A 129,685-nucleotide genomic window follows, 5' to 3' on the forward strand; every position below is an offset into this window, starting at 1 on the left:
TTACCCTGCTTGGTCTCTGACTCCCCTCATTCCCATGCCTGAGCTCCCTCTTCATCCTGCTTGAGTTTTGACACCAGGCCTCCAGCCTTCCCCCCATGTGACTGCCCTTTTCATCATGCTTGAGATATAGAACTGTGCACCAAGCTACCCCCATGGAAGGATACCCTCTCTCCTCACCCTGCTCAAGGTCCAACCAGCATGCCAAGCTGCTCCCCCCACATAGATATCTTGCTCTAACTCCTTGCACCAGGCTATCTATCCTCCCCCAACCTTCACACCCGCTTTGCACACTCTCTTCTAGTCTCTGACACCCTATACCAGCTGCTCCTCTGCACAGACCCCTGTCTTGCTCCGGCCCACCTAATGGCATTGGGACAGAATCATGCAGAAAGGAAGGGTTGCATATTCCATACCTCCTAGAAAAAGAAAGGCAGGAGGTGACGGAGAGAAAAAAAGAGAAAGCAAGCAAGCAAGACAAACGCAATGGTAGCATATACAAATCAGCTAAAACTAGAGGCGTGAGCTCTAGAGCATGCGCAAAGGGAGGCTGGAGAAGGGAGAGTTGGAGAACCAGGAACCAAGCCCAGCCCTCATTTGTCCTAACTGCACCCCTGCTAAGACCCCAGGGGATTTGAAACCCGCTGCTTTACACTTAGTCAGTGGACATCTGTCGCAGCACCCAAGTGCTAGCTTTCCCAAGATAAGCCAGGTGGTTTCCAGTTGTTCTTATTTCATGACGATGATTAAAAAGTACAGGCATAATAAAAAAAAGAAAAGACACTTGTATGTTAGCACCTGTTAATAAATGAGTTCAGTTAAAAGAGTAAAAAAAAAAAAGGCATAAACTTATTTTCAGAGTTTTAGTTTAACTTCTAAGTAAATCACAAATCAACAGCGGTATGACCCTGACCTGACAAAGAGTAAGCTTGAGGGAAAAGACTTCAGACCTCAATTTGGATGAGGAATTCATGAATGAAATTTATTCAATTTTGAGAGAGTTTTAGTGAAAAGCCTTAATGTAGGTTTGGAGCACCCAGTTCTCCAGAAATTACTTGAAAACATATTTCTTCAATAGGAAAAATAACTGGCCACGATTATAAACAATAATATATAAATATAATATAAACAATAATATATAAATATATAAACAGTCATATGTGTTTGAGCCAGTATGACACATCATGGTATATTTCAGAAAAATGAAATATGTAAACAGAAACATTGGTACAAAGGGAATGTTGCCAATTAAATGAAAATAATTATACAGAGTAATGTGTCACATGTACAAAGGGAATGTTGCCAATTAAATGAAAATAATTATACAGAGTAATGTGTCAGGAAATAGAAAAGGCAGAGCAAACTGCTAGAGCAAGGACAATGAGGGTAAAAGAGATTACATTTTTGAATACCTGGCTTTTTTTGAAATCAGTTTCCTTTTAACTCAGTAAAATAAAGCATATTTTGGGGCATAATGACTTCCAATTTTATAAGCTTCTGTCTTTTAAAAGCATTTCTCAGGGTGATTTTATCTAAGTCTGTCAATATAGAAGCTAAAACCTGTGTTAATGAAAGTCAGGTTTTCCCCTGTTGCTTTCCTTGCCTGAACAATAGAGTGAAAAGCATGTCTGGTGTTTAAACATAAATGACTTATAAAATTGTTAATGATTTCCTAAAATTTATATCCCATAATAGAGAAGTATCAATGGTAACATCAAGTTTATAGTGATCGTATGACATTTTATATCTGGTAGTTTAGAAATAGCTTTTGTGACTTAGAATATTTCGTGGTAGCTTTTAGGGTGTTAAAAGCAGAAAGAATCAATGACAAAATATTAAAAGCGGTTTTCACTTGGCCAGTTGCTAAGATGCCAGATTATCTTAATTCCAAACAAAGGAAGTTGTAGACTCTAGACTGGTAGGTGTAAGTTAATATACAGTTGACCCTTGAACAACATAGAAGATGGGATGCTGACCCCCATATGTTGCAACATCCATGATAAATTTGACTCCCCACAAATTTTACTGATAGACCATAAGACATAAAGTCAATCAACAAACACTTTGTGTAAGTATTCTCGGCGTTCTGGCTAAGATCAAGTATGATATACTGTATTCTTACAACAAAGTAAGCTGGAGAAAAGCGAATGATTAAGAAAAGCATAAGGAAGAGAACATCCTTCTACAGTTCTGTACTGTTTTTATGAATACAGTAAGTTTGCATCACCTGATTGCAAGATGAATCATCTGTCTGTCATTAGCAATATCAATATTGTCTTTGTAAGATACAAACACTGTAGCCGTTATATTATTCACACTAGACATCAAAAATGAAAAGATAATGTGAAAAATAAATTCTCATTTACAAATATAACAATTCATGCGTTGACAGTAAAGAAGCAACAGTATGATTACTTTATGGTTACCTACTATAATCAATAGGATTGCTTCACAGCAGCCTAGGCTGTGCACTAATGAATAGTTATAAAATTTTTATGGCCTACCATATTACAGTCATATTTATAATACAGTATTAGAAACATGGTTACATTTTTAAAAACCACTTGCCTATGATGATAGACTGATGTGTAGTTTCTCCAGTTATGAGAGACGCAATACTATATGGTAATGTCATTCTTTGAAAGCAAGATTATAAAACAGTAAGATAAGTAACGCATTATGAATTTTATATTAAATATAACTCAGTTTGAGCACCCGGGTGGCTCAGTCTATTAAGCGTCCAACTCTTGATTTTGGTTCAGGTCGTGATCATGGGATTGTGAGATCGAGCCCTGCATCAGGCTCCATGCTGGGCATAGAGTCAGTCTCCTTGGGATTCTCTCTTTCCCTCTCCCTCTGTCCTTCCCTACCCCACCCCCCAACTCCTGTGCACTCTCTTGCTCTCTCTCTAAAAGAAAGAAAGAAAGAAAATCACTCGCTTTATGCTCATAAGGATAGGCTATCTACTTCCATATGAGTCTTGCAGACGTCTGTGCGATGAATACTTAGGCCCTGATGATGATGGTGACACAAAATGTCTTGTACAATTCTTGCTGCACAGTTGTTAGGTTTTCACATGAAGATACTCGCACGCGTACACAACGGAGAAGTTCTGTAACTGTACAGCATGAGGATTACTTACTATTCATTAAATGGAAGTGGGTCATCATGAAGGTCTTCATCCTCCCCTCATCACGGAGGCTGAAGAGGAAGAGGGGTTGGTCTTGCTCTGGGGGGGGGTGGGGGCGGAGACACAAGAGGTGGGGGAGGTGGAAGACGAGGCAGGACAGGCAGGCACACTTGGTGGAACTTCATGGAAATATATAATTTCCATTTGACTTTCTTGCTTCTTTTTTTTTTAATATTTTATTTATTTGACAGAGAGAAATCACAACTAGGCAGAGAGAGAGGAGGAAGCAGGCTCCCTGCGGAGCAGAGAGCCCAATGTGGGGCTTGATCCCAGGACCCTGGGATCATGACCTGAGCCAAAGGTAGAGGCTTTAACCCACTGAGCCACCCAGGCGCCCCTGACTTTCTTGCTTCTTATTTCTCTAAAAATATTTCTAGAGGGTACCATTCCTTCTTCCATCATTTGCTTTAGTTTCGATGCCCATGTCGTAGAAGGGTCCATGTCATAACAGAAGTCAGAAGCAGTCTTGAATAACCAGAACCCTTGTGCCAGATTGCCTAATGTCAGTTTGTTTTCTGGCGCAATTCGTTCGACGTCTTTTTCCTTCATCATCTGGCACTGGTATGGAATCACTCGTTTCCATGGGGTCGTCTTCTGTTAATTCCTCTGGTGTGATGTTTCTTAGCTCTTGAATTTCTCCAAGATCCATATCTTGAAACCCTTCACCCTGCCCCACCCCACCCCACCCCATCCCCTTTTTTATAATATCCACGATCTCTTTCATGATTTCTTTGATTGGCTCTGTTGTAAACCTGGAAGTCATGTACATCTAGACCCCAGTTTTCTCCAGCAGGAATTTATTGTTTCAGGCTTGATGGCTTCCACGGCTTTTTCTGTAACAATGGTATCTTCAGTGGTATAACCCTTCCAAACTTTCATGTTTTTCTCTCTGTTGGGGTTCCCCTCCCGGGTATTGACAAGTCTTCTCCATAGAGGGCCCTGTGTAATGAGCTTTAAAGGTCCTTATGATCTCTGATCTACAGGCTGAATTAGAAACGTTATATTTGGGGGCGCCTGGGTGGCTCAGTGGATTGAGCTGCTGCCTTCGGCTCAGGTCATGATCTCAGGGTCCTGAGATCGAGCCCCGCGTCGGCTCTCTGCTCTGCAGGGAGCCTGCTTCCTCCTCTCTCTCTGCCTGCCTCTCTGCCTACTTGTGATCTCTCTCTCTGTCAAATAAATAAAATAAAATCTTAAAAAAAAAAAAAAGAAAGAAACGTTATATTTGGGGACAAGTAGATTACTTTGACACCTTCACTTTTGAACTCATGGGGTTCTGGGTGGCCAGGGGCATTTGTCCAATATCAAAAACTGTAAAAGACAGTCCCTTACTGGAAAGGTACTCCTGACTTCAGGGACAAAGCATGGATGGAACAAATCCAAAAAGTGTTTCTCATTGTCCAGGACTTCTTATTGTACAACCAAAAGCCTGACAGCTGGTGTTTATCTCTTCCCTTCAAAGGCTGGGGGGTTAGCAACCTTATTTTTTTTAAGATTTTATTTATTTATTTGACAGAGAGAGAGACAGTGAGAAAGGGAACACAAGCAGGGGGAGTGGGAGAGGGAGAAGCAATCATCCTGCCAAGCAGGGAGCCCGATGTGGGGATCAATCCCAGGACCCCGAGATCACAACCTGGGCTGATGGCAGACGCTTAATGACTGAGCCACCCAGGTGCCATGGTTAGCAACTTTTTTTTTGAAGACTTTATTTATTTATTTGTCAGAGAGAGAGAGAGAGAGAGCAAACACAAGTAGGCAGAGAGGCAGGCAGAGAGAGAAGCAGGCTCCCGGCTGAGCAGGAGTCCAATGCAGGACTCAATCCCAGGACCCTGGGATCATGACCTGAGCCAAAGACAGCAGCTTAACTAACTGAGCCAGTCAGGCGTCCTCCTGGTTAGCAACTTCGTAAGTAAGGGCGGCCTGATCATAAACCCAACTTTGCATTTGCACAAAACAGTAAAGCTAGCCTACCACTTCCTGCCTTAAATCCTGGTGCTCACTTCTCTTCTTTACTAATAAATGTCCTTTGTAGCTTTTTTTTCCCCATAGGGGTGCCTGAGAGGCATGGCACTTTTGATCTTGGGGTCGTGAGTTTGAGCCCCAAATCGGGTATAGAACTCACTTTAAAAAAAAAAGAAGAAAGAAAAAAATTTTTTCAGGTAGATATCTTTTCTCCTCAATGCTTTTTTTAAATTGAATTATAGTTGACATACAATGTTACATTAGTTTCAGTGCACAACATAGTAATTCAACAACTCATACATTATGCTAAGATCAGCACAGTACAGCTACCGTCTGTCACCACACAATGCTATTACATTATTGGCTCTATTCCCTATGCGGTACCTTTCATCCCCGTGATGGATTCATTCTATAACCAGAAGCCTGTATCTCCCACTCCCCTTCACCCATTTTGCCCATCCCCTCACACCCTTCCCCTCTGGCATTCATCAGTTTGTTCTCTGTATTTATGGATCTGTTTCTGATTTTTTTAATGTTTGTTTTGGTTTTTAGATTCTGTATATCAGTGAAATTATACGGCATTGGTCTTTATCTGACTTATTTCACTTAGCATAATACCCTCGAGATCCATCCTATGTTGTCAAAAGGGCAAGATCTCATTCTTTTTTATGACCAAGTTATTTTCTATTATATTCTATTTATGACCAAGTTATTTCTATTTCTATATAGAAATATATATATACATATATATTTCTCTCTCTCTTTCTCTCTCTCTCTGTATGGCACAACTCCTTATCCACTCATCTATCTAGTAAATACTTAGCTTACTTCCATTATCTTGGCTATTGTAAATAATGCTGCAATAAACATAAGGATGCCTGTATCTTTTTGAGTTAGTGTTTTCATTTTCTTTGGGTAAATACCCAGTAGTGGAATTATTGGATCATATGGTAGCTCGATTTTTAACTTTTGAGGACCCTCCATACTGTTTTCTATGGCGGCTGCATTCCCACCAACAGTGCACGAGGGCTCCTTCTCCACATCTCACCGACATTTGTTATTTCTCATCTTTTTGACACTAGACATTCCCACAGGTGTGAGGTGATATCTCATTGTGGTTTTAATTTACATTTCCTTGATGATTAGTGATACTGGGCATTTTTTCATGGTCCTCGGTGATTTTCTTTTTTATTTATTTATTTATTTTTTAATTTGTTTATTTACAGCCTAACAGTGTTCATTGTTTTGGCATCACACCCAGTGCTCCATGCAGTACGTGCCCTCCCTATTACCCACCACCTGGTTCCTCAACCTCCCACCCCCCCCGCCCCTTCAAAACCCTCTGGTTGTTTTTCAGAGTCCATAGTCTCTCATGGTTCATCTCCCCTTCCAGTTTCCCTCAACTCCCTCTCCTCTCCATCTCCCCATGTCCTCCATGTTATTTGTTATGCTCCACAAATAAGTGAGACCATATGATACTTGACTCTCTCTGCTTGACTTATTTCGCTCAGCATCATCTCTTCCAGTCCTGTCCATGTTGCTACAAAAGTTGGGTATTCATCCTTTCTGATGGAGGCATAATACTCCATTGTGTATATGGACCACATCTTCCTTATCCATTCATCCGTTGAAGGGCATCTTGGTTCTTTCCACAGTTTGGCGACTGTAGCCATTGCTGCAATAAACATTGGGGTACAGATGGCCCTTCTTTTCACTACATCTGTATCTTTGGGGTAAATACCCAGCAGTGCAATTGCAGGGTCATAGGGAAGCTCTATTCTTAATTTCTTCAGGAATCTCCACACTGTTCTCCAAAGTGGCTGCACTAACTTGCATTCCCACCAACAGTGTAAGAGGGTTCCCCGTTCTCCACATCCTCTCCAACACACGTTGTTTCCTGTCTTGCTAATTTTGGTCATTCTAACTGGTGTCAGGTGGTATCTCAATGTTGTTTTAATTTGAATCTCCCTGATGGCTAGTGATGATGAACATTTTTTCATGTGTCTGATAGCCATTTGTATGTCTTCGTTGGAGAAGTGTCTGTTCATATCTTCTGCCCATTTTTTGATATGATTATCTGTTTTGTATGTGTTGAGTTTGAGAAGTTCTTTATAGATCCTGGATATCAACCTTTTGTCTGTACTGTCATTTGCAAATATCTTCTCCCATTCCGTGGGTTGCCTTTTTGTTTTGTTGACTGTTTCCTTTGCTGTGCAGAAGCTTTTGATCTTGATGAAGTCCCAAAAGTTCATTTTTGCTTTTGTTTCCTTGGCCTTTGGAGACATATCTTGAAAGAAGTTGTTGTGGCTGATATCGAAGAGGTTACTGCCTATGTTCTTCTCTAGGATTCTGATAGATTTCTGTCTCACGTTGAGGTCTTTTATCCATTTCGAGTTTATCTTTGTGTACGGTGTAAGAGAATGGTCGAGTTTCATTCTTCTACATATCGCTGTCCAGTTTTCCCAGCACCATTTATTGAAGAGACTGTCTTTTTTCCATTGAATATTTTTTCCTGTTTTGTCAAAGATTATTTGACCATAGAGTTGAGGGTCCATATCTGGGCTCTCCACTCTGTTCCACTGGTCTATGTGTCTGTTTTTATGCCAGTACCACCTGTCTTGGTGATCACAGCTTTGTAGTAAAGCTTGAAATCGGGTAACGTGATGCCGCCAGTTTTGTTTTTGTTTTTCAACATTTCCTTAGCAATTCGGGGTCTCTTCTGATTCCATACAAATTTTAGGATTATTTGCTCCAGCTCTTTGAAAAATACCAGTGGAATTTTGATCGGAATGGCATTAAAAGTATAGATTGCTCTAGGCAGTATAGACATTTTAACAATGTTTATTCTTCCAATCCAAGAGCATGGAACAGTCTTCCATCTTTTTGTGTCTTCTTCAATTTCTTTCATGAGTGTTCTATAGTTCCTCGAGTACAGGTCCTTTACCTCTTTGGTTAGGTTTATTCCCAGGTATCTTATGGTTCTTGGTGCTATAGTAAATGGAATCGATTCTCTAATTTCCCTTTCTGTATTCTCATTGTTAGTGTATAAGAAAGCCACTGATTTCTGTACATTGACTTTGTATCCTGCCACGTTACTGAATTGCTGTATGAGTTCTAGTAGTTTGGGGGTGGAGTCTTTGGGGTTTTCCATATAAAGAATCATGTCATCTGCGAAGAGAGAGAGTTTGACTTCTTCCTTGCCAATTTGGATACCTTTTATTTCTCTTTGTTGTCTGATTGCCGTTGCTAGAACTTCTAATACTATGTTGAACAAGAGTGGTGAGAGTGGGCATCCTTGTCGTGTTCCTGATCTCAACGGGAAGGCTGCAAGCTTTTTCCCATTGAGGATGATATTTGCTGTGGGTCTTTCATAGATAGATTTTATGAAGTTCAGGAATGTTCCCTCTATCCCTATACTTTGAAGTGTTTTCATCAGGAACGGATGCTGGATTTTGTCAAATGCTTTTTCTGCATCAATTGAGGGTCCTCAGTGATTTTCTTATTGGCATCTGGGATCTCGTCTGTTGCCTCTTCGCCAGCAGAAGCTGCTTCTCCTCTTAGCTCGAACTTTTTTTTTTTGTTTTTGAACTTTTTTTTTAAAGATTTTATTTATTTATTTGACAGAGAGAGAGATCACAAGTAGGCAGAGAGGCAGGCAGAGAGAGAGAGAGAGACAGAGAGAGGAGGAAGCAGGCTCCCTGCGGAGCAGAGAGCCCGATGCGAGGCTGGATCCCAGGACCCTGAGATCATGACCTGAGCCGAAGGCAGCAGCTTAATCCACTGAGCCACCCAGGCGCCCTGTTTTTGAACTTCTATAAGCCAAACCTCTCCTCTTTCTGAAATTATCAAACCATCCTTGGCTGGCATTAAATTCTCCAGCTTGAGATTTCTCCACCTTGCTTTTGCTTTAAGTTGTCATATAATGACTTCACTTTCTCTCATAATCATATTAGATTCCACAGGTATGCCTTTCTTTTAGCAATCCTACACCCACAGGAAGGCTGCATTTTCAATATGAGAGGAAAAGTGTTTTGCAAAGAATGCAAAGTTTTCGCAAACTGCTGGTGTATCTGCCGCATAGCTTCATGAATTTTCTGTTCTTTTTTTTTTTTCTTTTTACAATATCCTTACACCGGATTCATTTATCTTGAAAGCATGTGCCACTGCAGGTGCAGACCTCGATCCTCCATCTGTGGACATATCAAGGAATTCAACATTTTCTTGTAATGTCACAACTTTTCTCTGCTTCTTGAGAGCACTTGTAGCTTCACTAGTGGTATGTCATATAGATCTCAGGATGTGATTCAAGGTAAACCTGCTATACTAACATGAAAAATATGTGGGAAGAGCGAGATCAGTTTTTACAGTGATATGCGATTGCTGGAGAGACAAGCTCTTCATGGAGATTATTAGCATCACGTGACTTTTTAAGAAGATACTCACAACACTTGAACTCAATGTGATAGCAACAGGAGGTAGCCATGAAATTATTACTACAGTAATTTGATGCAGTTATGACTTAATACTTCATCTTTCCATTTGTTTACATTTTTCTCCAGGCGAATAGCACCATGTTATAGTCTGTAAGCTCACACGTGCATAAATTTTGATATATTTTAACTTTTTATAATAGATTCATGTATATTTGATGGTAGTAAATAATAGAATAGTCTAGAATCTACATACATTTTATACATTCATGACATACTTAATTTTTTTGATATTTCTAGGCTATACCATTTGTTATCTTTTTTCAAATTACCACAGATCTCGAAAACTCTTTCCAATATATTTACTAAAAAAAATTCTGCATAAGTAGACCTGTGTAGTTCAAACCTGTGTTGTTCAAGAATCAGTTGTATTTTGGATACTATTTCTACAGGTAAGGATGGATACAGGAGAGATTATTATTTACTTTAAGAGGCTTCATGAGCCTAATAAAAGGTGCTGGCCAAGTTTGGGGGTCTAGCCTGGAGATGATTAGTATGGAATCAAATTATGTCAAAGGGGGAACTGGAGGTTAACCACATGCTACATAATTCCACTTAGAGACAGTGGAAGACACACAGGTGTGATTCGAAACCCTTGAGTGCAATGTGACGTTGGAACCCTGGTCCAGCTGTAAGTCTGAAAGGGTAAATGGGGAAGATGAGCAACATCAGTCGTTTATGGTTACCATACAGTTAGGCGAATTGCCCAAGAGCGTGACAAAATTAGAAGGAGGTGGGCAGGGTTGGGCTTGATTGAAGGGCATACAAAAGAAAGGGGAAGAGGAACACGTGATGACTTATTTTCATTTGTCTGAAAGAATGAAGGGAAGAATTGGGGGAAGAAGGGATATGTAAAAGGATAGGAATATTTCTGGAAAAGCTTCCAAGAGAAAATAAAGAAGACAGATCTCAGCTTGGGGCCGGTGTTTGGAGAACGTGACAGATGACTTTCATAACCATAAGCAATAAACAAGAGCAGGAGCAAGAAATAGTGGGAGCACACAGCTGTTGAGAGGATATGAGAAGACCATGATTCAATTTTGTCTTGAGCCTGGAAAAGGGGGGAGGGGAGACAATAGAGAATTAATAAGGGAAAGGTGAGGAAGGGTTACGAGGTTCATTTTTGGAATCTCAAGTCTCTGAGAAAAGAGATGTTGAAGCAGACAGCTGGAGACACCAGTAGAACATGAAATAAAGCAGAACAGGAGGAGAAGGAGAGTAACATTTTGACACTTGAGTAGTAGGTGGGATCATGCTACTTAAGTGACCAGAGAATGGAAAATTCTAGAGATGGGGCCTCTACAAGAAAACTCTGATGTGATACAGAGAGGGCCACTTCCTGTGCACAGAGACCAACGAGGGGGTTCTCCCCACCACAATGGGTTATTTGGGGAAGGGAGGCCCATCAGGTAGACTCCGGTGTGATCCGAAATATGGAGCAACAAGAACTTCCCACAACAGTCAGGAGGTGACCTCTGCTGAGTCTCAAGGTCTGGAATCCTCACCCTGTGCGGGGACACAGGAGGCAGGGGACGATATCCCAGAGGAAGGGCTGGGAAGAGACCAGGGTAGGGGGACTCTCATGGTGCCAGATATTTACCCGACCAGTAGGAAAGTCCAGTAAACTGCACAACCGTGTCATAAGTGGGGGCCAGTGTTTAAGCACAAAACACAGGCCCCACTATTGTGAAGCTAATTAAGGATATTTTTCAAAATATTTTCACAAAAAATGCACATGATAGAGAAACTGATTCTGAGCCCCACTGATGCAACTGGGCAAAGCACGAAGGATCCCAAGGCAGTGAGCTAAGGAACCTCACCCGCCCCCAAGGGAGGACCCTTGGCCAGCGAGGAAGAGAGGTGCCAATTACCAATAGCCACACGCATGCCCTGTCTGGAGAGGGTTGCTGGGTTTTGAAGGAGTGAGCAGGGCACAGCCCTACTCTAACTTCCTCAGAATGACTGCTTCCCCCTACTAAATGCACGGAAACTCTGAGGTTTAAGAGGATGATGGAGAAGGAAACTGTCAGGGGAAAGATCCGTTATGAAATGTGAAAAGTAACTATATTGACAATTGTCCCTTCCTTTTTCTTCTAAGCAGTTTATAATGTCTATACACTTCTATATAAAGTGACCCTAGAAGGGAATTTCACAGGAGTCTTTAGAAAAGGGATTCAGCTGAAAATCACCCCAAGTTGCTTTCTGAAGCCAAAGCCTCAGGTCACTATGTGACTAGCAGAGCCCGCACCTGCAGCATAGAATGAGAAGGGGAAGCGGGCCGCGAGAGCTGCCCCTGCAGACCTATCCTGGTGGGCTTGGATGTGCGGGAGACGGCCCGGGGCGGGGGGGGGGGGGGGGCGGGGGCGGGAACGCAGTGAAGTCCGGGTACAGAGGAGCAGAATCCAACCAGCGTACAACAGAACACTAGCCAAGTCTTGCACAACTTGGGGACGGTAACAGCTGGGATCCTTCTGCTTCCAGTTTCTGGAAGGAATCTAGAAAGACCTAGAACGGGCAAGGGGAGGTGCCTCACGTTGGGACGCCATCTAATGGGTATGCCCGTTCCCCGTCCAGTCCTGCCGAGGTTCTAGGGGTCCAGGATGGGCGAGCCTGCAGCAGAGGTGAGAGCGCGGTGTCAGCTGGTAGAGGCAGGCAAGCCGGGTGGGCGCCCTGGACTCTGTGGCCGCTGCGGCGGTGAGAGCTGTAGGGGGCGCTGCAGGTGGCAGGGCGGCAAGGGCGGGCACCTGCGGGCAGCCCCCTACCGGGGACGGTGAGCGGCTCCGCGCTGCGGGGAGGGCTGCCCAGCTGCGGCCTTCCGCTGCCCGCGCCCGGGCGAGGCCGCCCTTTCCCCAGTTAGCTAGCTAGAGGAAGGCAGTGTTGGGAAACTACATTTTGTTGTAATCGGTGGGTGCCACTCCCGGGCCCTGAATCGAATGTGCAAGCAAGACTGGAGGTTGTGAAATCCTGGAGGTTGTGAAGTCGGAAGACGCCGCGTCGCTGCGGATCCTGCGGTAAGAGGGGCAATGGGACCTCCAGGGCCAGGTGGCGGGGCCGGTACCACCACAGCGACCGTGCGGCACAGAGAAAGGCCAAGTAAAATGAAAGGACGAGGGAAGGCTATTTGGATCTCTTTTCAAGGAAGCACAGAATGGTGAGAAATGTTTTTTAAATGCTGCAAAATAAGAGCACTTGAGGAAAGGAGAAAACCAAAGCAAAGTTTCCAACAGCAAGCAGCTCGCTGGCGGCCCAGCAGCGGGAATGAAGCGCGCAGGTCGAGGAGAGAAAGGCCGAGAAATGACCCAGCAGCGGGGAAAATGCAGGGGACCGTTGTCAGAGCCAAATCATAGGATGAGGAAACGGTCCAGGGGACTTAAGGGAAATGTGAAAAGGAACAGAGCGGCTTACTCCAAGAAAGAAAAAAGTACCAAGAACCAAGTAGGAGAATGAAGAATCTGGAAAGCAGAAATGTGGGCGCCTATAAATGTGTGAGAAGCTGCCAGAACCAGGGGAAAAAAAATTATAGAAAAGAGAAAGCGGAAGGTGTAAGCATGAAATGTTGGTGGGTTTGGGGTTGGTTTTTTGTTTGTTTGTTTCAGATTTTATTTATTTGAGAGAGAGAAGGGGGGAGGGGCATAGGGAGAAGCAGACTCCCGCCAGGACCCAGGAATCCTGACCTGAACTGAAGGCTAAACTGACTGAGCCACCCAGGTGCCGGGCATGAAATGTTTTATTTGGCCCCTGGTAGCCCATGAACTGCCCCCGGAGCACCCAGATAGCAAACGCTTGCCTCAGGTAATGGCGGCTACCAGCCTCACAGCCGTGCGCTTGGTGTGAGGACACGAGGTTACACTGGCCTGACTGCAGTGAGGGAGGACCAAGAAAGGAGAGAGGCCTCTTCTGTCAGGATTCTGAGGGCGGTGCATAGGAAATGGGCGTTTCTGGATTAATTACTGTTTCTCAAACAGCTTTCGGAGAAGCAGGGATTAACTGAGATTTGAGCGCTGTTTGTGGCTGAGCAATGGGCTATCCACAGTGATAAATGTAAAAAACAAGGTAGTTCTGGGGGTGTCATTGATCCGAATCAATAATCACTCAAAGAGAGGGGTATTATGACATTTGACAGTCTTGAGGGAAAAAAATGTTTTCTGTTTATTTTGCAGCTGGTTTTACCTGTCTGTCCTCCCAGCATGGTTAAAGGTAGGACTGCTTTTTCCTTTCTCAATTTGAGCTGGTTTTGACTCCCAAGTATCAGTCAGGTTCTTCTCTTTCAGTCCTGTTTTGGCCAAGAGCAGACGGCATCAGCCCCGTAGGACATTATTCTGCGAAATCCAGATCTTGGCCGTAATCTGGGTTGATCTAAAGGCATTTCAGAGAATTTAGCCTATAGTCAGATGAAAGGAAGCTTCTCATTCCTTCTGTTGCCAGATAAACTCGGCTCATCTGATAGAACAATTGCTATGCGTCAGCATTTGAACTCTGGAGGTCACACATTTGACTCCTACAACACAGACAAATACTAGCAGAATAGATCTTAATCAGGGCGTGCCGGTCATTTCTAAACCAAGAGCCAATTTACTCAAAATTATTTCGAGAGAATTGGTTCCATTCCCAATCTACAGAGCTTGTAGAACAAGAAACAGGGGTATTAGCTAAATTGCCTATTCTCCTGATTTCCAGGATCAGATCTTTTTAATAATGTTTAAGATTCTGAAGAGGTCTAGAGGAACACAGGTGTAACACTCCTCTAAGATGAACAATGCTCCACCTTGGGAGCTCTCTGTGGTATCTAGAGGGTTCTAGCCTCTACCATCGCCTGTCTGGTTTTATGAACCTCCAGGATGAGGTTTTCCTTCATGTTCGTGACAATGTCTAGCTCTCGCTATTCTCTGAGCCAAAGTTCATGGGATTTCTCTCTTTCTTCAGGCCTTTTGTAAAGAATGGAATGATAAAGTATAGGAAAAGATAGCCCCAGATTCCTTTCGAGCCGTGAAAGTTTTTGAATTCAGACCAAAATCCAGTTTTTCCTCATTCTTAGAATTACCTAATCTAAGCGAATTTTATGGGTCAGGTGGGCCCTTGATGAGCCTGAAGGCAAGCATTAGTTTACCAAGATGGCGGATCTCTATCCAATTTACGGGTGACAGCCAATGGGCTTTTGTGCTGCAAATCTGATCCCATTTATGAGGGGCCATCAGAAATCTTTGACCAGAACACCACGAAGGAGTTATCAGATGGTATTGTAATATTATCGCACATTTACGAAGTATGGTTCAAGACCAAGCAATGAAGTTTTTAGTATAGAGATCATAAAGGAGATTGAAACCAAAATTACCTGGACCTGAACCTCTATACTATACTTAAAATCAGATCTATAAGAGTAAGAAAGCCTCTAAATATATTCCCTCTACTCCCCAGTACTTTCTCAAGTTCTGTTTCTGTCAAAGTTCAGCTGTAAAAAGTCACTCCCATGATAAGCACCCAAGCATTGTTAGGTGCAGAAAGGAACCTCTTTCTGTGTCTGATATGAGAGGGAGTGTTAGATTTATAATTGTCCCACCTACTATGGATTTTACCATCTAAAGTCTCTTGGTGTTTGAGTCCAGTTACCTAGTAAGCCAGCTGAACTGATATTAAGCCAAAGTAGTTGTACCAAAGAAAGCTGAATGGCACCAAAAGAGATGTAAGTACAAATCCACTAGTTTGAGTACATGTTCTAGCCAAATCACAACCCAGCTGTAGCCAGAAGTTGGAGACTAAGGACATCAAGAACAACACAAAGAGTAATATTGAGATTTCTCTGTATCCTAATTTAAACAGTTACTTTTTTTTAAATTGTGAGACAATTGAAAAAATTTAAGCAGACTGGATGTTAAGAGATTGGTTTTGTTGTTTTTTTTTTAATGTAGTAGTGATTTTTTTTAGAGCATCTTTATCTTTTAGAGGTTTATACTCAATATTTACTGCGGAAATGACAGGATGGCAGACATTGTACTCAAAGGAATCCATTCTACCTGCTACTATAATGGTGAATGCATGCTACAATGCATTTGTCAAAACCTATAGAGCTTTTCAGCATGAAGAATGAAACTTAATATGTGCAAATTTTTTAATCCATCATTTAGGAGGTTGGCAGAATCCCAGGGTAGAATGTAGAATGTGAGCAAAGCATCTGACTACTTTATAAATGCATGTTTATAAAGGTACTCGTCACTGGAGGGATAGGGGAAAACATGTTGACCTAATTAATTTTGGAAATGACTAGAGTCTGTAAAGCTAAAGGCAAGGTAACTGCACATAAGCACTGTGCTCTGGTTGATGTAGTTGTTTCTCACAGTGATACAAGTTAATTCTGAAACCTCTATACATGCATACTGGAATTTAATGCTTAAGTAAATGATGATGGGTAGTAAGAGCCAGAATGCCCTCTATTTGAGTGGGAGGTTACAGACATATTATGATTAGATTGGGAGACATAGTATGTCTCATGTTTTTTGATATATGTCACAGAAGGTGACATAGAAATATTTAAATATGCATATATAGTATATATACATGGTTTAGTATTCACACATTTTTCCTTGCTCTGTCAGCTGAGGGGATTTAGAATTGATATTCTGGTAGCCATGAGTACACATAGCACCCAGATTTTGGTTTCTAATATCATTCTCCAGTAAAAGAAACCAGGGTTCTTTGGCAAAATGGCTGATTCTAGGACTGGAGCCAAAAATATATACAATGATCCTGGAGCATCTTGTAGTTCCAGAAGGTAGGGGTGTGCTCCAGACAGAAAGAAAAGGGAGGAAGGAGGGAGGGAGAGGAAAGGAAGAAAACACACATGCACACAGAACGAAGGGACACGGGAGCCAACTAAAAGATCCCCAGTGGCCAAAGGTAGAATAATTTGAGCCAAAAAATAAAGTGCTGTTGAATAACAACTCAGAGCATCAGATAAATATCTAGGAGTCTGTGCCGATATAAATAAAAGATTGAATAAATAAGAAAAGCAGGTGAGTGGGTGGATAAAATGCCAGTGCAGAAGGCTTCCAAATCATTCATGGAGATGGTAGGCCCTCAAGGAGACAGAGCATAGTTCCCATTCCTAAAAATGTGACCTGCGCATCCCGACTTCCTTCCACTACACAGAATACAGTGGGAGACAGTGGTGGTGGGGAAAGTCGCTTTACAATAGAAACACCTGACAGACGTGACCTCAGCAAGGCTATCAATGCCAACATTCACTGTAGGAAGTCATGTTGATGTCCCCTTGACATGATGTGATGAGAATAGTACTTTACTCCTGTGGTCTTCCTCCCAAAAACTGTAACCCTAAGCTAATTACAAGGAACACATCAGGCAAATCTCAATGGGGAGAACTTCTGACCAGTAGTTCTCAAAACTGGCAAGGGCACCCAAAAGAAGGAAAGCTTTAGAAACCAAGACAGCCAAGAAGAGCCCAAGGAGATATGGAGACTAAACTCGTGGCACCTGGGCAGGCTCCCAGAACAATGAAAAGACGTTGGTAAAAACCCAGGCAATCCGAATCAACTATGGACTTCAGTTAGTAGTGTAATAAAAAGTGTTTCTCAAGAGGGTTTCTACCCTTTTCCTACAAAGAAAGGGGAGGGGCCTGAAGGCTTGAGAAAGGGTCCACAGTGGCATTTGGGGACTTTGGGGGTTGAGGGGGGTGTGTGTTTTGCCTAAGGGCTGGTTATGTAGCATTCATCTGACTTTTCCTTCAGGTGACTTGTTAGATGTGTGACTTTAAGCAAATTACCTAATCTTCCTAATGTGCATGATGCATATCTATCAATCCTTCATGCGATGAGTATGTCCTGAGTGCGTACTGTGTACCAGGCACTATGTTAAGGCCCAGGGTGTACCCCCCACCCGAGCTTATGATCTATAACAGTTAACTAATTACTGACAAATAATCAAATTATCCAATAAACGAAAGCAAAATAATCACAATTAGGACACACAAAGATACAAGGGAAGATAGGTGCTGCACTAGGCCTGGGAAGGTGGCCCAGGGAGAAGTGATGCTCCAGAGAGATCCAGAGGACAGGAGCAAAGGAAAGCTCTGCCGGGCAGAGGGAAGGCACAGGAAGGGGCAGGAAGGGCATGCTGAGTCAGATACCCTGGCCACTGCCTCCTCTTTCCATTTCATCATGCCCATTCCTCCAAGATGCTGAATCCAGGAAGGAATTGAAAAGGGACGGGTGTCTCAGAGGTCATCAGACACCCCAACGACCTCTCCCTTCCATTCCTGGGAAAGGAACTGAAGTTGCAAAACAGGCTCCGCAGCGGCCGCAGAGCCAGCCTCAGAGCCAGCCTCAGGGGAGCGGGTCCCAGCAGAAGCCCTCTGAGCTCCCAGCCCTCCAGCAGCTCCAATGCACCTGTGACTCCCACCACCCCTTCTGGTTCCCTCCGCTGGTGCCTTCCACCCGCCAGACTGCTTACTGAGACTTCCTCTGCGCCTCCGGAGTTTGTTTTATGAGTGGCCATGGTGCTTCTTTCTTTCAGTAGCTCCAGCCCCTTTGCTGGCTCCACCTGCTACGGGAGATGGGCTTGGTCAGGTAACCACTCCCCAAGCTCATCTCGCTGGGTCAGGCATGCACCTGACACTGTCTTACAGACCCATGGCCTGGCTGGCTGGGGCAGAAGTAGGAAGGTGAAATATACAGCAAGACCGCTGGCCAGGGCTCCTTCACAGGGGCACACAGTTCTCGGGGGCTTTACAACCCAGAGTAACTCCCCCTGGGAAACTTCCAGAACACTTGCCCTCATCTCCCACAGTTGGGGTAGATGTTCCTCCCGTCAGAGTGCTGGCAGGTCTCTGTCGCACTCGCTGCTTCACTCACTCGTGTCCCTCCCTGGATGGTAAGCCCTCCTGTGTGAGTTTCCTGGGGCAGCTGTAACAAAGCCCTAAGGAGCATGGACAGGGAGCGAGCGTCACCAGTGTGAAAGCTTGCGGAGACCAGCACCATCAGTGTAAGATGTTTATATTGTTGAGCTGTGGGAAATGAAGTCGAAGGTCAAGCCCAATTCTGGAAGTCCTCACTGCCCAGCTGAGGCATTTGGAAATTACCCTGCAAGTGACACAGCTGCCCTAGAGGTCATGAGCAGAGGAAGAGCTTGAGCGAACCAGCGTTTGAATGTTAGTGGAAAATCTGGCATTGGAGAACTTCTGCCTAAGATATGCAGCTTTTATTAAGAATTTGAGAAAATTGTGAAGGAGGGGGTGGGGATACTTCTTTCTGGTCCCAAAGTTTGATTTTTCTCATGATATGACATTAGGTAATAGGATCATTGAGTCCTCATTTTCAAACTGGCTCCTTTTATGACATAACCCCGTCATTTTTTAGAAGGGGAGAGTGACTGTCGTTTAAAAGCTTAGCTTTTAAAGAGTTGGGGTCATTCCACTGGCCTTCTGGGAGACCCAGCATGGGGCTCTCTTCTTTCCTTGTTTTGATTTCACATGGTTACCTTGCCCTGCTCGCACTACCACTGATCAGTGTTTGTCAAAGATTCTCTTGTGGTCATTGATGAAAACCCCTAGACCTAGTTGAGCAGAAAGCTTTCTAAACCCGAGTAACTAGAGAGGAAGGGGTCCGCTGGCCTCAGTCGTGCCTGGAACCAGGAACTCCAGTCCTTCAAATCTCTCTTATGTTGTCTTCATTTTTTCTGGCTGACTAGTTCCACAGGACTCACATCCTGAATGACTACATCCTTAATTACCTCCAAAGAGGAAAGAGGATCCTTCCTTACCAGAACCAACGAGAAAATTATAGGGAAATACTGATCAGTTCATTTATCCACCCTTGCCCCAAGAAATGCTTATGATTGACCTCGGAATGCTTATGATTTTCTCCTCGGAAGGAGAAAATCCCCCCTCAAAAAAGGGGTTGCACTCTGGAAAACAGCATGAGGAGGTTCCTCAGAATGTTGAAAATAGAACTACCCTATGACCCAGCAATTGCACTACTGGGTATTTACCCTAAAGATACAAACATAGTGATCCGAAGGGGCACGTGCACCCGAATGTTTATAGCAGCAATGTCTACAATAGCCAAACTATGGAAAGAACCTAGATGTCCATCAACAGATGAATGGATAAAGAAGATGTGGTATATATACACAATGGAATACTATGCAGCCATCAAAAGAAATGAAATCTTGCCATTTGCGATGACGTGGATGGAACTAGAGGGTATCATGCTTAGTGAAATAAGTCAACCGGAGAAAGACAACTATCATATGATCTCCCTGATATGAGGATGTGGAGATGCAACATGGGGGGTTGTGGGGTAGGAGAAGAATAAATGAAACAAGATGGGATTGGGAGGGAGACAAACCATAAGTGACTCTTAATCTCACAAAACAAACTGAGGGTTGCTGGGGGGAGGGAGGTTGTGGGGGGGTGGGGTTATGGACACTGGGGAGGGTATGTGCTATGGTGAGTGCTGTGAAGTGATTCACAGACCTGTACCCCTGGGGATAAAAATATGTTTATAAAAAAATTAAAAATAAATAAAAAAATTTTTTAAAAAGGGGGGGTTGCTAATCTAGGCTGATAAAATAATAAATGTGGTTTTGGGCCTCAAAGGAATCATTTTTCTCTTCAGGCATTTTGAGGCTGGCTGTTCCTGGTGACCGCATAGCCTGAATTATCCAAATGGTTCCAGTGTCATTTGATATAATTTTTGCTGAGTAAAGGTGATTTTTAAGTACCTAAGGATGATTTTTTGGTACACTTTTGTACGACTTCATATGAATGAATGAACAAATCTGAAAGTGATTTGTCAAATCTTCTGTCCTCGGTTTAGAAGCCCCGATGTATTATTGCTCTACTGTAGGGCATACTGGAGAAATTAGCAGACATCTGTGGATCTTCCTTCTCTGTCATTTGAGTTTTCATCTGTCTGTTGACCCCCTTGAATGGGATCCTTGCGACCTTGGATTTTGCTTGTTTATCATCCAGATCTGGGGTGTCATGGACCTATCAACAATTGGTGAAGAAATAATGTTATACATGTTAAACTCTTGGAGGTATGGTACCCCCCTTGTCGGCTGCCTGGGATAAACATCGTTCCAAGTTCCTTTGAATGAGACTCCTTTGAGATTGTCAGGGTAGGAATTCCGGGTTTGCAATGTCTATGTCATGACTCCCCCTCTTTTGGCTTCAGACTATACATGAGGCTCTTGATCTCGTGGCACTCTCTAAAGGTCAGGGGCAAGGCAGACAGCTAGAAGGATGGCTGTAAGGGCAGGAAGATGGCTGTGGGGAAGGAAAGGCACACAGGACAGAATCCACACCTGAGACTGGAGGATAGCTGTAAGAGTGGAAACGAGAGAGGTGAATCTGAGAACCGCTGTGAAAGAAAAATGCATAGAACCTTCCGAGTACATGGATATACCGGGAGAAGAGGAGCGGGCAGTTGAAGACGGCTCAGCAAGGTGGCTCTAGTCTGTGACAGTGGCACAGGAAGTACTCAACCATCAACAGCAATAAGGAATTCAGAGCGAGCACACAGAGCTGGGTGGGTTCGGACCTACTGAGCCTGGACGAGCTAGAAACCCGCCTTTTAGGTCAGTGGAAACCCAGGACCACTTCTTGTGAATGTTCAGGAAGGGAAGTGCAGAGCGTTAGCAACCACAGCCCTGGGTCAAAGATCACCGCAGTCAGGGGTCAGAGGACACCAGAAGAGCCACACGCTCAGCAACCCCCAGCCCTCTCCGGGTATCCTCATATACTTGGGTGTGGTCCTTGCAGTGTTGAGACCAGGCAGCTGGAACATATCCTTTCCTTTCTCTTTTCTTTCTTTCTTTTTTTTAACTTCTTATTATAGAGAACTTTAAAAATAAGCCAAGGTAGAAAGGACATTAACGAACACCCACACTCCCGTCATGCAGCCTTGGCAATGATCACATCGATGGTCCACCTTGGTTCCTCCCACGTGCACCCGCTTCTCCCTGCATCATGATTGTGAAGCAAATTCCAGACATCGCACCTTTCCTTATGAATATTTCAGTATGAATTTCAAAAGATAAGGACTCTTTAAAAAAAAAAACACAAAACCATTACTATACCTTAAAAATTGGTACATTATTCATGTCAAGGCAGGTTCACATTTCCATTTTTTTAAAAAAACTAGTTTATTTGAATCAGAATTCGAATTAGACCACAGATTGGGATTGGTTGATAAGCTTTTACGTCTTTTTCACTCTGTGGATTCTCTCTCTCTCCCCCACCCTGGGGCCTCGCTCTTCTTTGAAGTGCCCACTACCCATTATCCTCACTCCTGTGCACCACTTTCCTGTGGCCTGTGGAGGTACCCGGAGTCACCCTTGTTCTGAGCCTTCAGTGAAGGACACGCCCGTTCTGCACACAGGCCTGAATAAGCAGCGGGTTGCACCACCGTGAGAACACACCTAGTCTCATGTTGGTGGATGAAGCCGACTCCGTCACCTGTGTCCCAGTAATGCCCATTTGGCTGCTTAGCTCTGCCTTGCTGCAGAACCAGGAGCAAAAGTCCTTGTCTGCCTTGGAAAGTTCTAGAAAGAGGCTGGGCTCATCACAAAGGTCTGTCTTCAGAAGGAAATGCTGGGCAGGCCTTCTGAGCCCTAAGAGGAAACCTGAGAGCTGAGACGCACCATCAGCTCAGCTCTCCATCTCCAACTACCCAGACACCCGCAAACCTCAGCATCAGTCACGGCTTTGCTTCGGCAGCTGAGGCCTCTGGCACAGGGTTAACTCAGTACCAACTGATACCCAGTGCCACTCAAAATGTCCTATAAAATGTAGGTGAGTATAAAGGATACGGTGTCTTCAACAGTGAAAATTAAGATGTGTAGGGAATGGGACAAAGGATGGTTTGGTTCTGATGGCGGCTGAGCAGGCTCTAACAGCGGGAGAAGCCCTGGGCAGGTCCAGGTGGGGCTGCAAAGTGGGGCGGCCCAACATGCAGGCCCTGGGTCTTAGCAAATGACCAAGAGGGGGAAGGCGGGAGAATTCAGGAGAGGAAACTATCATCTTATGCAGCATTGGGATGGGCCTTGTGCTGCTGCAGAGATACACACAGAGACCAACCTTGGGAGGAAGAGGGGTTAAAAATTGTTGAGGAGAGGGCGCCTGGGTGGCTCAGTTGGTTAAGCGACTGCCTTCAGCTCAGGTCATAATCCTGGAGTCCCGGGATAGAGTCCCACATCGGGCTCCCAGCTCCACGGGGAGTCTGCTTCTCCCGCTGACCTTCTCTTCGTTCATGCTCTCACTGTCTCTCTCTCAAACAAATAAAATGTAAAAAAAAAAAAAAAAAAAAAAAATTGTTGAGGAAACGGGCATTTTTTGTTTTTCCTTTCCCTTGAAGATAAAGCCAGTGTGTACAGAATGAAAGAAGACTTGAAAGAAGTGGATGTGAGGAGCAAGAAAACACCAGCGCCTGGCACTGATTCTCTGCCAGCGTAGCTCATTTCTCAGCAAAAGCCCCATAAACCGGTATCCGCCTCAAACGAGGCTCAGGCATATGGCTGGCCCCGGGGGCACCGCTGGTTCCAAGGCACCCTGGGGCATTGCTGGAGGTAAGCCCGGTGCCAGGAATGGCTTCCGCTCACTGCCGAGGAGATTCCCACCAGCCACTCGGGCCACCAGCTCCAAAAGGAGGAGGGACTCGACTCTCTACCACCATCCAAACTCATGTCTGCAGGAATTCTGCCAGCAGCTACTCAGAGCCAAATGGAGCCAGGCTAGCTATTTCCAGCCCAGGAGCCATTCTCCCTGTGCCCTCTGAACAGGATGCAGGACCCCTGAAACCCTCATGGAGAAGCTGCAGAGGCCACTGAGTCAGCCCTGGGGAACAACCAACATCTGCAAATGCTCTGCAGGCCTGGAGTCCCCAGGACAGCCCGCAGGGGCACGCGAGGCGGTGATGCTGACTGCGTAAGGGGGCACTATGCTGTTGAAGTCTGCTTTAGGCTGTCACATAACCTTCCAGTACCAACAGAAGCAAAGCATGTTGATTTTCCTCCGCACAGAAATTCTGCTGCTAAATGATGGAGATTATCACCAGTCTTGTTTCCCTGTAATAGATTTTTTTTTTCTGATTGTTGCTTTTTCAAAATTATTTTCTTCCTCTGACTTAGACAAGTAACATAGGGAAAGTGATTAGAGGGAGGAAAAACCATGGGTTATGTGCTTCCAAATCACAAAGCTGAGAAAAGAAGATGTGTGCGGGAAGCTTTTTCTGATTTTCATTGCGGGTGAATAATACGGCAAAGTGCTATATAGAAGCGAATTATGACACCAAAAATTCTCTGCCGGGCTTCTGGTTGTTGATATATTTTAATCTTTAGGTGTGACATTAACAATTTTAGTGTCTATTAATTAACTGCCATCTGGACCATTTATTTTATTTTTATTAATTTTTTAAAAGATTTTATTTATTTATTTGACAGACAGAGATCACAAGTAGGCAGAGAGGCAGGCAGAGAGAGAGGAAGGGAAGCAGGCTCCCTGCTAAGCAGAGAGCCTGACGTGGGGCTCGACCCCAGGACCCTGGGATCATGACCTGAGCCGAAGCAGAGGCTTTAACCCACTGAGCCACCCAGGCGCCCCCCGCCCATTTATTTTAAATGCAGCTTTTAAATGAATGGATTTTTTATGTGCTTTGTGTGTGTGTGTGTGTGTGTGTGTGTACGTACGTACGTATATCTTCGTTTTTCCATAATCTAAAGTAGGGAGAAACTCAACATTTATTTTTAGAAGCTCATTCTCTGAGGTTGAAAGTGATAAAAATGTATTTCTACTCTTAAAGTTATTTTTTTGATAACCTGAAATCATTAAAGCATCCAAGATGTAAAGGTCCCAAATTCAAACGTTAACATCAGTAAGAGTCCAACAGATAAAATTGAGTGACCCAGTTTTCTCAGAACGGAAAAGAGGTATGTATATGGACAGATTAAAGGAGCAAACACACGTGTGGCACTTACTAAGTGGCCAGTTACAGTGGCACTTACTATACTGGCACTCACAGATATTTACTCATTTAATCTTCATGACAGTTCTGGGAAGTAGGCATTATCGTGGCCCTCATTTTATGGATGAAAAATTAGAGGCACCGAGAGGTTAAATAAGTTGCTAAGGGTCAAACACTAGGAAGTGAAGGAGCTAGCATATACAACCAAGCTGTCTGGTCCCAGGGCCACCTTCTTGCTCTATTTGCAGTGTTACAAAAAAAAGAAGACAATGACGACGATGATTAGGAAGGAGAAGAAGAAGAGAAGGAAGGGGTGGAAGAGGAAGGGGAGGAGGAGGAAGGAGAAAGAAGAGATCCTCTTCTCCTTAGGAGACAGAGGACCCTCAAGACACCTGCCTTGAGCTGAGTCCCTGTGTGGGGATGAGGTTCAGAGTTAAGGTGCTCCTGGGGACAAGAATACAAGAATAATGTTCTTGTTCAGAGAGGTTAAGTCTGCCTCAGATTGTGTGGCTGACGTGTGGCTAGACAGGTTTCAAAGTCACCGTATCACATCAAGAACACATTAAACTGCTTTGGGGTATTTGTAAATAAGGGTCTTAGGAAAAAAATAGAATTTAATAATTCAAAGGATTTTTTAAAAATCACCAACTATGTGAAAGATCATCTTTTAAGCAAACCATAATACAAATAACTATAAGGTGGTAGCATTAGTCTTATGGAAATAACACAGTTCTTACCCTCAGTATTTTAGAATCTAATAGATCATTGAGATTATGAACATAAACGTTTACAAGTTGGATTAATGTTGTTGAAACGTCCCATGGCTCCATAACTGACTTATTGCTGTTTCTTACTCTCTGTAGCTCCTATCTAGAGTATAAGTTCCATGCGAATAGCCACGTTGCTTACCTTGCTTCCTGCGATAGTACAGTGCCTGGTACACAGGAGGTGTCCAATAAATGAACACTAAACGAATGAGTGAGTGAATGAGTGTATTACCAGCCTTGTTGGGCTTGGGGAAGCCATTTGAGGATGAGACTGCCATTCAAAGGATGGGCTCAAAGGAGAAGACAGCACGCAGCAGGATAAGAGCAATCCCACAAAGTGGAGGACCATGAAAGCCAAGACTAGGAGTCCAGTTTGGGAAGTGGTGAGAAGCACTGGGAAGCACCATAGACAGATTTCGAAGAGTGAGAATTGAGAAGACGCTGTTGCTTTTGGTCTCGGGGCTAAAAAGAAGGACGACTGCAGGAGAAAAACTGCAGTGGGACCCCATTTTCACGGGGCTTAAGGAGTAGTTGGGATGCTAGACAGGAAGTTTGGCAGTGAATGGAAGGAAAGAAAGATGACAGCATTGGATATTTTCTTGCAAATGCAAGGACATTGTTAATAGAAAAGAGTCCTGTTGTCACTTTGTTACTGTCTCAAGTGGAGGCTCGCTCTCCCTTGTCCTTTGTCCTAAGAGAATAAAAGGGGCCTTGAATTTCACAAGTGCCTCCAGTGATGCTTCTGAGAGCTTGGGCTTTGGAATTGGAATGCTCTGGTTCAAATCCCAGTTCTTCTGATTTCTAGCTGTAAGACCAAAGGGAGATGACTTAATTTCCTAAGATTTCTCATCAGTAAAGTGGGAGTTCGGTCACTGAATATTGGTCACTGAATATTATAAGTTCCTACTATGTGCCAGACACCGTTCTGGTGGGGAGGTTAGCATACCGTGGCAAACTGGTCTCTGTAAAATGCCAAAAACAGGAAGCCAACTAATATTTTAAAATTATATCTTGGTTTCCATTTTGAAGAAGATGGAGTTCAATGTGCTTTCTCCTCTTGCTCCCACAAAGTACAGCTAAAAACCTTGGATATCATATAAAAGACATGAGAAGACTCTGAAAGGTGAAGAAAAGGCACAGACTGGGGAGTGTGGGATCCAAAGCCCAACCTGGTGATAAGTTGTCTGGGTTTTCTCTTAGTTTCACATATACCAGACTTATAGCTGAAGAAGCCAGCAACCTACAAAGGCCAGCAGGAGCAAAGAGATTAAAAAATCCCCAATAAAAACCTATTCTCTCAAAGTCCAGGAAAGGGGCACCCTAACAGGACTAAAAACTTTTAGACAGTAATCACTTACTCCAGTGAAAACTCACAGGAGAGGGGGCCTGGGTGTCTCAGTCAGTAAAGTGTCTGACTCTTGATTTCAGATCAAACCATGATCTCAGGGTTGTGAGATCAAGCCCTGCATTGGGCTCCACACGGGGCATAGAGCCTGCTTAAAATTTTCTCTCTCCCTCTTCTTCTGCCTCCCCAAAAAACACAGGAGAAATGGTGACCTGACTCCCACCCACAGCAGTAAAGAAGGGAGCAGGAGACCAGAATTCGTGTATCACCAGGCTTTATCAAAGGACTCCAACTGCACCTCACCCCTGCAATCCCCACACATGTGCACATGCGTGCGCATGCACACGTGCACACACACACACACACACACACACACACACACACACACACGCTGGGGAGCTATCAGAGCAGGCCATGGAGAGCAGACTTTATCCCCACATGATAGTAACAAGGCCCCTGCCACCACTGTGTCAGTGGAGACCACATGGGGAATCTGAACTATACCCACAGATAGCAGTAATAAAGTGCTCCTCCCCCTCCCTGCTAGAGTGGTGTCAAAGGAGGCCTAGTAGAGAGTCAGGACTTTCACCACTGTCCAGAGGTAATGAACCCCCCCTTCCTGTGGTATCAGCAGTAACAAGCCACTTCTGGCCCTCCCAGCAAGGATGGTGTGTATTAGTGGGATCAGAGCTCCCATCCCTATCCAGCAGTAAGTTAGGAGCCCTTTCCCTCTCCAGTGTGAACAGAGATCAAGTGGTGAATGTGGCCTCCAACCCCTCTCAATGGCCCCCCTCCCTGAACCTGGCAGTAACAAGGCAGTGCTCCTCCCTTCCTCTGTCAGATTGGCATTAGAACGGCCAGTTAAAACAGGAAGTTTAAGTAAGATCAGAGTCTCATAACATAATGTCCAAAGTGTCCAGTTTTCAACTGAAAACCACTTGCATGCCAAATATTAGAAAAATATCAGGAGATAATAGAGTCCATCACTAAAATGACAGAAATGTTAGGATTATCTGAAAAAGGTTCTAAAGGAGCCATCTGAAGATGCTTCAAAAACTAATTACAAACATGCTTGAAACATGAAAAAAAAATGGAAAGTCCGAGTAAGGAAATAGAGTCCCAGTACAGAAATAGAAGGTAAAAAGAACCAAATGGAAACTTCAGGACGTAAAAATACAATAACAAAAGTTAACTCAGTGGATGGGCTGATACAGGGACCATGGAGAAAAATGAAATCTGTGAGCTGGAATATACAGCAGTAGAAATTGCCCAATCTGAATAATAAAGAGAAAATAGAAAAAAGAAAGAAAGAAAACCAATAGAGGCTCAGGGACCTGTGGGCCCATACCAAAAAATCTAACATTTCTATCATCCAAATCCCAGTATAAGAGGAGAAACAGAGCAAAGCTGAAAAAATACTTGTGGAAATAATGGCTGAAAAACTTTCCAAATTTGAGAAAAGACAAACCTACAGATTCAAGATGTGAGTGATTCACAAACAGGATAAACCAAAGAAATCCATGCCAACTCAACAGAATTATACAAAAACAACCTGAATGATAGCAAATTTCCTGTCAGAAACAATGAAAGCCAGAGAAAATGGGGCATTTTGCAAGTGATGAAATGAAAAAACTGACAACCCAGAATTCTATGTCCAGTGAAAATACCCTTCAAAAATCAAGGGAAAATCAATATATTATCAACTGAAAAAAACTAAATGAATTTGTCATCAGCAGACTTATCTTAAGAGAATGGCTAAAGGAAGTTCTCTATACAGAAAAGAAATGCATGAGGGAAGAATCCTAGAATATCAGGAAGAAAGATAGAATAATAGAAAGAGTAAAAGTTAAAAGTAAACATATTTCCTTCTCTTAAGCTCCTGAATTATGTTTGATGGTTGAAGTGAAAATTATAACACTGACTGTTGTGCCTCTAAATGTATGTAGATTGGGGGGGGCACCTGAGTGGCTCAGTCAGTTAACCAGCTGACTCTTGATCTCAGCTCACTCAGGTCTTGATCTCAGGATCATGAGTTCAAGCTCCACATTGGGTTCCACATTGGGCATGGAGCCTACTTTAAAAAATGTATGTATGTAGAGAAAATATTTAAAAGAATTTCTAAGTAGGGGAAGACAAAAGGATGTGAAGGGATTTAAGTTTTCTATACTTGACTTGAACTGATAAAATACTAACACCATTAGACTATAATCAATTATGCCTATAAAGTAATAGCTAGAGCAACCATTAAAAAAGCTACAAAGAGATACACCCTAAACATTATAGTCCTAGGAGAATGTACAGAATAATTTTAAAATAAAAATTAAAGTTAAAAAAGCCCTCTATAAATAAATAAAAATAGAATTCCAAAAATTGTTCAAGTAATCCACAAAAAAACAAAACAAAACAAGAAAAATAAACAGGAGAATAAGAAATAGAACAAATAGAGAACAAAAAAATAATATGACAGATTTAAGTCCTAATATCAATAATTATATTAAATGTAAATTATCTAATCAAAACCACAAGATATGCCCTTTTATTTGTCAAAATGGGCTAGGATCAAGCATTGGTAAGGATGTGGAGAAAAGGGAAAAAAGGGAACCTTCATGCATTGGTGGTGGGAATGTAAATTCGGGTACCCCCTGTGGTAAACAGTATGGGGGTTCCTCAAAAAATTAAAAATATGATACCATATGATCTAGTAATTCTCCTACTAGGTATTTACCTGAGGAAAACAAAACATTAATTCATAAAGATATATGCACCCCAATGTTTATTGCATCATTATATATAATAGCCAATATATGGAAGCAACCCAAATATTTATCAATAGATGAATGGATAAGATGTGGTATATACTTTCAATGGAATATTACTCAGCCATAAAAAATAATGAGATCTTGCCAGTATGCAACAACATGAATGGATGTAGGAGGTATCATGCTAAGTGAAATAAGTCAGAGAAAGACAAATACTATATAATTTTACTTCCATGTGGAATCTATAAATAAATAAAAAACAGAAACAGAATCATAAATACAGGAAACAAACTAGTGGTTTCCAGAGGAGGAGCTGGAGTCAGGTTGGGGAAATACGTGAAGGGGATTAAGAGTTACAAACTTCAAATACAGCCCAGGGAATATAGTCAATAATATCATAAGAACATTGTATGGTGACAGATGGTAACTACACTTATCATGGTGAGCATAGCATAATATAGAGAATTGTCAAGTCATAATGTTGTAACCTGAAACTTAAAGAACATTGTATATCAACTATCCTTCAGTAAATAAACAAAAATAATTTAAAAATGTAAATGATGTAAATCCATCAGTTGAACGACAGAGATTGGCAGAAGGGATTAGAAAACAGGACCCAACTGAATGCTGTCTATAAGAAACTCACTTATTTTTTTTTCCATATTGAATTGATATTTATTTCAGGACATGCCATGTCAAAATAAAAGAGTCAACCCTCACCTGTAACAATAATATTGTATTCTACAAAAACACTTGACAACTCCATCCCATCTCTGAGTATAATGTACTGGTATGTGGGCTCAGGATTATCTGCAAGCATTTCTCTATTCAGACCCATAATCCAAGCTCTCTCTGAATATTACAAGGAGCCAATAGGTGGGAATTAGAGAAGGAATAGGAAAGAGAGGGGAATAAGCTTCTCCCAGTTAAGGGTTTTGTTGCAATGAGGGGATAAAGAAGTATGATTTATTTTTTGTTGTCTTTTCATCTCTATATCTTGTTAAGTAATGCTTACAATGTATATTCAGCAGGCTTTTCCTGAGCTGTAACTCAGAAATTTTTTTCCTGCAATGTATTTACAAATGTGTCTATTAACTTACACAGCCATCTCACAATAACTAGTAAAGATTAAAATTGTGCACTCTTAGTGTATTTGTTTACAGTGTTTTAAAGGAAATATATATTGCCATGGTGATGAAGCTCTAAACAGACTGGAAAAACATCTAGAAATTGAAAGTAGTTTAAAAAAACAGGCAAAGAAATAAATATCATCAAAGAAAAAAGAATAATTGTAGCTTAAATATAAAACTAAATCACTGGTTAATTAACCAAACTATTTGGACCTAGTAAAAAGCAAAACCAGACTGAAAGAAACAACATTTTTAAAAATGCTAAAAAACGAGGCATAGATCTGCATAATATTGAGTTTTATTTCCATTCTCTCGATTCCCTCTTCTATGTATGTTCTTCCAGATCTGCCGCTAGGGGCTTTTAAGAAAACTGTTTCTATTTTCAATTTGACCTCAAATGTCCTGAGCTAAGTATTTGCTATTCTGCTGAAGATTCTTTTGTTGGTAAACATTAGATATCATTGTTTCTACTGGTTATTGTAAGAAACTCACTTACATATAACTATACAGGTAGGTTGAAAGCAAAAAGAGAGAAAAAGACATATCATGCAAACATTGAAAGAAAGCAGAAATGGCCATAATAATATCAATAAAGTACACTTTCAAGTGAAGAAATTTACCGCATTAGGCATATTACATAAAGACTAAAGGATTAATCTACCAAGGAGATGTAGCAGTCTTAAATATGATGGAAGCACCAGTGAGCTATAAAATATATGAAGCAAAAGGTGCTAGAATTAAAAGGAGGAGCGGATAAATCCACAGTTAGAGATGGAGACTCCAGTAGCCCCTCTCTCTGCAATTGACAGAACAGCTAGACATAGACTCAGCAACGATATAGAACATCATCCAGTAACAGGATTTAACTGACATTTATAGAATACTTTGCCCCAAAATAGCAGAATACATAGTCTTTTCAATTGCCTGTGGAATATATGCCAAGATAAGGTTATAATCAGATTTCATAATGTAAAAAACTATATTAATCAGACCTGTTGGCCCTTTAAATATTTAGATATAACCATTGGGTTTATATTGGAGTTAGTTTATGAAAAGCGAAGATTTGAAATTTTATTTCACTTTCATTACAAATTGACGTTGGCTGCACCTTATCCGTCACAACTGAGCACTCCATTCTTCCCTTCCCAAATAGGGGCAGCAACCTGAGACAGGGGAGGCACTCACTGTAAGCAAGTCAAAATTATGAAAATCTGGATTTACAAAGATGTTTTTTTCACATTCACAGATGTTTTCATTAAAGATTGGCCAAAATAGTGCTTTACTGTAAGCTCCCCTATTTAAGCGTAAATTCTCTTTCCTAAGTAATACCATGTACATCCTACTTCTTTTATTTGTGTGTTTGTTTGTTTATTAGAGAGTGCAAGAGACCATGAAGGGGGAGAGAGGCAGAGAGACTATCTCAAGCAGGCTCCAGGCTCAGTGTGGAGCCCGAGGCGGGGCTCAGTCCCACGAACGCTGAGATTATGGCCCGAGCCAAAATCAAGAGTTGGACACCCACATGACTGAGTCACCCAGATGCCCCTGTACATTCTACTTCTATAGGCAATTCCTACATTAACTAAAGCACCTGTACAGTGGCTAGGACAAAAGTTGGTCATTCACCTTTTCTGGGCGAACAAAGTCTTAGTCACATACTTGATCACCATGAGATGATGGTTGGGCTTTTTTTTACTCAGCAGAGGATGTGGCATCTCATTCCTTCAAGCTTTCAGTCGCTCTGTTGACCAGATTGTTATGGTTATGAATGACAGAAATTCAACTCAAACTTGCATAAGCAAAAGGGAGGAATTTACTAGAAGGCTCATAAAGCCAAACTGTTGGCAGCACAAGGCGTACTGTGGCATCATAGACATCTTTGCTTACCCAGCTCAGAAGAGAGCATCCAGTTTGTTGAATGACTGACTAATACATCGTTTTCTTTTTCTTTTTTTTAACAGAACTCCCTGGGCATCCTCATTGTAGACAATGAGGAGTTGAAGCCACCAGTGGATTCAGTGATGTGCATGAAGTAGTGACTGGCGTAGCACAGGAAATTGCTCATGTTCACCAGGGAGAATGAAGAGGCCTGTCCCTAGGATAGGGTCACACCTACCATTTAACTACATTCTCTACTCACTAGTGTGGTTTCCTTGGTTCGGGGAAGATAAAACTCCAAACAGGAAGTATCACATCAATCTAAGTAGTTAAATTATGACTACATAACAAATGAGTTATGTCCCAGAAATATCATTAGAAAAAAAAATATTCCCATCTGGGGAGTTTGCATCAAGATTGAAAAATTTAAAAATCAACACACACTCAAGGACCCTTCTCCTTTCTCCCTTGAATAAAGATAGAAAAAAATTGAAGAGCCAAATGACTTCTCTTTTTTCCATTTAATTATGGGAGAAAATTTACCAGTGACAAGAAAATGCCCTTTGCCCCAGAAAACAATGTGTCCACGCGCTGGGCATTCTGGGAGAACGAAGCCCAGGCCTCTCTGTGGATGGCTCTGTGGCCAGGACAGGAAAGTAGCCTTTCCACGAAGGGGTCATCCCTTAGATTTGTGCCTGCCCCAATTTCCTCTTCTCTCCTGCTTCTCCAACCCCCTAAGTGTATCTTCTAGGAATATTCCATGAGCCAGGAGCAGTGCAGCTGCACTGACGATTAGCGGCAATAGTCTCTTTCTCTGGCAGGAGGAAAATAAATATCTTGTCTTTGACCTCCAGTTCTCACCAGGACCCAGCTGGGTGGATCCCTCAGAGCCCATACAGCCTGAGGCACACACTGCCGTAATTCTGCCTGTGACATTCAGAGAGCACAAGATAAATCTCATCTAATGCTCATCCATTCTCTTTCTCTCTCTCTCTCTCTCTCTCTCTCTCTCACACACACACACACACACACACACACACACCCACGGAGGCAAGCTCATGAAAAAGTCAAAATAGGAGCTTGCCTCCCAGAACTAGTTTAAGAGGTGAGCTGTATGGGGCATGTTCAGTCCATATGAACCCGTAAACATGACAGGAATGACAGGTCCCACAAGCATCTCCTCACATAACCAGTAAATGGAAACTGGTCCCGCTCCCGCAGAAGAAGACAGTGCCTTGAGTGGGGAAAATGGTCCTCATGGACACCAGCTCCATCCACACGAAATGAATCATGACATTTTATTTAAATGATTATTAGTTTGGATGCAGTTGAATTACTAGTCTGCCTCACACTCCTGGGTCAAGCCCAGGACCTAGCATGCCATTTCTCTTATGACAGTTCACGTCTGAGCTAACACTTCAGGAAACAGAAGGAAAATCTTATTTTCTCTTGTACCTGTCCAAAACAAACAAACAAAAAAGGCCGAGATGATTTAGAACTGTGTAATACGTTGAGAGTCACTGCCCAATTCTCAAAGAGTCTCTTATTTTTAACCAAGGGGAGTTAGAACATTTCTTTAAAAAGTGACCTCCTTCAATTGATTTAAAATACCCTTCAGATTCAAATTGGAAATTGACTGTCTGCCCACCATGGCTGGCGGTATTGGTTCAGTTAGGCGACCATCTGTGGATCTTGCCTCACATGCATCTCATGTGGGTTTATGTGAAAATCAAAACACAAAAATACTAAGAGAAATTGTGAGAGAAATGTTTTTTTATAATCTTCCAGTGGGCAAGGAATATAAAAAATTAAATGATAAACAAATGGTTTTTAAGTACATGAAAAGATGTCCAAATTCATGCATGATAAGAGAAAGGCAAATGAAAATCTAGGTAGAAGTGATAAAAGTCTATAAATCCTGTGTTCCATTCTACCCTGGAAATCTTGTAAATATTGGCAGAGGTTATTATGCTGGCTTTTCATAGAACATTCCATGGGATGTGGCCTACACCACTTTCTTTGGTTATTCAAGGAAAGGTTGACTTTAGAAGGCTGAGGGCCTTAGGTGTAATTTAGATTATAATTGCAAAATAAGAGAACATATTTCTAGTAATTTGATGTTCTATAGAATAAAAATTCATATTTTTCTATTATCTTTTTATATTGTATTACTAAGCTAATATGCAGACTAAAAAAACAGCATAAAGAACATACCAATTTTGTATATTTTGTATGCCAAGGAGAAAAAGTGGAAGAACATAGATCAAAATGTTAATGGTGGTCATCTCTTACCTAGTGAAATTATAGTTGATTTAAATACTTTTCCTTTATACTTTTGTATTTCTTTTTCCCAATATTTCTCCAATGGGCACATGTACATTACTTGTGTAAAAAAAAATAAGCACATTAATTAAAAAAAAAAAATCCCTCCCAGGAAAGAGTACATGATACAAGACTCAAATAGGTTTCTCACAACCACATGGAATGATTTACAAAGAATGGAGGAAGTGTCTTTATGTTGATTAATTTAAGTGAGAACTTTCTCAACTTGTTGGTCAACTCAGGAGATTAAATAGGATAGAAACACTGCAACAAGAAATTAATATAAGATGTAGTGTAATAGCTTCTCAAATCATTAATGTTGATTTCCTAAAAAATCTTTGTAGCACCAGTAAAAGGGATCCTGTGGTTTTAAACAGTACTTGAACTTGCTCTCTGGAAATTTAATCTGTAGGCCTGTGTTTAAACACACAGGATATTGTTATATAACTAAGCAGCTGGTAAGATTAATAGTGATTAAAAATAAAAAGGGAAAACACATAGTACACCAAGGCAGGACTGTTTAATGAGAAAAGGGGAACTGGAAGGAAAACAGTATTGGTACAGGGTAATGAAAAGTCAGCCCACAGACGTATCAAATAAGAATAAAGACATTGTGTCTTATATTCAACTCAAAAGGTACTGCTTATCCAAAGAAATGATTACATTGGAATTAATGGAAATACTATCCATGAGCATATACACTAAATACGTGTATTATGGACCATTTGCGAAGTACTTATTTTCAAATTTCATGCCCATTCTTAAAAGCCAAATACCTGAATACGTCTATGATTCCTCCCTCCTTCCTCACCCCCTCCTTTGCAGGGATGCCCAACAACCTCGTTTCTTGAACGCTGCGGGCACTGCCAGCCACCACACCTTCAACACACATTTCCAGTTCGGCCTGCGCAAATGAGCCCCAACGTGTTCACATTTCCTCAGAGCCCAGCCCCCCGCCTCAAATGACAGCATGGCCGTTCAGACACAGAGATGCAAGGAGTAGCGTCAGGATTTCTGGGAGATTCTGGGGATGAACAGAAAGACGAATAACACATTGCCATGCACTCAAACAACTTCAGCTGAGCGAGGGACCCACATATCAGCCATAGTTACAAGCCAGTTGGCTTTGGTGGAGAAAGGGGGGCCATGCTTGGGAAGCCAGCTTCAGACTGGTGACCACTTGACCCACTACCCACAAATTCTCCAGCAAATGTGAGTGCTTAGAGTGAGCGAGAGTAACAGGGCCGCGTGAGTCGGGCCGGCTGTGAGAGGACCCGCCGGCCCTGAGGCCAGATGGAGAGCATCCGTTCTGTCCAGAGCCACTCAATGTCTCCCTCCTTTTCAGATGCCAAGCTTGCAAAATAAAATTGACCTGCAGGCCTCCTGGGGTTCAGGCTGCCCGTGTGGGACAGTATAATACTGATCCATCATTTAATGTTTAGTATATCTAAGTCCTTGTTCTAGGAACTTCACGTGTGTTAATTCACGGACTCCTCATGACCATTGAGACTGATGTTATGTTTTGTCCATTTTATAAACGGACCGACTGAGGCACTGGAGGGTTCGTGTCCCTTGCTGAGGTTGCGTGGCTAGTCAGGTGGTGGAGCAGGGCTCTGACACCAGCCAGCCTCCAAGGGCCCACACCCTTAAAAGAAGTGCTCGCAGGCACTCTGGGGCTCTGTATCTAAGCTTTAAACATTTCTTTATTCAGCTTATCATAGTTAATGATTAATGAGCCAAATATTATTCCATTTTGTTGTTGAACAAACCCTTTCATCTGGTATATAGAGTTTTAATGGAAAAAATTCATGTCCATCTACCCATGGTTTCATAAACATAGTAACACTCCCTGCTTATCTCCATCTTTCTGATCTGAAGGGTCCCGATACTGTGTTCCCCAAAGGACAAAGCAGGCCCAGGGAAGGGTCTGGTGCTTAAAGGATCCCCTCACTCTCCAGCTCCGCCGCCCCCCCGCATTCCAACCCACTGCCAATATCCTTCCCAATTCTGGGGATTAGTGGTTTCTTGCTCAGTCTTCCTTACAAGTACAAACAGGACAATGCTTTCTTTTCAATAGCTGCGTAATGTTTACAACTCTGTGGATCTTTCTGATGTGGCAATCCGTTATGAGGCCAGTGTCTTCAGAGAAATTCTATTTAGTGAGCTAAAACAAATCCAATGGCACTTAGGGATTTGGTAAAACAGGCAAAATATAAACTCCCAACTCTTTGATCGTCATTCAAATGTCTCACTGGACCAGGGGATGTGGCCACATTTTATTCACAGACTTTTCTAAGAACTCTGGACATTACATTTTGTTTTTACTTATGTTAAAGCCAAAATATTAGGAGTCTTACCATAGGCTATCCTTTTTGCCTCCTGGCCTTTGTTCCGACTGTTCCCTCAGCCAGGACCTCCCTACAGCTACATCCCCTCCCCAAACTCTGGCTCCTACCCAACCGTCCTGACATTCCTCACATGCCATGTCCCCTGACCTCCAAAGTGGTGACATGTCTCCTCTGTATATATCCTGTGTCTCGCACTCAGTATCTATTTCAGTTGCCTATTTATTTCTCTCTCACCTAATTTGTAGTTGGAACTATACTTTTGAACCTAATTCGCACCTATAATACATACAGTCATACTTACTTCGGAGAAAAGTTGTGCCCTTGAGCTTTTAAATTTGGCGGTTTATTTTACAATCTCAGGAATGGTAAAAATACATGGGTTGTGGGCTTTGGCATTGAAAGAATGTGGGTTTAGCATCCAACTCCAGTTCTAAGGGCGATGTGACCTTGAACTTAACATCCATGAGGCAGTTTTATCCTTGGAAAATAAACTTACTTCTCTGTGAGGGTTAATGCATAAGGGTGCAGAGCTGTTCAAATTCACGCTCAGCTGAGTGTTAGCTGCTGTTGTATTTCTCAAGAGGAATTTAATTTTGTGAAAAAAAAAAGAGATATTTAATCAAAAAGAGAGGAAGAATATTGCCAGTTGGGTAGGAATTACTCAAATGTATTTTATGATTTGCAACTTTACCTACATTGAGATGAATCTATAATTTATATTTAACATGTTATCTGTTGCTCTCCACCTATTCGATACCAAAATACATCTAAATGGTCTGAAAATGTATCAGACTCCTTTAAAATGCTCAAATAAGGGGCACCTGCGTGGCTCAGTGGATTAAGCCGCTGCCTTCTGCTCGGGTCATGATCTCAGGGTCCTGGGATCGAGCCCCGCGTCGGGCTCTCTGCTCCGCAGGGAGCCTGCTTCCTCCTCTCTCTCTGCCTGCCTCTCTACCTACTTGTGATCTCTCTCTCTGTCAAATAAATAAATAAAATCTTTTAAAAAAATTAAAATAAAATGCTCAAATAAAATGAAATTTACAAAATGAGAAAGAATGTTGGCACCATCTAAGGGAGTGTCTTTTCTGCCATGAAGTTAATTGTACAGTAAATGTCACTGAGTAAGACCCCATTTTAATCTTTAGGAGATTGGAAACATCAGTTCATCCAAATTTCTAAGTATCAAACTTAAAATGGCTCAGAGAGTATTTTGAAATTATTTACTTAGGGGTGCCTGGGTGGCTCAGTGGGTTAAAGCCTCTGCCTTCCGCTCCGGTCATGATCCCAGGGTCCTGGGATTGAGCCCCGCACTGGGGGTCTCTGCTCAGCAGGGAGCCTGCTTCCTCCTCTCTCTTTCTGCCTGCCTCTCTGCCTGCTTGTGATCTCTGTCTGTCAAATTAATAAAAAAATTATTTACTTAATAGTAAATTGGGTGGCTCAGTGGGTTAAAAGCCTCTGCCTTCAGCTCAGGTCATGATCTCAGGGTCCTGGGATCGAGCCCCGCGTCGGGCTCTCTGCTCAGCAGGGAACTGGCTTCTGTCTCTCTTTCTCTGCCTGCCTTTCTGCCTATTTGTGATCTCTCTCTGTCAAAAAAGTAAATAAAATCTTCAAAAAAAAATAGTAAATTAGCTTCTGAGCCCGTAAAGAATCCAGTAATCCACTTCATGTTTAAACCCTGCTTTTTAAGACCCTTGGACAGGAATCCAGATGCTCAGTAGCTGATTGCTGCCAGATTTAACCTGGGAAGGCGAACAGACAATGCTTACTAACAAAGAATGTCTCTAATGAACTCAACTCAGAATCCCAAGAGGAAATGGGTCCCATTTCCTTGTACTTGCCTCTTTTAGATAAGCTAAAAGGTTCTCTAAAGCCACAGAATTAAACAAGAGGATATTCCTTCAGCATCCGTTATCAATTAAGAATGTATGAACATATCCAAGCACACTGCACATTCGCACAGGTCCACGTTTATTAATCTCTCATTTCTCTACTTGCTCTAAGTCAGAAGCCATTCTAGGTGCTGTGGGACCCCAAGATGCATGCACAGTTTTGCCCTCAAGCAGCTCCCAGTTTGAGTTTCATTTGCAAAAATGTAGTATTTTAAGCTATCACGAATGCACCATTCAAGTGAGCACTAACTCGAACCAAAGGTTTAGGAGAGAGAAGATGGGGCGACAGAACACCAGAGGCATGAGTGGGCAGCAGACAGGACCACTGACAGGGCAGGAAAAGGAAACAGCCATAATCCTGGTCTTGGGAGTCAGAGACTCAGAGGGCAGTTCTGCCAACTACCAGCAGTGCACATAGTTGTGGTTTTTTGCAGTTATTATGTACTTGATGATTGGCAATTTTTAATTACCAAAAAAAAAAAAATCCTTATTTCTTTTTAAATATCAAATGAGAACACTGATGAAAGTATATAGCCAGAGCTTATCACTGGGAAGCTCAACTAGTATAACTAGTTTTTTAAAATGTCATATTCCCCCATTTTTAAAAAGATGTTATTTAATTGAGATGGGGAGAGAGAGAGTGAGCATGAGTGTGGGAGGGGCAGAGGGAGAGGGAGAAGCCGACTGAGCAGGGAGCCCCACCCGGGACTCAATCCCAGGACCCTGAGATCACGACCTGAGCTGAAGGTAGACACTTAACCGACTGAGCCACCCAGGCACCACATTGTATCCCCTTTGTGAATGCTCAATAAAATTTCGGTAATGTACTTTACATCAGTACAGATTTTGTTAATACCGTTTCCCTCACGATCATGATAATACCAAAGGACAGACAGTAAAGCAGCAGGATTAACAAAACAAAAGCTTTCAAGTCAGCCAGACCTAAAGTCAAATTAAGGTTCTAGCTCTGGACAGCCATCTAGCTTACTTACCTTAAGGAAGTTATTTTCTCATCACGGATAAATTTGCAGAGTTGTAAAGATGAAATGTTTGGGATATGAAGCCGTTAACATAGTGACTGACATTCCTCAATATTCACTTCCGTGACCCCAAAGTAAAGGTATTTCCTCGCTGGACTAGCCCGCTGAGTGTGGCTGCTCCCCAGACAGAAGGTGGTCACCTGAGCTCCCTGCCAGCCTCCAAGGGGGAGGAAGGCAGGAGGCGGGCCCGCTTCCTGCCCCCTGGTGGCTGAAGGGCAGCCTGCAGGCTCAGTGCGGTTAAAACCACAGGCCCTCTGGGGCTCGGACTTGACAGAGAGCGTGCAACACAATGGGTCTGGGCTGGGGGGACAGAAGCGGTGCCCCTGGCAGGATCTGAGCAGGATTGAGGTGCCCTCGCCCCCCCAGCAACGTCTCATCGGTCTGTGAGCCACGTACACTCAGCCTAAAAATCCGCTTTCTCGTCAAGTAAAGTCAGCTCCTGTGGTTTGTAAACAAGGACCCTAACCAGTATACTTCTGTAAAACTAATAAAACTAAAGAGCAGTGCCATAAAATTATTTTAATATCTGTTTCTCCATGACTGAATATACAATGATAACGGAAGTAACGTATTCTTCTGCTGTAAAGATGGGTGGAATATGTCAAAATCCACCCGCTGAATTTTCTTTAAGTAGTCCTCCAGGGCAACCTGGAAAAGGAGAGTAACAGTCATGAGGTCACAGAATAATTAAGGTTTTTATTTTTATTTATTTTTTTTTAAAGATTTTATTTATTTATTTGACAGAGAGAGATCACAAGTAGACAGAGAGGCAGGCAGAGAGAGAGGGAAGCAGGCTCGCTGCTGAGCAGAGAGCCCGATGCAGGACTCAATCCCAGGACCCTGAGATCATGACCTGAGCCGAAGGCAGCGGCTTAACCCACTGAGCCACCCAGGCGCCCCTAATTAAGGTTTTTAAAGAAACTAAAGAAAAGGACTAAGTATTAAGGCTATTTTAGTTTCCCTGAGATGGTCTTCCATGTACTAAGAATTTAAATGAGAAATTTTTAAGGGAGAGAGAAAATAAAGACATCTAAGAAATTTCTATTAGACCAGTAAAACAGGACCAAAGAGCTAGTACTAGAAATAACAAGTCAATTCTGGTCATAACTTATAGAATGCAAATTTATTATAATTTATGTTTTACACATGTAAAATATTACAGAAACTATAGTTTGTCAGGTGTTATTACTAGATTCTGTAGAAAACAGAAGGGGTGTTTTAATCAAGGACACTGAACGCCACCACCACCGCCCCCTCCCTGCCTGCGCAAATGCATTGTGCCACGAGGACAAGCTTAAGTTGTTTGTTAAAAAAATTATTTTGGGGGCGCCTGAGTGGCTCAGTGGGTTAAAGCCTCTGCCTTCGGCTCAGGTCATGATCTCGGGGTCCTGGGATCGAGCCCCGCGTCGGGCTCTCTGCTCAGCAGGGAGCCTGCTTCCTCCTCTCTCTCTCTGCCTGCTGCTATGCCTACTTGTGATCTGTCAAATAAATAAAAATCTTAAAAAAAAATTATTTTGTGGAAAAGTTGAATGGGTCTCCATGTTCTTGTTAGAAAACAATCTGCAACCTGGGAGAACAACCACAGGTTCCCTATAAATGTCACCCCATGCTTCCCCCATCACACAAAACTTCATTAAGCTTTCGTGGGGGTGGGAAACAGGATGGAAAACAGCAGCAATGGGCCATCCTCTTTATTTTATGGTTTTCAGTTATTTTTATTAATCTGTACATTTTAAGTTTATTGCAATAACTTGATTGAACAGAGAAACCACTTGGTTTTGCACTGCACAATCCTGAGACAACTGCCTTCTCAGTCCATGTACACAGCTCCCCCTAGTGTCTGCAGGACAAGCTGGGTGATCCCACAGAAGCCCCTCTGGGGATTCCCGAGAATAAACGATGAGCCAGAAGACAACAAAAGGGATTGTATTTTCTCCCAGACTCTTTTCCTACACACAGACAGACAGGTGTACGTACAAATTTAGCATCTATGTTTTAAACTCTAAACTTATAGATATGTACAACAGGAGACATGTGTACGAATGCACACAGCTGCTGTGTGTCATAGTTGCAAAAAACCTGTAAACAATCCAGGTCTTTGACAAAAAAAAAAAAAAGCACTATTCACATGATGAAATATACCACAGTGAAATGTGTGACCTAGACAGAAACAGGTCTTTTTTTTATAAAGCTCAAAACCAAAAAACTAAACAATATGTTGGTTAGGAATATATAAAACGGGGAAGAGCCCTTTTGGAATAAAAGCAACAGAAAAATAAATTCAAAATTCAGAGAGCTGTTTGGAGGAGGCAGGCAGAGGCAGGGGGACGAGATGGGGGAAAGAATACAACTGAGGTTTGATGGTGACGCTCTCACTCCTGGATTGAGTGGCGAGCTCATGGGTGTTGGTGGCGTTACGCTTTATAATGTGCACACATACGTAGATAGACCACATTCATTTGTAGATATCAAATATTAAAAATTTTTAAAGGGAATGAAAGAAAAAACTGAAGATATTTTAGTGTACTTTCACATGTTTTCTCTTTTTTTTTGGAAAAAAGAGCTCAAGTTATTCAAAACGTTCTGTAACATTAAGTGACCAATAGTTAATATTTTGTGATAAACCTTCCATCTCTAAGAATTCTATGTTCATTTTAATAGTTTATAATATCTAATTATAAGGAATAGTTAATGAACTTGAGGTACCAGCACATGATAGAAAATTATATAGCCATTAAATAGTGTATTTATAAATATTTTTAACAGTGTGGCTAGATGCTTGATAAGTAGGACAATGACATATAAAGTGTGATTTCAACTATAAACAAAAATTCATTTAAAAAAAGCAAAGAACCGAATAAGCAGTGGTTATGTCTGTGTCTCGGCATTACAGGGGAGTGTTCTCTCCTCGTTTTTTTTAATATTGTCCAAATCTCTGTTCAGAGAATGTAGTTTTTATAATTAGAAGAAAATTCCATTAAAATACAGATGAGGGACACCTGGATGGCTCAGTTGGTTAACTGTCTGCCTTCAGCTCAGGTCATGAGCACAGGATCCTGGGATTGAGTCCCACATCAGGCTCCTTGATCAGTGGGGAACCTGCTTCTCCCTCTGCCTCCTGTTCCCCCTGTTCATGCTCTCTCCCTCTCTCTCTCTCTGACAATTAAATAAATAAATAAAATAAAAAAATACAGATGAAATCTGACCTCAAAATCAGAGCTCCACTGGACATTCACAAACTAGGATTTGACCCAAAGGAAAGTCTGGCTAATGGTGTACACACACACACCCCTTATAGACCTATGCAGTCTGGTGACTCCCCTCACATGCCCTAGAATCACAGGCATAGCTGTCACCAAAAGCAGAATGTAATGAACAAAACCCACCAGAAGGGAGGGAAGCAAAACAAAGATCCCATGCTAAAGAACCGCATTGGGAACCTTACAAAATAGAAAAAGAGATCATACACATCTGTTTCACTGATTAAACAGCCTTCTCTGTTAATCTACTTACCGTCTGAAGAAAAGCAGGAAATGCTTTCACAGGAACACTTTTGTGGAAGGACCTAGCCTACAAAGGAGGACAAAAGGAAACTGGCTTCAAATGTAGATATTTCTGGAAATAAACACTCTGCCTCTGAAAGTGATCACAAAGCAACACTAGAAGTTTAACAACATGGCTACGGCCTTTTTTCAAAGGCAAGAAAATAGCTCTCTTGCCGATTAAAATTAATTTCTTAAGCCTAAGGGACTCGGGAAAAAGTACTTTAATAAGAATCCCATTCTTCCTTGAGGATTGGCTTTGGCCTTTTCCAGCTGCCTTATAACATCTTACCACTTTGGCCCCCTAGCTCTCTAGCGAGGGGTGGGGGGAGAAGTACTTGCATTCAGGAGACCCGGCACGGCCCTAGCTTAGATCGTGGGCATCTCCCGGTTACAGGAATTTAAGAGCCTCCTAAGTGACCTCCTAACTGCATTCTCAACCTCTCATCCGTTCATACAGCTTGCCAAATGAACTTCCTTAGTCACTGTTTTATTTTTACATTCTTTATCTTAACTCTCTGATATACCAAGTCTTATGTCTTCACTTTGGAGTTCCGAGGCCTCCACACTTGGCTCCAACCTCACCTATCCCACCTGGCTCACCAGTACCCCTGACTACGAAGTCTTGACCCACTCACGCTGATGCCCATCATCCTGCGCTCACCAAGCCCACTCCTGTCTACAGGTCTTCGTTTATATTGTCAGACATCGCCTCTACTCCCTGATGTCTTTACCCCCACATTCTGGTTTTACCCTCACCTGTCTATTAAAATGGCTCTTTTCAAAATCATTCACAATTTACTTAAATCACCATACCCATCTTTTCAACCTCTCTATGGCACACAAAATTTTAATACTCCCCTTTCTTAGAATTTTCTCCTCCCTCGGTTTCCAAGAGATTGATTCTTAGTGCACCTACTTCTTTGATCACTAGTTCCTTCTCCTTCCAAATAAGTGGCCTTACTCCTTTGACCTCAGAGGCAGAGGTGGGCCTCAGGGTCTGCCCCGGTCCTCATATCTAGATGTACATTCTCCTGGGACAATACCATCCACACTTAAAGCTTTAACCGTAGGCTTTCTATATGGATGACCCCCAAATCTCTATTTCTAGCTCTGGCCTCCCTCCAAAGTCACAATCCAGCAGTCTTCAATAACCTCTCTCCCTGAATATTCTTGAATCCCCTTAAATTCAGTGATGACCAGCAGGTGGTCCAGAGGCTACTAATCAGCACCGGCATGCCACCGCTTTCACGGTAGTCTCTGAATGGCACCATCACCAGCTAAACTTGAATTCTGCAGCCTTCCCTCTCCCCGATCCTGCCACAACCCAGCCTGTCATTGAGTCTAGTTGATTCCACCTCTGTTGTGTGTGTATAAATCGGTATACACATCGACCATCTCTAAGTCAGATCCTCTTTCTCTCCGTCCTCAATAAGCCTCCTAACTGATCTCCCACTCCCCAGATTGTCTCGAACACTGCTGGCCAGGTTCTCTCATGTCCAGCACTACTGTCCCTGCTCTACTTGATGGTGACAATGAGGAAACATGTCACTTATGATATGCCAGGCACAGTTATAAAGTCTTTATACCTGCTAACCCCATTTATCCAAATCACAGCCATTTGAGTTAGGTACTAATATGACCTTCTTTCCCAGAGGAGGAAACTGAGGCACAGGGGTTAAGATCATATGATTAGTAAATTGCAGGGCTAGGACTGAAAGTTCCCATTCCAGAGTCTGCACTCTCATCTCCCATCCTCCAGTGCCTATCAAAAGCCTCCCAAACTCCATACTCTTTTTTCAGTCTACCTTCCAAACCTGTCTTCCAGGGTCCTAGTTCACATAACCTGCAAACTAGTTGTGTTCAAACGTGGCTGTTTAAAATCATTTGGAAATTTTAATTCCTGGACCCATCCCAGATTTAATGTATCTCCAGGGTGTGCGGCCTGGGAATCTGTATTTTTCAGGTGCCTTAAGTGTCCATCAACTGGGACTATTCAGGTTCCAACACAGGGCTTTCCTGCTTTTATGATTCTGTTGTGTTCTCAGATCTCACCTAAAACTCTGTTAATTTTAAGTAATTTCTCATCTAAAGTTCCATGTGTTTTATTTATATCTCTGTCATGGCAGATAATTGTACTTCAGGAAATTTTTTTAAAAAAGATTAAGATGGACTATGGACTCTGAAAAACAACCTGAGGGTTTTGAAGGGTCAGGGGTGGGAGGTTGGGGGAACAGGTGGTGGGTAATAGGGAGGGCACGTTTTGCATGGAGCACTGGGTGTTGTGCAAAAACAATGAATACTGTTATGCTGAAAAAAATAAATAAAATGGGGAAAAAAAAAAGATTAAGATGGACTATTTGCCTTCAGAAAGCTGATTACCTATTCACTACTTCACAAATATTTACTGAGTGCCTATAATGTACCAGGCACTTTAGATGAAGCAATAAGCTTAGAACTAAACAAAGTCACTTACATTCTATGAGGTGGGAAGGCATTAAAGAAACTTTTAGTATGTCAGGCAGTGAAAAGTGCTAAGCCAGGTAAAGGGACTGATGGTGATGGAATGGGAGGATGTTATTTTAGATATGGTGGACAGGAAAGATCTTTCTGATAAGATCATATTTAATACTGACTATGGGTTGGAGGTGAAGAGTTGAAGGGTGGAGAGCATCTTCCAGGCAGATAAACAACAAGAACAAAGGCCCTGAGATTTGCAGGTAAATGACAAGTGTTTAGGATCTACTGAAGCTCAAAAAAAAAAAAAAAAGCGCAGAGGTGGAAGGTGGTTCACAGGAAGAACCAGGAAGAAATAGCATCATGAGAATCAAGGAAATAGAAATTTCAACCAAGTTTTCAGGAGCCACTAAAATAAAGGAACAGTTTCAGGAGAATCAGAAAGGAATAGCATTGCTGGAATGAAGAACATAGTGTGAAGAAGGCAGGAGGCTGCTGGCTGGCTCAGTCAGTGGAACGTGCGAGTCTCGATCTCGGGGTTGTGAATTCAATCCCCACATTGGGTGCAGAGATAACTTAAAGATAAAATCTTTTTTTTTTTTTTTAAGATTTTATTTATTTATTTGACAGGGAGAGAGATCACAAGCAGGCAGAGAGGTAGGCAGAGAGAGGAGGAAGCAGGCTCCCTGCTGAGCAGAGAGCCTGATGTGGGGCTCGATCCCAGGACCCTGGGATCATGACCTAAGCCGAAGGCAGAGGCTTAACCCCCTGAGCCACCCAGGCGCCCCTTAAAGATAAAATCTTAAAAAAAAAAAAAGGAGGGGCAGGAGAGTCAACAAAAGACAAATCACCATGTGAGAAAACATGAAGCACGAACCTTTAGGAAACACCAAAAGTAGTATGCAGGAGAATCAGGAACCAGTTTAGGAACCAAGTCAGAGAACCAAGGGGAAAAGGTAACAGAAAGTTTCAAGGAGAAAATAATGTGTGTGGTGCCAAAAGCAGAAAAAGTTAACATGAATGAGGACTTCCAGTGCCCGTTAAATGTGGCAATAGGATTATTTAGTAGGGCTTACTACTGGAGTGGGCGGGAGGGAAGTGAATGATGGCACGGTGAACAGTGCCACGGTGATGCTGGCCTTGAGGGAACCATGAACGTGAACCACTTACTCACAAAAGTTTCACTGGGAGAGGAAAATGAGCCATGGAAGGGTCCACAGGCTGCCCAGAAAGGGGCGAATTATCAGGCCAGCTGCGGACGCTGAGGACATGAGCTCCTGGGAAAGGAGCCATCGGCCCTGGCAAGGCAGAGACACACCCTGCCCCCTGAGAGCGAGAGCTGGAGGGCACACAGAGCAGACAGGAGCTCAGCAAGGAAGGATGGGTTCAGCCGCTGAGAGGGAGAAAAGGGGACGGTAAAAAGCAAGAGTGAGTTCACAACAGGCCCTGAGATAAATCTACTGGGATTTCAGTGAGAAAGGGAATAAAGGCTGGGGACAATAACCAGTCCGTAAGAACGGCCACGTCTAGACATGGTCATCTCCTCCATGGTTTGGCCGAGAGACTACTTACGTGCTTCAGGTGCAAGTGTGCCTGACTGGCAATGTCAAATATCACATCTCTCACATTTTTATCTTGGTTCTTCCGTAGAAAATCCTCTTGGGAAACACCATGCTGGGTGGGAAAGCACATATCACATTAGGAATCTAAAGGCACACTTTAACTTAGTTTAAGAAAAACAGGTGGGGAGCCTGGGTGGCTCAGTTGGTTAAGCAACTGCCTTCGGCTCAGGTCATGATCCCAGAGTCCCAGGATCGAGTCCCACATCGGGCTCCCAGCTCCATGGGAAGTCTGCTTCTCCCTCTAACCTTCTCCCCTCTTATGCTCTCTCTCCCACTCTCTCTCAAATAAATAAATAAAATCTTTAAAAAAAAAAGAAAAGAAAAGAAAAACAGGTGATAGAGAGTGTTCAGAATAATGCCTATTCTGTTTTGAAAATATATGTATATGCACATGTGTGTGTATACAGACACACATACACACACACACTCCTAGAAGAATATGCAACAAGATGTTAGTTCACCACTGTTGCAGGTAGAACAAAATTATACAAGCAAGAAAACAAACACATGGATCCATCATGGACCAAACTGCCTGATTGATAAAATTCTGACTTGCTAACACAGAGCCAAAAAGCAATCAGCATTCATTTCAAAGCGGTTACTTGAATAGATGAAGCAAAGAACCAAGAGACCATGGCCCTCCCCAAGTTCCCGAGGTAAATCATGAGAGGAAACAAGTAACGGTCTTACCAGCATACAAATATCCATGGGAAGGAACACCCTTCTTCTGCTTCCATGATAGGGCGTTGCTCTCAAGCAAGTCACAATGCCCTGGGCTTTTCCAATGTGACTCGCGGCATGGTCTGCATGAAGGTCCTTTACACCTACAAGTTCAGAAATAAAGCGACAGGGCTGCTCTTTACTCCTTAAATGCACAACAACTCAATAGAAGCAGCTTGGAGAAACCACCTACATATGGAAAAGCAGGTGTTGATCCTATGTTTTATATCTGAAAAACAGTACTTATTTGAGCAAAACTGGGCATGAGAACAAGCTGACTGTTTACCACTGAACAGGTTTCCGAATCTCAACTTTTAAATAAAAGAGTCTTCGTTGGACTACAGCACACCGAGAACACATTTGGAATTTTAATCAGCTGTCTTGGAAAAACATTACAAGTCTTCCATTTCTTCTTTTCAATGCCATTTCCATATGACCTCATTTTAAGTATACGCTTGACAAACATTCTGCTCTTTGCTCCCTCCTTTCATTGTGTTGGCAAACATGTCCCCGGGTGTACAGGCCGAAGAGGCCTGGGAATCTCAATAGGGACTTGTGTTATTCCTTTAGGGTGACAGAAAGATATACGACCTTCTTCAAAAGAGAGGCTACTGTCTTTGGTCGAAATAATTTCCTCATTACAAGAAGACTTCACCAACTTAAAGTCAGATGAGAAGTACCTAAATTCGTTTTATTTATTTTTAAGAGGAAAGAAAAAAGAAAAATCTCCTAAAAACTTTGAGAGATGTAGTTTTATATTTTCTACTTTTTTTTTTTTTTTAACGTGGGGAAGTATTATTCATAGGGAAGGAAGAGTCAGGCCCCAGGCCTTTCAAATTGTAGGGGACGCTTAAAAAAGGAAAATCATCTGCAATTACCAGAGTATTAATCACAGCATTCCCATGAGGTAGCTAAAGTACTTTCATGAGATCCTGAGTATTTTGATTAGTCTGTACTCCAAAGAAAGCTACATATTCCCCCTCTTAGGGGAATAAAAGAAAAAAGAAAAAACTGTTCATTTATCGGTGGTACAAAGAAAAACTTTGGTGTTACACTGACCAGACTGTCAAATTATGAAAAAGTCAAGTCTGAAGGGTATTTTCTTTGAAAAAGAGAATATAAAAATAGAAAAAAGACTCACCCAATATTTCTAGTGTTAAGTAAAGAAGAGCGCTCTGTGTGTTTTCAGCGTAATTTTCCAATTCCTGGATATTACGATATGCTTTGTCATCCAAATTTTTTTCCTATAGTCAAACAAAATGGAAATAAAGTTTGATGAATTGTCAATGTATTTTTTTTAGAAAAAAAAATTTTTTTAAGATTTTATTTATTTATTTGACAGAGAGAGAGAGTATAATAAGTAGGCAGAGTGGCAGGCAGAAGGAGAGGGAGAAGCAGGCTCTCTGCTGAGCAGACAGTCTGATATGGGCTCAATCCCAGGACCTTGGGATCGTGACCTGAGTTGAAGGCAGACGCTTAACCAACTGAGTCACTCAGGTGCCCCCAAATTGTCAATATTTTATAAAGAAAAGGTACCATTTTTTTGCCTTAAAGAACTAAAAAAGAACTTTCAAAATCGTGTATTATTTAGTACACAATAAGATTAAAATAAAATTAAAATATTACAGTCCTACACATTCAATACCTACAAATCACCCCTCAAAATAATACCTTGGGAATAATGTCAATGCACCAATCACCACAGCCACGTGGTTAGCTTAATTTTTAATTCCTTTGAAAGCCCAAGGAATACTGAGAAACAAACTTAACTGAGTTCTCATTAAGCACTTTAGACATTATCTTCTTAAACCTAAAAACCTCCTCCCAAAAGATATGGGATTAATGCTTTTTCCATGTTGCAGATAAAGAAACTGAGTCACAAATATATTATGCAATATGCCCGAGGTCACATAGCTAGTAAATGGTGGGGTTAGGATTCAAACCCATACATTTTAACTGCTAAGTCAATATTATAAATAAAAAAGATGCCTAGAAAAGGAAAGGAGATCATTACCAGATTCCACCCCAAAGAAACCATGTTCAATAAAGTAACAGGGGTGATTATGTTACCTGATCACACTATATTCCAGAAACAGAAAAATGTAAATCTCAGAGCAAGAACATCTGGCTACTTTTATAATATTATACTTACAAAGACTCTATTGCTAAGGAAATATACCCTCCCCTCCTGTTTTTTATTGTTGTTTGTTTGTTCATTTTTAGAAGAAAATGGCACCAGCAATTATCCCAGGGGGAAAAAATTATGTCTGGTCCAATCTTTTACATTTTTTAAAAGTTGAGACTTAATTCACATACCATAAAATAAACCCTTTTCAAATGTACAATTCAGTGGTTTTTAGTACCTTCACAAAGTTGTGCAACTATCACAGAGATCTAATCCCAGAATGTTTTCCCTACCTCAAAAAGAAACCCTGTATCCATTAAGCAGTTACTTCCCATTTCCCCCTTCCCTCATCCCCTAGCAAACCACTCATCTACTTTCTGTCTCCATGGATTTGTTTGTTCTGGACATTTAATAAAAATGCAGTGATCTGGGCACCTGTGGCTCAGTGGGTTAAAGCCTCTGCCTTCGGCTCAGGTCGTGATCCCAGAGTCCTGGGATCGAACCCTGCATCGGGCTCAGCAGGGAGCCTGCTCCCCCCTCTCTCTGCCTGCCTTTCTGCCTAATTGTGATCTCTGTCAGATAAAAAATAAAATCTTTTTTTAAAAAATGCAATGATACATGGGGCACCTGGGTGGCTCAGTTGGTTAAGCGTCTCCTTCAGCTCAGGTCATGATCTCCGGTTTCTGGGATGGAGCCCCGTACGAGGCTCCCCACTATGTGGGGAGTCTGCTTCTCCCTCTGCCTGTCCCTCCTGCTTATACATACACACTGTCTTTCTCGCTCTCTCTCAAATAAATAAATAAAATCCTTAAAAAATGCAGGCATGTGATACATAGTTTTTTGTATCTGGCTTCTTTCAGTTAGTAGATTTAAGGTTCATCTGTGTTGGAGCATGTATCGGTACCTGATTCTTTTTAACTGAATAAATTATTAATAATATTCCACTGTATGGATAAAAACATTGTTTTTATTCATTCATTGACAGACTTTTTCCCACTTTTGGACTGTTACGAATAATGCTATGAACATTCACGTGCAACTTTTGTATGAACACGTTTTCATTTCCCTTGAGTATAAATACAGGAGTGAACTGCTGGGTCAATGGTAACTCTGTGTTTAACTTTCTTTTTTTTTTTTAAAGATTATTTATTTATTTATTTGATAGAGAGAGATCACAAGTAGATAGAGAGGCAGGCAGAGAGAGAGAGAGGGAAGCAGGCTCCCTGCCGAGCAGAGAGCCCGATGCGGGACTCGATCCCAGGACCCCGAGATCATGACCTGAGCTGAAGGCAGCGGCTTAACCCACTGAGCCACCCAGGCGCCCCTGTGTTTAACTTTCTGAAGAACCGTCAAACTGTTCTTCCAAAGCGGTTGCGCCATTTCCCATTCCCATGAGCAATGCATGAAGGTCTCTAATTTCTCTACATCCTCACCAACACTCGTTACTGTTCATCTCTTTTATTACAGTATCCTAATGAGTGTAAAGGCGTCATTTATTCTGGTTTTGATTTGCATTTCCCTAATGAAAAGATGTTGACATCTTTTAGCTGCTTATTAGTCATTTGTAGATCTTCCTTGCAGAAATGTTTACTCAGATCCTTTGCCCAAGTTTAAACTGGATTTTTGGTCTTTTTGTTGTTGAGTTATAAGAGTTCTTCACATATTCATACTTGTTCCTTATCAAATATATAACTTGCAAATACCTCCTCCCATTCCATGGGCTGCCTTTTCACTTTCTATTTGAAATTTTTAATTTTGTTGAAGTCAAATGACCTTTTTTTTTTTTTTATTGCTTAGGCTTTTAGTATCGTATAGAAGAAATCACCACCTAACCTGAAGTCCCAAAGATTTATGCCAATGTTTTTTCCTAAGTGTTTTACAGTTTCAAATCTTGCATGTAAATGTTTGATCTATTTGGTGTTAGTTTCTGTACATGGTGTTAAATAGGCATCCAAATTCATTCTTTTTTTTTTTTAAAGATTTTATTTATTTGACAGATAGAGATCACAAGTAGGGAGAGAGGCAGGCAGAGAGAGAGAGAGGAGGAAGCAGGCTCCCCACCAAGCAGAGAGCCCGATGTGGGGCTCGATCCCAGGACTCTGAGATCATGACGTGAGCGAAAGGCAGAGGCTTTAACCCACTGAGCCACCCAGGCGCCCCCAAATTCATTCTTTTACATATGGATATCCAGTTGTCCTGGCATTATTTATTGAAATGGTTATTCTTTCCCCACTGGACTGTCTTCACACCTCTGTGAAAAAAAATCAATTAACTATAAATATATGGGTTTATTTCTGGGCTCTCAATTCTATACCATTGATCTGTATGTCTATGTCACGCCATTACCCGAGTCTGATTTTTAACTTTGGAGCTAACTTTCTTCTTTTTCAAGACTGTTTTAGGGATTCTGGGCTTCTTGCATTTCCATATGGATTTCAGGATGAGCTAGTCAATTTCTGCCAAAAGGCATCTGGAATTTTTATAGGGACTGCACTGAATCTAAAGACCAATGTGAGAGACTGATTCCAGTCTTTTAAACATCTCTCCCTACAAATGCCAAATGTTATTTTCCATTAAATCAAAAAGTTATCTCTGTCTTGAATTCTGTCTTTACCTCATAAAAACAGAAAACACCTTGGGTGCTTGGGTGGCTTAGTCGGTAAGGCCTCTGACTCTGTTTTGGCTCAGGTCGTAATTTCATGATCTTAGGGTAATGAAATCGAGGGCTCCCCCCACACACACGCTCCACACTCAGCGGGGAATCTGCTTGAGATTCTCTTGCTTTTCCTCTGCGTGCCCCTCCCACGCATTCGTGCATGTGTTCTCTCTAAAATAAATAAATCTTAAAAAAAAACAAACAAAACAGAAAACACCTGAAAAACAGATCTTTTTAGTGCCAATTAATGCTGTAGACCAGCTGAGCAATTTTTTTTTTTAAATGCTGAATAATTATCTCCCATTTTGGCTTACATTATAATTACTATAGCCTATGGATATTAATGGGTTATATCCAAATAAACTAAACATATTTTCATGTCAACAGTATATGATAAATATCAGGCTGATGAGGACACTGAGCCAACAATGTGTCAGAAAGATTACATAAGTTAGCCCAGGACAGACAGCAATTTGCATGCTTCATTGGACCTAGAACTCAGTTCTTAGAATCCAGTATAGTACTCCATTCTGTGGAATCATCAGACTTTCCTTATTCCCTCTACTATCTGGAAAGAGATCCAAATACTGGGTGTACATAAAGGTATGTACATGACTACTTAAATTTGGATGGTATTAACGAACTATCTGTCATTTTTTAAGGTATGATCATTTATTGTGGGTACATTTCCTGAAAGCATTTTTTTAAAAGATTTTATTTATTTATTTGACACAGAGAGAGAGATCACAAGTAGGCAGAGAGGCAGGCAGAGGGGGAGGGGGGAAGCAGGCTCTCTGCTGAGCAAAGAGCCTGATGCAGGCCTCCATCCCAGGACCCTGAGATTATGACCTGAGCCCAAAGCAGAGGCTTAATCCACTGAGCCACCCAGGCGCCCCTGAAAGCATTTTTTTAATCTTTTCAAGATACATATATATTTGCACATCAACTAACATGCTATCTGGGGTTGATTTTACAATAATCCCTAGAGTTTAATGAGAGGAGTTGGTAGAATATAGATGAAACAAGAGTGGACATGTGTTCCTAGCTAAAGCTGGGTTACAGATACATGAAAGTATATTACACTCTTCTCTCTCTAAGTCTGAACATTTCCATTAAAAAAAACTAAAAACCACAAAACAGTAGCATGTGGCTGTGCACACATATGCCTCTGCCTGGTGCTTCTGTTTGCCTGGCAGTGAGGGAGAATGGGACAGAAGGGCACAGTCCTCTAAAAGTTGCCTTCCTCCAAAATATAACACACATATTAAAACATTTCCTCCCTGAGGAATTAGCTTACAGATTAAAAAGGAAGAAAACACTTAGGACTTGAGCAATTTCAACTTACTCTTTCATCAATGATTTTCATAAGCCATCTTTTGGTCAGATTATGTCTTTTGACAGCCTAAAAAAACAACAGTGTTGTAAATTTTTAGAAAGTCCTAGAAATGACTTCAGCAGACCTGAATAAAATAAACATACCAAGTACAAAACTAGGTAAGGAAACATTTGTAATAACTCATCACCAGATAAACAGCCATATTAAAGAAGTATCAGGGGAAAAGAAAATGTCCCTAGAAAACATTTCAAAACATTTCCAAGAACAGATGATACATCCAGAACATTCCCACTAGACTTTTTTTCTTATGCTATTAGTAATTTAACAATTGCACTTTCAAAACAAAAACAAAACATGAATTAAATATGAGCTTCTGTTACATGATGTGTCTTGACTTCTATGCTTCTTTATCTCATGTAAACTTTTTTCCATAGGATGAAAATGCTACTTAGTGAAAATAACTACTCTCCAAATATGGAAAGTATAACTAAAGGTCTAAAGAAAATAATCCACAGGGCACAGTGTTATCTTAGCAAACAAAGACACTCAGTAGGAAAAAGCACATCTAGTGCTTAGATCATGGTCTCCAGGCCCATCCCTCCCACAGGAAACGAGGCTCTTGGAGAAATGTGTGATTCCAGAGTTGGGGCAGAGGAGATTCAAGGTGATCCTAGAATATTTTACTGTGCTGGAAATAGAAAGTGCCCCCCAAAGTATGGGGTACACATCAAAAGGACACAGGAGCCAGTCTAAAAGGGGTCCTACTGTCCAAATCTGGACCAGCTTGAACACCAAAATAAGTAAATATAGTAATGAATTATAAACTACAGAAAAAATAAGAATTAATGAGTTTGTAGCAATAATTAATAAACAAATGAATAAACACAGGAGGTTGAGGGCTCTTTCTTATGGTAGAATGTGAAGTGCCAATCAGTAATGTTGACGGCGTGCTAGAGTCTGGAAATTATCATTTTGCAATTGTCACAAGACTGAATCAGACAAGAACCATACACGAATGCTAAGTTTAGGAAGATACTGAGGAGGAGCAGGATATATGCATCGTCTTAAAGTCAGTTACTCTGTAAGAGGAATTATAATTATAGATTGGGAAAAACAGGCAACACCTTGACCATGTGAGGAAAATTAACAATGCCAATAAAGGACAGACAGACAAAGTGTGCCTCCAGACATGACACCCTGAGAAGAACACGTCACCTTTGCAGTATTATGGCCAAACACCCATAAACCAAAAACATTACGGAATCCTAATACTGCTTTATTTTTTACGTGTCTAAGTGGAGTGAGGCATGTCTGATCTTTGCACCACCATCAAGCACCATTCCTGGTACATAAAGTACTCAAGAAATATTTAACCTCTGAAAGTCAGATTCCTGTTTACTCAAGGCTAAACCCATACCGGCTGCAGTTCCCTGACCACAAAATATAATTGTTCTCTCTAATTCTGGAGGAAATCAGAGATCAAGGTAAAAAACAGGTATTTAATAAGAAGCGGAAAATCTGCTGAATAAAGTATCGACAATTTTGGGAACAGAAGCCAAATAGAATAAAAACTTTGGCTATAAATTCAAACTGCAACTAACATTAATACACAGAGAAATGATAAAGTCCATATGAAACAAGTATGGAATTACAGCTATGCAACTATTTTGTACCCTTAAAGCACCAATGAATCACTGTGGCAGAAAAGTGCTCTCTGAACAACACACTGTCACTCTTTCCCTATCTGATCTTCCAGAAGAACCTGACCCTCTCCAAAGAACCAATGGAAAGTTTTACTGGACAGTGGTCCAATAAGCATATGCTCCAGCAAGATGGGGAGGGGGAGAGGACATGAATGGGGACAACTGCTCTGCACACTCCCTGCTTCTTTCAAATATTCACATTAACCTCAACACTGATCATATCAGAAAGCTGGCCAACAGTAATCATCCAAAATTAAGCAGCTGTTAAAACTGGACAAATTGGTACGCGTGTAAACATTCTAAAATTCAGATACGTCTTCTGGTTTTTTTTTTTTAAGAGAGACCAAGAAAAAGAAATTTGTGTTGAGGGAAGCTCTGGTCTTTCATGATAATTTCAGGCAAAGGCCAGGACCTTTGATGCAAGTCTAGCAGGAACCCCCACCGCAGTGATGTTTGCGTGTAAAATCATCGTTTTTCTGGGCTTTCGAGAAACTTTTCTTTAAACGGAGGCACCAAGGCTGAGGTTCTTAAAGTGAGATGAACAGAGGTAAACAACTAATCTAATACTCACAGCTTCCCATCCACTCTTTCTTCTCAGTCCCCGGCTGGGGGTGCCTGGCTTTCCATCCTTACTGGGGCTCTGTGAAGTCAATCAGGGGCCCAGGAACGGGGCCTGCCTCTGCTGGTGCGCAGACCTGAGAAGAGGTGCACCCCTGTCAGGTCTGTTCAGCGGTTCCGTCACAGAACCTATCTTTCCCCACTCATGACACTACAGTGGGGACACAGATCAGTGACAAAAGACACCTGATTCCCTTCCTTCAGTCATGGTGTAGCGTATTTCCAAACTCTGCAGAGCTGCTCATGAATGAAGGATCCATGTGAAACTAATAGCTAGATACGTCTAACTATCCAAAGAATTCTCTAGCCCAAAGGTTTCCATTCTCTAATACTTCAAATTCATCAGTGAATACGCAACTCTATCTGACTCAACAAGGCAGTTTTATATTTGGGTCGAGACAATGGTGAGGGCAAGTCTCCCTTCACCAAAGATCAGTGTGTGTTTTTCGACAGCCCACAGTATGGCCTGGAGCACTAGAAAAAGGAACTGCTGGGCAGACAGAACAATTAACCTGCCACTGCTTCAAAATTTGTGGGGTTTAATTTCTACAGCGAATATGTGGAAAACAATTGATAAAACAAAGAGACCAGATTCCTCTTTTCTCCTTTAATAAAGAAATCCACTAAAGATCTGTGCAAATTATTAGCAGATGATTTTAAATTCCTCTGTCAAAACTAGCAGAGCTCTGAACATTACATGAGCTTAAGATTATTTTCAGGATAGATTCCCTATCACCACTAGACGAATTGTATGCATCAAAAGGTATGCTCAAAAAAAAGGTATGTTCAAATAACACTTAAAAATTAAAAGTAGCATTTTGTTTTTGTTTTTTACCTTCCATAGCTCAAGGGCCACAGGCTGCTGGGGTGGGCTGTCACAGTATATGTCGTCCACTGTTTTTTTCCAAAACTCCATTCTCATCAATCCAATTGTTTTCTCAGAGACAGAGTCCTTAACCTGTGAACAGCATTCAAATACCTTAATAAATGCACGCTTCACGGTCTCAAAATCAGTATGTGTGACTGCACAATCATATAATTCAGCCAAAAACTAAGTTTAATTCTATACATTTGTTTTAATTTTTCCTTGAAACTATATATAAATTGAATTGTTGTCATTAAGAGTTTCCTAAGTAAAACCGGCAAATTACTTCCAATATTTTCAAGGTTTGCATTCCAAAATAGGAAATATTCTTCTAGAAATAAACTGCAAGAAAAAAACAGAGTCGTGGGGGGGACATTTAGATGAAAAGAAATTTGGTAGAGGAACCAGTTGCTGTATGTGGAGTTTATCTGAATCCTGATTTGAAGAGAAAGAGATAACTAGGAAAAATCTGAACACTGGATGTTTAATGATATTAAGGAATTCTTATATTTTTAATGTATGACAATGGTGTTATAGTTACTTTTTAATGAGTTATCATCTGGAGATACATACGGTAATATTTACAGAAGAAAAAATTTATCTGAGACTTATTTCAAAATAATAGAAGTGAGGATGGGATAGGTGCAGATAGAGATGAAAAATCAAGATTGGCCATAAATTAGTAACTGCTGGAGCTGGGTGATGGGTTTATGGGAGTTTATTATACTAGTCTCTCTAATTCTACATATGTTCAAAGCTTTTCATAATAGAAACATTTTTAAAAATAAGTGGAAGAGAAGAAAAACAATCTTCATTGGATTAGTGATGGTAAAATTATTTCCAAGTCTGGAGATAAACCTAGGAAACAGAACCAGGGGCTTCCTAGATTAAAGCAGGGAAGGAAGTAACATGTATCAAATGTCCAGGAGTGCCAGCCCTTTGCTAGATGCTGTCCCAGAGATTATGTAATCACAAGTCCTCACCACAAACCCGCACAAACATACCCCTTTACAAACAAAGAAATTGTTGCTCAAAAAGGTGTAGTTTATCTCATGCTCTGCATGCTCAGAGCTCTTATAATGGAACCAGAAGGGTATGCAAAAGACTATGGGAGAGGGAGCAGTTGACTACAAAGGGGCACATGAGGGAATTTTGGGGGTTAACTGTTCTTTTTTCATGACTATGGTGGTGAATGCACGACTCTATGCATGTCTGAAAACCTATAGAACTGTACACCACAAAAAGAGAATTTTATTATATGTACATTTAAATAAACTCATTCATTCACTCACTAAGTAATTTCTCTCTCTCTCTTTTTTCTTGAGAGCACACACATGCAGGTGGGGAAGGGGTGGAGAAAGAGGGAGAGAGAGAATCAATATTAAGCAGCTCTACACTCAGCGAGGTGCCCTACCCAGGGGCTCAATCCTACAACCCTGATATCATGACAAACATTAAGTTTGTTAGCTAGTTTATGTTTGGAATTGAATTGGTAAGGCTAAATAGCGGGACAAAGAAATCACAAGCAGAGACCTTATACACATCTAACATATAAGTTATAACTGTATTTCTTTATGGTTCAGCATTAAACACATTGTATCACCATTTTTGCAAATAATTTTTTAAGGTATTTTAATACCAGCCTGAGCCAGTTCCACATTGAAGGCCCTCAGTGCAAAAGCAGAGCTTCTGGATCCTGCAGGGAGCAGCAGGGAGCATAAATAGCCTTCATAATCTCGTTTCCTACAACAAACAGGCAAAAAAAGATAAGTCACTTTTCACTTTCTAAACTGTACACACAAAAAATGCTGACTAGAATTAACTGGAAAAAAAAAAGAGGTTTCAATTCAAAATAGGCCTGAAATTTCTTATATTTTATAATTATTTCTTTAAAATTACAAAAAAAGTAATTGCCCCCAATCCCAGACCAGTTAAAAAGAAATGATCTCCATTAATTTATTAGGATTTACATAGTATTTATAATTTTTATTGTTTCAGAATCACTTTGATTTTAGTAAGAATTCAAATGACCTACGGAGGTAGAAATCAAGAAAGTAATACCAGCAAATATTGGTATGAATTCGCAGTTTTTAATACAGATAAGACATAAAAACAGAAAGTAATATGGAGTATGTGGGTGTGTATGCCTGGGTGTACACTTAGGTTTCCCAGCAGCATCTGCTGAGAGAACCGAGAAGCAATAATAGTCCCCATGCGCCCAGTATCAGTGAACACACCTAACACCGAGATCTTTGGTTTCTAAATATCATTCTTCACTAGAAGAAACTAGGGCTCATTGGAGGAGGGACTAAGTCCAGGGCTGGAGCAGGGAAAATACAAGATAAGCCAGAAACATCTTCTTGGACAGAAAGTAATGAAATATTCAGTGTGGAGGGACTTTTCAAAATGACAAAGACACTGGCTGGACAAAATTCTCACTGACTAAGTCTGGGACAATCTGAGCATCAAAAACAAAAAACAAAAACAAAAACAATGAGAGTAACAGAATGTAACAGAACGCCATAAGCCCATACCAATATAAAAGAATGGATGACTAGGAAGAGAAGGAAAAACTTGACAATAGTACAATGCCAAATTGTACTATTTGATAACCCTGATAAATCTAGAAGACATGCTGAAAATTTTTTAAATAAGCATTTGATAACTATCAAAGTAACAATTCCGTCAAAAATCATCAATAAATGTCTTTAAATATTAAATGGGTGAAAGTTTGACAGAAACAGAATGTTGACATATCCTGTGAAGTATCTCTTCACAGAATACATGTTACTAATTAACATTCTTACGAACTAAATTTACAGGGGAGAAACCCAAAAGATATCTTTTCAACCAAGTAATAAAAGGTTCGCACCACAGAAATAGGATACTGAACATTATGTACTTCCTGAAACGTGACTGAGAAAAACACAGCATCGCTTCTGTGATATTCCTGCCAGAAATGTATAAATCACAAGGAAACATTAAATAAACCCAACTGGGAAAAATTCTACATAGTAACTGGCCTGTTCTCTTCAAAAACTGTCAAGCTCATGAAAGATAAGGAAAGACTGAGAAATTGTTCAAGGCTGGAGAAGACCGAACAGATTTGACAACTAAATGTAGCATATGATCCTGGATGTATGAAAGTCATAATCGAAAAACCAGCAAAATTTGAATGGAGTCTGTGGATCCAATGGTAATACTGGATTGATTTTAACGTCCTGATTTTGATGGTTGTTCCACAGTTACATGGAAGAGGACCCTTGTGTGTATTAAAAAATACCCACCAAGGGGCACCTGGGTGGCTCAGTCGGTTGAGTGACCAACTCTTGCTTTGGGCTAGGTCATGATCTTGGGGTTATAGGATCAAGCCTGATGTTGGACTTTGTGCCTGGCAGGAAGGCTGCTTGAGATTCTCTCTCTCCCTCTCCAGCTGCCTCTCCCCCACTCAGACACACACACTCTCTCTCTAGCTTGCTCACTCTAAAATAAATAAATAAATAAATCTTTAAAAAAAAATACATACCAGCATATTAAGGGGAGGTAATGGGGCATCATGTCTACATCTTTTTCTCAAATGGATCAGAATGTTAACAATGAGGGAATTTGGATGAAGAGTATATTGGAACTCTGTGTACTATCTCTGTAATTTCTATATCAATTTGAAATTACTTTAAGATATAAAGTTTAAAATAATATAATCCTTATTATATGCATCATAGGATGACTGCCTATCAACAAGGCTACTTTCACTATAATACTTTGGAACTTTTTTTTTTTTTTAAGATTTTTTATTTATTTACTTGACAGAAAGAGATCACAAGTAGGCAGAGAGGCAGGCAGAGAGAGAGAGGGAAGCAGGCCCCCTGTTGAGCAGAGAGCCCAATGTGGGACTCGATCCCAGGACCCTGAGATCATGACCTGAGCCGATGGCAGCAGCTTAACCCACTGAGCCACCCAGGCACCCCTACTTTGGAACTTTTATTATAACACTATTTCCTATAAAACAGTAATCTAAATAAAGGGGGTCCAACCTCCTTCCATGGAGTTTAGGTACTGAAATTCAGACTACTCCCACATTTCAATGGTTCACTTTTTTTTTCAATTTAATTTTCTTTTTTGAGAGAGAGAAGAAGAATGTGAGCAGGAGGGAGGGGCAGAAGGAGAGAGAGAGAGAATCCCAGACAGGCGCCATGCTCAGTGCAGAGCCCAACATGGGACTTGATCTCACCACCCTGAGGTCACCACCTGAGCTGAAATCAGGAGTTGGACACTCAACTGACTGAGTTACCCAGGGGCTCCTCAACTGGTTCACATTTTGTTGACTGCCTAACAGAGAACTTAAACCTCTTCTAGCCACACCCTTCACAATTTCCTCCAACTTCCACATAAACAAAAGGAGCAATAATGACAAGTAACAGTGCTATCACAAAATAGCTCTACTAAAAAAAATCTCACCGTAAGTGGCTGCAGCTGCAAAATGGACAGTGTGGGCAAAACAGCTCTATAATTTATACTTTTACATACATAACAGATATATTTTAAAATTTAATTTTAATATAAAAAGTCTCTGAACTTCAAAACTGTTTAAAACACTGGGATGTTAATATGAAACAGTGAGAAAACAGTGACTTGGAATCAAGACCACAATCTTAATTTCCATTCAAGTAGTTCACAGAAATGATACCTGCCACATCTATTTCTTAATTTGAAAAATGAGGCTTGATAACCAACCTGTTTCATATCTCCTAAAAAGAATATGTGAAGTTCTTCAGGTTTCTTATAGCGAAATGAAAAATGAAGACATACTAGTATGGTAACAACCTTTGGGAAATAAGATATTCTACACAGAGGATTTCCCTGTAAGGTTTCTTTTTTTCTTTCACTCTCTCTTTTTTTTGGTTGGAAATTTTTCTAAAGAATACCAACTTCTTTCTACTGAGTAAGGTACACTGAACATTTAATCATTTCTTCATCACTCAGGATCACTGTTATAAATACTGGTTATTGGCCGACAAGGGTATCTTAAGTAGCCAAACAAGGTCCAATTATTGGAGAACTATTCCAGATAGTGAGAAATTCCATACTATAATGGTTTTATACAGCAACAGGGCCAACAACCTTTCATTTTCATTCATTCATTGTAACATTTATCCAGTGCCCACTATGCGACAGCACTGTGCTAGACACTGAAGATAGGTATAGACTTCAGCCTGGTAGACAGGGGCAGACATATGAAAGATAAGCATATCTGGTGTTAGGACTGCTGTGCTAGTTCTAGTTCCATGAACCTGTGCCATCAAGTCATAAAAAGGTGGTTGCCAGTGAGGCTGTAGGAGAATGGAGAACAGTAGTACACTTTCAAATATCACCACCAACACCTCCTTACCTCCTTATAGCACTAATCCCAAGGCCTGAGGCAGCCTTGGGGTTCCTCAAAATGATACCCCCAAGAAACCTACGTAAATTAGGTTTGAGATATTCCCAAGAACCTAGCCTCCTAGCAGAGCTCTGGCTGGCTAACCTGAACTTCCGGCCTGGTATCTTTTTCAGTATTTGGAGGCCTTACATAACATACATGCCCATAACAACCCTGCCCAGATCATTTCAGAGGTCAAATCCTGCGAAGATTAATGGACAGTCAGAAGCTAGAAATTGCAATCTTTCAAGTTTTTGTTTTTATTTAAAAACTACTATTGTGCATATGTTATATGCCAGCATTTTTATATACATCATTGCATTTAACCCTCATAAACCAAGCTATAAAGTAGTAGACATTTACAAATGAGGAAATAGCTGAATCTTAATGTGAGTAACTTTCTCAAATGATGGACCTAGGATTAATAAACTCAGACAAGGTCTGCCTGAAAAATCCAAGCTTTTTAATAAATCACTAGAGTCAAAGGTGTCCATCCCACTCAAATACCTATATGGACAGATTAAGTATCTGCCCATTTGTAAATATGTATTTGAGAAAACTGTCATGTGATAACCATAGACTATTACTGGAAGAAGAGTATGATCACAATATACACATATATATACACACACTAGTGTATATATAGTGTGTGTATGTATTTACACACACACACTATATATGTAGAAATAGATATACTACATATATGTAGTAATATATATGTAATGTATATACTATACAATGTAGTGATATATATTATATGTAATATAGTGATTGTATTATTACTTATACATAATAATACGTAAGAAATTAGGAAGAGTGAAGGTGCCTGGGTGGCTCAGTCGTTTAAGTGTCTGCCTTCAGCTCAGGTCATGATTCTGGAGTCCTGGGACTGAACCCCAAATCAGACTCCCTGCTCAGCAGGGGTCTGCTTCTCCCTCTCCCTCTGCTCCTCACCCCCCACGCTCTTTCTCTCGTTCACTCTCTCTCTCTCAAACAAAACAAAATTTTGAAAAGAAAAAAGAAGTTAGGAAGAGTGAGTATCCACCTCTGGATAGAGAAGTTAGGATACTACAAATGTCAAAAATTGCACTGGACAAGTGGATATGGGTGGTAAACATTTTGGCAACTTGTGTCTTTTTATCATGAAAAAATGATTAACTTTAAAATATATAAAAATGAATACAACTTTTTGGCAGTTTTGGCTTTTACAAATTCTTATTGCTCTGATTTCCATGATTGTTATCTTGCTTCAGTTATAAGTAATAAATAGAGTGGGATAGGAACTTTATTTTTAAAAGTGATTAAAAACACAATTCTGAAATGCATGGGAATTCTGTTGTGTTATGCAACCTTTTACTAAAATGAAATTCAAAAACACTGAACTTATTAGCCTAGTCAGATCCAAGGTAGCTTAATTATTCTAGCACTTCTCAGAAGTTAAGACCAGGCACATTGAGCATTTCACCACTGTTTTAAATCAAAGGCAGCATAAGGGCAGCAGGGCCTAAGCCACTGGTCTTTGCAGTCAGGCCCAATTCCAAGGCAGGAGCCTGCCCTGATCCACTGGGTCACCTGGTGACCTGATTCACCTAACTCGACTCCACACATGATTAACAGCGGCTGCCATGTGCCAAGCCTTTCCGGTGTTATCAGGGTGAACAAAATTGTCACCAGGCCCTGACTTGATGAGACTATTCTACTGAATCTCAGGTAAATTCCCTAATCTCTCAAAACCTTCCCATTCTCATCCATTACATATGATAATAATGGCCTATATTGTATCACTGTGCCCTTGCTTTGTGCCAGGCATTGTTCTAAATGCTTTAATCCTCAAAACCCTCAATGGTAAGGTCTACATTTTTGCGTCAATAATTTGTAACGAAGATAAGTAAATTACTTGTACTTTGCATAGTGCCTGACACGTAAGAGCTCACTTGGCTAAAAGTCACGAGTCGTCTGTCAAATTTTTAAGAAGCTGTGCACGCAGTACGTTTAGGTAAAAATTAAGTTTCAGTCAAGGTGATAGACGAAGGAGTTTTGCCACAATTCTGTGACCGCCGTGAAAGCTCCCTTGGCTCCCCATCAACCCGAGCGCAGGAAGGCAATGGGGTCCGCTCGCCCGGGGCCAGCCCCGAGTCCCGCCGCGCCCGCCCGGGCCCCCTCGGGCAGCCCCCCGACCGCCAGCCTGGGCAAGCCGGGCTCGCTCACCGCAGCAGCTCCATGCAGTAGCGGTCGGAGCCCAAGGCGCCCGCTCCGCTGGCCGCGACCACGCTCCGCGCGGACCCCACGGGCCCCGGGAGCCGCCGGGCTCGCGCCCACAGGCTTCGGGGCGGTCGGCGGCGGCACAGGCAGGCAACGCCGAGCCGCAGCGGGCCGCAGGCAGAGCGCAGCACGGAGGCCGCCATGACACCGACGCCGCGTGCCCTTCGACCCCGCCACGCCCCCACAGGTCCGCGCGCCCGCCTCTCAGCGGCGGCCGGGAGGAAGGTGGACGCAGCTCGGAGCGGAGCCAGGTGTCGCTGTGGTCCTCTGCATTTGGGCCGCCGCCGCGCTCTTCTGCCCTGTGGGTTCCAGAGAAACCCCGCCGAAATCCGGTGGACCCCGCCCCGGCTCTCCGCCTTCCTTCCAGGTCCTTCTGAAAATGTATTTATCGAGGTAGGAGGATAGAGAATATGTTATTTGACAGTTTACTAGCTTAACTTACAGCTTTTAAGTATTTATCACATGATATGTGAGCTTTCTTTGATACTCTTACCCGCGGCCTTTCAAATATTAGAGCTGGGTCTATTGCCAAAACCTGCCCTGGTCCAAGCCATCCCTGCCTCTGTCTGGATCCCAGTGAAACCTGCCTGTGGGTTTGCCTGGACTATTCACGCGGTTGCCAGACAGGTTCTTCCTAAATTATCCATCTGATCAGGATCCTTGCTTGCTTGACAGTCTTTACTGTGCATTGGATAACACCCCTCCACGGTATGGCCTCTATTTACTTTTCAGCTTCAACCCTAGCTGTCTGCATTTATGACTCCATCTCCTTAAACCCAAAGGAGTGTACCCTGTTGCCTGGACCTTCAGAACTCCAGCCTGGTAACCCTGCTTTAGTTTTACTCTCTGAGACCGCCTGTCTGCAGCCTGCGCAGGACCTCAGTCCCTCCTGCATCATGTTCTCTTTTCCCTCTGGACTTCTGTCCTTTAGCTCTGACAGACAGGCACTGGTGTTTTCAATACCTCAATTTAAACCTGATCCATAAAAGAAAAAAAAAATCACTCATCTAATATCTCCAGTTCTGAGCTTTTGCCCAGCAGGACTTTTCTATCCTGACGTCTTACCATTACTTCAAAGTCCGCTGGCTGCAAACCAAATCAAACTACTGCCCTTCCTAGTCTCTTTATCTGAACAGTATTCCCATCTCTCACAACCAGAGGAAGCACTTTGGAGTCATCCTTCCCTTTTCCTCTTCTATATCTAATGTAATATAATTGGTCAGGTCCATCAGTTTTTTGTTTTGTTTTGTTTTTCCTTCACATACATCTGTGGCTTCATAGCTGATGAGAAACCTGGACTCAGATCCTGGCTCCACTTCCTATCTCTGTGACATTGGGTGACAGATTTACCTTTTCTTGTGCCTCAGATTCCTCCCCTATGAAATGGAAGTAATAATCCTACCTCATAAGGTTCTTATGAGAATTAAATAAGTTTAATGCATTTAAGGCACCTAGGCTGTGTCTGGCCCATAAACAGCACTTAACACAAGTCAGCTATGTAGGGAAAATATTAAGAAAGACTGTTTAAAAGGAGCAAAAAGTGATGCCTGGGTGGCTCAGTCCGCTAGATGTCTAACTCTTGATTTCAGCTCAGTTCATAGTCTCAGGGTTGTGAGGTCAAGCCCTGCAATGGGCTCCGTGCTGAGTGTGGAGCCTGCTTCAGATTCTCTCTCTCCCCCTCTCCCTCTACCCCTTTGCCCCCTGCTCTCTCTCCCTCTCTCTAAAAAAATAAAAGGTGGAAAAGATTGCTGGGTGTCCTAATGGGAAGCTAGATATCGATCAGGTTATTTGAGTCTATGGGGTCTTTGTGCCTTTCATTATCTTTGAGCTGTTTTACACTTACACTTATAAGCTGCAGGATATTGACAATAATACAAATAATTCTTGTCCATAAATATGCAAATTATGTGTGTAAGAGATTCTGTAGATTAATAATAATAATGGATATTGACCAGCTTTGCCAGTTTTGTCTGTTAAGCAGATATACTCAAGTATTCCTAAATGCCTATTTAGTCTGGTACTTTGATTACTTCTTTGAATTGGTCACAACATCTTCCTGGTTTCTACATTAAGTAATGAGTTAAATGAAAAAGATTTTTTTTAAAGAGTTTATTTTGGGATCTCCTGGATGGTACAGGTGGCTAAGCATCTGACTTTTGGTTTCAGCTCAAGTGGTGATCTCAGGGTTGTGAGATTGAGCCCTGAGTCAGGCTCCACACTGAGCATGGCATCTGTTTGAGATTCTCTGTCTCTCTCCCTCTTCCCTCCTGCTCATGCTCTCTCGCTCCCTCTCTCAAATAAATAAATACATCTTTTTAAAAAAGATTTTAAGTCCTCTCTACACCCAACATGGGGCTCAAACTCACAACCCCAAGATCAAGAGTCTAATGCTTTACTGACTCAGCCAGCTAGGTGTCCTTTAAATGAAATTTTTGACCTGTGTGCATTCTCATCTGTATGAGAGTTGTGGTTATACAATCTTGTTAAAAATTATTCTTTAAGAACTACCATTAGGTGTTGCTAACTTCTCTTCCATTTTATTTCCAGTACCTACTTTTGCATCTTTCTGATGGACATATTTCATTTACTTCCTTATCTTCAGGTCAATCAGTCTGTATTGAAAAATTACCATTTCTAGTAATCACAAATTGATACAAATCTAAGTAATGTATACTATGAGCCTACAGATATATAAACCTTAAGGCAGAATTCCAAATAATGGCAATAGGGAAAAATTAAGAACTTTTAAAATTATGTTATGGATAACACCCTGCTACCAACTAACATTTATAAGAACATCTATTATTTGCTAATCTTCAAATTAATTTTTTATAATTATGAGCACATAAAATATTTCCTTAGTCTAATTACTTGATATCAAACCAATATATTTGAAATATGCATATACTTTTATTCAGTCAAGGTTAAAATCAAGGCAGAAGCTTAACCCCAGAATTAACATTTACAAATAAATGACCACAGAGCACAATTTGTTAACTTGGCCTTTAGCCATGGCATTTGCTCACTATATCCTTTCTGAGTATATGGTGATTATAACTGTTCATCTGTGTAATTATGGATGAAATATGATAACATTTCTTTCCAAGCTTTAGCCCAATAAAGATTGTCCTATGGTTGATCACTGTATTTTAAAGAGTTATGCGTTATTGTTCCAGAATGTTGCTCCCCCTCTTATTTTTTTCCATGCCCTCTGTCAAGAAGTGAGTTTCATTCCTTATGTTAAGAGTCAGCCTGGCATTTTGGTTTTAACATGACACCTTGAGCATCTAAACAGTCTGAGAGGATCTACACCAGATCACAGATGGTTAAATCTCCCAGAATAAGACTATTCCATACACTTTCTCCTCCTTCTCCAAGGCCCTCATTTCTTAGTCCATTTTATTTTGTTACATGTTTTTCATCATTATATATATATATCTTTTTTTCACACACACACACACACACACAACATACATATATTTGCCTGTATTTTCCAGATTTCCTTTAATGATATATATATAATCATTAAAGAACACATATATATAATAAAGTATATAAAGTTTCCATATATATGTTGGGGAAAAATCATGCTAAAACCAATAATTCAAACAATTACTGTTTACATTTTGGTATTAGCTCTAACCTTTTTTCTATCCATAGGCTTTTTGCTTGTTTTAAAATATTGCCTGTACAGTATTACTTGAATACCCAAACATGGTTATAAATATTCATTGTGCTATTATTTCATTTATTTTAAAACGTTTATTGGAGGTCTGCTTTGTTCCTACATGGTACCAGGTGCCCAGATTCCAGAGTGAGCAAATAGACATGATCCATGTCCTCAAAGAGCTTGTTCTTTAGCTGTGGATAAAGACATTTACCCCAAAATCATCATGAATAAATATATAATCATAAAATGTGATAACTGCTATTGTGTTAATAAGGATATAAATTCAGCTGCTCAAATAAAAACACAGCATAACAGTGCTGTAAACAAGATAAACATTTATCCCTCTGTCATGTAGCAGTCTCAGATTGCACGGAGATCCCGGAGACTTAAGCTCTTTCAGTCTGATCTTCCACCATCTGAGGAGTGTACCCCTCGCCGGTATGTCCAATATGGCTCTCTAATACTTCCACATGGCAGCCAGTAGCAAGAGTGAAAGGATAAAGGGCAAGATGCCCTTCTCTCTAAGAGAGTAGTCATTTTTGTGCCATGGCATGTGACAAAGTATGTGCTTCTTTAAGCATTAACTAATAAACTTGCAGTGAGTCTAATTTCAAATTTCATAGTGGTGATGAACATAAACCATGTATTAGATATATACAGGGGCACCTGGGTAGCTCAGTCATAAAGCATCTGCTTTCAGCTCAGGTCATGATCCCAGGGTCCTGTGATAGAGACCTGCATCGTGTTCCCTGCTCCTCGGGAAGCCTACTTCTCTCTCTCCTACTTCCCTGCTTGTGTTCCCTCTCCTCTGCCTCTCTCTCTGTCAAATAAATAGTAAAATCTTTAAAAATCTGATATATGTATATTACATATATGCAGAATGATTATGTGATATGAAAATGTCTGTGATTTCATTTACTGCCAATATTTTTGTGCTTCATTGCCTGTATTCATAATTGAAGCAAATGCTAAATTTCAGTTAGCAGTTCACAAAACACAGATGTAATTTTTTTCCCATTCTAGTTCACAGGCTCCGAGAATTCTATCCTCAACTTCTTTAGGTTAAGAACCTCCCACTTGGGGGGCGCCTGGGTGGGTCAGTGGGTTAAGCCGCTGCCTTCGGCTCAGGTCATGATCTCAGGGTCCTGGGATCGAGCCCCGCATCGGGCTCTCTGCTCAGCAGGGAACCTGCTTCCTCCTCTCTCTCTGCCTGCTTCTCTGCCTACTTGTGATCTCTCTCTGTCAAATAAATAAATAAAATCTTTAAAAAAAAAAAAAAAAAGAACCTCCCACTTGGGATGCCTAGGGACACAGTTGGTTGAGCCTCTGACTCATGGTCTTGGCTCAGGTCGTGATCTCAGGGTCATGAGATCAAGCCCTGTGTGGGCCTCCACGCTGAGTGTGGAGTCTGCTTAGAGTTTCTCTCTCCCTCTGCCCCTCCCCACTGTGCACACTCTCTCTCTCAAATAAATAAATAAATCTTCAAAAAAAACCCAAAAAACCCTAAAACGAAAAGCTTCTGTTTTAAGGGAACACCCCAGAATTTGCACATATCACATGTCCCCATATCCCATTGGTCAGAATTTAGATTTCTATAGGAGAAGCTGAAAAATAATTTTTATTCTAGTCAGCCATGTGCCCAGTTAGAAATCAGGGGTCCTATTTTGGGGGAGTTTTTTTTTGTTTTTTTTTAAAGATTTGTATTTATTTGACAGAGATCACAAGTAGGCAGAGAGGCAGGCAGAGAGAGAGGAAGGGAAACTGGCTCCCCACGGAGCAGAGATGCAAGGCTCAAGGCTTGAGGCTCCAGCAGAAGGCAGAGGCTTTAACCCACTGAGCTACCCAGGTGCCCCAGGGGTCCTATTGTTATTGAAAATGAGGAGAATGGATATTGGGGTGCCACTAACAAAAAAAGAAATTTACACTCTGAAAGAATTTAACAGGGAGTCCTAATTCAGATTATGGATTCAGGAAAATATCTCTGAGAAAGTGACAGTTAAGCTGAGATTTAAAATATAATTAATAATAGTGACAACACTTGTTACTTATTGAGTGCTTACTAAGTGCCGGGCATTCTTCTAGTTGCCACTAGTATTAATACAATCTCACAACCACCACACTCAATTTAGGATGACTGTTGAGGTTTTAGTGCTGAAAGACCTACATCCTGGGAAGCCCCTCAGTCGGGGGCAAACTGGGTGCTTGTCACTGTGTTGGTACTGTTGTTACCGTCTCCATTTTATAGAAAGGGAAACCAAGGTATAAAGAGGTTAAGTAAATTGCTCCAAGTTACTCTGCTAGTAACTGGCAGAGGCAAGATTTCCGTCTAGGAAGGCTGCTCCAGAATCTACCTGCTTCGCTACTGGATCAGTTTGCAAGGGCTGCCCTAATGACGTACCAGAGACTGGGGGGCTTAAACAACAGAAATTTATTTTCGTTCACTTCTAGAGGCTTGATGTCCAAGATCTAAGTGTCAGCAGCGTTGATTTCTTCAGAGGCTTCTCTCCTTGACTGGCAAATAGCCCCCTTCTCCCTGTGTCTTTACATGCTCCGTCCTTTGTGTCTGTGTCCTCATATTATCTTTTATAAGGTCATCAGTCATCGGATTAGGACCCACCCTAATGACCGCATTTTACCTTAATTACATCTTTGAAAACCCTATCTCTAAATAACAGTCACATTCTGGGGTATTGGAGGTTAGGGCTTCAAGATACAAGTTTGGGGAAACACAGTTTGAGCTCATAACAATCACTTCTGCTACCAGGCAAAGTGTGTGGGGAGTGTTCCACGAGAGGGAACTCTGTGTGCACAAAGCCTGAATCAGTAGACTGTCCAGTGCATTCAAAGAGTGAAAGCCTGAATCAGTAGAGTGTTCAGTGCATTCAAAGAGTGAAAGCCTGAGTAGCTAGCATTTACTGCATGTGCAGGAGGGTAGGCCAAGTCAAAGTGGAGAGGTAAGCAGGAACCGAGAGATGTGATGTATTGTAGGCTACGTTGAGATGGGAGGATTTTAGTGTACAAGGAAGCCCCTGGAGGGATTAAAGCAGGGGTCAGGCATAATCCAACTTAGATTTTAAAAGACAGCTCTGGTGTCTGTCTGGATACTAGACTGGGAACAGGAAGACTGGTTAGGAGCTTGTGGCTGGAGCCTGGGCCAGCATTGTTGGTGATGTGGACAGGTGCAGTAGTGGAGATGGAGAAAAGTTGGGTGTATATCACGTGGGTGAAGGTAGCACCAGCGAAACTTGCCAGTTCACTGGAGGGGACAGAAAAAGCCTGCGTCCTGCTTCCTCCACCTGGCAGAACCCTTTTTGTACATGTGTCCACCTTCCTCCCTTCAAGGGGTCAGGCACCGCTCTCAGCCCATAGAGATACATCTTATGAATGAAACTAAGCATGGTATTTCCACTTCCATCACCAGTGACTAGGCCAGTGCATCGTTCCCTGCTCTGTCCAGTGGCACTTATGAAAAAGTTTACTATGGGGCTTCTGAGAAATTTGCCTCACTAATAAAGGTACAATAAACCACTTATGAAATATTACTGCCAAAGATTTAACATAAATCTAGTTAAGTGCCTAAATCTAATTTTGAAGTTCACAAGAAATACGAAGACGAGAGGAACAAAATAAATGACATCGTGCGAAAATATATCAGAATGATTCAAAAGAAAAACACAATGCAACACAATGCAATGAGAATCAAATTGAGGGAAGTTCTAAATGAAAAGGGGCCAAAGAAACGTAAAACCGAATGCAGTGTATGAAACTTGATTGGATTCTGGTATAAAAAAGATAAGTTTTAAAATACATTTTAGGGACTACTGAGGAAACTTGAACTTGTACTGCATAGTAAGTGATACTAGGGAATTACTGTTAATTTTTCTTAAGTGTGCCGTTACTGTGGATCTGTAGGAGACATATTTATTCTCCAAAAAAAAAGGCTGTTGGGGTGGCTGGGTGGCTCAGTCAGTAAAGTGTCTGACTTTGGCTCAAGTCATGATCTCTGGGCCCCGGGGTCAAGCCTGATGTCAGGCATCAGGCATGGAGTTCATTGGGGAGCCTGCTTCTCCCTCTCCCTCCTCCCCTTCCCCCAACTTGTGCTCACTGTCTCTCTCTCTCAAATAAAAAAATAAAATCTTTATAAAAAAGGAAATATAGGCTGAATCGTGCAGGGGTGCAGTGCCATGATGTCTGCAGCTTACTTTCAAATGATAGAGGAGAAAGAGTGAAGAAGAGAGCTTGAGCAATTGTGGCATGTAGCAAAATGTTACCAATTGTTGAATCTAGGCGGCTGGTATAGGGGTCCTGGTTACTACTCAGCTTTTCTGTATGTTTAAGATTTTTCAAAATGAAGAGGTGAGGGGGCAGAGATACACCAGAAAGACACCTACCTCTTCTCCCTCTGGAGGTCGTCTGTTCTGAACGGGACACCTGTCACCGAAGCGGCCGCTTTGTGGCCCTGATGGAGACTAGCATGAGCATCTGGCTTAACCGCTGACCCGGCTCTGGGCCCTGCTGACATTAGCAGTAGCTGCGTTTGCAGCCACTGCAGCTGCCTTCCTCCCAGCCCTCTGTTAGTGAAACAAGCCATATTCCTTAGGACTTAAGCATTTGGGGTTGAGCCATTATCTCATGTGGAGACAGGGGAAAAAAGACCAGAGTAGTCAGGGAGGCAGCAGGGAAGACAGAAGGCCATGGTGGTACATGTATAAATCATAATTTGTGTATAGTTTTGCTCTGTTTATTAAAATATAACATAAATTTTCCCATACCATTAAAATTTACTTCTAGACATTTTTATTTAATGCTTTGGAGTAAGTAATACGTTCCTGTGGTAGGTTAAATAATGGCCACAGATTTTTTTTAAGATTAATTTTTTTTTTTTTAAAGAGAGGGACAGCACAAGCAAGAGGGGCAGAGGGGGAAAGAGAGAGAGAGAGAGAGAGAATCGCAGGCAAACTCTACCCTGAGTGCAGAGCCCGACTTGCGGCTGAACCCCAGGACCCCAAAATCATGACCCGAGTCAAAACCAAGAGTGGGACGCTTAATCAGCAACACCACCCAGGTGCCCCTAAATATGGCCAGAGGGTTCTTGCAGCTACTCTTGTCAAGAGGTAGAGTCTGTTCCCCACCCCTTGAAGCTGAGCTGTTTTTTTTGTTTTGGGGTTGTTGTTTTTTTGAAGCACAATTAGCTGTCAGTGTTACATTAGTTTCAGTTGTACAACATCATAATTCAACGATTCTATGCATTACTCAGTAATCATCACCATGTGTCGTCTCCCTCTGTCACCATACGACATTATAACAATATTTTATCACTGATTTTATTTCCTATGCTGTACTTTTCATCTCTATGATTCATTTATCTTACACCCGGAAGTTTGTACCTCTTAATCCCCTTTATCTATTCTATCCATCCCCCTCCACCCATCTTTCCTCTGGTAAACCACCTGTTTGTTCCCAGTATTTAACAGTCTGTTGGGATTCCTGGGTGGCTCAGTCAGTTAAATGTCTGCCTTTGGCTTGGTTATGATCCGGGGTCCTGGGATTGAGTTCCGCATCCAACTCCTTCCTTGCTCGGTGAGAAGCCTGCTTCTCTCTCTGCCTCTACCTGCCATTCCCCCTGCTTATGCTTTCTCTCCGACAAATAAATAAAATCTTGAAAAAAAAAAGTCTCTGTTCTGGTGGCTCTCAAAAAAGTCTTTTTTGTTGTTGTTGTTATTGTTTGTTTGTTTTGTTCTTTAGATTTCACATATAAGTGAAATCATGTGGCTTTTGTCTTTCTCTATCTGAAATCTGAGCTGTCTTTGACATTTGCTTTGACCAAGAGAAGATAACAAAAGTTAACATTGTGCAAGTTCCCCAGCATTTGCCTCAGAAACCTTGCAGCTTCCGCTTTCCCTGTCTTGAACAATTCTCTGTGTCCTCCATGTAAGGAAGTTGGTCTAACCTACCAGAGGCTTCGAAGTCATGGGGAGGAAAGCAAGAGCCGAGACCAACTGACAGCCATATGAACAAAGCCATCTTGGACCTTCGAGCCCACCACATCTCCCGGCTGAACGCTACCACATGACCGAGGCCAGGTAAACAAGCAGAAGAACCCACAGAACCAGGAGAAATAAAAAGTCGTTGTTATGTAGCAACTGATTATTAATTCAATTCCATGGTTTAAAAAATTTTAATATAAAAATAAACAAGTGAGGACTCAGATATTTGTACACAGATGTTCATAGCAGTATCATTCATGATAGCCAAGGGGTAGAAGCAAACCACATGTTCACTGATTGATGAATGGGTAAAAATAGTGTCTGTCCATACAGTGGAATATTATTCAGCCTTAAAAAGGAAAGAAATTCTGACACATGCTATTATGTGAATGAACCTTGAGGACATCATGCTAGGTGAAATAAGTCAGTCACAAAAGGACACACACTATATGATTCCTCCTATATATGGTACCCAGAGCAGTCAAATTCACAGAGCTAGAAGGAATGGTGGTTGCCAGGGCTGTAGGGGAGGGAGGGGGCAGTTATTATCCGATGGGTACAGGGTTTGAGTTTTGACAAGAGTTCTGGAGTCAGATGGTGGTGATAGTTGCATGACAATAGGAATGGACTTAATAATGCACAACTCTACCCTTAAAAATGGTTATGATGATAAATTTTGTTATATATACTCTACCACAATTAAAGATACCAGTGAAAGTTTTTCTCTGACCTATTCCATATCAGCCCATCTCCTCACTCTCCCATTACTCCTAGGTAACCACTATCATTAGTATGTATCCATGGTAGTTTAAAAACCATGTCCACAAATTCTAAAATAACTCCTTTCTTGGAGAGATCAGGATTAATTTCCTTCCCCATGAGCATGAAGTGTATTTGCTTCTAACAAATAGACCGATATTCCTCTTCTGAGATGAGGTGGTGAAAGGTCTGCCCCTGCCATCTTGGGATATCCGCCTCCACCCCACCCGTCACTTGCTCTGTGGGAAGCCAGCTGCCATGCATGGGAGCAGCCCTGTGGAGAGGCCCATATGGCCTCTGACACCTCCTGCCAGCAGTTAGGAGTGAGCTTAGTAGCGGACATTCCAGCCCCTTCAGATGACTGCAGCCCTGGGTGACAACTTCCGGGCAGCTTCACGAGAGACCCTGTCCCAGAGCCACCCAGGGCCACCCAGCAAAGCCACTTCCTGATCCCTAGCCCTCAAAAGTCCTATGAGGTATTAAATACTGGTTGTTTTAATCCATTAAGGTTTGGAGTAATTTGTTTTAGTGCCATAAATAACTAATACAGTATCCTTTCCTTTATTTATGCATAATATGCAAATATGAATATAGATTTCATTCTCTCCCCCACATTTTTACATAAAAGTATATTGTTCACATTATCATCATTTCTGTCATGGACACTTCCATAGAAGTTCATAGTGAGTTTCACCTTTTTTTTTTTTTGGTTTAGATTTTATTTATCTGACAGATAGAGATCACAAGTAGGCAAAGGGGCAGGCAGTGAGAGAGGAGGAAGCAGACTCCCTGCCAAGCAGAGAGCCCAATGCAGCTCGATCCCAGGACCCTGGGATCATGACTTGAGCCGAAGGCAGAGGCTTTTAACCCACTGAGCCACCCAGGCGCCCCCTTACCATTTTTTTTTATCAGTACATACTGGTTTATTTAACTACTCTTCTAGTGATAGACACTTGTTTTTCTCTATTCACTTCCTGTGACAACCAGTGCTTAAATTACTAGCTTTGTACATTATTTTTGCATGCAAATGCATAAATAAATTCCCAGAAGTAGAATTTCTGGGTTGAAATTACATTTTTAATGGATGCTGCTAAGTTCTCTTCAAGGGATTTATGGCATTTTGTACTCCTACTAGCTGTGAGAGAACCCATTTCTCCACAGCCTTGCCAAAAGTTTGGACATTTTTGCTAATTGGATAAGTAAAAAAGTATTTCAGTTTAGTTTTAATTTGCATTTCTCTTTAGAGTGAAGATGAAGGGCATCTGGGTGGTTCAGTCATTTTAGCATCTGATTCTTGATTTTGGTTCAGGTCATGACCTTAGGGTCCTCAGAATCCCACCCCGCCCTGAAACCCACCATACCCTACCCCCCGGCCCTGCACTGGCCTCCACACACAGCAGGGAATCTGCTTGAGGATTTTCTCTCCCTCTCAGCCTACTTACTCTCCTTCTCTCTCTCTCTCAAATAAATAAATAAATCCTTTTTTAAAATTCTTCATCTCCCTCTGCCCCTCTCCTCACTCCCTCTCTCCCTCTTGAAAAGTGAAAATGAGAATCTTTTCATACTTTTGAATGATATTCATAGTGAGAATATTTTTTATTCTTATATCCTTTCCTATAAATTGTCTTTTTTATACTTTAAATAATTTAACTTAAAACATGTGTCATTTGTTTGTCAATATTTTAAAAATGCATATTTTTTTCTTTTAAGTAAACTCTATGACCAACATGGGGCTCAAACTCAACCCCAAGATCAAGAGTCCCACACTCTACCAAATGAGCCAGCCAAGCACCCCTATTTGCCAATATTTTGACATAAGGCCAAAGCCTTTTCTTTGAGCCTGGTGCCCTCACTGGGGATCCTTACTATCTCTTTTTTGCATAAATTGCACCTATAATGTGTTATCCAAAATTTCAAATTTCAACTTTCTTTAAAGTGGCATGAAATCTTAAAGAGTCTTGAAAAGGACATCCAATAGAGAATTCTTCCACATTCTTTTTTCTTTTCTTTCTTTCTTTTTTTTTTTTTTTTTTTTTTTTAGTTTTGGGATAGAATTTAGTGATTCATCAGTTCCATGTAACACCAGTGCTCTTACACCAAGAGCTCTCCTTAATGCCCATCACCCACTTACCCCACCCCCCCCCCTCCAGAAATCTTCAGTTTGTTTCCTACAGTTAACAGTCTCTTGTGGTTTGCCTCCCTCTCTGTGTTCATCTTATTTTATTTTTCCTTCTCTTCCCCTATGATCATCTGTTTTTTTCTGACTTATTTCACTTAGCATAATACCCTCTAGTTCCATCCACATCATTGCAATGACAAGATTTCATTTTTTTGATGGCCGAGTAATATTCCATGGTGTATATATACCACATCTTTACCCATTCATCTGTCGATGGACATGTGGGCTCTTTCCATATTTTGGCTATTGTGGACACTGCTGCTATAAACATTAGGGTGCATGTACCCCTTCAAATCACTATATTTGTATCCTTTGGTTAAATACCCAGTAATGCAGTTGTTGGATTATCAGGTGGCTCCATTTTTAACATTTTAAGGACCCTCCGTACTGTTTTCCAGAGTACCTGCTCCAGTTTGCATTCCCATCAACAGTGTAACAGGGTTCCCCTTTCTCTACATCCACACCAACATCTGCTGTTTTCTGAATTGTTAATTTTAGCCATTCTGACTGATGTGAGGTGGTATCTTTTTGTGGTTTTGATTTGTGTATTTCCCTGATGCTCAGTGATATTGAGCATTTTTTTATGAGTCTGTTGGCCATGTGGATGTCTTCTTTGGAGAAATGTCTGTACATGTCCTCTGCCCATTTCATGACTGGATTTTTTGGGTTTTGGCTGTTGAGTTTCTTAAGTTCTTTATAGATTTTGGGTATTAGCCATTTATCTGATAAGTCATTTGCAAATATATTCTCCCATTCCATAGGTTGCCTTTAAGTTCTGTTGACAGTTTCCTTTGCTGTGCAAAAGCTTTTTATCTTGATGAAGTCCCAGCAGTTCATTTTGTTTTTGTTTCCCTTACCTTTGGAGACGTGTAGAGCAAGAAGTTGCTGCAGCTGAGGTCAAAGAGGTTGCTGCCTGTGTTCTCCTCCAGGGTTTTGATAGATTTCTGTCTCAAATTTAGGTCTTTCATCCATTTTGAATTTATTTTTGTGTGTGGTGTAAGAAAGTGATCCAGTTTCATCTGCATGTTGCTGTCCAATTTTCCCAACACCATTTCTTAGACTATCTTTTTTTCATTGGATATTCTTTCCTGCTTTGTCAAAGATCAGTTGACTATAGAGTTTAAGGTCCATTTCTGGGTTCTCTATTCCATTTCATTGATCTGTGTGTTTGTGCCAGTACCGTACTGTCTTGATGATTATAGCTTTGTAATAGAGCTTGAAGTCCAGAATTGTGGTGCCTCCATCTTTGGTTTTCTTTTTCAACAGTACTTTGGCTATTAAGATACCCAGGAATAAACCTAACCAAAGAGGTACTCTTTGTTTGTACTCTGAAAACTATAGAACACCTATGAAAGAAATCGAAGAAGACAGAAAGAAATGGAAAAACATTCATGCTCATGGAGTGGAAGAACAAATACTGTTAAAATGTCTATGCTAGGGGTGCCTGGGTGGCTCAGTGGGTTAAGCCTCTGCCTTTAGCTTGGGTCATGGTCTCAGGGTCCTGGGATAGAGCCCCGCATCAGGCTCTCTGCTCAGCAGGGAGCCTGCTTCTCCTCTCTCTCTGCCTGCCTCTCTTCCTACTTGTGATCTCTCTCTCTCTCTCTCTCTCTCTCTGTCAAATAAATAAATAAAATCTTTTTTTAAATAAATAAATAAAATAAAAATAAAATGTCTATGCTACCCAAAGCAATCTACACATTCAGTGAAATCCCTATCAAAATATCATCACCATTTTTCAGAGTTAGAACAAACAATCCTAAAATTTGTAAGGAACTAAACTGTCATTTCATAAGCTTTGCCCACTTTACTATGGGTTACAGGCCTTCCATATTGATTTATAGGACCTCTGTACACATGAGAGAGATTAACCCTCTGTCTGGGACACAGATTACAACTTTTTTCCCAGTTTGTCTTTGACTTTTCTTGTAGAATCTTCCCATGTAGAAATTTTAGAATATATTTAGAATATATTTTTATATAGTCAGACTTAATACTTATTTTTAAATTCTGGATTTTGAATCATCATTATAAAGACCTTCCCATTTAAAAATTTTTTAATCTTTGTTTTCTTCTAGTACTTCTAGAGTTTTAATTTTTATATTTCTGTGTCTTTCTTGGGTTTTGTTTTTTTTTTTTTTTGGAGCAGATAAATGTTGCAAAGACATGGATCCAGCTGTTTTCTTTGTATCTTTCTAGTTGTCTTGACATCGTTTACCCATGGGTCCACCATTTCCTCTTTGACTTAAGATGCTTCCTTTTCCATGGAATGAACTAATGTATATATTTTGTGTCTGTACTGTTCCATTTATCTCTCTATTCATATTCTAGTACTGTACTCTCAACTATTGCATAAAATATGTTTTCATGTATATCTGGTAAAACTGGTCCTTTCTTATTGCTTTTTTCCCTTGCCAGTGTTTTCCTGACCATTCTTGTTTATTTTTCCATTTGACTTGTAGGATCCATTTTTCTATTGAAAAGATTCTAAATGTATTTTTATTAGAATTATGTTAATTTTATATCTAAGTTATGGAAAGTAAATATTTTTAGTACATTGAGCCTTCATAAACATTTTTTTAAGATTTTTTTTTTTTTTAATTTGAGAGTGAGAGAGAGAAGCAGACTCCCTAAGCAGAGAGCCTGATGGGGGACTCAGTCCCAGGACTCTGAGATCATAATCTGACCCAAAGGCAGACACTTAACACACTGCACCACCCAAGTGCCCCCAGAAACATATTTGATGGCACTATTATAATTTACCTTAATGTTAGATATAACGCCATTGATTTGACTGTGCTCTTGTTATTTGATCCTTATGTTTTCCCCAGTTTTTGATTTTATAAATAATTCTTTGATGAACCACTATAGTTTAATCTTTGTCCATATCTATAATTTTATTACCTTGTGATAAATTCCTAGAAATAAAATCAGTAGTCAAAGGCTGTGGACTTTTGGGGCATCTGGGTGGCTCAGTCAGTTAAGCATCTTCCTTTGGTTCAGATCATGATCTCAGGGCCCTGGGATCTAGCCCTGCCTTGGGCTCCCTGCCCAGCCAGGAGTCTGCTTCTCCCTCCCCTCTGTGCCTCCTCCTATGCTCTTGCACTCTCTCTCTCTCTCTTAAATAAATAAAATATCCTTTAAAATGGGGGGGGGGCTTTTGAGATATCTGACACTGCCAAAATTCTTTTTTTTATAAAAGATTTTATTTATTTATTTGACAGAGAGAGATCACAAGTAGGCAGAGAGAGAGAGAGGAGGAAGCAGGCTCCCTGCTGAGGAGGGAGCGTGTTGTGGGACTCTATCCCAGGACCCTGAGATCAAGACCTGAGCCGAAGGCAGAGGCTTAACCCACTGAGCCACTCAGGCGCCCACGTTGCCAAAATTCTTAGCAAAGAAATTATGTACTCTCACAAAATATGGATGAAAGTGAGATTTATTAAATTTTTTTAAGTCTTGGTACCCTAAAATGTAGAAAGTGTTGTCTCACTTTTTCGTTTAGTTGATTATTAGTGAGATAGGACTTTTTTCTTTACAACATATTTAATTTTCAGTGATTTATTGTCAACATCCTTTATTTTTTTGTTAAAATCCTAGTAGTTTATTTCAAAGCATAATTTTTTCTGACCCATTTTTTAAAAGATTTATTTATTCATTTGCAAGGGAGAGTGAGTGTGCACTTGCACATACATGCACAAGCGGGGAGAGGGGCAGAGGGAGAGAATCTTCAAGCAGACTCACTGCTGAGTGCCCAATCCCTCGACCCATGAGATCATAACCTGAGCTGAAGCCCAGAATTGGCTGCTCAATGCTCTAAGCCACCCAGAGGCCCCTTTCCTTACCCACTTTAATGCTGATGGTCTTAATGTTTTTCTTTTTGATTTGTATGAGCTTTTATATATTAAGACTATCAAATCTATTAAGTCTTATCATATTTGTGTCAAATACTTTTCCACTTTGTTGTTTATTTTTAGTTGTTTATAACATGTTTTGTGTGTGCAATTTTCTTTATTTTTAAAAAGACACATATAGGGATGCCTGGGTGGCTCAGTCGGTTAAGCCACTGCCTTCAGCTCAGGTCATGATCCCAGAGTCCTGGGATCAAATCCCACATTGGGCTCCTTGCTCAGCGGGGAGCCAGCTTCTCTCTCTGCCTCTGCCTGCCACTCTGCCTGCTGGTGCGCTCTCTCTCTCTCTGACAAATAATAAATAAATAAATAAATAAATAAAGTCTTTAAAAAATAAAAGACACATATAAGTACTAACTAAATTAAATAATACAGAAACATGCATAGTGGAAAGTGAAATTTCTCTTTGCTCCAACCCTCTCACTTCTGCTAAGGGACATGTGTGATGATACTTTTTTTGACATTCAGAATTTTAAGCTTTCTTTGTTATCAAATATATGTAACTCATCCTTTGTTGATTTCTTCCATCAGTTTATGCTTAGAAAGACCTTTCCATACTGAAATCAGAGATGGAGGGGAGCCAAAGTGAGTATAGAGAAACTAGTCCGTGGAATATTGAGGTTGTCTGGGCAAGAGATTATTGTGGCTTGGAGAGGGATGGTGGTAGTGGACATAAAAAGAAAAGGACAAATCAGTATATAATTTGGAGGTCGGCTTGCTGACAGACTGATGGGAGGAAAGTAGTGGAGAAAAGAGAGAAAAGTAAATGATGGCTCCTAGATTTTTGGCATATGCGCCAGATAGAATGGGGTATCTTCTTCATTCCTGAGCTGAAGAATGTGAAGTCTTTATAGGGTGATTGAAGACATTTTGGAGCATGATACTTTCCCAGTGCTATTCATTGACATGTGATCCTTTTGCAGGATCCTTAAATACAAGCTGACATACCCTTCAGCTCTCTGTGGCTGCCCTTGGTCTTTTTTATTTCATTTTATTTTGTTATTTTTTTACCTGCCGTGTTTTAATGGGCCTGCCTACTTTGCAGGAATGTTCTTTTATGTTTACCAAAGTGTTCTTGAGTTTGTCTCGTGTTCTCATTGATGACTCCTACCTGGGTACTAAGATAGGCCAAGGTTTTCCATTTCCTAGTCAGTGGGAGCCTCCAGAGGAGTGTTCACAAACATGGGCGGGAGGTACTGCCTAGTGCTTGTTGCTGTTATCAGATTGTTGCAACGAGGGCCCTCAGGCAGTTCCTGAGGGCTGGTGCTGCATAACTCACCACCTCCTTTTATTTCAACATACGGGTCATCAAAGGAGAACCTAGTTTATGAGTGTGAGGCCTGGAATAGCTAGTTTGCAACTAATCAGTAAAAACACAGTCAGCAGGTTTGTTGTTGTTGTCCTTATTGTGCTGAACAGTGCCCAGTGAAGCTTCTAGTCCTCCTTGAACTTCACAAACAGGTTCAGAGGACACCATCATTTCTGTACATCACAGCAAAGTCAGAGTACCTATGGTAGGGGCAGAAAGAGAAGTCATTGCCACTGATCTCCCACCCTCTACAGTCAGTCGGATGCCTGCTTCTGACCACTCTCCATTACTGACCCAGGGAAGCGCTCTCTAGCTCCCTGCGGAAAGGACACACACCTACTCGTTTTTCTGACAAGTGATGGTGGCTTCTGTGGAGCTCTGCTTGCACACGCCTCCTCCTGATTCTTCTAGCAACCAGTAGAACATGCCAACAGAGGGAAAGGTTCATTAGAGTCAGAAATGTAGTCCGCGGTCTTTGAACAGCTCTTCTGGGCAAAACTAACTGATCTTTCTAGGGAAATAAGCAACCTAGGTCTTTCAAAATTTACATTCCAGCTGATCCACAATTCTATTGCATAATCAAAGGTGACACCTGCAGCCAAATTAAATGTTTGTCACTAAGGATATTTCCATCTGGCAAACAAAATACTATGTATTATATACTGCTCCCTCTTCCTGGAATGTCCTTGTGTGCTGTATCTTAAGGGAGGCCATTTGGCCATGTTCCCAACTCCCTGGCCTTTGACCAGCCACCTCCTGCCTCCACAGACTCCCAAGAGAGCTATGTGGGGGGACGGTGCTGGCAAGTGAACACTGTTTTTTCATGCTGTTTATACGAGCTCCGCTGCTGAGCTTGTCTGGATCACTTCAAAGACAAAGAGAGACATAGACAAACCCAACAAAAATGGTGGGACCCTAAACCTAGATCAAAGTGTTGGAGCTGCCGCCCAGGCTTTCCTGAGGCTGAGACTACAGGAAGAGACTCCCAAGCTTATCCTTGTTATCAAAAGCCCAAGTGCCCTTTTCCTACCTCACGAACTTCTACTCGTTCCATGAACCCCAGTTCCGAAGCCTCTTCCTCTGAATTTTCCTTGACCACAGCCCCATCCGAGAAAAATGAGTGGTTCCTTCATTTGTGATTCTGTTTGTGTTTCTCTTTGATCACTTTACTAGGTCTTATTGTGGTAATCTGTTCATATGGCCCTCTTCCCAGACACCAAAGGTAGACTCTGTCTTATTCCCCTTTTTATTTCCAGTGCCTGGCCAAGTGCCTGGCACTGGGAAGTGTTTGGTGTAGTGTGCTGAAAGCCATGTTTTTTGGCACTGGCAGCAAGGCACCTGGTCGTACAGTGTGTGCAGTGCACAAACGGGCCAGGCCCAGGCGGTGAGTGGGGCTGGTGTGGGATGGTTTGGGGCTGTCTCTGAGGAAAGGGAGCCTATGTTTTCCCAACAAGGCACAAGCTCCCAGGGGTGTATGAGCCCAGAGGGGGCACCTCCTAAATTGCGCCAAGATACTACATAGACTTGCATTCTTCCTGATTGCAGACTAAGTAGTTGTTCAATAAATCTTTTTTTTTTAAAGATTTTATTTATTTATTTGACAGAGAGAGATCACAAGTAGACAGAGAGGCAGGCAGAGAGAGAGAGAGGGAAGCAGGCTCCCTGCTGAGCAGAGAGCCCGATGCAGGACTCGTTCCCAGGACCCTGAGATCATGACCTGAGCCAAAGGCAGCGGCTTAACCCACTGAGCCACCCAGGCGCCCTGTTCAATAAATCTTTTAAAATAAAATTAATGAATGAATAAATAGAGGAGGTAATGATGAGTAATAAGAAGACTTACACTCTGTGATGTTTTGTTTAAAAATTCAGAAACAGGGATGTCTAGGTGGCTCAGTCGTTAAGCATCTGCCTTTAGCTCAGACAAACCAGACCCAGCAGAATGGCAGAATGTGAAGAAATTCAAGCTTGAAAGTAATAGTTTCCCTTGCGAAAAGTTTCCACTACTCATCTAATAGGCAAGCCTTACAGTTATCTGATTTTAGAGAACTTACTGTCAATTATGAATAAGAGGAATTTGAATACATTATGCTTGTCAATGTAGTATACTTATCCTCAGCTACAACTTAAAAAATGTATACAGTTGTACAACTTTAGACCTGGAAATTATCTATTGGGGGTTTTTTTCCAGCATTTAATACTGTCTATATGCTCAGTACAAACTAGGTATTAGAAGCTGTAATAAAAATTGACCGATGTCAAATACCTATTTAATAGCAGGTTTTTCATTTGCTAAAAGGGCATCTACTGTACCACTTTATCAGAAACAAGAAGAGGCAAAGTGGTCACTATGTTAGCAATTGGGATTTTATCCATCTTGCTCTTCGGTTTCCACTATGATCTTATATTGCCAATTTTTCAATGCAGAAGCTGTCATTTCTTTAGTTTTTCTCCCTGCTTTTGTATGTTCACACCCACTCACTGAAAATAGGCAATCAACTGTTTCAGGGATATCATTGCAAGATTGGGAACATCTTGAGAAAAGGAAGTAAGTCTCAATCTTATTGTTTTTATCCCGTGGCTTTTATAGCATACTAAGTAGTTATTCAATAAATCTTTTAAAATGAAAGTAATGAATGAAGGCATTAATGAATGAATAAATAGAGGAGGTAATGATGAGTAATAAGAAGGCTTACACTCTGTGATGTTTTGTTTAAAAATTCAGAAACAGGGATGTCTGGGTGGCTCAGTCATTAAGCGTCTGCCTTTAGCTCAGGTCATGATGTGGGAAGCCTGCTTCTTCCTCTCCCACTCCCCCTGCTTGTGTTCCCTCTCTCGCTGTCTCTCTGTCAAATAAATAAATAAAATCTTTAAAATAAAATAAAAATAAAAATTCAGAAACGGATGTCAAAATATTAACATTTTCTTAATCTGTGTGGTAGTGGGTATATGAGTACACATTATATTACTCTCCACGCTGTTTTCATATTTGAAAACTCCTATAATATTTTGAAAAACCAAGATGAGTGATAGGATGATAGCAGTATGACAAAAGTGCCTTTCTTCAAGTATCTCATCCTTAATTAGGGAATTATTCCAAGTACACACAATTGTAGAGGTCTATTGGATAGTACATTTTTAGGAATTGACTGGGTAGGAAAAAAAAAGCAGTAAATAACTCTGAAACTAGAAAAGTAGGAATTGACACTACTTGTCCAGTTGTCAGGGCATCTAGGAATCAGCAGATGAACACTTAGTTATATTTAAGTATATATCCGGCCTCTATGAATTATGAAATATGATCAAAAAGAACTGGATCAATCTAGGCAACATAGTGTGAGCTAGCTAAATACCTGGGGATTGGTAGAAATCCTGTACAGAATTCTGGCAAAGTCTCTTGTGATTCTTCAGGTCAGATCTTCCTTCTCCATCAACTCTCTTCCTGGAAGGTTGACCTGTATGGACCACATCAGTGGATGCTCATGACTTCTGCCTTTTAGTTGGGTTCAGTTAGAAGTCAAAGAGAAGAAGGAGAAGGAGGTCAGTTTGCTTGATCCCTTTGTTCCGTTGCTTTTTTTTTTTTTTAAAGATTATTTATTTGAAAAGAGCTCATATGTGAGTGGGGGAATGGCAGAGAGAGAGAATCTTCGAGTAGACTCCTCACTGCACATGTCACTTGACACAGGGCTGGCTCTCACAACCCTGAGGTCATGACCTGAGCCAAAACCAAGAGTGAGACACTTAGCCAACTGAGCCATCTGGGCGCCACCCTCTCATCGTTCCCTTTCTATAAAGTTGCCTACAGCTGACTGTGTCTCTTGACTGAAGGTCATTGCTCCTCTCTGATACAGAGTAGCGACTCTATATGACTCTCTGTAGATAGATAGTTATCTTTGTCTCTTCTCTTAGGTCCAATAACCATCTTTCCTCATCGCTGTGGACTTATGTATTAAGAGCTCATACACACCACACACACACACACACACACACACACACACACACCTTTGAGAACAGTCCTTTCATATTTAAGACACCCCAAATAAGCCGTTTCTGAGTGTGACATCTATTTTCTCTTTGGACCTTGATTAATCAAAGGCCTCGACTATGACATCCGAGTTTTTCCTCCTCCCCAGTAGTTAGCACCCAGGTTTCTGTCCCTCACTTAGCAGATGCCAGAAGAGAACTTTAGAGGATTACCTGTAAATACTAACCTCCTCTCCTTAAGAGATGTCCTCAGCTCTTTCTAAGTCCTTCTGTCCTCTTCTTTCCTACCATGAAGTTATTGAAACAGAAGTGGTAAATGACTGCAAAACATTTGAAAACATATTGCCAGCATGAAATAATTATAATTATCCTTTCATCAATTCCATTTTTGATCACTTTTGGTCACTTTGCCATCTTTGTATACCAATACATTAATATATATAAATTATAATCAGTGGGGGAAAATCTAAATATTCCATCTACTATGTAATGATGCAAGGGGAATGTGTGTGATTTAGCTAATTTGAAATATCATGGAAAGCAACGAACAACAGAAATGGTAAGCATCTGGGATAATGTCTCTGGGCCTGGGCAGGGATGTCTGGTGATATCTGAAACTCTTTAAGGCCTTCGCACATACTATTCCTCCTGCCTGGAATACTCTCCCTTCCCCTCCCACTCTTCTTCTGGCTAATTCCTATTTATCCCTCAGCATTCTGCCTAAATGGCACGACTTCAGATAAATCTCTGATTTCCAATCTAAATTAACCTCCAACCTCCTGTTAATTTTCTGTGATAGAACCCAGTTCTTGTTCTTCTTCATACTTATCACAATATAAGTATATATTTATTTGTGTGTTCATTGTCCACCGTCCATCTCATCAATGAGGACAGGAACCAGGTTTGTTTGGTTCCTTCACTATATTTGTAATTCCTGATAGAGTACCTGTCAATATTAGGGGCCAATCTACAGTTGTGAAGTAAATTAGTGCCCAAAGTTCTTAGGAAGAACCATGTATTTGTGAACCATAACTCCATTTATGCTACTGTTATCAAAGTATTTGCTTGCCTTAAGCTCAAGAGTGTGCTGTAATTAGGACTATGGGGTATCATTCTTTAGATAAAATATAGGTATGTATATTTATGCTCTAGATTTGCATTTTATGAGTCATATTTTGTTCCAGGAAGCCAAAAGTCCAGCCAACTTTGCATAAAGAGACTTTTAAAAAAAGAGTTCTTTCTTAAAGTTATAAATGATTAGTTTTGTAATTAGATGTACTAGGGGATGTCTGCAGTTTTTGCCTGCACAACTTCTTTGCCCTCTTCCTTTGGTTAGAGAACCAGGGACCACCATGTATGGTCTCTTAGGGATTGTACACTGCAGTGGGTCCCGTTCATATAGATGTTAACATGAATCAGAGTTCTGAAGCTGTACAACTTTGTGGCCCTGACATAACTCTTTTCTTTTGGTGAATGCTCCTCACCCACCTAGATAGTCCAACCTGCGGGTCTGCTTCCTTGACCCAGAAGTAGACATGTGATCTAAGCCAATTAGTCAAAGAACTGTCTCTAGAAACCACCATTGATTATTGTAGAACTAGGCTCATGACCAAGGGAGCCAACCAGTATTGTTTGGGGGATTATGTGAATGGTAGGAGAGAAAGAATCTCTAATACTAAGAAGCATGAAATCTAGGGCTGCTAGTGGATCTTTTGCTATATTAATAAAAGATTACCTGCAAATAAAGTCAACACAGAAGAAAGTAGAACTGAAAGAAGGGGAAAAGGAGACAAATTATTGATGATATGGATTCATCCCCAGCTCTACCTAGATTACTCATGGGCTTTTTAGTTATGGGAGTTAATAAGTTCCCTCCCTTGCATAGGAGAGTTTGAGCTGAATCTCTGATCCTTGCAACCCCAGGAGTCCTGGTTAAAACAGATGCTTAGGTGAAACTATAAATCAGGAACTCGCAACTTGTTTTCTGCTTGACAGAAACCTAAACATGCTACTTTTGACAATGATTTCATATCTCTGCCTACAGCCCTCCAATGCCTTCTTCATCTTACCTAAGGAAGAAGGCAACTATCCACATATGACCAGTTGGTCCCTACATGGTCTGACCTTATCTACCCCCCTCCTTCCTTCACTTTGCTCACTGTGCTTCAGGAACCCTCACCTTGGCAGTCCTTACCCTTGCCACTCATGTGCTCCCACCAGAAGGTATTTGCACTTGTTTATCCCTCTGCCTGGCCTCTGCTTCTCCCAGTGTCCTTCTCACCAACATTCTGTTCTCTTTTCATATGCAAACTTCCCTCATCACCCCATCTAAAGTCTTACTTTCCCCCTTTGGTATTAGTTTCCTAGGGCAGTCATAACAAAGTGTAAAAAAAAAAAAAAAAAAAGATTGTAAATCTAGGAGGCTTACACAACAGAAATTTATTGTCTCACAGTTCTTAAAGCCAGAAGTCTGAGGTCAAGGTGTTGACAGTTGGTTTGTTCTGAAGGCCATGAGAGAGAATCTATTCCATGTTTCACTCCTGGCTTCTGGCGGTTTGCTCGCAATTCTTGATGTTCCTTGGCTTGTAGAAGCATCACCCAGATCTCTGCCTTTATCTCCATATGATGTTCTCCCTGTGTGCGTGTCTCTTGTGTCCCATTTCTCCTTTTTTATAAGGACACTAGTCATTGGATTACGGCCTGCTCAGATGGCCTCATCATGACTTGATCATCTGCAAAGATCTTATTTCCAAATGAAGTCACACATTCGCAGGTACTGGGACTTCAGTTTGGAGGGGACACAAGTAAACCCATAATACCCTTCTATCTTGCCTTGTTTTTCTTTATAGCATATATCACTTCCTGACATATTATAAACTTACATTTTTGCCATTTAATGTCTCTCTCTCTCTCTCCAAACTAGGATGTAAGTTCCATGAACATGTGGATATAATGTTACTTAAAACAGTGCTTAAGTGTATAGAAGGTATGCAATCAAGTATTTGGTAAGTGAGTGAATACTAAACAGGAAAATAGATTCTCTAGTTTTAAAATAGTAAAGTCTGAAACTTCTGTTTGCATAGTCAAGAATTTGAAGAAACTGGGGTGCCGGGGTTGTGCCGTCAGTTAGGCGTCCAACTCTTGGTTTTGGCTCAGGTCGTGATTCCAGGGTCCAAGTTCAGTGTCTGCTTAAGACTCTCTCTCTGCCCCTCCCCCCTCACTTTCTCTCTCTGTCTCTCTAAAATAAAATAAATAAAACTTTTTTAAAAAAATGATTTGAAGAAACTAAGACTTCTCCAGTTTCTTTAATGTACATATTTGGAGTCTAAGACTCACTGGAGATCTATCCTAAATCTCTATCACAAACTAACAACTACCATTACTTTGAAAATAGAAGACTGCCTAGAAACACTCAGGAAGAATGGAATTTGGGAGTGGTAGGTTGAGAGAGGGCATGGGAGAAGTGGTAGAAGTTGAATGAGGTCAAAAGTGGTCAAGTTAAGGCAAAAATCTAAAAGTAGTGCTCTTTATGCCGGACTTCATGATAAAAGTATGCCAGTGGCCTTCAGTGGAGTTACACTGAGTTTGTTAAACATTAAAAAGCATTTTTCAGGGGCACCTGGGTGGTATAGTCAGTTAAGCATCTGACTCTTGACTTCGGCTCAGGTCATGATCTGTGTCATGGGATTGAGCCCCACATGGGGCTCTGCATTCAGCAAGGAGTCGCTTGTCGCTCTCCCTCTGCTCCTCCCCCCAACTCTCTTTCTCTCTTTATCTCTAAAATAAATAAAATCTTCTAAAAAATAAAAAGCATTTTTAATATGAAACCAAATTTTGCCTGCTGCGGATATTAGAAGTGGCCCCTGGGGCATTTATCGTGATGTATCATCTGTAGATAATTTCATCAAGTTGTCTTATTATTATTATCTGCCTGTCATCTGATGCCCCCACTAGACTGTGAGTTGAGGGGCCGGAAGCTCTGTCTTTGCTGGTCCATAGGCAGTCAAAAGACAAGTAGTGAATTCAAGGAAAATATTTGCAGCATATATACACACAGAAGAGTTAAGAGCCCTTACTTACATAAGGCTTCTCTAAGTCAGTAAGAAGACAAATGACCCAGTGGATCAAAGAAAGTGCAGGTGCCATATAAACATTAAAAGTTGCTCAATCTTGCCAGTAGCCAGGGAAATGCAAATTAAAATAATAACAAAATTGAATTTTTGCCCATCTGCTTGGCAGAAGTTGAAAAGATTGATAACTTCCAGGCTGGTGAGGGTGTGGGTGATCAGACACTTTGAAACTTTTGGGTGTGGGACAGTATGTGGAACTGTATTGTTTAGATTTGAAATACGTTGACCTTCTGAACCAAAAATCTCATGTTTAGGAATCTGTCCTATAAAAGAGTCAGCCTTCAAAATGATATAGATCAGTAAGACGCCAGAAGTTCAATATAGGAAAGATCTAGGGGTGCTCATTTGGTTTTAAACAAATCCAGAATATGATATTTCTTGTACTTTCAAATTTATGGAGTAAAATTCCTGCTCTCTACAGAATTAATTATGAATTAAATAGCATAATCAGCGTTTATCAAATGGCAAGTAGTGGCAAGGGATGTCGTCAGTTTCCTTGAAATGCTGTGCTGGGGATTTGGTTGCGAATATTTAAGACAGTAACTCTTCAGCTTCTGCCATTCCCTCACTTACCCAGTCTCTCACCCAAAGGTGAACTTAGGTGAGAAGTGGGAAGGGCATGCATGTACCCAGGGAAGGAAATCTCTCAGCCTTTTTTCCCAAATGTCAGTTTCTGCTCTCACCATCCCTGGTTGTTTCTGTTTGTAATGAGAAGGGGAAAGTGCGACTTAGAGCAAGAATTTGCCACAACCACTTTGTCATATTAAGGGAGTGGCTTCATGTTTTATATTTTTAGCCAGGGAAAAGACCCGTGGTAGGCCTCTTTGAATAGAAAAGAGGAGACTCCTCTGACTAGGAAGGAAGCCATTTTTATCCCGTTAACTGCCCTGCATAACAAAGTGAGAAGAGCCTGGACTTTAGCATGAGGAAGGAGAGGAGGGTCAGGGAAATGGGTGAGATTTGAGGGGGTTTGAGAGCAAATGGGAGACTCAGACAGCGCAGGGTCCTGGAGGCCTGGGGAGCAGAGCTCCTCTAATGCTCCCTCCTGGGAGCCGCATGGTGCGTGGTTGGCCAACAACCTCCAGCTTCTACCTCCTTCAGTAGCCACTCCAGCGGGGCTTTTTTGTTTTTTAGGAGCGGGGGAAGGGTCCCTCTCTTTTTAGGGTAGCTCCCAGAATTGACAGAGGCAGGCCACAGACAAGGCCTAGACGTTTCCGCCTTCACTGGGCAAGCTGTGCTTTAAGCGTCCCTGATTCCGGCCCAGCGTTTGTCAGGTGGGCCTGGGTTCGAGGGCGTCCGCTCCCTGCCCGAGGGAGCTTGCCTCCCCTTTGTCTTCACAGCTTTTACTTCCCCAAAAGCCTTTCCCACCCCTTCCAGCTCTCAGCACCCGTTCCTGGGAGAGCCCACCTGGCACAGCCAAAGCCCCCACATTTGCAACTGCAGACATTTCACACCAGTGGGGATCTTTAAGACACCAGAAGGAACTTTTTCTCATTTTAATTTCAAGTTCAGAATTTAAAACCGAATAATTGCCAATCTGTTCTTTCCCACACAGTCACTGTTTAACCTTGACTGATGACCGATTTTGTCTGAGCAAACAATCACCAACTCCCTCTGGAATATATTCCTTTTCAATTTTTTTGTTGTTGTTGTTAAAAAGAAATGAAAGAAGTTCTGGAGGGAAAAGACCTAACAAATATTGCAACAAAACTTTCTAACTTTTATGAACAATTGATTCGTAGCTTTAGAATAAGAGAAGAGCTTGAAATTCTGTTGCTTTGCATGGGAGCATTCATCCACAGAGCCCTTGAAAATTGTCATCTAGACCTCCAGTTACAGACGCAGACAACAAACAACACAACTTTTCAACCATGTTAGTAAAAAGAGTTAACGTTCCAAATAACTGTTACTAGGTTTGCATTATTCAGGATTAACTGTCATACTTGGTGGTAACATCCACCTAGAGAAACTAGCACTTAAGTTACTCAAGGAGAGCAAAAAGTTCAATCTTTAGCATCTTTTTTTTCCTGTTGTATACATTTTCCCTTTCCATTGTTTTCAGTTTACTAATTGTATGTCTTAAAAAGACAACCCAGTTTTCTTTTTCAGAAAAGCAACACATAAGGCCACTTGGACTTTTGATCTATTCTATGTGCTAGGGGAATTGGTAATCATTAACTCAATACAGTATATTTTTGTGGGGAGGGGCATTCTTTTTTTTTTTTGTTAGGAAGAAAAAGGTTACTTTAAAAATAACATTGATAAATAGTTATTACTTGTTTAATAAGCTTTTGAATACGTTAAGGAGGAGGTTGACATTCAAAATGATTTTTCTGGGTGTTTAATTAGGGGAATATCTTTGTCAATTCCTTTTATTCTCTAAATGCTCAGTTCTCTGCCCTCTTTTGTGATCTCTGCTGAAATTACATCTGTGCTTGGCGCTTTCACCTTTGTGAAAAGGAAAAGCTCAACTTCGGACCCAAGTTGCTTGACCTTCATTTATCCACTTTCCACCCCAGCTGGCCTAGAGCAGATGAGGTTACAGGGAGATTTCTCAGCCTCTTAGGAAGACCTTGGTCCCTAGACCTTTCTCTCCTGCTGCTTTGATGAGCTCTGCTGCACCATCCACCCTCTGTCTCCTGTGACCCACTGACCCAGGAGTTCCCACAGCAAGATGGCTAATGATCTAAGTCCAGCTCTACCTGGTTTCTGTTGACACCATGGAACAGCCAACTTGTCTGTATGAAAGGGTACTTTCAGCTACAAGTTACACACAGATGGTTGCGTATCTTTGCTGTGCTACTAAAACCAAGACAGGGGTGTTTCCAGGAGGCAGTCCTTTGAGTGAAGGGTATTTGCTTATGTGTCCTTGTATGTATGTATTATATATTGGCTAAGAGTGATGGAGTGTGTGTTCATAAGCACAGAGTTCAGGATATTTCCACAACTCTAATATGTATGTAAATGTTAGTATAGCCTGTATCATAAATGGAAAATTGTTTTCCTGCTTAAATCTTAAAATAGTGTAAATGGAAACTACCCAATGAGATTAATTACTGTTTTTAGTAACAGCTTGGGATAAATAGAGTTCCTTTGTAAGGAGCTTGTGATCCAAACAAGACTTATCAAACCAATACCTATAAAAATTGGCTAAGAAAAGCCTATTTGTTACACTTCTCCAAGCTAGGATTATTTCAGAGTTTTGAAATAGATGAGACCCCCATGATTATCATCTTTAATTCATTATGTATTACTAAGTGATAATCTAGTTTCCCACTTATTAACTATATATTCTTGGCTTATGGTAAGGGAAAGGAAGAGGAAGAGGAGTAGGCGCAGAGCTGGAAGGCTATCTGGCCCGGTCCTTACATTTATAAAGGGCCTTGAATTTAGGCTTTTGACCTTATCTCCAAAGGAGATGACGGCAAAAATATGCTGATGGGACTGAAAGAAGACAACCTCATCAAAACTTAAAATTGAGATCCCTGACTAAAGTATATCACCTTTAGTGTACTATAGATTTAAAAAATTAAATCTTTAAATTACCTTCTGACAAGCACAACTGTTTTGTGTTGTGATTTTATTGCGTTACAGTCATCAGTTGTTAAAAATGTGAACATTCCAAACACAATTTTTATTTTTTTAAAAATACTTATTTTTGAGAGAGAGAGAGAGAGAAAATGACCTGTGGGGAGGGACAGAGTGAGAAGCAGACTTCCCGCTGAATAGGAAGCCCAATGCAGGACTTGATCCCAGGAACCTGAGACCATGACCTGAGCCAAAGGCAGATGCCCAAACAACTGAGCCACCCAGGTGCCCTTAACACCATAATTTTTAATCCTTTTAGCAATTTTTAAAAACTTAATATACTGGGAACCTCAAAAATAATGGAGGTAGCCCTGGATCTCTCTCAGCCTTTGAGAAGTTCAGCAATTATTTGGTGAGAATGCAAGTATTCCCATGAGGTAGCAGGAGCATTTTCATATAAACCTAAGAAATCTAGAAAATAGGAAATTATAGAAAAGAATAAATTGCATGTTTCAAATAAAAAGTCATTGTGTATTCTTTTTTTAATCTTTATATTGGATTTTATGGACTTTGAGTATTTCAGTCTTATTATTCCAACATATTAATACATATTTAAGATACAGAATATCTGCACCTTGAAAGCAGATTTTCTCAGTCTAAAGTCACTTACTGGCTTTGGTAAACTTATAGAACTCGCATGCGTCTGAAGCTGTGAATATTCAACCAGAGTAAGCTGTATGCTAAACAAGAATTCTTGGACACCTGAGGCTTGGAATGCTAAAATAAAACCTGACAGATAGAGGGTCTTTGAAAGACAGGTCTCCCAGCGATGTCTTAAAGGAGAAAGGAGTGACAACTAAAATCAAAAGAAAGTCAAATGTCGTGAGTTAGAAGGGAAGGTTAATCCTGGGTAACAGGTCAACAGAGGTCATTATCTGAATTATAAATATCCTGAAAAAGAACTTCTTCCTCTTGTTTGCCCAGTTCCCACAACTGCATTGTCTCCTGGGGAAGCATTTATGGTTATTTCAGCAAATTCAGTACAGAGTCATAGAGACAACCATTTTTTAACAGACATAACAAACCATTATTTAACAGACTGAAATATGAAGGCGTCTGTCCAGTTGGAGTTAGGAAATTAGATCTTTGAGACCAACAGGCATTGGTCTGGCCAACGGCATTTAGAGAAGAACAGGGGAGACAAAGATGCAAAGGGCACCATGGGTGAAAGAAAGACTTGAGTCTGGATTCCACCTCTGCTACGGAGTTAACGTATTCCTGCTGGTCCAAATGCAAGTGTCTAAGGTAAAAGCACAATGAAAGGAGGAAGGCTCACATCGGCAGCCCCACTTTGAAGAGCCCAGCATTGTAGGAGCTAAAATATAAGCTAATGAGTAACTGTGGCACAAGCTGTAACTTTCTAGGACTCCACAGAGGGAGGTAGAGGAAGATATTTAAATCTGCAGTGGTTTCCAGGAAGGAGTAGGACAGACACAACTAATGATCTCATTCCTAATGACCTGAAATCTCCTTCCAGAGAAACCCCATGAATGGTCCCGAATGTGCTGTATAATCTCAGGTATTCCTCATAGCAGCTCTGTGAGCTGGAGATTTTTACTCCCATTTTACAGAGAAGGAAACTGACCTCAAAGAGAGATACCAAGTCATCTGCCCAAGGCTGGGTGGGAAAGTTGGGCTTTCAATCCATCTGACTCTAAAAATGATGCTATTTCTGTAGCATCTTTCTGTGTCATTCTTACTGTTACTTTAAGTACTGCTTGTAAATTGACTTGATTTCCCCAAGTACACAGACTTGAACCTTGGAATCTTTAGTGATCCTTCCAATCAGTCATTCTACTACTATTTACTGAGCATGTAGTAAGAGTTGGCATTGGGATTAAAGAATTAATGAAATAAAATTCCCACTCCCAAAGAGCATGGAATCAGTTACTAGACCGTATAGGACTCATTTCTCATATATATCTCTCCCCATATTTCTCTTCTGAGTCTGGTACAGCCCTCGCTGCCTGGACGGTAGTCTTATAAGTGGTCTTTCCGGGGACCACCTTCTGGGTGGCTCAGTCCGTTAAGCTCCAATTCTTGGTTTCAGCTCAGCTCATGATCGCACAGTCATCCTGGAATGAAGCCCCACATCAGGGTCTGAGCTCAGTGCAGAGTCTGCTTCAGATTCTTTCTGCCTCCCCCTCGCTCTTACTCTCTCCCTAAGAAATAAATAAAATCTTAAAAAGAAAAAAAGGGGGGCACCTGGGTGACTCAGTGGGTTAAGCCTCTGCCTTCAGCTCAGGTCATGATCTCAGGGTCCTGGGATCAAGCCCCGCATTGAGCTCTCTGCTCAGCAGGGAGCCTGCTCCCCCCCACCCCCGCCTACTTGTGATCTCTGTCAAATAAATAAATAAAATCTTTAAAAAAAAAAAAGTGGTCTTTCTGTGTTATTAGCCAGGTCATGGGAGATCTACTCAGAGCTGTGGACAGGGTAAAGAATTTATTTGTTTGTTTGTTTGTTTGTTTGTGATGGGGGGAGGGACATGGGAGCAGAGGAAGAGGGCCAAGTGAACTCTGTACTGAGCATGGAGCCTGATGTGGGCTCAATCCCACAACCCCAAGATCACGACCTGAGCCAAAACCAAGGGTGGGATGCTTAACCCAAGCGCCCCCAGGGCAAAGAATTTTTTTAAGTCATAGGGAGACATCCAAAAAGTAGCAACAGTGAGAAACTGCAACCCTGCCTAGGGCCAAGATACTCCAGAGCTGTCTTTCCTCAGGAAATATTCCCCATTGCCCTAAGCAGAAACCAACCCTGCCAACATCTAGATCCCAGACTTCCAGCCTCCAGAACTATGAGACAACAAATCTGTTTTGTAAGCCACACTGTTTGTGGTACTTTGTGATAGGAGCCCTAGGAAACTAACATAGGAATGAAAACCAGAAATCTGACTCTGGACCAACTGAGTTTAAGGGGCTATTTGAGAAACAACATAACAAGGTCATTAAAAGCATGGACCCTGGAGCCATCCGCCTGGGTTTGGACCCAGGCCCTGCCATTTACCAACTGTGGGAGCACACTCGAGTTAATGTAGATCTGTTAGACACAGCCCCCTTGTCTGTAACTAGGAGTAACACTACCTTTCTCCTGGGGTTGTCATGAGGAGAAGATGAGCTGATCATAAAGCTGTTAAAATAGTGCCTGGCACATAGTGAGCACTACAGAACAGTTTATTTCCACAGACAATACATAAAGCCTCCCAGTATTGAATAGATTTGGTAAAAGAATCTGGAATTCAGGAAAGAGTTCTCCATTTTAAGATTGGGATTCACTGGCATTTCCTGAAACTGTAGATAGCGCGTGTGGGATGAGAAGAGGAGAGGGCTTCTGGACAAGTCTTGACACCTCCAACCTTTATGGCTAGGAAGAGTAGGTTGAATCATCAAAGGGGATAAAAGAATGTCTAGAGAAAACCACAATGAAATACGATCTCATACCTATTAGGATGGCTGTTAGGGACTGACTTGTGTGTCTCTCCACCCCCAGATTAATATGTTGGAGCCCTAACCCCCAACGTGACTGTTTGGAGATATGGCCTTTGAGAACATTAAAGTTAAATGAAGTTTAAGGGTAGGACCCTAATCCAATAGCACTGATGTCCTTATAAGAAGAGGAAGAGACTCCAGAGTGCACTCACTCTCTTTCTCTCTCTCTCTTTCTCTCTCCTAGCATGAACAGAAAAAAGGACATGTGAGGACAAGTGAGAAGTTGCTGTCTGCAAGCTAGGAGGAGAGGCCTAATCAGAAACCAACCCTACTGGCATCTTGATCTTGGAATTTTGGCCTTAAGAACTGTGAGAAAATCGGGTCGTGTTGTTTAAGCTACCCATCTGTGGCATTCTGTTATGGCAGACTGAGCAAACAAATACAATGACTGTAATTTATAGAATGTAAAATAATGTGTTGGTGACAATGTAGAGAAATTGGAACGCTCGTGCATTGCTGGTGGGACGATAAAGTGGTACAGCCACTGTGGAATACCGTATGGGAGTTCCTCAAAAAGCTAAACATATAATTACCATAGGACCCAGCAATCTCACTTCTAGATATATATCCTAATTAATTGAAAGCAGGGACTCAAACAGATACTTACATGCCAATGTTCATTGTAGCATTATTTGTAGGAGCCAAAAGATATATCAACATATATGGTATATCCATACAGTGAAATGTTATTCAGCCATAAAAAGAAATGAAGTTCTCCCACTTGCTAAAATATGGATGATTCTGGAAGACCTTATAAGTGAAATAAACCAGGCAGAAAAGGACAAATATTGTATGATTCTATTTATATGAGGTATCTAGAATAGGCAAGTTCATAGAGACAGAAAGTAGATTAGAAGCTACCAGGGTCTATCAGGGGAGGGAGGGATGGGGACTTATTTATTAATGGGTACAGAGTTTCTGTTTAGGGTGATAAGAAAGTTTTGGAAAGAGATAGTGGTGATGGTTGCACAACAAGGTTATTAATGACCCTGAATTGTCTATTTTGAAAAGGATAAAACACAAATTTTATGTTATTTATATTTTGCCACAAAAAATAATCATAGCTAGAGAGTTTGGGAGAAGGCAAGAGGGTTGCATCATGGAGCCAAGGAAAAGAAAGTTTACCGAAGGAGGAAGTAGTTAAGAATGTGAAGAAAGGTGAATATCTGAACTGATGCGCTTAGCAAGAACTTGTCAGTGGGAAAGATGGTCGTCAGAGGGAGACACGATGGGGGGAGGAGGAGTGAAAGAAGAGAAAATGTGGATGGTTGTAGCTAAGTCCTTCAGGAAGTTTAATAAAGTGAGAGAACTGAATGTGTTTGATGTTGATGGGAAAGATAAGGATTAAAGAGACCGGTTACAGAAGAATGAAGGGATCGTGTGAGGGGGGGATGCTCGAGGCAGAGCCCCGGAGTCCAAAGCATGGGTGCGGTGTTGGGGCTGAGGCAAGGAGAGGAATTGCCCCCAGAGGGAGAGGCAGAGAAGGAGAGAGGAGGGCCACGGCAAGTCGAGGGGATGCCGTTCTCTTGTGAAGTGGAAGGTGAGATCCAACAGCCAGGGGACATGAGACAGAAGGGTAGAAGTTTAAAACAGTGGAAAAGATCTGAAGTCTTCATGTGGGAAAGTGGACAATAGATGAAGGTGGGTTGTCTAGGCAGTGCTGAGGGCTGGTCGTAAGTCGGCCGTCTGGGATTTCTCTTGGCCCAGTTTGCCCTGGAGTATGACTTTCTCCAGCACTGCTCAGCTGTGGAGTCAGATATGGAGAGAGCACTAGAAAGATGGGCCTGCTCTGGGTTAGGCTTTTCCCAAATGGTACAAAATTGAAAGCGTAGGAGAGTTGAAGGCTGAAGAGGCAAAAGCCACAGGGAGTTTCCAGAGAGCCTAGGGCTCTGGAGATGGGGTAGGTGGGTGGGGTTGCGAAGTGTGGGGCTAGGAAATAAAAGAGCATGGCTATCTATATACCACATACACTTAATCCGGGCGTGTTTTTAAAGGACAATTTCAATCACGTCCTTTCCTTGGAGTCCACCAACTTAAGACTGAGCTTGCTTTAAAAGCTTTCCCCAGCAGGGCCCAGAGACCCTGCTTTAGACTATCTCCAAAACCTTCCCTATCATCTTCAGTTCCTTCTGTTCCTCTTGGAATACCTTCCCAGTGGTGAACCAGAGTGGACCAGAAGTTCTCCACTGCTTTCTCACCTCTGTGCCATTGCTTACGTACATTGCTCCCTCGGGAATGCCCTCTCCTCGACATAAATCAGTCCTTTCTCATTGTTCCTGTGGAATTTAATGCACAGCTCTATTACAGCCCTTCTCACATTTTGTTAATTTTTTTTTTGTTTACGTTTGTGAAGGGTATCTGTTGTGCTCATCTGCCTGAGATCCCTTCTTTCATGGCTCCTCTCCTTTTTTTGGTAACAGGTCCGCCCTGCAGTTAGAGAATTGCCCTTCCTTCACTCATGTGGATCTAACATGGCTCCCAAAGGTGGCTCCGGGACCATCTGGCTATAATTATGAACACATGACCCAAACCAGACCAGTCAGCATCTTTTCTCAGGATCATGTATGTGGAAAGTGAAATGGTCTCTTCTTGTTTAAGTCTGCCAGCTGAGATGATGTAATCCAGAAGGTGTCAGTGGCCAATTTCCACACCATGTCTTTTAATCACTACCACAAAGAGGAAGCCAAATTGAAGTGGGGGTGGGGGTGGGGAGAGGAAGCCCAAGCCAGAATCATATTATTTGACTGATGCCACCTGATCCTGCCTTCCTTCGTGGAACTTACAATTGTACAAGCCATTCAAGTGCCTTTATGCCTAAGCCAGCAGGAGCTGGTTTTGTTTACTTGCCCCCCGAAACAGTCTCAGGGGATATACATGTTGTCTCTTCTGCTAGACTCTACATGCTCAGCTAGACACAGACTTTGAACCATACCATCTAACAGAAAGAATGCTCAATAATATGAAATAAATGTTGAAATCCTAATAATCATTCCCAGTCCAATTCAAATCTCATTTCCACCTATAAAAATTTTTATTGAACCCCCAAAACAAGTAGGATTGTTTTCAGAACCCTAACGCATTTGCCTATGACTCCCAATGTCACGTTATAGATTTTGCTTCTTATTTTGGTTGTTTGTGTTCTTGGCCATCTCTCCTTACCAGATATGTAAGTACATTGGATGCAGGGCTTAAGTCTGTGTAGTAGCTGCTCAATAAAAGGTAACTGTTCTTAATTGCACTCCCATGTACCAGCTGTGCAGAGGCAAAAAATGATGGATGAGATTCAGTCTCTGTTCTCAGGCACTTGAGGCACACATACAGCAAATAATGTGAGTTGCCTTGGCCTGAATAGAAAATAAATAGAGAAGAAAGCAAGTAGCCTAGATCCTTGCAGAGAAACAAAGCTCTAGACTGAGAGCAAAAGATATTTTTATCAGGAAGTGTTAGAAGAATGCAGAACAAGCTCGGAAACATTTTGTAAATAGATCAGGAACCAAATATCCTGGAAAGATAAAGCCACTCATAAATGAAGTCAAACAGAGCATTTCCACAAACATAAATGAGCAAGCATAGCAGTCAGCAAATCCTCTCTTCATTGTTTCCAAATTTCTTTCCAACTAAATATGGGTAGGTTGATCTGATCCTCCAGCCCTGTGTCTAACTCTAGGCAAACACAATGGCTACAAAACGCTTCACTTCTCCAGAGAACACTGAAGAAGCTTAATTGTTTGAATTATTCCAGTTCTATGTTAAATATGGTAGCAAAATTTCATTCAACTCTGCATCCCCCATGCACCACCACCCCTGAAACTTTCAATGTGCATGTTCTCCCAGGAAGGGAGTATCTGTTGAATGAATGGTGAGCCACTCAAATAATCAAATCTTCTCCCTCGGGTATGCTCCTATCCAACTTCCTCAAGTTGTTTCCTCTTCAGCTCCTGCAGAGGTTTAAGAGTCCAGCCCTGGACAGCCAAATCAAAGCACAAGTTTATGCAAGAATCCAGGAATCTTAGTTTAATCTCTGGACAGCCTGAGGGGAATCAGGCAAAAGGCATCTGGGTAAATTTACCCAAAGTGATTATGTCATCTCAGCAGTAATAACATTGCTCAGTGTCCTCAGTCCCCTGAAAGCTTTCCTCGTGGCAGTTAAGATGTGGGTAGACCAGGGCGCCTGGGTGGCTCAGTGGTTTGGGCCGCTGCCTTTGGCTCGGGTCATGGTCTCAGGGTCCTGGGATCGAGTCCCGCATCGGGCTCTCTGCTCGGCAGGGAGCCTGCTTCCCTCTCTCTCTCTCTGCCTGCCTCTCTGCCTACTTGTGATCTCTCTCTCTGTCAAATAAATAAATAAAATCTTTAAAAAAAAAAAAAAAAAGATTAAAAGATGTGGGTAGACCAGCTGGCTGGCTGCTCAGTAGTGTGTCACCACAAAATGGCATTACTGGGTTGAAGCCCCAGAGGTTCAGGGCCTCAACTATTCTGCATTTGATTAGAAATTTGATTAGATCTACTGTTCGAGATAGGTGTATTAGTCAGGCATTCTCCAGAGAAATAGAACCATGAATGGCTTGTACAATAGCATATATAGGAGATTCATTCTAGGAATTGGCTCACGTGGTTATGGAGGCTGATCCACAAGCTGGAGAACCAGGAAAGCTCATGGGGTACTTCTTTTTGGGTCCAAAGTCCTGAGAATGGGGAGTACAGGGGGCTGTGGGAGGGTGAGCATGATGGTGTAAGTCCCGGGTGAGTCAGAAAGCTCAACAGCCAGGAGCGCCAATATCTGAGGGCAGGAAAAGATAAATGTCTCAGCTCAGGTTGAGAGAGCAAATTCATTCTTTCTCTACCTTTTTATTCAATTCAGACCCTCAGTGGATTGAAAGGTGCCCACCTCAGTGGTCAGCCTACTGATTCAAATACTTATCTCTTCCAGAGACACCCTCACAGACGCACTCAGAAATAACATCCTACCAGCTATCTGGGCCTCCCTTAGCCAAATCAAGTTGATAAAAATAACCATCTTAGAGGGGTGATCAAGCTCTAGGAAACTGAGTTGCACTCCCCCCAAACACATCCCAGCGTGTCAGAAATTTAACCAACCTGAAATTCAGACTTCTACCCCAATGAAGTAAATACAAAAACTTTATGTACATAAAGGTCAGGAGATTTTTTTTGTCTTTTTCTCTTATTTTGAGATCTTATTTATTTACCTGAGAGAGAACAAGTGAGAGAGAGAGCACAGAGGGAGAGGGAAAAGCAGGACCCCAGGATCATGACCTGAGCCAAAGGCAGATTCTTAACTGACTGACCCACCCAGGCACCCAAGATTTCTTTCTCTTCTAAGAAGAGGGAGTTAGTGGGAGCACCTGGTTAAGCATCTGACTCTCGATTTCAACTCAGATCATGGTCTAGGGGTCATGAGATTGAGATGCACACCAGGCTCTACACTCTGTCTGCTTGAGAGTCTCTCTCTCCCTCTGCCCCTCCTAAAATAAATAAACCTCTTTAATAAAGGGGGGGGGTTGGTATATTATACTCTATTTGAATTTTTTTTACAATAGGCATATTTTACTTTTATACTAAAATGCACATTTTTAAATTATGACAAGAAATAATTCATCTGTGAGACCAAATTTTGGTTCTATAAGGGTAGAAACTGTGGTTTTTTTTTTTTGCCTTGGCACTGTATGTACCTTTAGCATATAGCACAATGTCTAAGACACTGTGTGAGCCGAATAAATATTCAAATAAGCTTCTCGACTCTTATCAATCTATTCTAACTTAAAAAGGGGTCACAGTCTTGTAAATCAGGGAAAGGCTGATTGGTCAAAAGACAATCAGAACCTGTAGACACTATAGTCCACAGTTCCCCAACGTTCAGATAGTGCTGATTAGTGGTTTGTGAAATCAGTGTAGTGACTCACAGCTGGCATTTAAAAAAAAAAAAAAATAGCTAGAATTCAGTAGGGAAAAAAAAAAAAAAAACCACCCAGTACATTTAAAGAGGGTATTGTTTTGTGAAATTTTGTTTCCGTTTTGCACATACTATGTGGTGATGTAAAATGTATTTCTTAACTCTGGACTGCAGTCAAAAAGTTTTGAGAGCCACTAGTCTAGTCTAAGTTACACACACACACACCCTGCTCCCCAGCCATAACAAACCACTTTCGTTTCGCCAAAACATCACGCTATTCCTACCCTAGAGGACCTGGGACTTATCACTCTCTTTACCTGAAATGTGCTTGCCTCCTTGACAGCCTGGGGACCACCCCTCCCCTGGCTTACTCTTTGAGATCCTGCTCAAGTATCTTGCCTGTGAACCCTCTGTGACCCTTCTGAGCAGAGCTAGACCTCCTGCTAGGTGCTCCTATCTCCCCTGTCCCCTGATTCATCACAGTGCTGGGCACTAGACAGTTGGTCACCTCTTTTCTCCTAAGGTCGGTCCCGGGAGTGGGAACTTTGTGGCCCTTCCCTCGTATGCCAGGGCCGCACACAATGCCTTTAGTACTTGGTACATGACTGTCAGATATTTACAGAGAAAAGCCTTTATGAAGAACAGAGAGGTTCTTTATGTAATGAAATAGAAGAGCATGCAAATTTTTCAGTAGTAAATGAAAAAAGCAAGGTGCCCTACAGTATGGATAATATGCTGCGTGTGTGTGTGTGTGTGTGTGTGTGTGTGTGTGTGTGTGTGTGTGGTGGCAGAGAATAGCTTTGGAAGACTACAAAGGAAACCAGTAACAATGGTTGCTACCTGTCCCCAGGTCTAAAAGGGAGACTGTTTCACTATCTGCCTCTTGATTTTTGTGCTTTATGCATGGGTTACCTCTCACGTAAATTAATTAATCAATATTCCTCCAAAATGCCTTTATAGGCAATGAATATAAGAAAGTCAAGATTAGGGCGCCTGGGTGGCTCAGTGGGTTAAGCCGCTGCCTTTGGCTCAGGTCATGATCTCAGGGTACTGGGATCGAGTCCTGCGTCGGGCTCTCTGCTCAGTGGGGAGCCTGCTTCCCTCTCTCTGCCTGCCTCTCTGCCTACTTGTGATCTCTCTCTGCCAAATAAATAAATAAAATATTTAAAAAAAAAGAAAGTCAAGATTAAAAAAAAAAAACAAACAAAAACAAGATTTATGGCTTCCAAATATCCCACATGTAGAAAGACATAATTATTTTTCTCAACTGATTTAAAAGGGGGAAAAGGAGCCTTTATTGTCTGTGACACTGAAAGATAAACCTAGGCTTTTTCTGATTTACTACAAAAAAGAAGTTGCATCTCCTTCTAGTCCAGGAGAGCAGCCTGGAGAGAGGGAGACTGGGGTGGATGGAACTGCAGTTTCCCAGAAATAAGCAACCCTCCAGTCTTTATGGGAAACCACAGGTCCTTAGGAAGGCTGGACTAATGAGCACTCAGCACTTGTCAAAGAAGGCAATGGTAACAAAGGATAATCTAAGCTAATTCTGTAACCATTTGGAGAATAGGGTTCTTCTTCCAGCAGTCTTCTGAGGGAGCTCTGTAAGTTCTTCACCTCATTAAAATATTTCCTTATATAAGCCTAATTATCAGAATTAAAAGAGCTGCTTATTACAGAGCTGGGTTTCTATGGCAACAGTAAAATAATTGCCAAAGTGTCTGAAGCATTGAGAAAAATAATATACACTAATAATAGGTATAGCCCTGTGAATCCTTTTGATAAGACAACTAATTGAGAGCCAGCTACTCTGCATGTTGCAACAAGAACGACCATGGATATCTGCAAACTTCTTAAAACCCAGCCAAACATCCGCTGTTAAAGTCACAGAAAGGATTCTGAGTTAAGAATAGATTCATGGCTACTTTAGGGATCTCATTGAGGTGTTCCAAGCCTATCTGGTATGGAAGTAAAGATCATTTTCCCTTTTATATTACAAACCTGTCTCTTACATTCCACACCCCCCTCTCTCCTACATTCCCCCCACTTTCTGTTTTGCATAAGTGCCTGCTGAAATCCTGGCAGGGTGACCCTGGCCCCGGGTCAGGGCCTGCCCTGTGGTCACGTGTGAAAGCACCAGGGAATTCCTTCCTTCTGCTGCATCTGCCTCATTCCTCTCCTCAGAATGGAGGAGGAACTCCAAACACGGGGCCCCGAGATGGGTCATTTTGGATTCATGATTTCAAACAAGCAAGTTCTTCCCTGAAATAAGTTATTTCCTTGACTTATTGGGAAACAGTGTAATCCTTCATATTAGTTTGCTAGGACTACTATAACAAAGTACCCCAGGCCAGGTAGCTGGAAATTTATTTTCTCACAATTCTGCAGGCCAGAGGCCAAGCTCAAGGTGTTGGCAGGGTTGATTTCTTTGGAAGCCCCTCTCTTTGGTTGGTACGTGACTGTCTTCTCCTACCTGTGTTTCCATATTGTCTTCCCTCTGTGAGTGCCATTATCCTAATCTCCAGTCATGTTAGATCAGGGCCCACTCTAAAGACCTCATTTTAGCCTCATTATCCTTCTAAAGACCCTGTCTCCAAATACAGTTACATCCTGAGCTACTGGGGGTTAGGACTTCAACATATGAAATTGGGAGAGTAGAGCAGAATTCAGCTCATACCAACAAGCATGCTTCTTTACAATATGACTTTGCTGTCCTTTCCATGAAGGTGAGCACCACCGGATACATCCTTATGAGAAGAGGGGACTAGGACACAGATACACAGAGAGGGAAAACACCATGAGAACATGAAGATGGCCATCTACAAGCCAAGGAGAAGGGCCTCAGAAGAAACCAACCCTGGAGTGCCTGTAGGCTCAGTCAGTTAGGCTCTTGATTTTGGTTCAGGTCATGATCTCAGGACTGTGAGATTGAGCCCTGCATTGGGTTCTGTGCTGGGTGTGGAGCCTGCTTACGATTCTCTCTCCCTCCCTGCCAGAAAGAAAGAAAGAGAGGGAAAGAAAGATTAAAGAAAAAGGCAAAAAAAGAGAAAGAAAGAAAGAGAAAGAGAGAAAGAAAGAAGAAAAGAGAAGAGAAGAGAAAAGGAAAGAGAAGAGAAAAGAACCCTGCCGACACCTTGATCCCAATTGGACTTCCGGCCTCCGGAACTGTGTTAAATTAATTTCTGTTTCAGCCACCTCGTCTGTGGTATTCTGTTATGGTGGGCCCTGCAGACCAGTACACTTACAAAGACAGAAGGAATTGTTGCAGCTGTATCTTTCCTGACATTCTGCCACACACACCCCTAAGACCGCAAGCACCTTGTAGTTGGGTGTTCTGTTGTTCTTATGTATCATCAGCATTAAAGAAATACTGCCTGTTATTGGGCCTGATTTTTCCAGACAAGAGAAGAAAGAGAAGCCAGAGAAAATGTAACGGATCAGAGAAATATGAGAGAACCAGAAGAGTTTTGTCTCATGGAAGCCAAAGGAAAAGGGAATCTTGGTAAGAGATCTTTGGAAATCTCAAGGAGAATGAGGACTGAGAAATGGCCATCTGACTTAATAGTTGGTAATTCAAACAGTTCATAGCATGAAAGCAGCTGGGATTGGCAGCTGGGAGGAAAAGAGTGATCGCCAAGGAGAGCTTTACATTTTTGCCGTATATGTCTGCTGCTTGCTACGTTTTACCAGAAGAATATATCTACATGTAGAAATTTTCTTAACATATAATCATTTTTAAAGAAAGAAAGTCAAATCCTCTCTGGGCCCTCCACCGCTACCTTTTGAAAACAGACACTTCTAGGAGTCTGGTGTACAGTCTCCTACGTTGCTGGGGAGTGCAAAATACAGCCCCTTTGGGAGGCAATTTGGGGGAAAAAAGCCATCAAAATTACAATGCAATTAATTATACCTTAATAAGGTTATTTAAAAAATATTACAAATGCGTAAACCCTTTAGACATACACACATGCAAAGTGATACTATGTACAAGGATATTCACTGTAGCTTTATTTGTTATAGGAAAAGTCTGGAAATAGTCCAAGTGTCTTCCAATAAGAGACAGTTAAATAAACTGTGCTACAGACACACAATGGAATCTCATGCTGCTATTTAAAAAAAAAAAAAAAGAATGAGGAAGCTCTCCTTGTACTGATATGGAAAGATTTCCAAGATAGATTAAATGAAGAAAAAAACAGAGTACCGAACAGCTGTGTGCTCCTTTTATGTAAGCAAGAAGGCAAGAGAAGAATACATTTATGCATATAAGTATAATATATATTTTTCATTTGCTTATATTTGCATAAAGAAACTGGAGGAATAAGAAGCAAATAGAATTGGTTATCTGGAGAAAAGGGTGTAAATAGGGATAGATTATTTTCCCATTTATATAAAATGTCATTAGGTCCTTATAACAAATCTGAGGCAAGTATTATTATCCCCATTTTACAGAGGGAGATTAGAAAGACCAAGTCTCTTGCCCAGCTGACCAGTTTACACACCTGGTAAATATGGAGCCTGATTCCAGCCTAACTCTGCCTGATTCCATAGTCCAAGCTTTAACATGATTCAGACTGTTCTCTGAATAAATCTGTGCCCCTAGTCCTCAGATTTATGATCTTAAATAAATTGTATTGAAGGCAGAATAATCAAAAGTAAGAACTAAACATATTTTAAGGTGGTTATGCAAATACAAGGGGCTAGAGATTGGGAGATGTTTTCTTCTTGGTGGGGTAGGGGGGCTGGTTTTACTGGTGGTTTGTGTTTGTTTATTCGTTCCTTTGTTGGCTTCTTGGCTTTTTAGATGACTGTTTTGAAAGCAATAAGTGGAGGAGGGGATAGAAAGATGGTCTACTTTTTGTGGTACATGCAGTTCCCTTAGGCAGATCATTTTTGGTTGAGGCTTTTGAATTTTAGCATTTATGCTGTTTAGCTCAAGGACATATGGTCCAAGAAAGACCGGAAATATAGGAAGGGAAATAAAAGGTGAAGAAAAGGGGTGGTTGGTGGCTCAGTTGGTTGTGTGTCCTAATAATCTTGGTTTCAGCTCAGTTCTTGATCTCATGGGTCGTGGGATCGAGGCCCACCTCAGGCTCTGCACTCAGTTGGTTCTCTCCCTCTTCCACTCCCTTCTGCTTTCTCTCTCTCAAATAAATAAATCACTCTTTTTTAAAAAAAGTGAAGAAAAATCCCTTCCCGGATGAGACTTCTGCCTCACTGCTGCAAGTCTCCTCAGTAGGAAGGACTTACTGTCTGAGCATAAATGGAAAAGTATGGCGTTCATCAATCAGCAAGAATGTTTTGGCTCCCAGTTAAGTTATACTGTGTGTTCTAGATCTTTTCTTAACTAATCTTGTCTTCTTTTCCATGTCATGAGAAAATCTCTCTTAAGCCAGAATCCGTTTCTAAATGGAAATATCCCGACCCTGAATCAAGTAGCTCTTTGTCTGAGCAGTTCACATCCTGAAGTCCATTAGTCACATGTTCATGGTTTTTACTTCAATGTAAAGACCTGGAGATATAAGTCCTTCAGAGGGGTTCTAATTAGAACTCTTTGGATGACAAGGATTGTTTTGGTTTTTTTTTAAACGTTTAGTGAAAAAGAGGGGAATCTCCAGAACGCATAGCAGAAAGTGGAGAGTTGTCCACTTCTTGGTTCTCGGGTAAAGATGAAACAATAGAGTAGTTGCTTCTTCTGGAGTTAATTCCTATCCCCATCACAGGGACTTGCAATGCGAGGACCACACAAAATTGTTGCCCTAGTTCCAAACCACCTTATGAATGCCTTGCCTTTGTCTTGCAGCAAAGCTGACATCCGGGCTTGGCCTGCAGGCTGTCAGTCCTCCCAGCATGACTAGACCAGACGTTGTGGTGCTTTTGTTCTGGAAACCAACCCTCTCCTTAGCTCACAACAACTAAGGGAAGATGAAGCAATCTTAGCCATGACACTGCTAACATCAACACAGAGTAAAACTTGCCTTCTTTGCAGTCTTGAGGAGAAACAAGAACCCCTGTGGTCTGCAACAGCTGAGAGAGAACAAGCACACCCTTGGTAATGGAATAAGTTTAACACCCAGATCCCCCTCAACTGTCAGCATCAAATGGAGATTCTGAATGTGTTGCCTGGTGAAATGGTATGTTGGCCGGTTGGTGTCTCACTATTTTTATGCAGGGACCGTCCATTCATTAGCTTCACCACATTCGCACCCATTATTCATTTACTCCTTCATTTATTTGTACTTGCTGAGCCAGTCGGTGTATTAGGGTGTATTAGGCACCGGGCTTACAACAGAAGAGGATAGAGATGCAATCCCTGCCCTCAAGGAGCTTACAGTCCAGCTGTAGTTCTCTCTTGCATCACTCACCAGCTTCACGCTGCTCCCTCTGATCACCTCTCCATGCTTCAGAGCCAGAGCCCTGTCTCTCTGATCTGAAGGAGTGCTATTATCACCAGAGAACTCTGAGTGCATCAGCTTCCAACCCGAGGAAGTAGTGAAGTCTAAAAATCATCATCATCATATAGTCTGAAATACCTTTCTTATTTGGAAAACGGCTCATTTGAGCTTCACAACATATCGAAGCTGGGCAGAAATTATTCCTTTTTTTCCTTTTTTTTTTTTAAGATTTTATTTTTTTATTTGACAGACAGAGATCACAAGTAGGCAGAGAGGCAGGCAGAGAGCGAGAGGGGGAAGCAGGCTCCCTGCTGAGCAGAGAGCCTGATGTGGGGCTCAATCCCAGAGCCCTGGGATCATGACCTGACCTGAAGGCAGAGGCTTAACCCACTAGGCCACCCAGGTGCCCCAGAAATTATTTTCTTTTTTTCTTTAATTATTTTTTACAGATTTTATTTATTTGAGAGCGAGAAAGAGAAAGAGAGCACAAACAGAGGGGAGAGGGAGAAGCAGGCTCCCTGCTGAGCAAGGAGCCCAACTCGGAACTTGATCCCAGGACCCTGGGCTCATGACCTGAGCCAAAGGCAACCGCTTAACCAACTGCGCCACACAGGCACCCCTCTTTCTTTTTTTAAATCACATCTTTATTGAGATATTATTTGCATACCATACCACTTACCATTTAAAGTATGTGGTTCAGTGGCTTTTACTATATTCATAAAGTTGTGAATACAGCCATCACCACAATCAATTTTAGGAATGTTTCCATTGCTCCAGGGGAAAACCCATACCTGCTTTCTAATGTATTAGTTTCTATCGTTATAGATTTAATTATTCTGCACGTGTCACATAAATGGAATCCTGTAATACGTAATCTGTTTTGTCTTGCTTCTTTCACCTAGCATAATGTTTTTATGGCTCATTCATGTTGTAGCATGTTTCAGTACTTCATTTGCTTTTATGGCTAAATGATATTCCATTATGGAGATAGTTCATATTTTATTTGTCCATCCACTAGTAGATGGTATATCCCATTTTATTTTATTTTTTGGTGCATTTCATTTTGTATGTAAAGAAACTAACGCAAATAACGGCTGGGCTGTTCAAAGCCAGGTCTCCTGGCTCCCAGTCCAGGGCTCATTCCGTAAAATCCACTAGGTCCTATAACTTACAAGTACATGTTCATTTCTTCTTGCACGAAATTCTGCAATAGGGAATGAAGCTAAGAAATGCAGCCAAGGGGGACACAAATATCTACTCTATAGCATATAGCAAGGATAATACAGTTGAATAAATCAGCTCAGAAGCATCAAAATTAAACCTAGTAAGCCAGACTAAGAGAAGGAGGCTGGTAGAAACAAGAGAACATTTTCAGAATTTACTGTACAGAAAACCAGGTTGACGTTTCAACCTCAGTGAGTCCTTTGCAGTTCATCTCTCACTTCCTCTTTGTCTCCAGCTTTCCTCTCTTCTTGGGAGATTCCTATTCCAGGATCTGCGTGAACTTAACCACTTAAATCCAGGTATCTATCAGCCAGGGCGTTTCCAGTCGATAGTGACTGCTGCTCCCCTTAGGAATATTTATGTGCTAAGAACTAATGCTAAACGTATTCTGATTTTGTAAGGGTGAATGAATCAAGAATAACCAATAAAAGTTGAAGAATATCACACACACTGTGATTACATTGACTTAAAATTTCGAAACTATATGTGCCCAGGAATATATCCAAATTTGGAAAAATCATGAGGACACGGGAATGACAAAACACCAAATCCTGGGTAGTTGTTAACCTTGGGTGGCAGAGAAGCTGTACTTTCAGGGAAAGAAAAGGAACACAATGCCATTAGGAGTTTAATTTCTGAAGCTGAGTGGTGGATACCTGAGCGTTCAGAGCGTCACCGGTTCACAGCGGAGTTCGTTTTTTTTTAATTTCTGTCTTTTTTTTTTTTTAAGATTTTATTTATTTATTTGACAGAGATCACAGGTAGGCAGAGAGACAGGCAGAGAGAGAGAGGAGGAAGCAGCCTCCCCGCTGAGCAGAGAGCCCGATGTGGGGCTCGATCCCAGGACCCTAGGATCATGACCCGAGCCGAAGGCAGAGGCTTTAACCCACTGAGCCACCCATGCGCCCCTAATATCTCAGTCTTAATGACTAATCAAATAAACATCGGTGGACACCACCACATAAATGAGAGCTCTTTCCGGTCCTTAATTTGTCTGTTTCATATGCCCAAGTAGTATTTTTTTTTTTATTTTGGTAAAATATATATAATAAAACTTACCATTTAACCACACTGATGTTCTTTTCAGGCTGCTGGCCCCCACGTGACAGCTGAATAGGGCATGGTATCAACATAACACAGAAACCCAGTTGGTTCATAGACAGCTTTTCCAGTATGTTAATATTTTTTTGTGATCAGGGTGAACCTTCTCACAAAGAAGTGTTCATCATATTTGAGGACCCTAAGGAAAAAGCTGAAAATCCCACATCTCTGCCTTCCTTGGTGGGATGTAGTGGCTGGTTTTGTGGCTTTAAGAACCTCTGCATCTCCACTCCCTGAAGCACATGAGAAATGGTGAGGACCCTTTCTTTTATGCTTTGGTAGGTGATTCAAGAAAGCTAGACTCATCATCTCTTTTGGAAGATGATTAGGCTACCAAAAAAAAAAAAAAAAAAAAGGCCATGTGTTGGGGCTCCAGGGTAGTTCAGTCAGATGAATGTCCAACTCTTTGTTTTGGCTTGGGTCACAATCTCAGCATCATGAGGTTGAGCCGCAGAATCCATTTGTGCTCAGCATGGAGTCTGCTTGGGTTCCTCTCTCCCTTTCCCTCTGCTACCCCCACACGACATGTGCGCTCGCTCTCACACTCTCTCAAATAAATCTTAAAAAGAGAGGAAGGGAAGGGAAAGCAGGGAAGGAAGGAAAGAAAGAAAAGAAAGGAAGGCCACATGTTCAGGGGCCAATGCCAATGAGGGGTGAAGTGTGCCAGGGTGCCATTAGGATGATTATCATTTTTATCAGGGCTCTGCTTGCAAACTTAAGATTTTGAGTGACCTGTTCTTAACTCCGTTTTTCCCATAAGCATTTTTACTGCATGATTTGGCTAGATATGAGGTTTTTCTAAAATACAGAAGAATGGTTTTTGCTGTCCAAATACACTTGTATATTCTAAATAATTTTAAAATATTAGAAAAGGCTGTAAAGGAGAAATAATCTAAGAGAGTAACTTCTTTTCTGTTTTCTGGGTGGATGTCAACCAGGGGTTCGGCAAATCACAATGGCTTAAACAATAAGGAAAATATATCATTTCCTACAACATAAAGTTCCAAACATAGGGTGACAAATGTAGAGTGGCATAATGATGTCTTCGGGGACTGACTCACTTTCCATCTTCCCCTTCCGCCATCCTTAGCGTCTCAGCATTCATCCTCAGCTTGTGCCTTCGGATCGCAAGATGGCGGCCATAGCTTCAAAGTTCACAGCATCACACAGTTGTGTTCCAAGTCAAAAAGAAGTTTTTGCTTTAGAATCTTTTCTTTGTTTTTTCCCTTAGGGAGAAAACTCTTTCCAGAAGCCCACCTGCAAATTTCCTTTCAGGTTTCTTTGGCCAAAGTTGTATCCCATGGCCATGCCCTAGGTGCAAGAGAGTCTGATTGATGAGTACCTGGAACCTGGCATTTTCAGCCTTTAGGGAGGGAGGCAGCTGTACCAGCGAGGAAAACACAATGGAAATGGCTCTTGGTTTGGCAACCAGCACTGTCAGCCAAGGCAGTAGGTAACCAGACTGGTCTGTCTGCAGACAGAAGCTGTGCTTTGCTCCATGATGTCACCTTTGAGATTCTCACAGGTCTTAAATGGCCTTTTCATCACAAAGTCTATAATGTCTCACACCCTCAAATGCACGCTACGTTTCTGCCTCCCATCTTCACACATGCAGTTCCCTCAGGCTGGGGTTCTGTCTCCTTCCACACCTGCTTTTAGACCACTCGAAACTGCCAAACACCATGTCTGTTTCCCCCTCTGAGCTGCAGAAGGAAGAGTAATAGAAAACAAGTTTCTTTTCTTGGTATAGTATTTGGGGGGATTTGAGCGAAGCAACATGGCACAAAAAAGCTACCCCAAAATTTTAACATTGTCTTTTTCTGTTTTACACTGTGTTTTAATTATAAAAATAATTTCTTGCCCAAATTATTTAGGAAGTTTACCTAAAAGCAGTTGCTTTCCTCTCCCAAATTATTGGAATGACCGTTTTAACCCTTCCAAATACTTTAACTTCCAAGCACTAGTCTTTATCGTTTTTCAACTGCTTCTCAAAATTAGTAACAAGTTAAGAGTTGTTGAAGCTGGATGATAGTTATACGGTAATTCACTACAGCACTCTGCTTGTATGTTTGGTTAGAATTTGCATAAGTAAGATTAAAAATTAACTGGTTCTCCATCTTTCAGAAACTTTGAAGCCTATGACTATATATTCAGTAGAACGTATAGTAGACATTCAAATATTACACATATGAAATTAGTTTCTACTCAGTTCAGACACGAAATCTTCAGGCCCTTTGGTAGGGTTTTCTTCTTTCCTTCCCCAGGTTCAATGAGTCATAAAGCTTTATCCTTCCATTTACTTTGGCAAAAGAGTGCCAGTGCAGTGTTTGGGCAAACACCAGCTCATCGGTGATGTAAAAGTTCTTCATTGTTGATACATACTGACTTTCCTTTGATTAGGTACTTCTTGTGGCCCTGTTGGGTCTTTGTCAGATGGGTTCCAAATGTGATGGTTTCACATTTACTTAAGTAAGCTAGAGAACTTTCATTTAAAAAAAAAAGAAGGAAAGAAAAAAAGAAAAGAAAAACTTTTGACTCAGCCTACACCAAATTTTGGCAACAATAATTAACCAGAGGCGAAATTAACCAAAATTCCTTTAGGTGAGATCACAACTTTACTCTTCAAGTGATCTCAGTAAATGTCTACTTCAGTTCAGATAAAAGGAACTACAGAGGTTGCCTTTTATCACATATTTTTTGTACAAGATATACACAGTGTATAGACTTCCTTCCTAGTTTCCTCTTTGCAAAGTTCTCTCTGTTCTCCACAGCTTAGTTTAAATTTGGCCTCCTCTGTGAAACCCAAGATTGAGGTCTCTATTATAATAAAAACAATTTTTATTTTTATTACAATCTTAGCCAACTTGCATTGAACTCTTATTATACCAGAGGCAACAGGTTGAAGAGCAATTACCCACCTACTCACCGAATTCATTTGGGAAGAATATTAAAAATAGAGTCCCCCCCCCAAAAAAAATAGAGTCCCAAGTCCCTCCCCTAGAGATCCTAATTTGGGAGCACTGAGCCGAGCCAGGGAATTTGCATTTTATTAAGGACCTTCTGGTGATTGCTTGGCCCATCCAAGTTTGGGAAACCAGGTGGAATGGAGAAACCATGGACCCTGGACACCCCTTGTGGCCTGCAGACTGTGAAGGTTCATTGACTTCCTATAAAATCCAGGGCTAAGTAGCTTTTACCGTGCTCGAGCTTCATGCATGTTGTTCTCTTTGATTCTTGCAATAGCCCCATGAGAAAACTGATATTATCATCTCATGTATTATCGTAGGAAAATCAAAGCAGACACCGAGGGAGATGCTGGCCTGCCCAAGACTATACTGGAAACAATGGCCGTAAACCCAGGCCTGCCATGGCCCAGAGCCGACTAGTGTTGTCAGAGCCATATGCTGAATGTGCATGCTCTGCGTTTATTAATCCTCTCTTTATGTGAATGAGCTTGTTAAAGTTAGAAATACAAAGAGTTAAGTTGGTCGGCTCCTCTGTATCATGGCGGGTCAGCATGGAGCCGGGACAGTTCTCCGCTTTGCAGCCAGAATCTCAAGGTTTCCAGTTCATGCAAACTCTAGCCTACTAATTGCTTAACCAAACTTCCAGGAAGCTGACTGAGCCCGTGTAATGCCAGGATATTCATGAGCAGTGGGAGGGTACCTACCTGATCATCCAGCCTGTCAAGGGACCAAATCACCAGTCAGAAGATAGTCTGGTAAATCTGGAATCAGAAAAAGGAGTTCGACGCCGTGGGGAGATCTTTTCATCATGCTGGGCTAACCAACCAGATGAGTGTTTCTGCGGGAGAGGGATACATCAGCCCAGCAAACAGGGGTGGGGGTCAAGAAATAGAGCTCTCACCAGCTCTCTTAAGAAAACACTGAATAAAGGCAACAGTTCTCACCCTCTAATCTTCCTTTTAATCACATGTCCATAAGCACAGTTTGTAGCAGTATTTTGATCATAAGTATCTGAAAGCCCAGCTCAGCCTAACTTAGGAAATGTATTTGCTCACGTAACTGAAAATCTAAGGGCAAAAGACCTGGCCTCACCAAGGCCAGATGGGGGTTCAAATCATTTGCTCCTCTCCGTATAGTGTGTAATTGCCAAGCTCCACGTGGAAGCAAGATGGCTACAGCTGCTGCAACCACAAGGTTCAAGTTCACGTACAACAGGAAAAAAAAAAAAAGAGCCTATTTATAATGGCTTCAATTTAACTGGCGTAAATTAGTTGCTCACCTTTGAACCAGTCATGAGCCAGGAGGAATGTGAAATGCTGATTGGCCTAGCCCCGGACACCCCATGGCTTGTGCAGGGGTGGATGCCCAAATAAACAAAAGGCACTCTTGCTGAAAAAAATGGGGAACAATGAAAGTAGACAAATATCTACTAAACCATGGCCCCATGCCCAAGACAGTTAAGGTATCCATTGACAATGTTAGTTTTCTTCTGACAAAAACCACATTCTAGGGACACCTTCCTCAGGATACACCCCACAGTCAGCTTCTTCGAGCTCAGGTGCCTCCCCCAGACAATTTCTTCCCACGGGCACTTCTGTAGTGGACTAAACTTTAACATGAGTTGTTCCATTTCTCCAGCATTATTTTAAAAAGAAGGTAGCGGGTGAACTCATCCAGCCGCTGAGAAAGGCCAACATACCCTCCAAAAGACAAAAATCTCAACAAAAGGAGGAACTTGCCTCCTGAGAAAACAGAGTTACCAGAACAATGAGGACGTGAAAATTACAGATTTCAGATCTTCGGAGACACGCTCAGCATCGGCTCCATGCTGGAATGGCCTGGGAGCTTTTCTGAGTCAGGTACCACCCATGGCTCGCCAGACCACATTTAAGTGCTCCCCGAACTTCACTACCCCCTTCCCAGTTAAATCAGAATTTCTTGAAACGCAAGCATCAGTATTTTTAAAGTTCCCAAGGGATTCCAGTGTGTAGCCAAGGCTGACTACAGCTAGTCAGAAGGGAATCACAGTCGTGAAATGAAAACAGAAGGTTATAAAACAACAACACATGATCCTAAGAAAGAGTCCGCTAATGATGCTGAAAATAAAATACAATACAAAGCATTGTTTTGGGGGTTTTTGAAAAGATTTTATTTATCTATTTATTTGACAGAGAGGGAACACAAGCAGGGGGAGCGGGAGAGGGAGAAGCAGGTTTCCCGCCTGGCAGGGAGCCCAATGTGGGGCTCAATCCCAGGACCCCAGGATCATGATCTGAGCCAAAGGCAGATGCTTAAAAACTAAGTTACCCAGGTGCCCCTGAAGCATTGTTGACAGAAAAAAAATTAATAATGACCTGAATATATGACTGGAAATGACCTTGAAAGCAGTCTCTTCAGATGAGCCATCTCCCAGTGCTCTTTCAGCCTGTTTCCTCCCCCTGCCCTCTGTTCCTCGATTTCTCTATCCCTAATCCTAGACCTTATAAATAGAGTCCAAAGCGCACCATACAGAAGTCTAACAAACAAGAGCAACAAAGAAAGTTTCTAGGCGACCAGCAGTTGCAGATCACAGTTCTGTGAATGTGTGGTCTCTCTAACTGCCTTGGCTCCCCTCTGCCTGAGCCTTGGTGGGATTTGAACTCAGGGCCTGGAGGCACACCTGGAACATTCAGTGAGGGTACACACAGGGAAGCCTTGGCAGAAGGAATAGTTGGGTAGACGTCTCACTGTGCCTTCATCTGCTCTTTTCTCCTCCCACATCTCCCTCCTAGGAAGATACAATCTGGCTAAAATGATCAATTAAGATAGCTTGAAAGGGGAAACTGGACTCAAGAAAGCCACCTGCAGAGTGTACATGAAAGGGAGCCTTCCATCCCACGCACACCCCCTCTCTGTCTCTGCCTGGCCCCAGCCACTTCAGGGAGGACGGAGAAAGGCTTGCTCTTATCCTAGGGGCAACCCAGCATTTGGATGACACAGCGGGGGTGGCCAACCCCCAACGCGAAAAGACAGCAGTGAAGAGCTGGCATTTTGGAAACAAAGCTGGGTTTGACTTCCCAGCTGCCACTTACTCATTTGGAAGCTAGAATGCCTTGGGTTTGAATTTCAGGTCAATGATTGAGGCAAATTCAGAGACTGAGACATTCAGAGACTCAGTACCTGTTCTGGAGGTAACATCGCCCACCTCCTAGCATGGGGCTAAATATTAAACTGGGTCATGTAGAGTCCCTAGCACAGGTGAGACACTCAACAGATGGTCAGTCAGTCTGCCCTTCTGAAAGAACCCCTACTCCCGAGTCTCGGTTGCCAACCGGAAGCTGCTCTCTCTGTAGGAACTAGGAGCTGAAACACACAGGTGATATCTGCAACATTCTCCAAACTATTTTGTAAGCATGTGCTCCTGCTATGCACATATGTTTCACATATTTACAATACCCCGTGGATATCTATTTTTAGGGTGTAAAAACATCTGGATTTATACAACTTCCTCCAGATGTTTTTCTATACATTGGATTCAAGGTTACCCACAATAAAGGGAGTGAATTTCATTTGGGAGAGACCATTCGCGCTTTGAGTCTACAAAGACCCTCAGGAAACGATAGATCCATCCACCAAAACGCTTGAATCTGAGGGATCTTGGGCTGGGATCTTGCTGATAGTATGAATATACTATGAGTATATGCATGAGACTATCAGACAGTCCTTGCAATCGTTTTTTAATGAAACTTTTTATTTTGAGGTAACTGTAGATTCCCATGCAGTTGTACGAAATAATACAGAGAGGTCTCAGTATCATTTACCTGTTGCCCCCAACGGTAGCTGTAGTACAAGATCAGAATCAGGATATTGACTTTGAGAGAGCTGAGATACTGAACATTTCCATCACCACAAGGACCGCTTTTGCTGCCCTTTTATAGCCACACCCACCTCTGTCCCCTCCTTCACCCCTGGCCACAACTAACGTGTTCTTCTTACCCGTAATTTCATTCTTGTCATTTCAAGAATGTTGTATAAATGGAATGATACAGTATGTAACTTTGGGGGTTGACTTTTTTTTCCACTCAGCATAATTCTGTGGAGACCTATCCAGATCATTGCTTATATCAATAGTTTGTTCCATAGCCAGTGGCCCAGTGGGTTAAGCATCTGACTCTTGATGTCGACTCGGGTCTTGATCTCAGGGTCATGAGTTCAAGCCCCGAATTGGACCCCACACTCAGCGTGGAGTCTACTTTAAAAATAAATAAATAAAACATATAAATATAAAAATTTTGTTCTCTCGTACTGCTGAGTATTATTCTGTGGTATGAATGTACCACAATTTGTTTAAACATTCACACATTGAAAGATGCCTGGGCTATTATGAATAAAGCTCCTGTAAACATTCATGTACGGGTTTTTGCGTGAACATGAGTCTTTGTTTCTCTGGGATTAGTGCTTGGGAGTGCAATCATTGAGTCATAGAATAGTTGCATGTGTGGTTTTAAAAGAAATGGCCAGAGGAAAAAAAAAGAGGAAAAAAAAAAAAAAAGAAATGGCCAAACTGTTTTCCAGAGTGATTGCGCCATTTGACATTCCTACTAGCAATGTCTGAGTGACCCAGTTCCTCTGCAACCTCGCCGAACTGTGGTATTGTCACTGGTTTTTGTTTTTGTTTTTTTGTGGTTTTTTTTGGTTTAGCCATTCTGATAGGTGTCTGGTAATATTTCACTGTGCTTTTACTTTGCATCTCTGTAATGGCCAGTGAGATAAGCATCTTTTCACGTGTTTCTTTGCCATCTGTATTCCTCTTTAGTGAAATGTCTCTTCATGGGTTGTACCCATCTTATAATTAGATTTTTTTATTATTGTTGTTGAGTTCTGAGAGTTCTTTATATATTCTAGTGACTGGTACTTTGTGGAATGTGTGTTTTGCAATATTTGCTCCTGTTTTGTAGCTTCTCTTTTTCTTTTAATGGGACCTCAGAGCAAGTTTGTCATTTTGATGAAGTTCAATTTAACCATTTTTCCCTTTCTAGATCATACTTTCAACATAAAGTCTGAGAATCCTAGATTCTGAGATTTTCCTCCTATGTTCTATTCTAAAAGTTTTATAGTTTCATATTTAAGTCCATGACTTAATATTTCTATAAGGCCTGAGACATAGGGCAAGATTTAGGGGTTTCTTTTTGTTTGCTTTTGGCCCATGACGTCTAATTGTTCTAGCACCATTTGTTGGAAAGGTTATCTGGGCCACAAGGCCTGGGAAGAGGGGTGCCGTCTTCCTTTAGAGCACAGGACAGCCGTCCCTCTGAGGGGATGCCACCACTGGAGTCCTGCACAGGCACGCCAGCTCCTAGGCCCTTCTCCAGGAAATGTCCTCCTGTCCCTCCCCTTCTTGGACCCCCAGGCCTTAGGCACCTCCTCCTCTCCAGGGACATTCAGCATCACCTGTCACTTCACTGGTTTTCAGCTTTCCTGGGAGACTAGAAGAGCCACAGGCTTCAGGTGCCCCAGGCTTCTCACTCCACAAGAATCCCTCCAGCCATGGGTACGGGAGCGTGGCTCCCTGCTTGAAGGGAGGAGAGAAGGGGCACCTAGGTAGCACAGTGGGTTAAGTGTCTGCCTTTGGCTCACGTCATGACCCAGGGTCCTGGGATCGAGTCCCACATTGGGCTCCCTGTTCCGCGGGAAGCCTGCTTCTCCCTCTCCCTCTGCCTGTAGCTCTCCTGCTTGTGCGCTCGCTCTCTCCAATAAATAAAGTCTTGGGAAAAAAAAAAAAAAAAGAAAAAAGAAAGGAAGGAGGAGAGAGGGACACCCTGAGAAGGAAAAAACATAAAAGACTACTTCAATATATTGTCACAGAACTATTGTCTGTGCTAGTTTTTACTTGAGACGATTGCCTTATTAATAAGGTAGCACGAAAAAAATCAGTGCTTCCTTGTATTAATATTTGTACTTAACAAGCACTTATATAGCTGGTATCACATACCAGATGCTGCCCAGAACTGTTTACAAATGCTCATTTATTCTCACAATGACCTTATCAGGCAGGTAGGTCCTGTCGTTGTCCCCATTTCACAGCTGAGGGAAAAACTGCGACATGGTGAAATTAAATAACTTGCTCCCTCAGGGTCACACAGCTGATAGTGGCAAAGCCAGGATTTGAACCCGGTTTGTCTTTAGACTTTACAGTCCTGATTACACCATAATTACTGAGAGCTCCTCTTGAGAACTGAGTTTTTTAAGTGTACTCATCTTCGTAATTAGAAGCTCATTTGCCTTCAGCTTGAACTTTATGATCCATTTTTTAATTTATGTTCAATTATCCAACATACAGTACCTTGTTAGTTTCAGATGTAGCATTCAACAATTTACCTGTTGCAGATAACACCCAGTGCTATTTTAAAGATCACGTCTTCACCCTCTTAAGTCGGTCTTGCCTGCCATTGACTAAAACACTTCATCATTTTGAAAAATAACCCTTTCATTTTTTTCAGAGAACAGCTTTCCAGCAGAGCATTCTGCCTGATGCTATCAGAGCCATTATTTTTCTTATGTAGCATTTGTCAAGTAGATGCAATTTGATAGGAGGGAGAAGCAAGGTTGAGGCGACACTGCCAGGAAATGAGCAATAGCTGGTTGGTTTCACAACTAGTGCTGGTTTCACCAGCATGCTCCCTTCGCAGGTGAGTGGGAATTTTTAAAAACACATACGAAATACACGTAAAGGACTCTAGAAACAGAAGGTATGTTGTCTGTGGTCTCCATCCATGAGAAACCCTGACACAGAAGCATTCCCACCAGCCTGACCCTGACACCATCACAAGAACATCCAAAGCCAGTCTCAGCCAAATAAGGAGGCTAGAGAAGTGGAGAGGAAAGGAGAGCAGTGACCCACTGTCACTGCCCGAGTGCTTCCCAGCAAAGGCTGCACCAAACCTCTTAGAGCAGGAGGTTAGGTGACACACATTGTTTGGAAGCCTCAGCTTTGCCCTCCAGTTCCAGTGGCTGTTGCTTGACTTTCATCCCTTTGTGGTCAAGGCCACCTCAGCTCCAGCTTAGGTCTCCAGCATGGGGGGTCTCCAAGAAGAAGTCAACTGACAGCTAAGCCTGCCCCCCGCCTTCACCCCAGCACCCGAGCACTCTGACCCTAGGGCTACAGGTCCATACAGGGCTACCGAAGGCCTAACTGTGTGGCTGATGTCCATTTTGTGGCTCATTTTTGCTGTGGTATTGATACCTTTTGAGACTTTATTATTTACTCCCACAGAATAGGTTTTTGAGGGGTTTTGTTTTGGGTTTTTTGCTTGTTTTTTTAAAGACTTTTATTCATTTCTTTGACAGAGAGAGGAAGCACAAGCACGGTAGTGACCCCAGGACCCTGGGATCATGACCTAAGCCAGAGGCAGATGCTTAACCCACTGAGCCACCCAGGCGCCCCTCCCACAGAACACTTTTTTTAAGCTTTAGTTGGATGCAAACTCCTCAAGAACAGAAATTTCTGAATTATTTTCGTCCTCCCAGGACTTGACAGAGAGAGGCCAGGATGCAAAGTTGTGCCGCATAGATGAAAGGTAGCCTGTCTTCCTGTGTGATCTGGAGGGGACATTTGGATAGGTTTCCTTTTTCTGTAAATATTTTTCCCATGGGTGAGAATATAAGGTATATACAATTTGCAATCCTACTTTTTGTTGCCGATGAGCATGATATAGGCATTTTCCTATGTGCTCTAGTCTGAAAAATTATGTACCCCAACCCCAAATTTATATATTGAAAACTTAATGCCCAAGGTGACAGTATTAGGAGGTAGAGACTTTAGGACAGCAGGCCTTGAGGGTGGAGCCCTCATGAATGGGATTAGTGCTCTTTGAAAAGAAAACCCAAAGAGTTTGCTTGCCTCTTTTTTTTTTTAACTTTCTATTTATTTATTTGACACAGAGAGAAGGAGAGAGCACAAGCGGGGGAGGGGCAAAGGGAGAGGAAGAAGCAGGCTCCCCACTGAGTAGAAAGCCCAGTGTGGGGCTTGATCCCAGTCTCCTGAGGTCATGACCTAAGCCAAAGGCAGACACTTAACCGACTGAGCCACCCAGGCGCCCCTCGCTTGTGTCTTTAACCACGTGAGGATTCTATGAGAAGTCTGTGACCTCGGGAGGACCCTTACCCCACCATTCTTGCACCCTGATCTTGCGTTAGCAAGATAAATAAATTTCTGTTGTTTATAAGTGACCTCGTTTCTAGTATTTTTTTTTTATAGCAACCCAAAGGGACTAAGACACTGTATTACCACAGATTCTTCCCATTTTTTCATGTGTGCATGTGGTGTGGTGCATGTGATTAATATTAATATTTGTGTGAATGTACCAACATTTTTTAAGCCTTTTTTTTTTTTTGGTGTTCAGCCTTTAGATTATTTCCTCTTATTAACTATTATAAATAAAACTGTGACCAGCTCTTTCGTCTGCATTTTGGCTTGGTTTCTTAGGATTCCCTGAACTCGAATTGCTGGGTTAAAGGGAATAAACAGCTTTTGCTAATTTGATAGTCTAAAACACGTCATCTTGTGGCTTTAATCTGTATTTCTTTCCTTGCTAATGGTGCCAAACATTTTTCTTTATCTTTGTTTACTAACTGTATTTCCTCCTTTGTAAATTGTCTGCTCGTGTCCTTTGTCCACTTACCTGGTATGTCTTAACGTTCCTCTCACTGATTTGCATGAGTTTTTTTTCCATTTTAAAGATTCTAACCCTTGTCATATTTGCTGAAAACTACTTCCCTCTTTCTTTGGCTTTGGGTTTTAATGCCATAGTATTTGCTTATTGATATAGATATTTTCTAATTTTTATAACTTATTTTTTCTAGATTTTTAATAAGTTTTTCCTATACTTCTTTTTTTTAAGATTTTATTTATTAATTTGAGAGAGAGAGAGGGCACGTGTGCAAGAGAGCCCAAGCAGGGAAAGTGGCAGAGGGAGAGGGAGGGGGAGAAGCAGGCAGCTGACTGAGCAGGGAGCCGCATATGGGGCTCAATACCAGGACCCTGAGATCATGACCTGAGCCAAAGGCAGACACTTAACCAACTGGGCCACCCAGCGCCCCTCTCTTCTATTGTTTCTAACATTGAAATTCTTGCAAGTGAGGCCCGTACCCATCAGGTCGCTTTTCTAAATTCTGCTCTCTCCAAAATCCACCATCATCCAGCTCTTGAATTTAGGACTATTTACAAGCTGCTCTCTACAAAGTCACCCATGACCTTCTACCACCTTTTAAATATTGTGGCCCCTGCCGACCCCCTGGTGGCATCTCACAGGTGGAGAGCACCTCTCCTCTTGGCCTCCAAGGTGGACCCTGTTGATAGCCTCCTCAGCACATCTGCCCTTTCTCATTGGCTGCTCCTTCTCAGTCCCCTTCACCAGATCCTCCTAATTTCCACAGGTTCTGAAAGATGTCTTCCCTGGTTCATTAAGTCCTATTCCTTAGGTGATTAATCTCATTTAGTCCTGTAGGTATAAATGCCAACTCCATGCTGGTGACTCCCAAATTTCTGTTGCCAACATGAACTCACCCCTGAACTCCATACTCCAGCTTCCTCCGCAACATCTCTTCTTGGATATCCAGTAGGCGTCTTAATGTGGCCACAAGACCAAAGTCAAATCCTTGATTTACTCTCCTAGACTTCTTCTGCTCGTCCCAGCAAATGGCAACCTCAACCTTACAGAGGCTCACATTAAAAGCTTTGAAGTCATCTTTGACTCCGTTCTGTCATACCCTAAATCCAGTCTATTGGCAAAGCGTATCAAATATATTGGGAGACCAATCACTTCTCACTTCTGCCCATCCAAAACTCCATTATCTGTCACCTGGGCTACTGCAGTAGAATCCCACCTAGTCTTCCTGCTTTCAGTCCTGGCCTTTGTATCATCTGTTCCCCATCCCACAGCTTTTTCAAAATAAGGTAAATCACGTCACACCATGCTTGGAACCCTCCAGTAAAGACTTTACCATGTCCTATAAGTCTGTACCTATTGTCTCCCGCCCCACCTTTTTGCCTGTCTTCTCCCTTGCTTGCCCCCCTCCAGCCAAGACGGTTGTGTGATTCATTCAAAATAACCAAGCAGGCTCCTGTCTCAGAGAGTTCCTTCCTGTTCTTCCCTCTGCCTGGAATGCTCTTCCACAGCTACCCTTTCTCCCTCATCTGCTTTAGACTCTGCTCAAATGTCATTTCATGAAAGATGCCTTCGCTGACTCTGCTTTATTTTTTTCCAGAGCACTTATTGTCACCTACATAGGATATATCTATTTATTGTGTATTTTCTGTCTCCACTGACTAGGTTATAGCTCTGTGGTAGAAATCTCAAAGTGGCTCCCCATGACCCTCACCTTCCAGTACTCATGCCCTTCTGTAATCCCCTCCCCTCAAATGTGAGCTAAACCCAGTGACTTATTTCACAACAAATAGATTATGGAAAAAGTGATTGGACATCACTTCTAAGGTTAGGTTACAAAAGACTAACTGCTTTCCTGCTTCTTGCTTGACCTCTGGCCCAGTGGAAAGGCTACAATGAGTTGACGTCTCTGCCCGACAACCAGAAAGACAGTGAGGCTAATAGCTACGTGAGTGAGCTGGGAAATAGATCCTCCCCTACTAGACCTTGAGATGTCTACCGCCTATGAGAGACCCTGAGCCAGAGGCACCCAGAGTCCCCAGGTCATGTTCAAATGCCTGACCCATAGAAACACTGAAATAATAAATGTTTGTTGTTTCAAGCCTCTGAGTTTTGGAGAAATGCGTTACACAGCAATAAATGACTAAAACAAGGTCCAATGGAGCAAGATTCCTATTTATGTTATTCACATTATCCCCAACATCTAGAAAAGTGCACACAGTTGTTACTCAGCAATACTTCTGAATGAATGAATGAATGAATGAATGAATTTCACTTGTGGTGGGAAGACAGACTGCTTTGCTCTGGACAATGTGGTGTTCCCATGCAAGTACTGGAAACTACCTGGGGCATTTTATTACCACTTGTCAAACCACCCTGAATGTGAGGCCAGCACAGAGTGGGCAGAGCCAAGAAAATAAAGTCAGAGTCAGAAACCCAATGAATGTACCTGCCCTACCTGTACATTTTTTTGGTTACTTGAACAAAATTTAAACTAGCTTGGGCTGATTTTTCAATACATTGAAATGAAAAGCCTCCTAACTGTTATAGTTTTTATGGCATCATTCTCTCCCCTGCCCCCAAATGTTCTTCTTTATCTTTTTCTTTCCTTTGCTTACCCTCTTAGTAGTAGATATTACAGTTGTCTACCCAGTTTCCTTTTCCCATTCTTCTCTAACAAGAGAATCCTGATTTAGTGGGAGCAGTCAGGGGCCTAGCTAAAGGACTACATTTCCCAGCTTCCCTTGAAGATAGGTCATGGGACTAAGTTCAGGCTAGTGTAAGCAGAAATTATGGGGTGGTTCTTCTGGAAAGACTTCCTTAAAAGCAGGCTCACTTGGCTCCCCTCTTCCACTTTCCTGCTTCCTGAAATGTGATGGTGGGACCTAATGTGGCCATTTTATGATCAAAGCAAATTTGGGGATGAAACACACATACTAAATATGGTAGAAGAAAAGAGAGGGCCTGGCTCTCTAATGAAGCCAACATACTAACCCTGAGGACCCCACCTCAGAGCTTCTGTGATGAGAGAAATACAAATCCTAATCTTGTTCCTTGTTTTTTCTGTTATCAATAGCATAAGTGACATAACCCTTAAATATGAACTTCCCTGGAGTCTGCCCTTGTCCTCTCTGTTCATGCACACACGTTCCCCAGCTCCTCTCATCTGCTCCCATGACTTCAGGAACCAACTACATAATAGAGACTCCCAAACTGGGGCCCCTGGGTGGCTTGGTTGGTTAAGCGGCTGCCTTCAGCTCTGGTGGGGCTGGGATTAAGCCCTTTGTCGGGATCCCTGCTCAGTGGAGAGTCTGCTTCTCCCTCTGCTCCCCAACCCCCTCTTGCTCTCTCTCTCTCTCTATCTCTCTATCTCAAATAAATAAATAAAATCTTGGAAAAAAAAAAAAAAAAGACTCCCAAACTGATGCCTGCGTGTCCTGCCTATTTCCCAAGCTCTAGACCCAGAGTCACAAGTGACTCCCAGATATCCCAACCAGATGACACTTTAGAAGCATTTGAGGGATAGCATGGATTGTGGAGTCATGTAGATATAGTTTCCAACGCTGACACCATTACTCTGAGTAACCCTGGGTGAGCAGCAGCATCTCTGAGTCTCAGTTTTCTTATCTGAGGTGTAATGAACCTAATACTACTACTTCATAAGGTTTTTATGACACAAATCCATGTAAAACAGAGCTTGCCATATAACCAGTGCTAGATACCTTTAATACTCTCGTTCCTGTCACCCATCCCCTCCCTCCACCCATGTCTACTCTCTTCTGTCTTCTTACTTTCAGGTAAATGACTTCACCAACTGCCCAGTCTCCCAAGATAGAAATCTTGGAATCTTCTTCAGCTTCTCTCTTTCAGTCCCCATCATTCCCTTATAGCCAATCAGTGACCAAATTCTGTTGTTTCTGTCCTAGAACTCTGACCATGCTGTTCCATCTCCATTTTTACTCTTATTTCTATGGTTCAGTCATAGGCTCTCTACAGCTTAACCTCTCACCCTTCTATCAGAGTTCTCACTTCTGAAAAAGCAAAGAGGAAAGAGAGAGAGAGGGAAAGGAAGAAAAGAAAACCGAGGATCTTATGTCAGCATAGCTTATGGACCTTTCCTGAATTTTCTTGCCTACAGAATGAAGTCCAGATTCAAAGAATGGTCATCCAAGCCTGTCTCATCGTATCCCCTTCAGCCTCTTCTTCCTCTTTCCCCAGGTATCAGTGTTCTCAGGCCCTTTCCTGACTCTGTCTTCACAGCTTATGGGATGTGTATGCCCTGCCCTTGCTCCTTTAAACCACACCATCACCATCAATATGTGGCCTAATAACTACTTGAAAGTTTAAGCTTTTCTCCCTGCATTTCCCCCCTTTCCTCCTCCCATTCTCAAAGGTTCTGTCCTTTGTATTGGGGGCGGTTAGGCAGAATTAGCCTGGAGACACTTACCTTCCTGGCTTGTAATTCCCGAGCCCTGAGCCCACTGAGCTAAAGAGGGGAGAGTGTGCCTCTGGTGGAAGGAGGGCTAGCAGGAGGCATTTCCCCAAAACCAAGAAGAGATGCCTGAGCCTGGGGAGAAGAAAGAGATCGCTGGGACCCCCATAGCAGAGACCTATGCCCTGCTCTCTAGATGTACCAGAGGGTATGACCAGGCACCTGGTGGAAATACCCATGATACACCAGGGAGAAAGGATTCAACCGCCAGGGTTTTGTGCCATTTAGACAGTGGTGCAGGCTGAGTAACACACCACGATTTTAGCACAGCTTTGGGTTCAAGGGCAAGCCCCAGGAGGGACCAAGACAGAATTACCTACAAGCCTAACAAGATGGAGGCTGAGAGCGAAATGCAGTTGAATGATAAGAAACGGAGAAATGGGATAGTTAGTGCCCTGAGTTTCCATCTTGCTTGAGAAGCAAGCCTTGACCCATCCTCTTGGGCTCCTGCCCTGCTCCTCCCCATTTGCCCTCTGATCTCCTGCTCTTGTCTTTCTGCCCCAGATTTCTAGTTCCCTAGACCTGCTCTCAGGAGTTTTAGCCAATCCTCACAGC

The 129,685-nt window shown here is 41.8% G+C and overlaps 1 protein-coding gene and 1 long non-coding RNA gene across 7 annotated transcripts; one reads left to right on the forward strand and one right to left on the reverse strand.

Annotated features, from left to right (window-relative positions):
- Positions 1-40,587: 40,587 nt before the first annotated feature.
- On the reverse strand, positions 40,588-65,558 carry NDUFAF6 (NADH:ubiquinone oxidoreductase complex assembly factor 6). 6 transcript variants are annotated; one of them, XM_046024163.1, is made up of 10 exons: positions 65,355-65,558; positions 60,600-60,677; positions 59,371-59,470; positions 57,698-57,820; positions 54,551-54,607; positions 49,566-49,668; positions 48,395-48,528; positions 47,655-47,756; positions 43,597-43,653; positions 40,588-40,731 (listed from the first exon to the last, which is right to left on the reverse strand). In XM_046024163.1, the coding sequence occupies exons 1-10, from the start codon at positions 65,549-65,551 to the stop codon at positions 40,603-40,605; spliced, it is 1,080 nt and encodes a 359-aa protein (XP_045880119.1). In that variant the 5' UTR covers positions 65,552-65,558; the 3' UTR covers positions 40,588-40,602. The 6 variants fall into 6 exon arrangements, with proteins under 6 accessions (XP_045880119.1, XP_045880128.1, XP_045880135.1 ...); XM_046024172.1 differs by lacking the exon at positions 60,600-60,677; XM_046024179.1 differs by lacking the exon at positions 60,600-60,677 and having other exon boundaries at positions 59,367-59,470; positions 65,355-65,491.
- A 48-nt stretch (positions 65,559-65,606) lies between these two features.
- On the forward strand, positions 65,607-99,176 carry LOC123953813. Its single transcript, XR_006820978.1, has 3 exons — positions 65,607-65,801; positions 75,015-75,161; positions 98,590-99,176. It is a non-coding gene; the product is annotated as an uncharacterized LOC123953813 (long non-coding RNA).
- Positions 99,177-129,685: the final 30,509 nt, after the last annotated feature.

This window comes from Meles meles, chromosome 1 (assembly GCF_922984935.1).
Source record: "Meles meles chromosome 1, mMelMel3.1 paternal haplotype, whole genome shotgun sequence".
Lineage (NCBI taxonomy): Eukaryota > Metazoa > Chordata > Mammalia > Carnivora > Mustelidae > Meles > Meles meles.

Excerpts from the sequence above, each read along its gene's own strand:
- NDUFAF6 (XM_046024163.1), bottom strand. The coding sequence starts at position 65,551 with ATGGCGGCCTCCGTGCTGCGCTCTGCCTGCGGCCCGCTGCGGCTCGGC. Across the intron at positions 57,821-59,370 it reads TCAATGTGGAACTGGCTCAG|GTTAAGGACTCTGTCTCTGA; the intron begins GCTGGTATTAAA and ends TGCTGTTCACAG. Across the intron at positions 48,529-49,565 it reads CTTAACACTAGAAATATTGG|GTGTAAAGGACCTTCATGCA; the intron begins GTGAGTCTTTTT and ends CTGAACTTGTAG.